Below are 115,084 nucleotides of genomic sequence, written 5' to 3'. Positions count from 1 at the left end.
TAATATCTTCTTGACTTTGATTTAGTCCTTGGAGTTTGTGGTATTCTGGCCTACGAAATTGCTGGGTCAAACCTTGAAACATGTTTGCTTAAAATTTATTGCTTTCTGGTTCCATTTCATTGACCAGTAAATGGTGGTCTTTCCTATATCATTGACTTCTTTTCTTTGTAAACAATTTATTTCATAAGGCAAGTCTTCCAAAGAATGGTAAATGGTTCCCTATTTAGCCTTGTCAACTTTTGGTTGTCTGGCTGTTTTGAAGCAACAGCTAATTGTGTTTACTCTACGTGCGTATATTCAATGTCTGAGACAACAATTTTTATTCACTGCTGTGTCTAAATATGGAGAACTTCAAGTAAAATCCCTTATATATAGTTAACTTATGTACTTAGGGTTTTAATTTCCTTTGCATGTGATATGTCATGATGATACTTATTTTGATTATTAGGGTTCTCTTTCTCTGCTTTTATCACTTCCTTTTGTCCAAAATGAACTTTCACCAATTGCTTTGCATCTTCTTCTTTAATCTTTTCCCTACACACAAACCTTCAGTTTATTCCTTTTTTTTGAGGTGATCTTTTCTCTCCCTCAGGCCTCAATCAACTGTTGAGAATCTCTTATTTGCAAGCAAAAGTTACTTCTTTTCTTGAGGCTCTGAGTGATATTTCAAACTCTGGCGTCACGTGTGAAACACTATTTATCCCAAAAGCTTAGACTGTTAAGTAGGGGGAATCATTTATTATTTATAAATCGCTACTCTTTAACAGTTTTCAGATCCTTTCAGATACAAGCTAGATTTGCAGCCACAAATAGCTCTGAAGGAGGTGAGTGGTGTGTGTCACATATTGCTTTTGATAGGACAATTTGGAACTGCATGGCTCCACACCATTTAACACCTTCAGAGCAAGCACTGCCACTCAGCATAAACAGCAGCTTGGTTGGTGAAATATAACATCCCAACAAATGATCTGATCTGGACAAGCAGCCAAAATAGTGGCCCTCCCACATAACTGTCTATGCATCAAAAGCTTTCATTACAAAAAAGTTGGTAGTGTCCTTCCACTGGTGTAGAACCATTCAATACAATTCCGGTATGGTCTACAATTTTTGATGTTAAGTTGACATGTGAAAGATTCAAACAAAGGCAAGGTATCTTTTTATCCCTCCTGTGGATTTTACTGTCCTGTCTTCTTAAAGCATTTCTGTACTTGTAATTTAAGTCAGCGATAATATAATGTCTTAAAAACCCTCCAAGTATTTTGTCTACCTGTATAACACATTTGAAATAGTTGCATTCTTTTGATCTTATATGTGAAACAGGGTAGAAACCATAATTGAACTTAATTTGAATTACTGAAAGCTTCTCCTCTGCAACTCAATAAATATTGTTGCATTTCTATGTTCTGCTTCTGAAGAAGGACGTCACATCTAGCTTAACATTTTGGAATTTTGTTGACACCCAGCTGCCCAATACCAAAATAGAGGTCTCAGATTATTTTTATCTGCAACTTATAAATCATGAAAAATGTGCAGGATAATGAAAACATCAAGAAAAACTAGATTAATTAATCAACAAAGATGAATCAGTAGTTTCAGCTCGTAGCCAGATGCAGATTTTCTAAATTTTTGTAAATAGGATATTTTCTCATGCTCTACTAATACACATGAACATTGACAAAGTTGTTAATGACTGTTCAGGTATTGGACATGCTAAATTTAGAGTGATCCACATTAGGAGAGGGGGGCTTTAAGGCTATGTTGTACAAAATAATCTATCTTTTGTTTGATGTGATCGACCCAATGACAAGAACTACAAGAGAGATAAGAGTGGCTGATCCTGCAACAACAAGAGGACACAGGTCAGGCTTTTGCTGCTTCTCATTCTCCTGAATTGGTCCTTCACTCCTATCTATCTGTTTCTCCGCTTCTGGATTTACATTCTCATTCTTTTCTTCTTCCGTAGTAAGTCTTGCTTCGTCCACCGATTCTTGTATTTCATTCCATGTTTGGACAGTTTCTTGCTCATGATCTGATCTAATGAACCTAATGACAATAACTATCAGAGAGACAAGAGTGGCTGATCCTACAACAACAAGAGAAGGACACAGGTTAGGTTTTTTCTTCTTCTTTTTCTTATTCTCCTGAATTGGTCCTTCACTCCCATCTATCTGTTGCTCCACTTCTGGATTTATTCTCTCATTCCTTTCTTCTTCCCCATTAAGTCTTGCCTCGTCCACCGATTCTTGTATTTCATTACTTGCTTGGTCAGTTTCATGATCATGAACTTGTTCTTTGTTCGCTGCCTGCTCTTCTTGGTCAGGTTCAGGTTTTATTGGTTCTTCAACACCCACACCAGCTTCTTTCTTTTCAAGTTCTTCAACCACATTGCTTTCGATTTGACTTTTTTCATTTGGTTTGTGTTCTTCAACTCCAGTCACCGATAATTCGGACTCCACTACCTCTTTTTCTGCCTCTGGTGTTTCCTCTTTCAATTCTGGAATCTCTTCAGGTTGTGGTTCTTCAACTGGTGGTGGCATTGTTGTCTCGAACTCCTGTGTTTCTCGCTCGGGTTGGACTTCCTTAGGTTCCAAGGCAATGGAAGCAGAAGGTTCTTCTACTTTTTCAGGTGTGCTTTCTTTCACCTCCATTTGATCCTCAATTTCTGGTGAAGTCTCCTCAACTATCTGGCAAACTCTTTCAGGTACATTCTCTGTTGCATCGGAGTCCACTTTGTCCGGCGATTCTTGTATTTCATTCCTTGCTTGGTCAGTTTCTTGCTCATGAACTTGTTTTTTATTCTCTGCTTGCTCTTCTTGATCAGGTTCAGGCTTTATTGGTTCTTCAACACCCACAGCAGCTTCTTGCTTTGCAAGTTCTTCAACCACATTGCTTTTGATGTGACTTTTTTCATTTGTTTTGTGTTCTTCAACTCCAGTCACTGATAACTCAGGCCCCACTACGTCTTTTTCTACCTCAGGTGTTTCCTCTTTCAATTCTGGAATCTCTTCAGGTTGTGGTTCTTCAACTGGTGGTGGCATTGTTGTCTCCGGCTCCTGAGTTTCTCGCTTGGGTTGGACTTCCTTAGGTTCCAAGGCAATGGAAGCAGAAAGTTCTTCTACTTTTTCAGGTGCGCTTTCTTTTACCTCTAGTTCTTCAACTGGTGGTGGCATTGTTGTCTCCGGCTCCTGAGTTTCTTGCTTGGGTTGGACTTCCTTAGGTTCCAAGGCAATGGAGGCAGAAAGTTCGTCTACTTTTTCAGGTGCGTTTTCTTTCACCTCCATTTGATCCTCAATTTCTTGTGAAGTCTGCTCAACTATCTGGCAAACTTTTTCAGGTACATTCTCCATTGCATCAGATTCCACTTTGTCCACCGATTCTTGTATTTCATTCCTTGCTTGGTCAGTTTCTAGCTCATGAACTTGTTCTTTGTTCTCTGCTCGCACTTCTTGATCAGGTTCAGGCTTTATTGGTTCTTCAACACCCACACCAGCTTCTTGCTTTTCTAGTTCTTCAACCACATTGATTTCGACCTGACTTTTTTCATTCGTTTTGTGTTCTTCAACTCCTGTCACTGATAACTCAGATCCCACTACCTCTTTTTCTGCCTCTGGTGTTTCTTTTTTCATTTCTTGAGGTTGCGGTTCTTCAACTGGTGGTGGCATTGTTGTCTCGGGCTCCCGAGTTTCTCGCTCGGGCTCGACTTCCTTAGGTTCCAAGGCAATGGAAACAGAAGGTTCTTCTACTTTTTCAGGTGCGCTTTCTTTCACCTCCATTTGATCCTCAATTTCTTGTGAAGTCTCCTCAACTATCTGGCCAACTTTTTCAGGTACATTCTTCGTTGCATCAGATTCCACTTTGTCCACCAATTCTTGTATTTCATTCCTTGCTTGGTCAGTTTCTAGCTCATGAACTTGTTCTTTGTTCTCTGCTCGCACTTCTTGATCAGGTTCAGGCTTTATTGGTTCTTCAACACCCACACCAGCTTCTTGCTTTTCTAGTTCTTCAACCACATTGATTTCGATTTGACTTTTTTCATTCGTTTTGTGTTCTTCAATTCCTGTCACTGATAACTCAGACCCCACTACCTCTTTTTCTGCCTCTGGTGTTTCCTCTTTCATTTCTTGAGGTTGTGGTTCTCCAGCTGGTGGTGGCATTGTTGTCTCAGGCTCCCGAGTTTCTCGCTCGGGCTGGACTTCCTTAGGTTCCAAGGCAATGGAAACAGAAGGTTCTTCTACTTTTTCAGGTGTGCTTTCTTTCACCTCCATTTGATCCTCAATTTCTTGTGAAGTCTCCTCAACTTTCTGGCCAACTCTTTCAGGTACATTCTCCGTTGCATCGGATTTCACTTTGTCCACCGAATCTTGTATTTCATTCCTTGCTTGGTCAGTTTCTAGCTCATGAACTTGTTCTTTGATCTCTACTTGCTCTTCTTGATCAGGTTCAGGCTTTATTGGTTCTTCAACACCCACACCAACTTCTTGCTTTTCTAGTTCTTCAACCACATTGCTTTCGATTAGACTTTTTCTATTCGTTTTGTGTTCTTCAACTCCGGTCACTGATAACTCAGACCCCTCTACCTCTTTTTCTGCCTCTTGTGTTTCCTCTTTCAATTCTGGAATCTCTTCAGGTTGTGGTTCTTCAACTGGTGGTGGCATTGTTGTCTCGTGCTCCTGAGTTTCTCGCTTGGGTTGGACTTCCTTAGGTTTCAAGGCAATGGAAGCAGAAAGTTCTACTTTTTCAGGTGTGCTTTTTTTCACCTCCATTTGATCCTCAATTTCTTGTGTAGTCTCCTCAACTATCTGGCCAACTTTTTTAGGTACATTCTCCATTGCATCAGATTCCACTTTGTCCACCGATTCTTTTATTTCATTCCTTGCTTGGTCAGTTTCTAGGTCATGAACTTTTTCTTTGTTCTCTACTTTCTCTTCTTGATCAGGTTCAGGCTTTATTGGTTCTTCAACACCCACACCAGCTTCTTGCTTTTCAAGTTCTTCAACCGCATTGCTTTCGATTTGAATTTTTCCATTCGTTTTGTGTTCTTTAACTCCGGTCACTGATAACTCAGACCCCACTACCTCTTTCTCTGCCTCTGGTGTTTCCTCTTTCAATTCTGGAATCTCTTCTGGTTGTGGTTCTTCCACTGTTGGTGGCATTGTTGTCTCGGGCTCCTGAGTTTCTTGCTCGAGTTGGACTTCCTTAGGTTCCAAGGCATTGGAAGCAGAAGGTTCTTCTACTTTTTTAGGTATGCTTTCTTTCACCTCCATTTGATCCTCAAGTTCTGGTGAAGTCTGCTCAACTATCTGGCCAACTCTTTCAGGTACATTCTCCGTTGCATCGGCTTCCACTTGGTCCACCGATTCTTGTATTTCATTCTCTGCTTGCTCTTCTTGATCAGGTTCAGGCTTTATTGGTTCTTCAACACCCACACCAGCTTCTTGCTTTTCAAGTTCTTCAACCACATTGCTTTTGATTTGACTTTTTTCATTCGTTTTGTGTTCTTCAACTCCGGTCACTGATAGCTCAGACCCCTCTACCTCTTTTTCTGCCTCTGTTGTTTCCTCTTCCAATTCTGGAATCTCTTGAGGTTGTGGTTCTTCAACTGGTGGTGGCATTGTTGTCTCGTGCTCCTGAGTTTCTCGCTTGGGTTGGACTTCCTTAGGTTCCAAGGCAATGGAAGCAGAAGGTTTTTCTACCTTTTCAGGTGTGCTTTCTTTCACCTCCATTTGATCCTCAATTTCTTGTGAAGTCTCCTCAATTATCTGGCCAGCTCTTTCAGGTACATTCTCCGTTGCATCGGATTCCACTTTGTCCATCGATTCTTGTATTTTATTCCTTGCTCGGTCAGTTTCTTGCTCATGAACTTGTTCTTTATTATCTGGTTGCTCTTCTTGATCAGGTTCAGGCTTTATTGGCTCTTCAACACCGACACCAGCTTCTTGCTTTACAAGTTCTTCAACCACATTGCTTTCGATTTGACTTTTTTCATTGGTTATGTGTTCTTCAACTCCGGTCACTGATAACTCAGACCCGACTACCTCTTTTTCTGCCTCTGGTGTTTCCTTTTTCAATTCTGGAATCTCTTCAGGTTGTGGTTCTTCAACTGGTGGTGGCATTGGTTTCTCGGGCTCTTGAGTTTCTTGCTTGGGTTGGACTTCCTTAGGTTCCAAGGCATTGGAAGCAGAAGGTTCTTCTACTTTTTTAGGTCTGCTTTCTTTCACCTCCATTTGATCCTCAAGTTCTGGTGAAGTCTGCTCAACTATCTGGCCAACTCTATCAGGTACATTCTCTGTTGCATCGGCTTCCACTTGGTCCACCGATTCTTGTATTTCATTCTCTGCTTGCTCTTCTTGATCAGGTTCAGGTTCAGGTTCAGGTTCAGGTTCAGGCTTTATTGATTCTTCAACACCCACACCAGCTTCTTGCTTTTCAAGTTCTTCAACCACATTGCTTTTGATTTGACTTTTTTCATTCGTTTTGTGTTCTTCAACTCCGGTCACTAATAACTCAGGCCCCTTTACCTCTTTTTCTGCCTCTGATGTTTCCTCTTTCAATTCTGAAATCTCTTGAGGTTGTGGTTCTTCAACTGGTGGTGGCATTGTTGTCTCGTGCTCCTGAGTTTCTCGCTGTGGTTGGACTTCCATAGGTTCCAAGGCAATGGAAGCAGAAGGTTTTTCTACTTTTTCAGGTGTGCTTTCTTTCACCTTCATTTGATCCTCAATTTCTTGTGAAGTCTCCTCAATTATCTGGCCAACTCTTTCAGGTACATTCTCCGTTGCATCGGATTCCACTTTGTCCATCGATTCTTCTATTTTATTCCTTGCTTGGTCAGTTTCTTGCTCATGAACTTGTTCTTTGTTCTCTGCTTGCTCTGGTGGTGGCATTGTTGTCTTGGGCTCCTGAGTTTGTCGCTCGGGTTGGACTTCCTTAGGTTCCAAGGCATTGGAAGCAGAAGGTTCTTCTACTTTTTTATGTGTGCTTTCTTTCTCCTCCATTTGATCCTCATTTTCTTGTGAAGTCTCCTCAACCATCTGGCCAAGTCTTTCTGGTACTTTCTCTGTTGCATCGGATTCCACTTTGTCCACCGATTCTTGTATTTCATTCCTTGCTTGGTCAGTTTCTTGCTCATTAACTTGTTTGTTGTCTGCTTGCTCTTCTTGATCAGGTTCAGGCTTTATTGGTTCTTCAACTCCAGTCACTAATAACTCAGACCCGACTACCTCTTTTTCTGCCTCTGGTGTTTCCTCTTTCAATTCTGGAATCTCTTCAGGTTGTGGTTCTTCAACTGCCTTGGAAGCAGAAGGTTCTTCTTCTTTTTCAGGTATGCTTTCTTTCACCTCCATTTGATCCTCAATTTCTTGTGTAGTCTCGTCAACTATATGGCCAACTCTTTCGGGTACCGCTTGAGGTACATTCTCTGTTGCATTGGATTCCCCTTTGTTATCACTTACTTCACCAATTTCTTTTGAATCCTCTTCAATTAAACCATCGTCTGTAGCTGAAGTTCCCCCCCGATCAGATTCTTCCGTGGGCGCTTCTCCTGCTGCAGTTTGCGCTATCTCAGGTTTGGTCTCCACAACCTGTTCAGCTTCTTTAGACTCTTGTACATTCTCTGTTGCACCGAATTCCCCTTTGTTATCACTTACTTCCCCAGTTTCTTGTGATTCCTCTTCAATTAAACCATCTTCTGTAGCTGAAGTTTCCCCCCGATCAGATTCTTCCGTGGGCGCTTCTCCTGCTGTAGTTTGCGATATCTCAGGTTTGGTCTCCAGAACACGTTCAGCTTCTTTAGACTCTTGTACAGAAGTAGTTTCTTGTTCAGGATCGATGTTGATACCTGTTACTTGAGTACCTCTATCAACCTCTTCTTCCTTCACTTCCTCAATCGCAACCCCAACAATTCCTTTCACCATTTTAGGCATTGTAATTGTCAAAGCTGAATCTTCTTCATTGAATTTGGCCTTAATTTTATCCAAAACCACACCATCCGGTACCCGGAACACCTTCTTGAAAGTCCTCAATTTCAATTTCTTGTTCCACATAATCCACCTCTTCAACACCATCTCCTCAACCGGCTTCGCCCCGGCTATCTCTATCCTACTCCCATCTTCATTTATCTTGATATCAATGTTGTCTCCTCTGTAATCTATGTAGGCCCAAACATCATAAAAACTTTAAACACTTCATTTCATGACAACAAGAAATCCACCTAAAAAAAGCAAAGAATTATTATGAGTACCTTTGAGATGTGCGATGAGGACGAACATGGTGTTGGTCTCTCTCGACACGAAAAGAGGACCATGAGGATCTTTGGAGATTCGAAGGTCGGACAAGGAGGTGATATCATCTCTGGTTCTGGTGATCTTGAGTGCCAATTCTAGCTCCATAGCTTCTGTTTTTCCTCAAATTATAAATGTATTAAGAACCAGAAGTGAGGGGGGTTGGAACATAGGGGGTGGGATTAGTGTGGGAATCTTAGCAAAGAACATATACGTTGCTTCCCGTCTTAGGCATTGTGTCAACTGTCATGACGGTAAAAAAAAGGGTTATAGTCGGTGCTTTTTTTTATTTTTGTTTTTGGATAACCAGAACAACATTATATACTACGTTATACTCTTGCTTCTGAAGCTTCAATTTGTAAGTTTGAAAAGATATTTCAGTTGGAAGTTATATATGTAAATTTAATACCTAATGATTAGGTAATTGGACATCCAACTTTAATTTATGTTTTGATAAAAATTTCGCAATTTAATCATTTTGTTAGATTTAATTACTTAGCAAATATTACCGAACATTACTAAATAATGACGAGACAAGGTAATTTTAGAAGCTAAAAGAAGGTCATTTTAAATGCTCAACGACTTTTTATCAGTATTTTAAATATGGGTTGGAGCGTACTGGTTCAACGACTTAAACCGGATGTCGAATCTCTCATTGACACGATTCAATTTAGAAATACCAAGTAACCGTACCAGTGAAAAGCCGATCAAAACCGTTTGAATCGGCCGGTTTTTGTCGATATTGAGTTGGTGTAAATCAGTTCACACATTTTTTTTTATAAAAAATTTTACGAGAACCTATGCTTTATTTATAAGAGCCATGATTGTAAAATTCGAAATTTTTTATGTAAATGTTTGTTGTACGAGTTAAAAAAATAGAAATAAGCCTTGACCACTAAAGTAACATAATTTTTGTTATCCCTAACCTCAACTATATATATATATAATATTTGTGGCGCTCGACCATTTGGATCGGTTATATCGCATACCAATAGTCTGATCGGTATAATTATTAGAAGTGAACAAAAAAAGGAGGTATTACCTCTTATAATTGTTATTCTTTCAATATATGTGACTAGAAAATCAATTAATCATTCATCTCCTATCTGATTTTGTAATTGTTGCTTCACAATCTTCATAGTTGTAAATGTCATTTCTACGATCGCAGTTGTCATATGAAAAATCAATGCTAGTGTTATTAGTCTATACACAAACGATACACCTTGTCACAATCATTTTCTATGCAATACGAGTAATTTCATAAACCCCCATAAATGCATTAACGTTACTTGACATATCAAAAATATAACTCTCCTACTGATTCTCGAGTCACCTAGTTAGGGGAGACAATTTAGTTAAGCTTTTAAAAAATTCTTTTAAGGGGGATGGCGGCCCACACTTGATTGTGGGTGGTTCCGCCCCTGCTTATGCCCCCTACCAGGCCTTGAACCCTCGACATTTTGGATAAGAGGCACTCACCACCACCACAATGCCAAGGGAGGCCGGTGGCATCATTTGTAACTAATTATATACAAATCCGTACGTTAGCCTATAGACGCAAGTTTTCTAACTATCTATCTTTTGTTTGACCTGATTAACCCAATGATAAGAACTATAAGAGTGATAAGAGTGGCTGATCCTCCAAAAACAAGAGGAGGACACAGTTTAGGCTTTTTCTTTTTCTTCTTCTTCTTCGTCTCTTGAATTTCTCCTTCATTCCTATCTATCTGTTTCTCCTCTTCAATTATACCATCTTCTGTGGCTGAAGGTTCCCCCCGATCAGATTCTTCCGCGGGCGCTTCTGCTGGTGTAGTTTGCGCTATCTCAGGTTTGGTCTCCACAACCCGTTCAGCTTCTTTAGACTCTTGTACAGAAGTAGTTTCTTGTTCAGGATCAATGTTGGTACTTGTTTCTTGAGTACCTCTATCAACCTCTTCTTCCTTCACTTCCTCAATCGCACTCCCAACAATTCCTTTCACCAGTTTAGGCATTATAATTGTCAAAGTTGAATCTTCTTCTCTGAATTTGGCCTTAATTTTATCCAAAACCACACCATCCGGTACCCGGAACACCTTCTTGAAAATCCTCAATTCCAAGTTCTTGTCCCACAAAATCGACCTCTTCAACACCGTCTCCTCAACCGGCTTCGCCCCAGCTATTTCTATCCTACTCCCATCTTCACTTATCTTGATATCAATTTTGTCTCCTCTGTAATCTACATATGCTCAGACACCATAAAAACTTCAAACACTTTATTCCATAACAAGAAATCCACCTAAAAAAGCAAAGAATTATAGGTACCTTTGAGATGTGCAATGAGGACGAACATGGCGTCGATCTCTCTTGACACGAAAAGAGGGCCATTACGATCTTTGGAGACTCGGAGGTCGGACAAGGAGGTGATATCATCTCTGGTTCTGGTGATCTTGAGTCCCAATTCTACCTCCATAGCTTCTCTTTTAAGGTAACTTGATGTTTTTTAGCATAATAATACCTCTCTCTGTTTTAAGAAAGAGAATTGAGGGGAGTTGGAACAGTTGAAGATATATAATCAAACATGGGGGGTGGAATTAGTGTGTGAATCTTAGCAAAGAACATATTCATTGCTTCCTTTGTTAGGCATTGTGTCAAGAGGTTAAAACGGTTATAGTCGGTTGCTTTTTAATTTCTTGCTTTGGCGGGAAGTAAAGTAAAGCAGAATACTAGAGCCTACATACTCTATACATTTCAAATTACTAGTTGATCAAGCATAACAATAGTATACATTTTGGTAATTTTTGGTATAAAACTAGTAAACTAGGGTCTATATGTCGTAAAAGAAGGGCGAACAATCAAAAAGGCCCTTGAACTTAGATCATTGGGTCGATCGAGCCCCTGAAGTGCATTTCGGGTCAAACAAACCCCTGAACTATTATGAAGAGTAGCCGTTAGCCCCCTAGGTCACATTTGTCGTCCAAAATCATTGATGTGACATATTTTTATTGATATGGCACAATAATTAAAAAAACATTAAATGACATGGAAAATGTGACTTATGACTAACGGAGGGTATTCATCAAAGTTCTGAGGCTTGTTTGACCCAAAATGAAGTTCGTGGGCTCAATCGACCCAATGATCTAAATTCAGGGTGTTTTCGATTTTTCTCCCTAAGAAAAAAACTACTCAACGCATAGCAATGAGCTCCTATGAATTGTGTCTATAAAACTCATCTAATGTCACATGTCAAGTAATTCAATAATATCTATTTAACTTCTAGAGTGAACAACCCTTAAAGGATAGCAGACGCCGAATGGACATGTAAATTGGAGACAGGCTAGGACTGAAAATTTAATGTTGCCTGATTGAATTGGCTCCACTGTGTGGATGTCAATATCATGGATGTTTGATGACAATTCTGGCGTAGGAAAATGAAAATTAGGTTTTGAATGAAAGGAAAGGATAGAATATTGGTGTTATTATATATTAATGTCGAGACCATTTAAGCATCCGGGTTTATGTTTACTCAGACCAAATCCATTTAGCATGTCTTGGAGCGCTGCACAAAGAGAGGAAACTTGTTTTCCGTTTGAGTTACTGAGTTTAGGGATGGCAACGGGTCGGGTACCCTTCCAATTAGTGAATACCAAAACCGTTTCCATTTAAGGTACCCAATACCAAAACCGTTCCAAAACCGTTTAAAGAACCATTTAAATTTCCAAAACCGGAATCGTTCCATAACCATTTACCATCGGGTACCCGTTTACCATTTAACTTTTAAATTTTTTTTTATTTTTCTATAAATGTATAATTCAATTTCTTAAAAAATAATATGACTTATCATGTTGTTCAAGTTTGAATGTATAATCTATAATTTTATTTAATATGCTTGATCATGTTAAATTTATCATCCTAATAATATATATTTACATATATGATTTATAATGTTATTACTATAATTCACTTTTTTAATTAAACGGTTCGGGTACCCTAAACCCGGCATCAAAAACCAAACCCGACCCTAAACCGTAACGGGTTTGAAAATCAAAACCAAAACCGTTTCCAAACCCTATAGGATCGGTTTTCGGATTTTAAATGGACCGGGTATCCTATGGATAATGCTCGGATCGGTTTTTTTTGCCATCCCTAACTGAGTTCCTTCTACAGTCTAGAAAGACCGAGATTTCCTTGTCAAAAATGCAAAAAATTGGGCCAAAGATCAAAGGCTTCCCTAGACAGCCAATATGAGGTATTGGGACTTCAAATTTATTATGGAAAACATAAATAATAAGAATAAAAGAGGGGAAAAGTTAGGGGAGAAAAAAAGAAGAGAGAATAGTGGTCTGCTGAATTTCAATGGCAAAACTAAAGTGCCAATGATTCCAAAGTAGGGTCCTCCAAAGGCAAAGAGGATTACAACCAGATTCATGCATACATAATCATCACCCATAAAGCTACTTTGGACTCCTAATTAACCACACTAGTTGTTCTTGGTGTCTAGCTACTCTGATTTTCTACACAAACTTCAATTCTGCCTCTGCCTCCCCTGTTTTTACAGCAAAAGAATTACAGCGCAAAATAGACCAATCTGTCCTCCTGCAAGTAGCCCCACCACCACCACCTGCATTTTTCACACACAAACCCAATTCATAAAACACCCAGTTTCAAAACCCACAAAAATTCTCAATCAAAAACGGTCTTTCAATGCATACCTGTTTAGTTCCGGATGTGGGCAGGGGACGTATAGTGGCAGAGTCTACCTCACCAGTAGGCAGAGGAACAGCGGGATTGCTATAAATGAATGGTATTCCACCTCCTTTACTTGGTACCAAATTTGGGACTGTCACTGGAGATGTTGCCATGGTGGGTGCAGGACCAGGTGAAGCCGCCTCTCGAGGCTGTGACGGCCATGGATAGGCAGGGGAGGATGATACCATTCCACCAGAAATCGGTGTCGTCGTTGACGAAGACGGAGCAGAGGCTGGAGATGGTAAAGGAGAGACCTTTACAGCTAGTTTTTGTGAGTCTTGGCATGTTTTAAGAGACCCATTGTTGAATGTGAAGTAGAAGAAACCAGTGCGAGATGGGTGCCACTATGAAGAACAAAACATTAATCCAAAATCATTGAGCACTTTGTTTATGAAGAAATTAAACAATGTGGAATTTAGACATACCCTGTAGGAGGTGATGTTGGGTTTTGTGAGGAGTGTGGATTGGGTGAAATTGCAGAGATTGAATGCATTCTGGTTCTTGAATATGTAGAGATTGTACCGATATTTGTGTTCAAAAACTGACAAATACAGTGAACCAAGAATGTTAATTGACACAAAATAAAGATAAAAAAAAAGAGCCAAAATCAATTTGGTGGGTTATTGAAATTACTTACTGACAGTGTCTCCTACATGAACACTGGGATCTTGCCACTCTGAAACGCCATCAACAAGTATGGTTGTGGATTGAACAAAATGGGGGACTAGACAAAGAAGAGAGAGCAGTTGGAGAAGCATTGATGAAATCTTCATGAACTGGTCTTGCTAGGACTGATTTAGCATCCCTAGCAGTAAACAAAAGAGGAGGAGAAGAGAGAGAGTGAGAAGGGTAGGAGTTTTTGGGTATTTCAAAAATGTCAGAAGTGTTGAGCTTTACTTGAGAAATTAGTGTATTGGAGATTGTGTGTCTCTGTTTTTTTTTTTCTTTTTTTTTTTTACTTTACACAGTAAAAGTGTGGCATGATTTCTTTAGTGAAAAAACTCCCTGTAATTTTCTTTCCATGTTCAACTTTTAAAAAGAGAGATGGACAGACATTGAGAAGATGGGGGTATGGCTCTGATAAAGAATGATGGGATTATTATTCTAAAATGATTAGTTCTGTGATTATCATTCTACACTCTCTACTCTATAAAGTTTAAAATCCACATGGTTGTCTTGGTGGGTGTGAAATTAGATTTACTCTGTTTCGTGATATCTTTTACTTTTCTCATTCAAAATTTATTGTATCACGTAATGAAGCTCATACTTCAATGTTTTGAGAGAAAAGTTCAATGCATAAATTAATTTTTAAGACAGAGAGAGGAACAAGTTCCTTAATCTGTTTGTTTTTTTCCCAAATGGTTACACTAGGGGTCCATATTTGCAGAAGCCTTACACAAAGACATATTTAGTAGACACTGCAAGGAACCATAAACAAGAGTAGTTGATAATGAGAGTCCAAATTAGAAGAAAACAGGAAAGAAGATGCACAGTGGGAGTGTGATTCCCAAACAAATGTTGTAAATTGCGATGAGGGCCAACATATTTTAAACAAGAAAAAAAAAAAAAGACTGGACCATACAGAGACAAAGATCCAAAGACAAGAAGAAAGAGTAGCAGTGACCTGCAAAAGCTGATAAAGTGGGAATGGGAGTGACCCTCCAGAATGATTAAATATTGTAAAGCTTCCTCAAGAGTAGTGTTAAATGTTGATAGCTCAAGTTTCACTGGCAATCACACTATATTCCACCAGTCTTTGCATTACTTTTCTTGTTTCTTTCTGATTACTTTAGCTTTTTTCTTATTGGCTATGCACTATAACTTTCTCTTATGTTCACTGGAAATGTGGGCCCAACTGGTCCGGACACTGGCTCGACGCAGCCCATTGCTGGTTACTCGAGCAAATTGGGTTCCAGCCCAAAACAAAATTGGGGCAAAAGCCCGGGGAGACCATCCCGCACTTGCAAATTTCATTAGCTATACAACCTAACAAATCTTTTTTTTTTATTATTTTTATTTATAAGCCACAGAAATATGTATAACACAAACGAGAAGAAAACAGCATGGCATCCGAGGAGATGGCATGAGAGAACACAGTACTAACAAGAAGAAACTACGAACGAAAACAAGAGGCAAAAAGGGCAAGGAAATAAAAGGAGACTTGGGCAGATAGCCTCTAACATAGCCAATCACAACTTATCATTGAGCCATAGCAAATCATTGCAAGCAGTAGCAAAAATCCCAGTTAGCCAACTTTAAGCATCCACCGAAAATTATCACACACTACCAATCTCCTCTAAACAGAAATAATACTCATCATGAAAGAAAAATGAGTTGGTGAGGGCAAAAAGTTACAAAAACCACGAAGAATAAGGAAACTTGTACGCAATCACTAGAACACATTTCTAGTGAAGTGATCGGAAATCCACCACCCACCAATCTATATTTCATCAAGGAGCTGTCATAATTCATTAAGATTATATAGTCCTTCCTTTTTCACTGAGACCAGTAAAAGGAGAACATGACTCTTCTTACATAGCAAAACCTACGAACTACATGAATCAGCTCAGCCCTCTGCATACCTGGATGCATTGCAAGTCCTCTACTTCAATTATAGGGAGTCTCCCTCATGGTTAAGTTGTCAATCACCCTTTGTCTCCACACTTCATCATATAAGAAATTACTTCAAACTACTTCAGCTTTCAATGTTGATATATAGACTAAATGAATGCCTGAAATAATGAAGCATTTCATCCTTCATTCCTAATGCACGTACAATATTCTTCAATAAGCATATATAATCTACCACTGCATGGAGTGTACTCTCCGAAGGACTCGACGAGGTCTCTTCTTCTCCACAATTGGAATCACTTTTTCCATAAGCTGCAGTAAAATAAAATAAAATAAACCACGAGAAAGTTACCAGCTCAGTGAGGCACTAACACTATTTGAAAATCTCCCAATTATCATGTTCTTCCAAGTTTAGACATTTTCTTAATCACACGAAAAATTATGCTTCCCCTCTTAAATCCTGAAACTATAATGTTCCTGATTAAAATTTTAGGCCGCATACAGAAAAATTCAGACAAATATCAGGACAATAGTCCCATTTAGATTCCAAAACTGAGCAGCTCATCTTTATGCTTGCTATCTTTACTTTTCAAATGTAACAGAGAAAGAAAATGTTGCTTCAATAACATGCACACAGCCAAACAGGAACACACATAAAATTACAAAAAATGCAAATAGCAAACTGATCAAGGGTCCAATTGGGAAAAATCAATCCCCAAAGAGCCGATTCTCTACTCAATCTTCTGTCATTGAAATGTCCAGAGCCATGTATAGTCTCTGTTGCCTCATAATGTTGGATGTATTGGAAAACTGAATAGAGTACCTTTTTTTTCTTTTACTTTTAACCTTTTTTTTTGAAGGGCACCAAGGTGCAAAACAAGAAGACGGCCTTCTACTTAAGGATATCATTTTGATCCTTTTGGCTTATAATGTATACAAAGGCGGGGGTATTGGAGCCTGAATTATGTATATTCTAGAATATTGAAGCCGTATATACTATTTCATTCAGATCCCAAATCACGCATTATAAAATCATTTTCCACACATTTAAATAAAGCAACTAATAATGTTGAACATGACCTCATTTTTCCAAAGGATTCAGAAAGCCATTACATGCCAGCTTTATGAATCAGACATTATAGCACGCAGTTAGGTCCAAATTTTAAATGACTTGAAATATTCTTCAGAGAGTAAGAAATTTGCGTATGGGGTCATGACAGTTGATTAAAGATCTTGAGGAGTAGCTTGAAAAATGTCACAGCAATTACCAAAAAAGCCAAGACATATTTTCAGGGTCTCTACTCTCTAGATTTCTTCAACATAACAATATTATATGCAAGTCACTTGTGCTTTTCCATCTGCTTGAACAAGACTACTTCAATTTCTAATAGCCTTTACCTTACTATCATTGATTTCCTCCGTCAAAAATAACGCCATCAACTTTTGCGATTGCCTTATTCTTCCATGAATTAATCATGCTAAAGTAAGTAATTGGCTAATTGCAGAGTTTTTCTATACGCTACTATAATACTACACCAAATTAAATTCATTACCTGCTTAAACCTTTCCTTTGTCCTTTCATCCTGAAAACAAAAGAATATTTGTTAGGCAAGAGAAGATTTAAAATAACACTTCTAAAGCAGCAATAAAGAGTGCATAAAATAATTTTTTGAACAGAAGAGTGCATAAAATAATACCACAGATTACAGGCTGAAAGCATCAATTGAAAAACGGTATGTGTGAATAACGAAAAGAGAGACACACAAATATTCATATCCAAAAGCCCAAAGGAATGTCAATCACAACCAGAGGGAAGGTCATAATTCAGAATCCACAGGACCCAATGAAAGATTGAGCACAAATGTAAAGTCTAAATATAATAAATCAGCTACTAATTTATCCACCAAATGAAATAACATAAGTTCTAAAAACATTCAACTTTTTTTAAAGTGTAAGAACATTGCTATATCCATCTCTATGATGCTTATAAGCAGGCTCATGCGATAAATGTTGATAAACTGAGAAAGCAATCGCACATTAGATTTTACAAATGAAGGGGGAAATTACTGTCCTTAGTAAGCCATTACACTTCATATGTACTGTTGGTGCGTTTAGCTCAGTAAACCTCATTCCAAGAAAGAGATTTACTCAACTGTCTTGAGCATAAGAAAAAAGCGCACTAGTTTTTGTTAGTTGAGTATCTATTGAGGGTGAGCCTCTGCAAGCCATATTGGACCTAATTCCTTAAGGACTTGATTGACATGACTCAACTTTGTCAATATACTTTTGATTGTTCACGAGGATAGGGATTTGAAAACTACAACTAGGGCATGGTGATGAAGACCTAGACCACTTAAACTAGTGACACTCAACACAATTTTGACATGCATTTAAGTTGAGGATTTTTGAATATTTACATTCTCCAAGGAGAAAAATGCACTTCAACCATGCAGAAACAAACTCTCTATATCCTCAACCAGTCTTAAGCGAAAACTCTCCAACTTTTTGCCTATGGATGTATGTCACTGAATCACATTAGTCTTTACTCTTTATATTCACGTGAGTCTTTCGTGTTATATTGTTCTCTCTTTCTCTGCTTGATTTTCCTACCTTTACACAAAATCATACAAGATGTTTGCCTGTACTAAAAAAAGCAATAATGAAAATAATTGGCCAGTTCAGCTACACAGCAGCTAAGGATCATAGTCAACCTTGGGCATACCATACTGAAGTTAATTTATCAATAAAACCATTCCAAATATCTCCAAGATTTGCTTTAGCAAACTACAAAAGCAGAATAGAGAACACACACACAAAAAAAACAATGATATTTTAGCAATTGCTCATAAACACAAAAAGACCAAGCTTATAATAAGGCACACATAGGATAAAGGACATTATACATAGAGAAAATAGTTCAAATTAGCTGGGGAAGACATCAGGGTTGTTGGCATCTCAAATGTTCAAGGCCCAAGGAAACACACCCATGTAAATGAGGGTCAAGGCCATCTTCAGTGCTAAGAATGTTCAAGGCCTAAGGAAACACCCCATGGAAATGAGGGACAAAGCCATCTTCAGTACAAAATAATAGCATTTGAGTGACGACAATTTAAAACCTTGGTACAACTTATAGTTAGGCTTTCCATGAAAAAAAAGGAAGAAGTTGAAGAGGGAAAAGGTATACATGCAAACCTGTAACAAAATCAGGCAGAAAACAACATTTCATAAAGCATGAACGGCCAAAACAATGATGTCAAAATTCCTTGAGTAAAATACTATAGGAATATTATGTTCGAGCAGCCAATACAGAAGGAACAGATAAGTAGTACAGCCTTTAGTTCGAAACTCATCACCCAACAGAATAAATCCTCCAAGCCCTAAACAACCCATGTGTAGCTTACGACATCAATTCACGTTTGGACACTCGCGGCTCATGCAAAAAAGTATCTAAGACACTAATAAAGAACACAACTTTTGATCACAGAAATGACCACATGTGGCAGAGGGCCATGACTATTGCCAGCAATGCAGAGTTCAAAGAAGTTAGGCATAAATATTTTGAAATTTCATTTCTTTCTGCTAAGTAATACTGAGACATTTTACACAAATTTATCGATCCGAAACTCGTTTAGTAAATTTATCGATCCCGAAACTCGTCTATTGCCAGCAATGCAGAGTTCAAAGAAGTTACACATAAATATTTGAAATTTCATTTCTTTCTGCTAAGTAATACTGATACATTTTACACAAATTTATTGATCCCGAAACTCGTTTATTCTATTGATATAACAAGCTGAGGAACAAGTACAGATAGGCACAGAAACAGTATAATTACGACCTTTTCCACATTATAAACCCTTCAGTAATCAAACTAAAGTCAGTACTACCTTCTCTTTCAACAGCTGCTCATTCTCCTCCTCTAGTCTTACAGCCAATGACTCTAACTCAACCTGGTAAGCCTGAAATCCAGCAACCAAAAAAGGGGAAGAAAAAAATTGAAATAAATATACAATACCAACTTGAACAAAATTCCAAAACAACTCTGTATTCCAAATTCCACATTTGTTGTTAGGTCACCTGCTTCCTCTCCCTTGACCTGGCAGCAGACTCCCTATTCTTGATCATCCTCCTCTGTCGTTGCTGTGCAGCCTTATCCAATGGCTCGAAAACTGCGCCTCTCCCTCTCTTCCCCCTCCCTACTCCCCCACTTCCACCTTCCCCAGCCACCACCTCCACACCATTCCCGAACCCAATTATCGAACCCTCCACCTTGTCCAACACCTGCAAGGGGCTGGGGTCAAACGAATACACCCCTCCACTCAGTCTCTCCATCAAAGGCGTAGCAGGGGGCATCTTGACCTCATCCTCGTCCACAGCACCTGCCTTGGCCAGGAAATCCTCCAAAGTCATCATCTCGTCTGCAGCCTCCACCTTCATCTCCTTCCTTTCACCCGACACAATCTCGCGCCACACGTCATCCACGCTCTTCCGTACAGGAGGAGGATCGACCTCCGCATTCTGATTTATCATCTGAGTTTGATTGGGATCAGCCACTGTGTTCGCCGCGAGAACAGGCGTCTCAATGAGGGTAATTTGGGCGTCAAGGAGGGTAGACTCCGATGAGGGAATTGAACCATAGACATCGCGGAGAAGGCCGTCGATGGTCATAGTTGACGATGTTGATGATGAAGCAATAAGTGTGTTACTGTTATTGATACTGATGTTATTGTGGTTGGTTCTGTTAGCATTTTTAGTTTGGCGATCAGAAGATGACGCAGTAGGATAAGCGCGTCGCGAAAGATCCGAATTTCTGGGGTTCGACGACGCCATCAGCTTGGACGACGCCATCTCCGGGCTCTTCCTCCGATATTATCTCCCTCTCAATTTCTACGCGGTTTTCCCCTCTCTGAAATTTTGGCTCCACAGTACTTCACTCTCTCTCTTGATGGCTATTTATAGATATAGACAGAATAGATGATCTGTTTCTAGGGTTTGGGGAATTTGGATTTGGGGATTTGTTGCTGTTGTGTTGGGATCAGAGGGGACTGTATGAATTGTGAAAGTGCAATTTGGGGGAGTTAAGCGTTTAGTGTGGGTTGACTGGGTATTTAGGGGACCGCCGGCTTTGGCTGCTGTGATTTGAGGATTGAAGGCTTAATTTGGCCTATGGCCTGCAATACACTCTTAAGTATGACTTTTTCTTCTGTATGGGGTGGGGTGTTTTTAGGGCACTTGCTAAGGGATGATTAGCTTGGCCCTTTGTCCATCATTTTCATTAAAAATGTATCAATTTAAATGTGTTAAATTGCGGGTTAAATACTTGTCATCGCGGAAAGATGTCATAATTTGAAATTCAAATTTGTTCCAATTAAATGACTTGGACAGACAACCTATATGGCGAGTTGAATATAAGTCCAATGCTATGTGGCATTGTTACTCGATAAACATCTTTTTTAAAAAAAAGATGTGGACAAATCAGACCTATAGTAGTAGACAATATTTTCTTTGTATACGTACTAAATCACTCATTGAAAGTTTATAGTTGTCTGAAGAATTCGTCATGATATATCTGATCCATGCATAATATCTCGAAAAATGGATACAAAATTTTGACTGCTGTTTAGTATCTACAATGGATATGAAGAATTCGTCATGATGATTAGCTTGTCCCTTTCTCCATCATTTTCATTAAAAATATATCAATTTAAATGTGTTAAATTACGGGTTAAATACTTGTGAGCGCGGAAAGATGTGTTATGTTTCTACTTTGGGTTAATACAATTTTTACATACCGAAAGATAGTTAATGTTTCAATTTGTACATTGTTGTTTAAAATGTTTCAATTTGGTTACCCAATGATAAAATTGTTTCTCGGGTAGATTTTTCCATTTTGGGACAGTCAAACTGTACATGTGACAATCAATATTTGAACAGTTAATGTGCCACATGTGCAGTTTTACTGTCTCAAAGTGAGAAAATCTGTCCGAGAGACCAAGTTGAAACAATTTTATCATTGGGTGATCAAATTGAAACATTTTAAATAACAGTGTGCAAATTGAAACACTGACTATCTTTCAGTATGCAAAAGTGGTATTAACCCGTTCTACTGTGTCACCCAATTTTCAAATGTTTAAGTCAGTAATTTGAAATTCAAATTTGTTCCAATTAGATAAGCCGGACAGACAACCTACATGGCGAGTTGAATGTAAGTCTAATGCTATGTGGCATTGGCACTTGATAAACATCTTTTTTTAAAAAAGAAATGGACAAATCAGACCCTATAGTAGTAGGCAATATTTTCCTTGTATATGTACCAAATCACCCATTGAAAGTTCATATATGTCTGAAGAATTCGTCATGATATATCTGATCCATGCATAATATCCCAAAAAATGAATACAAATTTTTGACTGCTGCTTAGTATCTACAATAGATTTGAAAAGGTATCTAAAAATCTCCAATTTAGATATTTGTAACCAGTCGAACTAATGAACCATGACATATACGATAGTTTTTTTTGAATCATAACAGATTGTTCCAAAATGACAATCAAACACACGATCAGATAGTACAAAATAGAAAATAGAAGCATATAGGTCTAGAAGCTGGGGTTCCATTATTACTGTTCAGAAATTTATTCTACTAAATTGAATGTTTTCTCTTTAGCTTATATTTCATATTTGGATAGTTAACTGTTCATTGATTTTGTACAATTTGAACTTCCGATGGACCTCTACAAAATTCAGAAACTCTAGTAGGGTAGGGTAATACATTGAACAATTTAGTGGTATCTCAACTTGTTATGCAAAACTACGAGTTTAGCTCAGATTGCTATAGTAATTACCTAGAAGTAGAGAATCACTATTGCAATTCTCTATTATACATAATTGCAACAGATTCTGATGCAACTCTTATTTTGGCCAAATCTGAAGTAAGTTTTCATTATCCAAAAGAGCTAGCTACTTGTGCAAATGCTGTTGAGACACATTGTATATAATCAGTACTTGTTGTATATTTTGATGTCTCTCCATCTCGACTCCATGTAGTTGCTCATATTCTTTTGAGCATAAACACCACACTTGAAGTAGAACTTGCCAGGCCCTCTACCCTTGGTTTGGTACTTCTGAACACCATCGATGAACACATAGATTTCTCCTCGATCCACGTCGTGGATCACGTTAACTTTGAACCATCGATCGTAAATGTCCGGAGAAACCATGTCTCTACTGTAATATCTCATGTTCCCATCATGAATCCTCAGCATCATAGTTGTAGCGTGAGTATGCTTGGGCGCACCAAAGATTTGAAATATAGTCACACCAGTTGTTCCATTTGGTACATACGCATTGCCCTCAAATTGCCATACTCCAGATGAATAGTCAAGACCCTGCATAAATCAAATTATTTGTGATTCATCGTCTTCTCGCACCTAAACATGCTCCACTAGGTATTTATGCAGAAGATGATATTTAAAATATATAGCTAGTTCGATGTGATGATAATTCGACGTAGAATGAAAACAGGATTAGGATCAACTGGCTAGTTCATGACTAAACAAAAAAAACCTCATAATAACCACTTGGTGATAGCTTAGTTGGTTATCTATTCGGATTTAGTGCCCGAGGTCGTGAGTTTGAGCTAACTACTTGATTTGTGTAACCCTAGTTTTGTGGGCTTGTCCCACTTCTGGGCTCCTATCCACATAGGCTTTGGCCCAGTCATACGTGTCGTTAATGTGGTGCCGACTATTTTGATATGTTGGGTTGAATGGTTACTCGGTTGGGAAAAAAAAACCTTGAAATCAAGAAAAACTCAGATTCAAAGTCATCGGTTTTGATAGTTGAGCCGAAAAGATATAAATCAGCTATTCTAGTGCAATTATGGAATAACAACTCATGATTAATTTCTAGGGAGAAGAATCAGTTCGACCCTTGAACTTTGACGAATGAGTCGATTAAGGCCCAGAACTTCATTTTAGGCTAAACAAGTCCCTGAACTTTGATGGATATACCCTAACGACAGCATAGGCTCCGACCAATTCCTACCTATCGATAGCATGGTACGGGTTTTGATGGAATCCGATGCATTAGTGCTCGTATGATCGCTTACAATAATTTTATTTATAAGAGGCGAATAGGGACTTAGAGAAGCAAATGAAATTACTTTAATGCGAACTTCTGTGCGTGGCTTTGTATGACTCTCAGGGGCATGAGATTTGTCATGAGCGTAGACCCATAATCGCCTTACACCATTTTTGAAACTGTATCGTTTTCTCAATGGAACATCATATGGTCTCTGTAAGTTAAAGTTATCTTCTGTTAGTCTTACAGGGGTGAAACCATCCGTAGGATCAGCAACAGAATCGCATAACATATTGAAAAATGAAGCCAATAGAGTCCCGCACAGAAACAAATTGAAACAATAAGATTTGTTCATCTTTCTCGGTCACCTGGCCTCTCTATCTTGAGCTCTGTGAACCTGAAATCAGAACAAAAAGTTGATGGATTAGGAAGATAATTGGCTTTTCTTTTTTAAAAATATTGAACATAAAAATTTGTGTCAATGGTGATGAAATTAAAGCTTATCAAGTTGTTTTCTAGCCATGAATACATGAGAAATACGTTTAACTCATTGCATTTGAATTCTATGAAGGAATTAAAATGTTTTTTTCCTTGCTGGGTAGAGAGCAAGAAAAAAAAAAGAACACAATTAGCTGGCCTAATTAGTTGATAGAATTCATCGAATGATGGAGAAATATATATAAAAAAAAGAGGTCTATACCATCCAATAAAACATGACAAAAACTTTAAAATCTATGTTTCTTTTTATTTGTTCTTCTTGGAATAAACCACCAGCCACCCTGTATTCATTGATTTCACAACTGTTTCTCTTGTATGTACGCTAAGTGCATCAATTACGCGTAAAAGTAAAATCAATGTGTAATTAGGTATGTGATTGAACCTCTATTTTGAGGTTCCAATGTCCTTTAATTAGGATGTTCTAGCACTTAGCTAATGTATTTTATTGAATTTTAACTTAGTTTTACACATACAAATGTTTCCCTTTGGTTTTGTAGGAATCAGACCTTGTTCGGGCAAGTTGGAGCACTTTTTGGGCATTTTTTGCTGTGAGGTGTTGGGACACCTCCCAAGGTGTTCGGACACCCACATTAGGTGTCCGGACACTTCCTTTGAAAAATGAAATAGAGCCTATAACGAAGACTTGATGAAGCCCAGGTGTCCGAACACCTTCCTAAGCCGTCCAGACACCTTGTCGCGAACCAGCAACTGCAACATAGATTTTTGAAGGGTTTTTCGGGTATTTCTTAATTGTAACCAATGGGGGACGATATTGTAAGGGTAATTAGGTATTTTTCATTGTAGAAAGAGGGGAAAACCCTAGGATTTGGGTTTCTACCTCATTCATTCACTCACTCTTGAACATCTAGCCTCCATAATTTCTCTCTCTTTCTCTCTCTAGGGTTTTGTTTGGTTCTTGTGATTTTGTTTGTAAACATTGATTTTCATCTATAAAATTGATGTTTATATCCATTATGATGAGTGGCTAAGTTTCCTTTCTAGTTTCTAGTCCCGAACGGAGGGTGCAAGGTTTCGATTACTCAAGGTATGCTCAAAGAATCGTAGCTTTGATTTCTCTCTTTTAATTTCGTGATAGTTGTGTGATTGGATATATGAGAATTAAATATTTGATTGTACTCTTGGATTGTCTAGTTTAGGGATTGCATCTAATGTGTTCGATTGAGAATTGTTAAATCCATTGCATGATTTCCTTAATTAATCGAGTTTTCCCTTACATAGCTATTAATTATGTGTATTGATGATGGGGGTTTGGGTTAATTTAGGAATGTGAATGGGAGAGTTATGGTTAATTGATCTTTGAGTGTGAAACTAGGATGTTAGCCAAGTCGAGTCCCAAAGGGAACATTAATCCATAATATTAAGTGCTTATCCCTTTGCGTTCATCGTAGATTAAAAGACTCGATGGCCTACATGTAATGATTGAAGTCTTATATCCCAATTCTTTTTGCATATGCATGATTGATAGTATCACACAACGCATTGTGTATGGTTGTGTGTGTTTGCAATGATACATTGAGTATGAGAACCGAGTAGCCACCTGGATGAATTAGAGACTATATGTTTTTAATTAGTTGTTTTAAATCCAATTCTTATTTACTTTGATTACAAAATTGCTCATGCTACCGAGTCATTCGGCCCATCTCATTTACTTGCTTTTATTTGACATTCATTGTGTTTATTAGTGTTAGTTAGACATTTGCATAACATTCACCACCAAATTTGCATTGCTTCCTCGTGGATCGATACCAGACTCACTGGTTTATTACTTGACAATACCCTACACTTGGGGTAAGTACACACACAATTTGATGTCTGTCAATGATAATTCGAGAGAGAGATTAAGTTAGGAGAACAATTTAAACCTACTCAATTCCAAAATGTAATTAGGGAGAGAAACTTTTTTGTTAACATGAAATCATAACTTTCGAGAGTGATCGGTCACTAAATCATGTTGAAATATTTTCAAAATAGTAAAGAAATTTTTACATTGGTACTTTCATACCAATGGACACAACTCTTTTCTTATAACTTCTCTTGAACACAACCCTTCACAAGAGGTGTGTTTCTTTTGACAATAGATGTCTTTCTTTTTAAACATAACCCTTCACCAAAAGGTGTATTTATGTTTTGGACACAACCTTTCACCAAAAGGTGTGTTATTCTCTATAAATACATCATTTCAAGACATTCAAGAACAATTAAAAAGTCATCTAAAAAAACTCTCAAACTTGGATTCTATTCTTGCAAACTAGAATTCCAAGCACTTGTTAAAGTTCTGTTTTTCTTGGTCATTCTTGGGTGTTCTTCCTTTGTGCAAAGGCCGAACATCAAACGTTAAATACGTGGTGCTTCATTGTATCTTGGAAGTGTATTTGCTGCTATCATGTGCACACCAATTGGTGGAGGCAAATAACACTTTAAGGAAAGCGTTAATCCATGCCTTGAAGCAAAATCTAAATTGCCGAAAATTCTCCAACATTTTATATTGCTGAAATTTCTCCCACAATCTTAAAGTGTTATTTCTATGGCTGGTTCATTGAGAGAATTTACTTCAGATTTTGTCAAATTAGAGAGGTTTGATGGCTCTAATTTTCGTCGTTGGCAAAAGAAGATGCATTTCCTTTTAGCAAGTCTCAAAGTTGTGTACGTACTCACCACCACAAAGCCAACACAAGGAGATGAAGAAACCGTGGAGCAAACTCGTACAAGACTCAAATGGGAGCAAGATGACTACATATGCAAGGGCCACATTTGCAATTCAATGTCCAATGCTCTCTTCGACATTTATCAAAGCAAGGATACCGCCAAGGAATTATGGGACGCATTGGAAACTAAATATCTTAACGAAGATGCTACAAGTAAGAAGTTTCCTGTTGGTAAATTCATGAATTACAAAATGGTAGATGGTAGATCTATTATGGAGCAATTTCATGAGATTATGCATATTCTTAACCAATTCACTCAACACAACATGAATATGGATGAGTCCATTTCAGTTTCTTCCATCATAGAAAAACTCCCTCCATCATGGAAAGATGTCAAGAAATCCTTAAAACACAAAAAGGATGACATGAATTTGGATCAACTTGGGCAACATCTCCAAGTTGAAGAGGCTTTTAGAAGCAATCAAAGTGGAATTGAAGAACATTCTTCAAAGGTTCATATGATGGAAGAAGGCCAAAACTCAAAGCAAGGCACATCACTCAAGGATGGAAACAAGAAAAGGAAGACTAATGCCAAGTTCAAAAAGAACAAGAAGCTGCTCAAGGGTACATGTTTCCATTGTGGGAAAAGTGGTCATTTCAAGAAGGATTGTTATAGCTTCAAAAAGAAGCAAGAAGAAAATAAGCCAAAAGATAACAACTTTGTGGCTATGATTTCTGAAATCAATTCTATTGAGGATGACACAAATTGGTGGATTGGTTCTGGGGCAACTAGGCATGTTTGCAAAAACAAGTCTATGTTCTCTAAATATGTGCTGATAAAGGATAGCAATGTGATTTACATGGGCAACTCCACTACCGCCGAAATCAAAGGCAATGGTGAAGTTATTCTAGAATTCACAAGTGGGAAGACTTTAACCCTCACCAATGTGTATCATGTTCCTTCCACTAGGAGGAATCTTGTTTCCTTTAGTTTACTTAGCAAGCATGGTTTCAAGCTTGTATTTGAGTCCGATAAGTTTGTTTTGTCAAAGGGTGATGTCTTTGTGGGAAAGGGTTATTTGTATGAGGGGATGTTTAATCTTAATATTAATAAGAATATTGTTTCTCTTTATATGGTTGATTCATTATTTTTATGGCATAATCGTTTAGGACATATAAATGTTGCTAAACTAAATAGTATGGCTAACATGGAATTAATTCCAACATGCACTAATGATATGAATGAAAAATGTAGTATTTGCATGAAAACAAAAATAACAAAAAAGCCTTTTTCTAAAGTAAATAGAATATCTACTTTACTTGAATTAGTGCATAGTGATGTATGTGATTTATATGGCAATCCTACAAGAGGTGGTAAAAAATATTTCGTTACATTTATTGATGATTTTTCTAGATATTGCTATGTTTATTTAATGCATACAAAAGATGAAGTCCTTGAAAAATTTAAGATTTTTAAGGCAGAAGTTGAGAATCAACTTGGCACTAAAATAAAATGTCTAAGGTCGGATAGAGGAGGTGAATATCAATTCCCTTCTTATTGTGAATCAATTGGATTGATTCATGAGACTTCCACAACTTATACACCACAACAAAATGGTGTAGCCGAAAGGAAAAATAGGACCTTGATTGAAATGGTTAATGTCATGTTATCTAATTCCGGACTAAGTAATGACTATTGGGGGGAAGCTTTATTAACGGCTTGTCATATTTTAAATAGGGTCCCATTAAAAAGGACTACTATAACCCCATATGAGCTATGGAAGAAAAGAAAGCCAAATTTAAAATATCTAAAGGTGTGGGGGTGTAGAGCCATTGTTAGGCTACCTCAACCTAAGATAAATAAATTGGGAGAAAAAGGAATTGAATGTATATTCCTTGGATATGCCAAACATAGTAAGACATATAGATTTTTGGTAATTGAATCAAATGATTCCATTAATGTGAGTAATGTAATTGAATCAAGAGATGCATTCTTTTACGAGGAAAGATTCACAACGCTACAAAAACGTAGTGCAACTAGTGAATTGGATGAAATAACATCAGCACCGTTTAATTTAAGTGATGAATCACTTAATAATGAAAGTGGTGGAAGCTCTCAACCTATACAACCCATTTTAGATAGGAAAAGCAAAAGAGCTAGAGTAGCTAAGTCTTTTGGACCGGATTTCATTGTCTATTTAGTAGAAGGTTCTAGAGATACACTTTCTAGACAAATAGCGGTTTCTCAAAATATAGAACCGGATCCTCTCACCTATGAGGAAGCTATGAAATCTCAAGACGCTGCTTTTTGGAAAGAAGCAATTAATGATGAAATGGAATCAATTATGGGTAACAAGACTTGGAAATTAGTCGATTTACCTAAGGGTTCAAAACCAATAGGTTGTAAATGGATCTTCAAAAAGAAAACGAAAACTATTGATAAGTTCAAGACAAGATTAGTAGCCAAAGGTTTCACACAAAATGAAGGCATAGACTACTTTGACACCTATGCTCTCGTTGCTAGAATAGCAACTATAAGAGCCTTGATAGCCTTAGCATCAATTTATAAATTTCCAATTCATCAAATGGATGTCAAAACGGCATTCCTAAATGGTGAGTTGGATGAGGAAGTTTACATGGAACAACCTAAGGGATTTGTTATGCCCGGTCAAGAATCTAAAGTATGTAAATTGATTAAGTCATTATATAGACTTAAATAAGCTCCAAAACAGTGGCATGAAAAGTTTGACCAAGTTATATTGTCAAATGGATTTCGTATACATGAATCCGACAAGTGTGTATATAGCAAATTCACTAAAGGTAGAGGCGTAATTATTTGCCTTTACGTTGATGACATGATAATTTTTGGTACCGATCTTGAAAGTATCAAAAATGTCAAGAAATTTTTATCATCAAAGTTTGCTATGAAAGACATGGGTGAAGTCGATGTGATTTTGGGTATTAAAATCTTGAGAAATCAAGATGGACTAATTTTAACCCAATCACATTAAATTGAGAAAATTTTTAAAAAATTCAATCATTTTGATTGTAACCCTGTGAACACACCTTATGATCCAAACTTGAAGTTGTATACTAATACTGGAAGTGCTATTAATCAATTAGAATATGCTAGAGTGATTGGATGCTTAATGTATGCCATGACATCAACAAGGCCTGATATTGCTTTTGCTGTGGGCAAGCTTAGTAGGTATACATCTAACCCTAGCAATATCCATTGGCAAGCTGTGTGTAGAGTTCTAAAATATTTAAAGAACACTATGAATTATGAAATCCATTACTGTGGTTATCCAACAGTTTTGGAAGGATACATGGATGCTAGTTGGATCACCGAGCTTGATGATCATACATCTACTAGTGGATGGATTTTCACTCTTGGTGGAGGAGCTATAGCATGGGGCTCAAAGAAGCAAACATGTATAACAGATTCGACTATGGCATCAGAATTTGTAGCTTTAGCTTCTTGTGGTAAAGAAGCTGAATGGTTAAGGAATTTATTATTTGAAATTCCTATTTGGCCCAAACCAATGGCGCCTATATCTATACATTGTGATAGTGAGGCAACACTATCAAGGGCCTATAGTAAAGTTTATAATGGCAAGTCTAGACATATTGGTTTGAGACATAGTATGGTGAGACAATGGATAACAGATGGTACCATAACAATAAATTTTGTAACGTCAAGTCAAAATTTGGCTGATCCATTAACCAAAAGTCTAGCAAGAGATATGGTGTGGAAAACATCAAAAGGGATGGGATTAAAGTCCATTACTAAACAATCACCAATGGTGGAAACTCAACTCAACACTTGAAAATTTCATGTTCTTGAGTTCAATGAGCAAAGTACATCATATTAGGTGATGGAAAGTACTTGAAGTGTATATACATCCCAAGGAAAAAGTGCTTTGGACCTATAAGGTAAAGAAGGAGGTTGAGCTATAAAGTTCTTAATAAGCTTATAACAAAGTTTGTGAGGTATTATACTTATAGGAGTACCTTTGATAAGCTTACCTATGTGAGTGTCGAAAGTGGTGCCGCTTTCTATGCGACTTGGACTTGTCTCTAAAGCGCTCACTAAAATAGGATACAGATGCAAGGCCAATCCACGCGTCGGCAAATAAGAATGACCTTTATATCGAAAGTTTGTGTGTGTTGTGTGTCCGGTTATTCGAAAAGGATCACTAGTTCAAAGTTCGTCTACAATGTCATCCTGAATAACCTTGATATACATACACTACATGAAGGTTCAAGTCCTAAAGACACCTTTGTTTATGCACAAATTTTCAAATAAACACAACAAGTGAATTTTTCATCCGTATTTTGAAAATGGTGGAGGAATGTTGAAATATTTTCAAAATAGTAAAAAAAATTTTTACATTGGTAGTTTCATACCAATGGACACAACTCTTCTCTTACAACTTCTCTTGAACACAACCCTTCACAAGAGGTGTGTTTCTTTTGACAAGAGATGTCTTTCTTTTTAAACATAACCCTTCACCAAAAGGTGTATTTCTGTTTTGAACACAACCTTTCACCAAAAGGTGTGTTATTCTCTATAAATACATCATTTCAAGACATTCAAGAACAATTAAAAAGTCATCTCAAAAACTTTCAAACTTGGATTCTATTCTTGCAAACTAGAATTCCAAACACTTGTTAAAGTTCTGTTTTTCTTGGTCATTCTTGGGTGTTCTTCCTTTGTACAAAGGCCGAACATCAAACGTTAAATACGTGGTGCTTCATTGTATCTTGGAAGTGTATTTGCTGCTATCCTGTGCACACCAATTGGTGGAGGCAAATAACACTTTAAGGAAAGCGTTAATCCGTGCCTTGAAGCAAAATCTAAATTGCCGAAAATTCTCCAACATTTTATATTGCTGAAATTTCTCCAACAAATCAGAGATTTGGCATAACAATTTTGAGAGATCAGCCGGATTAGGGGATTGACATTTAATTCACTCACTATGAAAGGAAAAGAGATACTCAAGGTAATTTTTTGAGCACTACTTTCTTATTAAATATTTGGTTGGTGATAATCTTGAGACTAACATGAACATTACAGAGTCTGCGGCCAAACCACTACTGTGAGGCTTACTGACCTTTGTCATTTTCAGGATTAGAACAGCGGATATCCAAGAGAGTTCTAACCGAACAGACCAGAGACCCTTTTTGGAGTGTGACCGACACAAAAATATACGTGTGTAAACTTACCCCAAGTGTAGGGTCGTCGACAAGTAAAGTCAGGTCTTGCATCAAATGAATCATCAGTGCCAAAACAAAAGAAGTAGATGAAATAAGTGTTATATACATAGGTTATTTTTCATGTACAACAGTAATTAAGCTACCTACATTCTCTAATTACTTCTTATATATATTAACGTTCCTCCACCTCGACTCCATGTAGTAACTTTTAGCAGGTGTAGCATAAACTCCATATTTGAAGAAGAAGTGAGCTCGACCTTTGTCCACCGTTGAAAACTTCTAGCACCGTCAAGGAAAACAGTCAATGTTCTTCGATCCGCATCATGGATTACGTTGAGTCTAAACCATTTATCGTAAGTAAATATTAGGAGCCACCAAATCTCGATTATAGTACTTCATGTTCCCATCATATATCTGCAACGTCAGAGTTGTGGCATGACCGGTTTTCTTTGGCGCGCCAAAAATTTGAAATATTGTTACACCGGATGTTCCTTTCGGCACAAACCTATCGGCTTCGAATTGCCAAACACCAGAAGAATAGTGATGATCCTACAAAACAATTAATCAAATTCTCTTCGTAGATATAAGGTTATACCTAATTCCAGATGTCAATATAGATACAAGCGCATAACTATAGCGGAATACCAAAGAAAGTGAACAAGAAGAGGAATACCTAATTAAGAACATATAGCAAGAAAAATTTTCTTCATATATATTAGGTTATACCTAATTCTAGATGTCAATACAGATACGAGCGCATAACTATAGCAAGAAACCATTTAAGAAAGTATGAGCATGTACAACATAAGATAGTAGTGTGATAGTAAGAAAAATTGATTGTTCAACTCCCACGCCAGCAGATTCGGCGTTATTTCCTTGAATGGACCAAAGGCATGATGGGAAGTTTTGTGGAGTTAACTCTCTGGCTTTCGCTTCGTTTTTTCACACACGGACTTCGGCCCAATCTTAATTGTCACCAACATGGAGCGGACTAAGTTGACTGTCCGAGTTTAGAGCTGTCCCAATTGTCTGGTGGGCATGTTGAAGTAGGGAATTCTCAGTTACTAAAAAATGAGAAAAATTGCGAGAGTTCGTTTAAGAGATGGTAAAAGAGAAGAGGAATACCTATGAACATATAGCTAGAAGTAATAAAAAAATTAATAGGAGTTGTTAAAAGTATGACCTAAACCTTTTGGGACAATAGTCATATGATGATGATGAATACATAAATATATTGATATAGATAGATAATGATACATATATATATGCACTAAAATGTAAGATCTATTTACGAGAGAAATAATTAAAAGTGTGCGTTACTCATAAGCCTTGTTCAGTGCGTGGCTGGGTGGGACTACTAACGGAATATGGCTTGTCGTTGGCGTAGACCCATAGCCTCTGGATTTTATTTTTGAAACTATAACGCTCTTCACGTGGAACATCGTATGGTTTGTATAATCCCCATGCTTCTTTTCTTAGAGTTACATGGGTGAAACCATTTGTAGGATCAGCATCACATAGTATGTTGAATATTGAGGATATACAAGACTCACATAGAGAAACATAGAGCAATAATAAGAATTACTCGTGGTTTTTCATTCACAAGCTCCAAATGGTAACAGGATATGTATATATAGGTTTAAAGTAAAGAAAAATACTTTGTTTTCTTCGCAAATGAAATTGTCTGACAGTTACATGACAAGCATGTCAAGTTTCCCTAATCGATGTTTTCAATTAAATTTCTAGGTATATCCCATACAAAAATCTAAAGGCTTGCATTTTGGGTCGTTAGTGTTTGTTTTTCTTGTATGTTTGCTTGGGTCCTTAATTGCTCGATTGCATCTTTAGCATGTCTCTTTTGCGCCTTCCATTTGTCTTGAAAAATCAATAAGACACACCGTAAAAGACAAAATAAAAAGACGGCAATATCTATTGTACATAACCAAACATCTCTAAGTATTCATAATTACCTTTTCTTTTCTTAACCTAAAGTTCAAAACATTTTATTTCTCAAATTACATGTTAGATTTCGGAAAAAATTGCATACTCAGAATTAACATGCAAAATACTTTCCAACAAGACCTATTGCTGATATTTTTATAGGAGCGTCCAAATTATCTGTGGCAAGCTAAACTCGTCGGAATCGAACTCAAGGTAGTGAGACAAATCGGAATCAGCTCTCAATGTCGTCGGAAAACAAAAATTCAACAAGATCCAAGTCAAGGATTTTCTGGCAATTTCAGCAGCTGTGCACAGACCTTTATTACATTGTTTTAACCTCTTATTACGTTTTATTACACTGTTGCAAACTTTTATTATTTTCTTATATATCTAGCTGGCAGTATTATGGATAAATAGTTGTATGAGATATGAGGATACAAATGAAGGCGACAAAGTCCCAACGGTCACAGCAGCAAAGCGACTTCGCCTCCTTTAATCGATTTGCTTTCTGAAGCTCTCCCAAACTCCATAGGAGAGCTTAATCACCTTCAGTCCCGATCGTCCCTAGTTTTTGTGCTGCCTTTTTTGTTTTCTTGCTCTACTCGACTCCATGGACTTGCCCTTCGCTGTTTATAGGGGGAGAATACAAAGCTGGGAGCTGTGTGCTTGAAGGATCTAGAAATGGACTTGCGACTGATTTACAAAGTTGGATGTATAGAGCTGGGAGCTGTTTTAAAACGGGTTAATTTGAAATATGATTACTCATTGGGTTACTTGGATTGGAGTTTGTGATTTATTGAGAAATCAAATGATCATCACAGTATCGTAGCAGCAATCAAACGAGTGTTTTGATTACTGCCATTGGAGAGGCACTAAGGAATCGCTTGATTTTTTTTCCCATTTTTCTTGACAACTTATTACCAAAGCCAACCCCTTTGGAGTTAACACATGATTTTTTGTAATTACATAAATATTCTTATATACAATAACATATTAACTCTTAAACTAAAAATTTAAAATAAATAATATTTACATATTTAATTGGAGACTATTAAATTTACACCAGAATTCTCTAAAGAGAAAAAAGTTGGCTGTATTCTGCCTTTCATTTTCATTTCAGCGTATTTTGATGCTCATACTCTTATTACTTGTGTTTTCTTAGTACAACCAGACTTTGTCAGGTGCCTACTCTTTTTTTTTTTTGATGTAAAAGACGATTTTATAAAACCAAACAAGAGAAGTTACAGTCCAGGAACAACCCAAACTGGCAGTACATCCCTCCACACTCTAAGACCTAGATTACAATAAGAGTTTCTTGCCATGAGGTGAGCAGCTTGATTCAAATTTCTGGAAACATGAGCGCAACAAGAAATACACAAATCCTCCATCAAAGTAAGACACGACTGAAGCACCGCTCCAGCAGGAGCACGGATAAAAGAACGATCAGCAAGAAATCGACAAACTATTGCTGAGTCGGACTCAAGCTGAAACTCACGAAAACCATGCTCTTTGGCCACCTGCAGACCAACCAGCACTGCAAGAGATTCCACAGCCACCGGGTCGAGCAAACCTTCTTGGTAGCAAGAAAAAGCTAACCTCACTTGTCCTCTATCATCACGCAAGACACCACCCACACCAGAGGCACCTTTGTCCTTGAAGCAAGCCCCATCAACATTGAGTTTGAGAAGCCCATTGGGAGGCCGAGTCCAAGCAGTATTCAAAGGACCTGCATGATTTCCACTTCTTAATTCCTGTGACTCCAAAGCTTGCCTATAATCCCCTATATAACTATTACCCCTTTTAATAAGCACCTCAGATGCCATCCATTTGCCTTCAAAAATAAATTCATTTCTTTTATTCCATATGAACCATGCAAACACCGCAAATACAACCTGCACTGAGGGCACTGTATCATTTAAAATGCAAGCAGCCCAGTCAACAAACTTTAGCCTACATCCCCATTGCCTATATTCCGATGGCAAAACTTTTGACCAAACCTCCCTTGCCGAACAACAATGCATCAACACATGCTCCACATTTTCTTCCTCCCTCCCACATAGATAACACCCACAAGTAGGAATAGCTCGTCTTTGGTATAAATTTGAGTTGCATGGAATGCATCCATGTACAGCGCCAAAGAGGAAATGTTGAATCTTGCTAGGCACCTGAATATTCCATAACGCTCGCCAAGGGAAGGTGTAGTCATTACTAGAAGAAGCCCCATGCCGGCTTTGATCCCTTTTCTTTTGCATAGCTACCCTATATCCCGATTTTACAGTGTAGCAACCATCACTTGACCAATGCCAACATAATTCATCCTCCACTGAATTGGCCCCTAGGGGAATAGACAGAATAAGACTTGCCTCTTGAGGGTCAAAAAGTTCTTTAACAGTCTCATTTCTCCACATTCCCAAACTTGAGTCAATTAAGTGGTGCACTGTTTTGTTTTGCCACTCCTCCGGAATCGGGGAGAACACCTTAAAAGTGGAAGGTTGTGGAAGCCAAGGTGCTTCTTTTATTAGAATATTTTTCCCATTTCCTACTCTCCACCTCATGCCTCTTTTCAACACTTCCATACCAGCCCATAGGCTCCTCCAAGCATAAGAAGGATTGGACCCCATCACTGCTGTCATAATATTACCATGAGGAAAGTATCTTGCTCTATAAATACGATGGAATAGAGTGGTTTTATTTGTCAAGAGGCGCCAAACCTGCTTAGCTAATAAAGCAAGATTAAAAGCCTCCAGATCCCGAAAGCCCAAACCCCCCTCCTCCTTTGGTAAGCACAACCTCTCCCATGAACGCCAATGAATTTTCTTTTTTCCTCCAACTTGCCCCCACCAAAAATTAGCAATACAACTAGTGATTTCATGACAAACTGATTTGGGAATGAGAAAACAAGACATTGTATAGGTCGGAATCGACTGGGCAACTGCCTTAATCATCACCTCCTTCCCACCTTTGGACAACAATTGCTCCTTCCACCCACTGATCTTAGACTGAACTCTGTCTTTCAGATTTCTAAATATAGACTTCTTGGATCGGCCAATCAACGAAGGTAATCCTAAGTATTTCTCATGAATAGCAAAGGATTGAACTCCAAGGACTTGTAGTAAGTTCTCCTTCATCTGGTCTGATAAACCTGGGCTAAAGAAGACGCTTGACTTGTCAGTGTTTATCTTTTGACCAGTTGCTAATTCATAAATATGCAGCACTTTCCTTATCTCACCACATTCTGCAATATTTGCTCTACAGAATAATAAAGAGTCATCGGCAAAGAACAAATGCGTTATCTTTGGAGAATTTCGACCCACACTAATTCCCTGGATGCATCTCCTGGACACCGCATCATTCAACAAGTTTGTAAGGGATTCCGCACACAGAATAAACAGATAAGGAGATAATGGGTCTCCTTGCCGCAAGCCTCTTTCAGGCGTAAAAGAGGAAGAACCAACCCCATTCAAAAGCACAGAGAAAGAGACAGTGGTGATACATGACATAATCAACTTGACCCAGTGAGCATCAAAGCCCATCCGAAGCATTATCGCTTCCAAACTTGGCCACTCCACTCTATCGTAGGCTTTGCTCATGTCAAGCTTAAAAGCCATAACTGGATTTAGACGTCGTTTATGGCCCTTAATCGAATGCATTAACTCAGAGGCTACTAGCACATTGTCCGTAATAAGACGCCCTGGAACAAAAGCGTCATGCCTACTCTAGACATTGTGGATAGGTATTATTACATGTCTGGCAAAGAAAGTAGAGGGAATGAAGACTTGGAGATGGGGTTCTCATCTTTTTGATAGTGCCCGAACTACATCTGGACTCTATATTTCACTAGCCATCTGGCATGGATACTGCTATTATGAATCTGTACCCTTGTTGGATGTCTGAATTTCTCTAATTATGTTGTGAGAAAGAATATACTCTGTTTGAGTAATCTAGAAAAGTTTGCAAATATGCTTCTCAGCTGTGCAATTTATGGATACAGTTGCACCTTCATAAGTCCATACGGTTGCACCTTGATATTTGCCTCTTCTTGGTCGGAAATGGGCGTCAAATCTGGAGTGTATAATCGATCGGAGCAATCGTCTGGGCACTGTTTAAATCGGTAGGAGAGGGTGAGGTTGAATTGGGGGTTAGAGAGGTAATGTGTGTATAAACTAATCAACAAATATTTTAATATTTTACAAATCAAGGGTATAGTCGTCTTTTCATTGCAATTTTTTGTGTTGACTTATAACTTTTTGGTATAAACTTATAATGTTCAAAAAAAGGTATAAATATAGTATTTATGTGGTATGTAAATAAAATTTTGGGACAATTGGGAGTAAGAGCACTTTGGACAACTTAATTGTAAAAAGGTCATGAACATTTTTAAAATTGTAAAAAAGTACAATTTAAGGGTAATGTGGTCAACTGACTTAAGATATTTTTTAATTTATTCCTACAATACCCTTCTTCTTCTTCTTCTTCTTCTTCTCTCTCCAACTATCTAACTCTAGTGTGTCATCTCTTTCTCTCATTCTTCTCTACTAAAAGTTATCTCCTTCTTTCTCTCCTCCTCCTCCTTCTTCTTCTTCTTCTTCTTCTTCTGGTTCTCAATTTGAATTTGTTCTTCGTTGCATTCTTCTCCGTTTTTGGCCGAGTTTCTCCTCTCTTCATCGCCTTCTTCGTCGTTGCTCAATCTGGACTGCGTCGAGTTGCTCTGCTTCGTTTTTGACAGATCTTGACTATGCTTCGTTGTTCAATATGAGTTGTGCTTCATTTTTTTGCAGATCTGGACTCTGATTCGTTTTTTGCAGAGATGTATCACTATAGTATCAATATAGTATCACTATAGTATCATCAGCACCAAAAAACCACTAAAATGATACAATTAAACCAGTATGCATACTTCATCTTCCTAATTACTTTTCCTTTCTTGATTTTCTTTTCTTGGTTACCTCTCTTGTTCGTTTTGGAAAAACATTTACAAGTGCAGAGATGTATCACTATAGTATCACGAACACCAAAAATTCATTAAAATGATATAATTGAACCTGTATGCATACTTCTTCTTCCTAATTACTTTTCCTTTCTTGGTTTTCTTTTCTTAGTTTGTACATCTCTTGCTCGTTTTGGAAAAACATTTACAGCTGCAGAGATGTATCACTATAGTATCACCAACACCAAAAATCCACTAAAATGACATAATTAAACTAGAAAGACATGTAATGCAATCAAATTTACATTCTAACATTTATATCATCATTTTATGAGCAAAAGATATAAATTGAACATTAAATTGGATCTTCTATTTAAAAGTATCACTATTGTATCACAATTCGTGGAGAGAGAAAATCAAATTTGAGGTTATTTTGGTAAAAGATTATCTCAGTGTACTTTTTTAAAAAGATGTTTTAGTGATTGCACTTTTTTACAATTAAGTATAATCTAGTGTACCGGCCTCCAAAAGTCCCTAAAATTTTCCTTCAAACATATACCTGTGATGGGCTTTGTTTAACTATAAGAGCAATTGGACTTAATAATAGTTGGGCTGCTGATGGGCCTCAGTAAATGTCACATTCTTTAGTGTAATCCTGGTTTTATAGGTTTGTCCCACTTTTGGACCCCTTATCCGCATAGGCTTCGGCCCAGTCTTATCTATCGTCAGCGTTATGCAGGCTATCCACAATGATGATGAAATTAAAGCTTGTCAAGTTGTTTTATAGCTATAAATACGTGAAAAATATGTTTTAACACATTGCATTTGAATTCTGTGAAGGAGCTAAACGTTTTTTTCCATGCTGTGTAGAGAACAAGGGAAGAAAGAACACAATTAGCTGGCCTAGTTGGGTGCTAGAATTTATCTGGAGAATATAAAAAGGAGACATATACCATCCAATAAAACATGAAAAAAACTTTAAAATCTATGCCTCTTTTTTTTGGAATAAACCACTAGCCACCTTGTATTCATTGATTTCACAACTAACTATCGTGTACAAGACTCCAGCAGTAGTGGATGGGATCGGGATAGACAGTATGTACATAGAACTTACCCCACATGTGAAATCCAAATGAATATATATGATTGGACCTCTAAATTGAGGTTTCAATGTCCTTTAATTAGACTGTTATAGTGTTTAGTTAATGTTATTAAGTGTGTTTTAGTTTAATTATTCACTTAGAAGGGTTTCCCATTGGTTTTGTAGGATTCGGGCATAAAAATGGATATTTTGAAGAATTTCTACGATGCTGTGAATAGTATTATCCAGACGGCTGGCAATTTCAGGAAAATTTTAGCTTTTGATGCAACTACAAGGAAGAGGTGTTCGGACACCCAAAATAGCCGTCTGGACACCTTAAGGCATAAACCAAGACATAGTCTTGAAGAAAAATTGAGGAAAGTCAGCTGATTGTAACCAATGGGGGACAATTTTATAAAGATAAATAGGTATTTTTAGACACAAGAAAGGGATTAAAACCCTAATCTAAGGGTGACCTCTCATTTCCATTATTCATTCTCTTAGGAGTAGGAGTAGTCTAGATTCTTTTTGTTCTTTTGGTGCTTTCTCTTGATTTTGTATAAACTCTTATTTGGATGACAATAGATTGAATGTTTATTGCAATAATCATGAGTGGCTAAGTTCATTCTCTAATTTCTAATCCAGAATGGTGGATGCAAAGTTTCGATTGCTTGAGGTGTGTTTAAAGAGTCGTAGCTTCGATCTCTCTCCTTTAATTTTGTGATAGTTGTGTAATTGGGTGCATAAAAATAACATGTTTTATTGTGTTTTTGGATTATATAATCTAGGGATCCAATTTAATGTTTTTGATTAGACATTGTTAATGCCTAATGCATGATTTTCATAATTGATTGACTTTCCATTGCATAGCTATTGATTGTGTGTATTGATAATGTGATTTTGTAGAATTTACGGAATATGCATGGGAGAGTTATGGTTAATTGACCTTTGAGTGTGAAACTAGGGTGCTAGCAAAATCGATCCCCAAGGGAGAACATTAATCCATAAGAGTAATTGCCTATCCCTTTACGTTCATCGTAGACCAAGAGGCCCTCCATGTAGGAATCGAAGTCTTCATGCCTAATTTCCTTTGCATATGCATAGTTAATAGTATCGCACAATGCAATGTGTATGGTTGTGCGTGTTTGTAATTATACCTCTAGTATTATAAATGAGCATCCATCGGAAAGATTAGGGACTAGATGTTTTTAATTAATGTTTTTTAATATTGCTTTAGTTGGTCACAAATTGCCTATGCTATCGAGTCATTCGATCCCTTTTACATTTCTTGCATTTTATTCATTATTGATCTTTTGCATTTAGCTTTAACTGTGAGTTGTTTGCATTCATCCACCAAAAATTACATTTTGCTTCCTTGTGTATTCGACTCCGAACTCCTGGAATTTATTACTTGTCGACGACTCTACACTCGGAGTAAGTATACATACACACTATTTGGTGTCAGTCACGTTTTTGACGCCGTTGTCGGGGAAGCAATTGTGAAGATGGAAGGTGGCTTATAGATGCTTGCTAATAGACGCTTTTCGCCATCAAATAAGGAAGGTGCTCGGTCACTCGACAAAGGTAACTTTGTTCAATCTTAAAAGTCTTATTCCATAAAGTCCATGTAGTTTGAAGTAATATTCCAAATAGGACAAACTGTTACCCTCATTTTTTTTAAAATGACTAAAATAACCTCAGTTTAATTATTTAGATTTTAAAAATATATCATAGTTTAACGAAACTCCTCTTTTGCTTACGGAAGCTTCTATTTCACGATTATAGGTGCTGGGAATATTTTTCTTTCTAGTTTTCTTTGCGAATTTGATGTTCTAATTTGAATATTGCATAGATTTTGGATTTAGCTTCTATAATGATTTACCTTGTGATCCTGTTGATTTTGGATCTTCTTGGTGTTTGAATTTTCGATTTGATCATACTCGCCATAAGGCTTGTAGTTTTCCTTCGATCTGCCATCATATCATTATTTTCGACCGTTTCTATGGTGATTTTCGTTATTTTTTTGTTCTGATTCTGGAGCTGTAGACTATAGGTGATATGTTATTTGTGTTCGATTAATTTGTTATCTGTTATAATGTTATCCGTCTTGCTATGATGTTATTTGTCTTTAATGAAATGCTATTTGTTTGAAGTTCCAAAATAAATAACATATAAGAACAAATCCGAAACAAAATATTATCTGCAGATTCAAATCCAATTTCAAAAGAAAAAAAAAGTTCATAAAAGTAATAAAACTTCAAAGGTGATGTGCCTTACCCCGTGGAGTTGATTGGTAGTGTTGATGGTCACCGACGTTTGCCGTATTAGGCGAATCTAGCTCTTTTTAAAACGGTGGTCGTGATTTCAAAAAACTTTTTCGGCGAATCAAGTGATAATGGACGGCCGATGATGATTGTACTTTGATCGGGCTGCCCTAGAGCTTCATTTCGATAGTTCATTAGTTGAAAATGATGGTCAGATGTCTAACTTCCGGTGGTCGGCGTGAAGGAAGAAGAAGAGAGAGCAAAAGGGAGGAAGAAGAATCCTAGCACGCACGTGACAATAGGATGGATCTCAGGGTCATGTTAGTAAGTTGTTAGGTTTTATCCTTTTTTCTAAAGGTTTTTTTGCGTGGTGGTTGTTGAAATATAATTTTTAGTTTTTGTCTTTTATGGGTAAAATGCTCAATTTTTTTAACATATAATATAATAAGTCCTTGCTATTATAAAGTGAAGTCGAGTAGCCACCGGTCCGCAGAGCTCAATTGAAAGTCAAAGAGACCCAAATCCCAGCTCAAAAATCATAACATACCAAGAGTGCAAGTCCAGAATCGCATGATCATTGAACTTCCACGTCTTTTCTTAGCAAGTCATATTTTGCGCTGTTTGATCTTGCTATATTTTTTGTTTGATAATTTAAGAAATTTGTTTGTATGTGCACGATTTGAATTCAATGTTTTCTTATAAGTGTGTGTGGTCTTTATGCATTCAATGATACTTTATTTTTCACTTTGATGTTGTTATAATCAAAGAGAAATTAGGTAATTTTTCAATAAATAATCGTAAATTTTTTTTTGAAGGGGTAGTCCCGAGCCTCTTCAACTTTTTGACCCCCTCATATAAATTATTGACTCCGTCCTTAGTCAGTGTGCCACTTAGAATAGTTATTAATTATTGATTTACTTCACAACCGTGATAACTTTACCTAACTCTTTAAGTAAATTCAAGGGGTTTGCTAAATTGACAAGTCTTGATGAAAACCTTTATATAATGTAGGTTAAAATTTTGAAGTCACACTTGTGTTCATATTCACTTGGGTCATTCTCCTTCCCTACTTTACATGGGAGTTTACTTGAAGTTAGGAATGAAAGTGGGTCAGGTTGTCCACGAAGGGCTCGCAGATGGCCAGTTAGAAACCCGGCCCGAGCTCGGCTCAAAAGACAAAAGAACTGAGCTCGAGCCTATTTTGGGGGCGTTTGTTTAAATGGGTTGAATTATTATACAATCTGGTTTCCGGGTTAGTGGGTTATATTATTTTCTCAAATTTTTTTTTTTGTATATTTTGATGTCTTTCCACCTTGACTCCATGTAGTGACTCTTTCTAGACGAAGCATAAACTCCGAATTTGAAGTAGTAATGAGCTTTCCCTGCAACCTTGGTCGAAAATGTATGAACACCGTCGATGAAAACAACGATTCTCCCTTCACTAACGTCATGGATCACGTTTAATCTAAACCACCTATCATAAACATTTGAAGCCACAAGGTCCTTGTCATAGAACCTCAGGTTCCCACTGTCAATCACCAACATCATTGTCGTCGCGCCGCGGTGTTCCTTCTTTGGTGCACCAAAAATCTGGAAAATTGTGGCACCAGATGTTCCTTGCAGCACAAAAACATTGCCTTCGAATTGCCTGATTCCAGACGAATAGTCAAGACCCTGCCATAAGAGATTCAAATCAACATAAACTAGGAAACTAAATGGTAATAATACATTCTAACAGCTAGTAGTAGTAAAGTAAATGAAAATCAACTGAGAGAGCCTGGTAAGAGTTACTCTGATTTTAATTTCTGTGCGTGGTTGGGTATGGCTGTTAAGGGCGTGCGGCTTGTCACTAGCATAGACCCATAAACGCCTTACGCCATCGTTGAAACTGAATTGATATCGTTCATCGACTGGAATATTATACGGCCTCTGTATTTCGAAGTTGGCTTTCGTTAGTCCTATGGAGGTGAAACCATCGGTAGGATCGGCATGATATGAAATAAACTGTGAAGCTAGCAGGCCTGTAAATAGAAAGAAATGACAATAAGAAGAACTCTTCATGTTTCTCATTTTCAGAGAAATGGTGAACCTGAAAGCAAGAATTAACATAGAGGGTTTTGAAGAAAGAAGAATTTTTGATTTAATTGTTGAATTAGATGATTTAAACATGCGTGTATTAATAATATGTTTTGAGCGGCAAAGCATAGTGCGAGGACATACAAAATAATTCATTGTGTTTATCTACGATGAGGGAACTTAATTATTGTGTTAAATATGTTTGTTAATTTGTTAAATCTCATTTATGTATTTAACATAATTTTTAATGGGTTTTAATTATGCTTGATGCTTTGTGCCCCATCTTTGTTTTCTAAGCCAAGCTGCCTTGCTGTTTAGAAAAGCAAGAATCTTTCGTTACCTGCTCTAGACTTTCCGGACACCCCATAGCTTCGATCTCTCTCCTTTAATTTTGTGATAGTTGTGTGATTAGGTGTATGAGAATCGCATGTCGCTTGATTATGTTCTTGGATTGTCTAGTTTAGGTATTCAATTTAATGTGCTGGATTTGGAATTGTGAAATCCCAATGCATGACTTCCATAATTAAATGAGTTTTCCATTGCATAACTATTAATTATGTGTATTGATGATGGAGTTTTGGGTTAATTATGGAATATGCATGTGAGAGTTATGGTTTATTGGTCTTGAGTGTGAAACTAGGGTGCTAACTAAGCTGAGCCCCAAGGGGGAACATTAATCAATAAAATTAGGTGTCTACCCCTTTACGTTCATCTTAAACCAAGAAGCTCGATGGGCTCCATGTAGGAATCGAAGTCTCTACGCCCCAATTCCGTTTGCATATGTATGATTGATAGTATCGCACAATGCATTGTGTATGGTTGTGCGTGTTTGCAATGTTCCATTGAGTATGAAAACCAAGTATCCATCGGGATGGATTAGGGACTAGGTTTTCAACTAATTTTTTTCAATCCAAATCTTGTTTACTTTGGTCGCAATCTCTTTTAAATGATACCGAGTCATTCAGTCGATTTCATTTTTTTGCTTTTATTTTCCATTCGTAGCGTTTTAGGGCTTGCTTGAATTGATGTTTTGGAGAGTTAAGTGAGGAGCGTTAAGGAGGGAGGGGTAATTTCACCTTACTTGAATTGTAAGAGGGAGAGTTAAGTGGGGACGTGGGGTGGAGGGGGGAAGTTCCCCCTCACTTAACTCTCCAACTCAATATTTTGTCACCCCTCAATTTGGGGGATTTGTGAGGTGAAAGAAAATTTTGTTTAGTATTTCCTAAATCATCCCATTAACTCACATTTCTTACCTCTCATTAACTCACATTTCAATCCAAACAAGCCCTTAGTCTAGAGATAGTTGTTTGCATTCATATACCTTCAAATTTGCATATAGCTTCCTTGTGGATTCGATCTCAGTCTCACCGAATTATTACTTATCGATATTCTGCACTTGAGATAAATATACACACTTTTGTGTCGATGACTAACACACAACTAATATATTTCTAAAGTTACAGCTGAATTCATTTATTGTAATTGTAATGATTCAATAATTTTATTAATTAACGACAATCATTTGATAATAATAAACTCTCACTTTATCTTTTTCTCTCCATTTCTCACTTCCTCAAGATCACCTTATGAGATTCTTCCTCCTCCTCACACTCAAATACGATCGCCTCCTTCTCACTATTTCTTCTTCCTAGTTAAACTTGATGCTTTGCCTATTTTTTATTTATGGAGTTTGGTAATTGTGCAAATATATAAGCTAGCCATGCCAATAGTATGTTATTGACACAAAGCAAGCTAGCAGTGGCGTATTTGGAGTGGACACCCAAGATGGGTCAACCCACTTCAAGTAGAGGAACCCAGTAAGAGTTGTAACTTACCAATGGAATTACAACCCCAATAAGACAATTTGTGGTCTCACAAACAACAAGAAAATAAAGAAGAATACACTCTCTGTGGATTTTGGTCTCTTCTTCTCAAGAGTTACATTCAACTTCGTGGAAATCAACAAGATATGCTTTTATAATATGCTTTAGACCAATACTATGATCTTAGCCATAAAAATTTATTTTTCATGATAATGTGCATGTGTTGTCATCCTTCACATACAAAATCTTGTTTGAATAAGAAATTAATAAGAAAGATCCCCAAGTCATTCTATGGCTCGTATGATTTCGGAAAAAATGAAGATGAAGAATGGGATGAGTAATGTCATCAACCTGGTTACCAAAAGTTTATATTTGTTTTATTATAGTAACTCAATTAGATTGCTCTAATTTTGGATAGTCAACTTCGTTTATGTGACACAATGTTAGGTGTAAAATACATCTATTTTTCTAGGCTTAAAGTTATTATTTTTCTATGGTGTTTAGTGCAAAATAGTAGCCATATTGGTATTTTTATGAACAAGTACTGTTGGAGAGTAAAGCTGGCATTAAACATAATTTATAACCTGTTTTGCAACCTATTACGGTCACAGAACGTGGGAATCAGTCTTCATGTTTAAGTTGCTGACGTGGTAAAGACAGTTGGGTCTGTTTAGGACTATATAAGCAGTATTATGCTGAGACAAAGAGGACTTTTTATTGCACGGTTAAAGACCTAATATTGGAGAGAGTGTGACGGCAAGAAGGAGAAAAGAAGAAACATCAATCTTGGCAGCCCAATCCTTCGGCAAATTTAATTCTTCCATTGATCTGAACATTTTTAATGAGTATTTATATGGTTTTTATTATGGTTATGTGTAGCTAAACTATTTCTAGCTAGGGTTTGGTAATTCTTCTACCATAAGCCTTGTGCACAGATTTGATTGACAATTAGACTAAGCTTAATTCTTTGTTCTCCGGATTAATTGTTTATTTCCTATTGTTGTGCATGCCTGATCAACATCATAATTCTAGGAATTGTTTGTTAAACATATTCGGCTGATCATGACCCAGTGTTTAACGAAGTAACAAGAACTTACGTAAGATCCAAGTTTTGGGAACATATGACATAATTGATTGGGTAATAGACCATTATCCTAAATTGTGCAATTGTCGATTTCCTAGTGCTTATGCTTGTCTTAGGAAACTCTTAGGATAGACCAACCAAGACTCCTTTGATAATAAAAGATCTTGCAACTGGATCAAAGTCAGGATCGTTGTTTAGGGAAATCTAATTAACTGCAGCTAGACCAAGGCCTTTCAATTGACATTGTTAAACTCTTAAATTGTGTGATTGCGTATTAATTTGTGTGCATAGGTGGAGGTAGTTGGCCAGCCAAACCCAAGCTAGTTCTCATCCGTTGATTTTTCATCAACTTTTACTTTGCTAGTTAATATTAATAGTATCTGAAAGTTATTTTACACTATTGTTAGTAATTAGTTGGTAATTAATACAGTCCTCGTGGATTCGACCCCATTCACTATTTTACTGTCTTTCGGCACGTACACTTACGAGTGGGATAAACCCGTCGATATTGAGTCGTAAGTATTTTTTGCGATAAAAAGTATCGATCACATAAAAAGTGAAGAACTAGCTCGTCTGCACTGAAACTTGATGACATGTAAAATATAAAAAAGAAAATGGCAGATGAAAAATTGTCTTTCTTCTTCTTACTCCTGGATCTTACACTTCCCATACGAAAAACCTTGGGCAAAGACGGCTTGTGATCTTACTCTTCCTAAAATCTCACTAAGGATTACATGATATTCTCAAAATATCAGATGACATTATCAGATCCGGGATGATTGTGAAAAGGGGCTCGTGACGTCAGAGAAGATTGGGTGGTGGTTGTCGAACTGGTTGGGGTTTGGAGACGGCAAACAAAGAGATAGACATAGTTTTTCTTTCATGGTTTATACCCCTTTGCTCGTGCGCGCTCTCTCTCTCTCACACATATTCAAAAGCTTTGAAGATCTGGAAAACTTTGACCTAGTACAATTGTTGCTAATAAATAGAGAAATGTGACATCTGGAGCTTCTCCTTCCAAGCACTTCTCTGTAAATTCACAAATTCAAGATTAACCCCATTTTTCCTCCCCTCCCAAGAGCACTGTGGTGGCTCTACATCTTTTCCCCGTCGTTCACCATTCTCGGCCATCAACCACCCAACACATGTTCTCAACACGACCAGCAACAAAACTTGACCACCCTCGATTGTGAAGACCAGTGAATTGGCCGAAATACTCATTGGAAGTTCACGGGTATACAAGGGAAAAACCGATCGATCTGGTCATTGGAGAAGTTGTCGTCAGTCGAAACTACCATAGGCGTGAAACCTGGAACTCGCTGCATATTACCATCAGTTTTTCGACAGAAAAGACCACCAAAAAAGGGAGTCCGATGTTGACCCGGCTAGAAACCTGACTTTTGTATGACACATCAGCTATTTGACTGTACAAATATGATTAAATTTGTCCGAATTACTCAATTGGAACAAATATAAATTTTTGGTAACTAGGTTGAAACATTTGAAATAAGAATAATTAAAATGAAAAATTCAAAATCTCTCTGTGATTGAAAATTGTATTAAACCTATATGCGTCATTACACCAAAGAATAAGTTACACATATGAGTTATAAACCAAAATGAAATTAATTTACGATCTTGTTAAACCCTACATTCGCACTTGACATATTCTAGCATTAACATGTGGTCACGCTCCTCAGCTCCTGTATATAAGAGTATTTAAAACGCAGTAACATAGTGATGATACAGTAACCTAAGGTTAATAGACAAAAAATGAAAAGGTTATATCAAGTAATTTGCGTCTTTAATATGCACATTCTTGTAATTTAACGTGTCACGGTAATAGCCTGTTTGTGTACACGTGTCATCAATAAGGTACGAGTCATGCTCGCTCGGCATTGGCCCCCCAAAATAAAGTTACGGTAACTCCTTACTAGTGGATGATTAAATTACAAAATAGACCCTCAACTGTTTGCTGTCCAGAACCGCTACTTCCCAGAGCGACAACCACTAGGATCCTAACTTCCAGCTCCCATTTACCTTCTTCCAAACTCTACCGCCATGCGGTGGCCGTCGGCGGTAAAATGCGGCGGCTTGGGGATAGCGGCCATGTCCTACGTCGCAATCGACTATCTACGCCACCTGTCCCCTACATGGCACGCGCGGCTCCAGCCGACTCTCTGGTCTCTGCTCGCCTTGATTGCTATCACCCGCGTAAGAAGCTACAAGCACTGGTCCTCCGAGTTTCGCGCCGCCATCCCATTTGTTGCTTCCATGCTCTTCATGCTCGCCGCTCTTCTCTTTGAAGCCCTTTCCGTCCGCTTCGTCACCGCCGTGCTCGGCCTTGATTGGCACAGGTATGCAGTTGACTTGGTTATATCTCGTGTTTATTTTAGCTTCAGATATACGCTTTTGGTGATTGTTTTGTTGTTTGGAGTAGTGAAGTTATTGATCTAGTGATGTTGACTGGTTTAGATCTGAGATAACAATAATGGAAACTGTTCGGACCAGATATGCCATATTTGGGATTTTCTTTTTTGATTTGAGAATTAATCAATTGATCTGATTTGGTCTGTAATTGACTAAGAATTCTGCCATTGGCAGCTATCCTACATTGTCCAGATCTTGTTTTGCATGTTCTATTAGCTGTGTTCAAACCATGTGTAGTTCAAGCGAAGTCTTTGAAGAAACTATACTGATACTGACTTGAGGGTACGTCTGTGCTACATAGCTAAAACCTTATAGAACCATGTGTACCAAGGTAGATTTTAAGTAGTATTTGTGTTCTGACACGCACAAAAAAAAAGACACTCATAGAAACGACATTTAATTTTTGGGATATGTAATAGGCTTTTTTTTTTCTTTCTATTATTGCTATATTATGGACAAGTTAATCTACATACGTTATCTATTATGCTAGAAATGCCCTGGTTACCAAAATTTGAGCAATGGACTTTATTTATCTTTTTTTAAATACAAAAAGAAAAGATATTAGTAATAAGGTGCAACAAGGTGGTGGCGTGGTGCAAATGGCGCAATTGCAAGATAGATAACCTAATTTTATCAAAGAAATTCCTATGAGAAACATTACTGCAGAGTTTTCCAGTGCTAAGCCAGTTATCCATAAAGTAATCAAAAGAAATTTCTTTGTCTTCAAGGCCTATTGCTCCTCTCCTTTTAGACTAGCCAACAGATAGCCATTAGAATAAGCTGTATAAAACTTCCATGCTACTTGAACAGCGACATCTTGTTAGCATAACCCAGTTTGTTCCCGAGAGATAGCAAACTGATTCCCAAACTTTCCTAGTTCAAGGGTAGTGCAGCAGCAAGTGAATGATAGATGATTCTTGCCTCTTGCAGAAGTAGCATTAATGCATTATTCACAAGAAGGAGACCGCTTCTTTTCAAATTATCCATCATAAGAATTATTCGCCATATTGATTCCCACATGTAAAAACTTTGTTCATCCTAGAGATATGGTTTCTAGTTTTTGGTGGTGGAGTCTTATTTCCTGAATATCTATTATGCCTTATTTTTTTTCCTTAATCATATTATGTCCTTAATTTATCGTGCAAAGGTGGTATTTTCGTATATTATACCAATTTTAACTCTATTCTAGCTTTGACTAAGCACTAAGGCATTATGTCTGCAATAGCTAAATCTTCCTAGCCTTGTAATGTCCATATTGAAGCTTACAAGTGTCTATATTTTTAAATCATGAGATCTCTCCTCTTATAAAATATTTTACTATTAAAGTTGTGCTTGGTTGTTAATCAAGGCTATAATTTTGTTTTCTTGATGTATGAAACATACCAAACTGAATCAGTTGTGGCCAGGTATTACATTTTATAAGGTGTGCCAGAAGTAGATGCAGTTATACGTTCATTGCCTAACGTTAATTGACAATCCTGAAAATGCTTAAAAGTAGCAAGCATAGACATTTACAGATTTCAGAGGGAATGTAATTATTGCTTTCTGTGATCTTGAGATTCACTTCTCTTGGAAAGTGCTTTATTTATACAACGTCGCAAACTATACTATTTTTAAAATTTTGGTTAAAATTTTAACAAGATTATTGACTGGGCTTGGTAATATTCAACAGTGATACACATCCTCTTCCAGACACTGGTCAGTGGGTGCTCCTGGCATTAAATGAGAAACTTCCAGGATCGGTGGTTCAGATATTGAGAGCCCGTATTATTGGTTTGCACCATTTCCTGATGTTGTTTATGATGCTGGCATTCTCTGTTCTCTTTGATTCTGTAGAAGCTCCCGGTCTTGGGCTAGGCGCACGGTACATGTTTACGATGGCAATTGGCCGTCTTCTTCGGGCTATAACTTTTGTATCTACAATTTTACCGTCAGCGCGGCCTTGGTGTGCTCAATCTCGGTTTAGAGTCCCTGGATACCCACATCATTGGGCTCAGAAGTATTATGTTCCATATGCTACTGATGCTAATGCGATTCGTCAGATATTATATCAAGATATAGCTTATGGTATGCCTTGAACTTGATATTCAATTTGCCTCACATTGTTGTCTTTGTGAGATTGTGTCTTGAAATTCAATCTTTTCTCAATTTAGCCTTGGAGGCTGACAAACACAATGACAATGGGTGGTTCCAAGTCTAGGGATTGTTAAAACGTAAATAAACAAATGACCTTCGCTTCGCATCTACATAAATTTGAACACTGTAACTGGGAAAACGTAGTATTCTACGATGGCTCTTTCTCTTCGTTGGTTTATCTATTTTCATGTCTCAAAAACATATCATTTAGGTACATCTGTTTTGATATAGTGTTTAGCAATGAAATTTACTTCGTTAGTTTATTTATTGAAGGCATATTAAGCTATATGTGCTTGGATCATGTCTAAAACTTATATAGGTGTCTGGCATGGTTTTAGGCAAACATTATCATAGGTCCTTTGCTACAAAATGAAGCTTGGATCGCGGCACTGATTTAATTTGTTCTTTTAGACAGCCTAATTTTTTTTATCTGAATTTAGATGAAGCTCTGAGAAAATTTTAAAAAGTCTTTATGTTTGCTAATACATGGTGAGCTATCAGTAACCATTGATATTTGTTTATCTTTTTGGAAACTTATCCCACAATTTTTCTTTTCATTTCAGCTGATACTGGTAACTACATTTCTGACTACCATCCTGACTGGGGTTACATGAACTTTCTAATTGATTTCCTTCGGCCCACTGCATCAGAAGGACCATCATGGTTCGGTCTACTGAAAAAAGCTGGAGGTGGCTGCAATGACCTATTATACAGTGGCCACATGCTTGTTGCTGTATTGACAGCCATGGCTTGGACGGTACTTTTCATACTCGCTTAAGACTGCATTTTCTCACTCTGATGTTTGTTGACCTTCCAAATGCAAGGGACAAATTTTCTACATCTTATGGACCCTCGATATTTTATAATGGTTGCAGGAAGCTTATGGAGGTTTTAGCTCAGTTCTCGTCTGGTTACTTGTAATGCACAGTGCTCAGAGAGAAATACGAGAACGACACCATTACAGTGTCGACTGCATTGTGGCCATCTACGTGGGTATATTGCTTTGGAAGATGACAGGTTTTATTTGGCCAACCAAGGATGCTTCGAGAGGCAGAAGGCTCGAGAAGCTAGAGAAGATTCAAAGCCGACTAATACAAGCTGCAAAGGACTCCGACATGGAGGAAGTGAGGGAGCTTCTGAAGGAGGTTGAGTTATGCAAGGAAGATAGTCAGAACAGAGTCCCGAGTAGGTTAATGTGGTTGTTTCCGTGTGCGACCATCTTTGCAGCATTTACTGTGGTGCTTCTGGCCTTTACATGGACGAGTGATGGCTAATTTTCTTTAGGTGATACCCTTGATTCCACGGTTTTAAAGGTTAGACAATGTAGTTCTATGTAATTCAACACTCGCTGTTTTTTGTGAGGATTAGAGAAGTTTACTGAGTAAGCGAAGATCCAACTATGAGAATTTGAGTCGCTTTGGAGTCTAGATTCCATCATGTTGTTGTTATGTGTAATCCAAAATTAATACGACATTTGTTTGATAATTTGTATGATCAACTGCAACAGTTAATTCTGTTATATGTTCTTGTTTTTCATTCTCTTCATTTAATTCTGTACCAATGAATGTAAACTCCAAATATGTCTCTTGCCAAGAATTTAATTTTTTGTTTGGGACATAACTTTTTTGACTTGGTCAATAATTTTTTTTTTTTTTTTGAAACGAGATAGATTCATACGTTAATTAAATACACATCATTTTTACCACTCCAACTAATGGTTCGGGTGTTGTCAAATGAATGAACGTACATATTGTTAGAATGAGTCTTTGGATAATGTACAATATAGCATTAGAGTTTGAGATGGTATAATTGACATATTTGCACATTAATGTTTATGTTAAGGCACTTGTAATGGTGCAAGTGTTAATGTCCCCACCCAAATTAATCATGAGTCTCACTTCTATTACATAAAAAATAAAATCAAACACGTATTCTAATACAGACACATTAACAAAACACATCTTCCAATACAGTCACATCAGCAAAACACAAATTTCTATACACTTTCTCTTCCCACATAACATGGAGGCCAACAACATTCAATTTCTTCATATTATCTACAACAAAACTACACCAAAACACAAAATATCAATACAACATCAGTAAAACACTTCTCCCAATACAACCATATAAGCAAAAAACGTTTTACAATACAATCACATCAATAAAAGACAGCATCTTTATTGACCCAATAACACTTTACCGTTGCAAGTGCCCTTATGATATGTTTTCCATTTACAAATCTTACTATTCTTCTCTTTTCTTGAGAAAGTTGAGTGGATCTCAGCGTCCATCTCATCCGTAGGATCAAAGAACCAAGTAACATCTCCGTATCATCCAACGGCTCCTGTTTCTCCTAATAGATTATTTTGTTGTGGTTCGTTTTTTATTTTTATTTTTTCGGTCTCTCTTTCAATTGTCATACAAACCATTTTTTCTTGGGGATTTCTCTCCTTCTCGCTCTACGAATGGCGATTTCGCTCTCAGCATCAACAGTTCCTTCATTGAATACGCGAAGCATCAGTAATTTGTCTGGATATTCGTCGTTTTCTGCTAAGCAATTATTCCCTTTACGGTTTCAGAGAATTCAAATCGGGAAGGCTGGGATTTCCTCCTCGTCTCGGCGTCGAAACTCACTTGTGGTACTTTTATTCACTCGAGTTACCTTCAAGTTTTTCAGTTCATCATCTTTAGTGTGTTAATTTTCTTGAATATTAATTTCATTTCAATTCTGGATGTCCAAAGCGAAATTATGCAAATTTCATGGTTGGTAATTAATGTCCCAAGCGCAGAAAAATTAAATTTGAAAATGTCTTTTCAACCATTTTAACAGTATCCTACTATTAAGTACAAGACCCCAATCAACTATAACAATGTATATCACGGAAGTACCGATTTCCAGTTATTTTTGCACCATCTTGCTTCTTTCTTGAGGAATGGAATGGTGGGAAGATATATGTTCCGAAAATTTTATTGCTTGTGGACACGAGATTCCATTGGAATTTGGTTTCTTGGTTGATAGTGGTTTGTTCTAGATTATGAAGTTTTCTCTCTTAACAATCTGGGTACCATAGACTAATATGTAGTTATGCTGTGGAATTTCTCTTTTCGTGTACAAAACAGGCATTGTTGGTTGTAGGCAAGATAGTTTATTGCCATTAAGATGTTCCTTCTATATGTGTGTGAAAGATCATGATTCTTGACTCATATGGTTAGTTGAAAAGTACCGAGATAATGGCGATATCGATTAGGCTTGTTGGTCAAAGAGAGCATCTAGATGAAATTTAAAAAAAAATGAATATTGGTCTTTGTTGCTAAGCCTAGCAATGGATATTAGGATGATACGTTGCATTCCAATTTCACAGATATTTATAAAGTTCTTAAAGTTTCAAAAGGTAAACGTTTATAAGCCATGAGATGCTTTTTGGATGCTCTGAGTTTGTATATGTGGAATATGGAATATGGAAATTTTCTATCATGTCTCACCGGCTTTGTCCTTCTACAGCTGTCTTATCTCCTTTAGGGCTTTTAATTAGAATTAAATACATCAACTGTGTCGTGTTTTAGATTTCTAGTTAGTTTTGTCATTATTCATTTCGGGGAAATACTGCTATTGATTCCTTTAAATTGATATGTTTCCCTTACTTAGGGTCAACTAATGTGTTTTAGAGGTATCTTTTGGACATTGTATTTCTTTGAGTGATTAAAGATGAAAACTTCTTCACGTGAAATCATTTTGGAATTTGCTTGTGGACAATTTGTAGTTCCACTTCTGCAAACTGAGTTTTATACATGGAAAATCCAACCTTTATTTAACTTGAGTTGAGTCAGGTAGCAGCGTCAAAATAGTATGTAATTGATAGTTCTTTCCCCCAGAGATGTAGCTGACAGAGTTAAGATCTATAAACTTTATGGTAATACTAAAGCATACATCCATGCCATATGTGAGGCCAAGTTTAACATTTTTTATGCAAGTAAAATCGGCAGGTGACAATTCTTTGTGTCATTTACTCATTTTCATTGCATCTTCAATATTCTACATGTAGGTGTCATTGAAAATTTTAAACTTACTACCTTCTTCTGTTCTTTAAGATTTCTTGAACTTTTCTCCCTATTTTCTGAAATCAATTTGCTGTTAGCAATAATCAAGTGAATTTCCTTGATTTTGTTGGGCTGATGATCTCTATTTATTTTGTTCCCACTGCTCTGGTACTTATTACATTATACTTACTTTGGTTTGGCTTAGCTTGATTTAAATTACTTTTATGGGATAGTTCTTTTCAACAACAATTTTCATCATCATCAAATCTTTCATCCCAAATATGAGTCTGGCTAGAATGAATTCCTACTCAAAGTTGTTTGGAGTCAATCATATGGATTCTCTGTTGCTTCTCAAACCAGTGTAAAATTACGTTCTTTTCTAAATCTTGCTGCATAAAAAAGAAGATGCTCTCAACTTTTTGAGTTAAGAGTATTAATACCTCTACATTTTACACTTTTGTAACATATTAGACAAATCTCTCTCCCCTCTTCTTAATGTCTCTAAGTTGTAATAATGGTTACTGCAGGTTGCATCAAAGAAGCAAACATTTTCCTCGTTTGATGAAATGCTGGCGACTTCTGACAAACCTGTACTAGTCGATTTCTATGCTACTTGGTTAGTTATTTTTTTTTCTTTAACTGCTCTCTTTATTTCTTCTTATATCAAATGCAACTTACATGAGATGGGTGCTTATAGCTTTCATTTATATCAACACCCTAGCTGTTCTCGTTATATGCAGCTTTTAAATCAGGAAGACATTGCAGTCTGGTGTTTCTATAGATGTTCTTGCCGAATAGTGCCCTCCTTGACCTTCACCTTTGAATTGTAACGGAAGACTGAGACTTTCTAATCACCGAAGCAGGCTAGGCTTTCATTTTAATTGGAGGATGACTAATCCCAGTTGTTGTTTGCAGGTGTGGCCCTTGTCAGTTCATGGTTCCAATTCTTAATGAAGTTAGTGTTGCTCTGAAAGATACGATCCAGTTGGTGAAAATCGACACTGAGAAGTACCCAAGCATTGCAGATAAATACAAGATAGAGGCATTGCCTACTTTCATCATTTTCAAGGATGGGAAACCTTGTGATCGATTTGTAAGTATATTTAGTATCTTATCTCTTGCGGAACTTAGGATTTTTTTTATTATTTAAATTTTTTCTAGATGATCATTATTTATACTTGGTGCATTGGAATTTTTTCCCTTTTACGTGGCTTAATGCATTTATTTCTACTTGACATGATTGCAATGCACCTAAATCAGCGCATTCTCTTACTAGGGTTATGGGTCGACTTAACTATTCTTTCAAGGGACTCGTCTTTCAGCATTTTTTTTTACATTGTTAAATTCAATTTAAATTTAGTGGAATAAATTATGCTTTGTTGCAATATTCTTCATTTTATTTTTTTGGCTTTCATGGGTCCCAGTGGTAGAATTGTAGGATTGCAATCTAGAAGTCACAGGTTCAATTCCTGGAAACAGTATCTCCAAATATTATGTGGGGGTAAAGTCTACCTATATCTTGTTTCTCTCATACCCCTCCACTGCGGGAGCCTTATGCACAAGAATTGTGAATATATGGTATAATGATAGAGTTGCAAGAGTGCAATCTAGAGGTTAGAAGTTCATTTCCTGGAAACAGCATCTCCACATATTAAGTGAGGGTAAGGTCTGCGTACATCATAATTATCCTCGACCTCGCTCACTGCGTGAACTTTGTGCACATAAATTGTTTACCTTTCAAAGACGAACATGTGGCCTAGTGGTAAAGTGGTAGGGTGCAACCTTATCACGTGTTCAATTCCTAGAAAAAGTCTCTCCACATAATACATGGAGGTAAGCTTTGCGTACATCATGTCTGTCTCTAACCCCATCCACTGTTGGAGTATTTTGTAAGAAAAAAAGTTTACATTTTACCTTTCATGCGTGTATTAACTTGTGTTTTGTACTCTTTACACGAATTTTAAACTATTTCCACACTATTAGCAAAAGAAGAATACCTTCTTTTTTGGGAATATTAGTCTTGTCTTCGATCTACTTGCAGAGTTTAACTTTGAGGTTTATTGGTTTGATCATATACAGGAGGGTGCTTTGAATGCTGATCAGCTCATTCAACGCATTGAAAATTTGCTAAAGGTCAAGCAATAGTTGCGTTGACACTTGTTACAGGTTCCTTCCTTTTTTCCCTCTCCCACTAAATTAGAGTCTTGGAGACATTCAAAGTGTCACTTATCTGTCATCCATTCTGCTGCCGTCTTTTGATGTGGAATATGAACTCAAAAGGTCATGAGATTGCAATATTTATTCAGAATTCTTAGGGAGTCTGTTTGGTTTCTTTTTTCTTTCTTTTTTCTCTCCCTTTCTTCTAGGTTATTGTTATATCATCCCCCAGAACTGTATTCATTTTTTGAAACGAGGATCGATAGATCCTTTCAACATTATTGGGGGCATTGGCAAGTTTCTTGCTTTTAATATTGGAATCATTGCAGACACTCTCATGTCTTGAATCATTGGGAAATCTGGTTCGGATGAAGATTAAAAGGTTGCTGCCCCAACAGAGGATTCGTTTCAAGAATTGATTAGCAAGATAAGTTTTTTTATTAGAATGAATTCTATCAAATGGTAACAGCTTAAGAGCTGGAATTGCAGTGGCTAATGGGATATCTTAGTTGATGGGCTATAAAATCGTAAGATTTCACCAAAATTGATATTTTTGAAACAATCCGGATCGTTTTGCTCACCTAAGATCATCGGTTACGATCTATGACCAGTATGAGTTTAATGTGGAAAGTTCTTCAAATTAGTTGAATGGAGTCAAATTGGTAATACGACAAAGAGGTTGTAAACGGGCCAGGAGCCCGTGAGAACGGAATATCACGACCCATTTGGGGTGGGCCGGTCCGGCCAGTTGACCAAGGTCAATGGACTGATCAAGGCTCGGCCCACATATGTCACATGGGCTGGGCTGGGATAATCAGCCCATGAAACATGACTGGGGCCCGCGTGGCAGCCAACGGTTAGGGCAAATGCAATGGGATTTAGGTTGCTGGGCCAACATTTTTGTTGGCCCGATCCCACCTCTATTACACAAAAAGTCAAGTCAAACACGTATTCTAATACAGTCACATCAGTAAAACACAAATTTCTATACACTTTTTCTTCCCACACACTTTCTCTTTCCACCCAACCCAACAACATTTCATTCCTCCATATTATCCACAACAAAACTACATCAAAATATCAAATATCAATACATCCACATCAGCAAAAAACTTATCCCAATACAACCACATAAGCAAAACACATTTTACAATACAGCCACATCAGCAAAAGACAATATCTTTGTTGGCCCAATACCACTTCACCATTGCATTTGCCCTTAGGAAGGTTGGCGTACAAAGGGACCAAAAATGGATCACATTCAACTTGACTGGAGGAGGAAACCACCTTGGATGGGTAGTGGGTACAGAACAAGACCCATGCGCCTGCAAAGCAAAGAAGGCCCATCAATTAGAATCAACTATGGATGCCTGCTGCCCACATGCATAAATGCCTCCCCCTAAAGGAAATGAATAATAAATGAGAAGGGTAACTTATCAAAAAAAGAAAGAATGGTGCATCCATCATACTTTTCTCCATTCTAAGTTAGTAATTCAATATTTTCAAACGCGGCATTCAACAATCAAGTGCAGTGTGCATAATCGGCAGGATGAATTACATTCTAACAAAAAGCTTTACCAAATACAGAGTGCTTATTCAATTACAATAACAAAATATACTGTCAAAGACAAAAAAATATAAATATATAAATTTTGCTCGGATGAAATAAAACCAGAATTGAAGGACTCTCGATTCATAAATACTGTAGTTTCACAGGCTTGCTAAGCAAACAATTTCTATTTTTGTTTTGCTAGCAACATTAAAAAGGAAGAAAGGACAGAAGCACAAGAGATATAATGCCTTAAATCAAACAAGCATATTATGGTTTGGGAATCACCCAAATAGCAGAAGGCAGTATAAACCTAGAATTTGTCTTGTAAAGTGGCTCCACAGTACCATCCTCCAAGTTGAACACTCCCATATCATTATTTACAGATGCATGATCCGTAAAATATATCCGATTTCTTTTGTAACCAAACTCATGCGGATTTGAGAGGGAAAAGGATTGATTCCTACCCAAAAACACTGCATCCCCTTCAAAATTGTCTACTTGTATCCAGCTTGGCTTTGATCCACTCCTTGTATCCAGCTTACACACTTCAAAACAATAAGAGCTATATGACACCCTACAATAAAGTTTATCAAGAGGCGTATGTGGGTGTTCTGCACCAATGCCAATAGCTTCTGCTTGGTTGACATGATCTTCTTCCTCAATGCGACGTTTTTCTACCTGCAAGATTCTAAATAGTTGGCCCCTGCATTCCACTAGATACCAAAGCAGTTGCCAATCATGGGAGGGAACACGATGGATGAGGGCATTAGTGTGCAAGCCATGGGCATACATCGTAGTCAGTTTAGGTTCAGAAACAGTAAGGTCAAAACCAAAAATCTCTCCTCTTGCTGATACAACGTAGAATTGCCCCTTCAAATAAATTGCATCCATAAAAAATCTAAAATTTTTCTCTATACGATACCTGAAAGCTTTATCATCAATAAAGGTCCAATCTTCGTCACCCACCTTGCAGAAAGCCAGCTTCTTGTATCCGTAAATAAGTAGGACAAAGCAATCAGAGGCTGTAGGAATTGTTGATAAGATGACTTTGCTCCTACAGAAGCTCAATCTCGGCCACATGGGTTCTAAATAAATCATTGCTATGGTGTAGCGGTAAATATTATTTAGTTCGAGCAACCAAATTTCAGGAAGGTTGATGCGAGTATCAGAGATGGGATTCAGCAGGTACATGCCCATTGCATCGGTTAGCATTATAAGCCATCCTTGATGGGATCCAATATAGACGTCTTGAAGTGGAACTCTGACTTGGGGTAAGAAATCCTGTTCTTTATCAATGTCCTTGCCAACTGGGGAGGCAAGAAGGCGTCTTGATTTTGATTTGGAGGCAATACCTGGTGCTGGAACAATTAGACAAGGAGAACCCGAAGGGGCATAGCGTTCGAGGTAGTTTACAACAACACCTGTCCAGGATCTGCACACAAAAGCAAATCGATGATAATCTTTACCAATAATTAGTTTTTGCAGGATTACCAACAAGACATCTTGAGGGAGTTCAGCCCAGTTTCTCATGGTTCGATCCTGTTGTTTTCCTTGTAAGAGGAGTGATAAGGGTGAGCTTGTGATGCAGGTTCAGTGGGCAGTAACGGTGACAGGTTATTCAAGGAAGAATAGCTGGCTTTGCATTACTTGGAGAAGAAGGATTGTGCTAAGCAAGGAAGGCGTAGGACCTGTTAAACATGTCAAGTTTGTTAGTTTAATTAAATAAGGCAAATATGTCAAAAGCATTGCATTGTATTGGAATACCAAGTGCTATTAAGTTTTACTAGTTATAGTTGAATTAGGAGTTTCCTTCTGTACTAGCAAATAGCTGACTATATAAGTTGGCCTTAAGGTGTTACACGGTAGTTTTTTTTTTCATTCAATAAGAGTTTACATCTTTAGCTTTGTTAACAAAAAGCAAACGCTACAATAAATCCTTCTGTTTCTCAGCTTGCTCTGCGTTAGTTTGGTATCAGACGAAAGGATCTGTTTCCTGCATTATGGTACGCGGCAGAGGCGTTGGTCGTGGGGGTCGTGGTGGTAGGCGGTTTCCGGCTGAGGAGGTCTATGATCATAGGGGGACGCACAAGATGAGGTGATTGAGGATACGCAGAGGTAGATAGAGGAGTTGACTCAACGTCTAGCACTTTTTCAAACCCGTAGCGGCGGAACCGAACGTGATTCTGATTCAGAGATTGACAACCCATTCTACAGGCAACCCTGTGGTTGGCAAGATTGAAATCAGACTTACGGATTCAAAATTGAGATTCCAGATTGCAGTGGGGGGTTACATGCTGAAGTTTTCATTGATTGGCTGAATGAAATCGAGCGTATCTTTGAGTTTAAGGAGGTACCAGAAGAGGCAAAGTTTAAGCTGGTAGCCATGAAATTGAAGGGTCGTGCCTCCGCATGGTGGGAACAATTGAAAAGAACTCGTGAGAGACAGCGTAAACCAAGAATTGTTGATTGGGAAAAGATGAAGTGTAAACTTAGAGAAAATTTTCTTCCTCTTGGGTATGCAGAATCATTGTTTCAGAGACTTCAGAATCTAAAACAAAGCACACGCCAGGTAGATGACTATACAGAGGAATTCTACCAACTAGTGGCAAGGAACGATATGAACGAATCCGACGAGCAATTAGTTACAAGATATATTGGGGGACTACGATTAGAAATACAAGATGCCTTAAGCCTCTATACCATATGCACAGTTTTTGAGGCTTACCAACGTGCATTAACAGTGGAGAAACAATTAAGTCGGACCATATCCAGGCAGGCGAGCTGCGGTGTTGATCATAATGCATCCAACTCAAGGTCAGGGCCCAGCCGCGGTACTGAACAGGCAGTCCCAGTTCCACAAGTCCACCCACAGAATGCCGCAAGTTTACCTCAAGTTGCAGGTACTGGATTTAAGTGTTTTAAGTGTGGTGAACCAGGACATAAGTCTAGTGATTGTCGTAAAGCTACCAGTTGTGTCGGAAAGAATTTGTTAGTCGAAGGAGAGTATGACGATTCAGAGAATTATAATCTTGAGGGTCCAATTTTTGATGAAGAAAATCTTGAAACTGAAATTATTGATGGTGATGGTCACGTGAATTTGGTTATCAGAAAAAGTCTTCTCATACCAAAAGAATCCAATGGAGAGGACTGGTTACGCACTAACATCTTTCAGACCACATGTACTGTGGGTGAAAAGGTGTGCAAACTAATAATCGATTGCGGAAGTTGTGAGAATGTAGTGTCGGAGGAAGCAACTTCTAAACTCCAGTTACAAACAGTTCAACACCCGAAGCCATATAAGCTTTCTTGGTTGAAAAAGGGGACAAATATTATGGTGGATCGAAAGTGTTTGGTCTCCTTTTCAATTGGGAAAAAATATTTTGATAAGGCCTGGTGTGATGTGATACCCATGGATGCTTGTCACCTACTATTGGGTAGGCCCTGGCAATATGATAGTGGAGCAGTACATGACGGGAAAAAAAATACTTATACCTTGAAAAATAAGGGTAAAGTGTTTGTCTTGAAACCAAGAAAAGAAAAAGAACAACTCAATTTGCTAAATCTATCATTATTTTTAAGAGCTGCCAAAGAGCAAGGTGTGATTTATGCTTTATGGCCTTGTGAGAGAGAGGCCACGGACAGTTCTAAAGTTCCTGCTGAAGTACAAGAAATAATTGATAAATTCTCATACTTGATGCCCAAAGATCTTCCTCCAGGATTACCTCCAATGCACGATTTTCAACATCATATTGATTTAATACCTGGGGCGGTATTACCAAACAAGCCGACTTATAGGCTTAGTCCTAAGGAGTATGAAGAATTGAGGAGGCAGGTGGAGGAATTGTTGGACCGTGGATATATACGTGACAGCATGAGTCCTTGCGCTGTTCTTGCATTATTGACAACAAAGAAAGATGGATCTTGGCGTATGTGTATTGATAGCAATTAATCGTATCACAATTAAGTATCGATTTCCAATTCCAAGACTTGACGACATGCTTGATTATCTTTCAGGCTCTCGGGTATTTTCTAAACTTGATCTTAGAAGTGGGTATCATCAAATACGCATTAGACCGGGGGACGAATGGAAAACTGCTTTCAAAACTCAGGACGGCTTGTATGAATGGTTAGTCATGCCTTTTGGGCTGACGAACACCCCTAGTACTTTTATGAGATTTATGCACCAAATTCTGAAGCCATTTATGGGCAAATTTGTTGTGGTTTATTTTGATGACATCTTAATTTATAGTCCTACTGGGGAGGCCCATCTCCAGCATTTGAATGAAGTTCTGACCACTTTGCGTTAACAACTTCTGTTTGTGAACAAAAAAAAAAAGTTTCTTTATGACTAATTCAGTCACGTTCTTGGGCTTTATTGTATCTGATCAAGGAGTGTGTGCAGACCCATCCAAGGTGCAAGCTATTCTTGATTGGCCAACCCCAAATAGTCTTCATAATATTCGAAGTTTTCATGGCTTGGCCTCCTTTTACAGGAGATTTGTGCAGAATTTTAGCACTCTGATAGCACCAATAATTGAGTGCCTAAGAGGAAAGGTGTTTCAATGGACCGATGAGGCTGATCAGAGCTTTCGACTGGTGAAGAGAAAAATTGCAGCAACTCCAGTATTAACTCTTCCTAACTTTGAGAAGATTTTTGAAGTTCATTGTGATGCCTCTGGAGTAGGAATTGGGGGTGTGCTCAATCAAGAGGGACATCCTGTTGCTTTTTATAGTGCTAAGCTCTCTAGTGCTTAGCAGAATTATTCTGCTTATGACCTTGAATTTTATGCAATTGTGCAAGTTTTGAAGCATTGGCGGCATTATTTAATTCAAAAGGAGTTTATATTACTCACGGATCATGAAGCTCTTACGTATATTAATGGGCAACATAAACTGAACCGGCAACATGCTAAATGGGTTGCTTACTTACAAGAATTCACCTTTGCTATTCGTCATCAATCTGGCATTCAAAATAAAGTTGCTGATGCCTTAAGTAGGCGTGCAACTCTATTGACTACAATGGTAGCCCAAGTAGTAGGCTTTGATACTTTCAAAGAAATATACTCCAGTGATCCTTCCTTTAGCAAAATTTTTGGAGCTGTGACAGCTGGTTCTTCCCCTGAATATCAGCTGCATGAGGGGTTCTTGTTCCGCTGGTTACAGCTCTGTGTACCCGACTGCTCTTTGTGCCTGCAAATCCTATGTGAAATGCATAATGAGGGTCACTTTGGAAGGGATAGAACTTTGGCTTTGATCTCTAAAAGCTTTTATTGGCCTAAAATGTCTAGTGATGTGAAGAATCTTGTAGCACGCTATGTTACTTGTCAAGTTTCGAAAGGGGCCACTACCAATGCTGGGTTATATACTCCTTTACTGGTGTCGTCCGCTCCGTGGCAGGATGTGAGTATGGATTTTGTGTTAGGGCTCCCGCGAACTCAGTGAGGTATGGATTCCATTTTCGTTGTAGTTGATCGTTTTTTGAAAATGGCACATTTTATTGCTTGTCGGAAGACTATGGATGCCACCCGTATTGCTCATTTATATTTTACTGAGGTGGTACGGCTTCATGGTTTGCCCAAATCAATTACTTCGGATTGCGATACAAAATTTGTACGCAATTTCTGGAGATGTTTATGGAGTAAGATGGGCACTACACTCAATTTTAGCAGTTCTTATCACCCACAAACGGATGGTCAGACTGAAGTGGTGAATCAGAGTTTGGGAAATTTACTGCGTAGTCTTGCCAGTGAAAAGCCTAAGCAATGGGATGGTATGCTTGCTCAAGCAAAGTTTGTCTTTAATCGCTCAACAAATCGCACTACTGGGTTCTGTCCATTTGAAATTGTATATGGATCTAATCCGGCTGGGGTGCTTGATTTAACTAAGATTGCTCATAGGGGTAAACCACACATTAAAGCAGGAGACATGACTAAATTTCTTCGGGATTTACATGCCCAAGTACGTACAAAAATTGAAGCTAACAATGCTGTTTACAAGGCCAAAGCTGATGAAAAGCGCCACTGCATTACTTTTGATGTTGGGGATGACGTGTGGGTCATTCTTACTCGTGACCGATTTCTTCCTGGAGAATATAACAAGCTTAAGGCAAAAAAGGTTGGTCCCTGTGAGGTGCTTCAACGGATTAATGACAATGCTTATCGTGTGCGTCTTCCGAGCCATCTTAAGACTTCAAATGTCTTTAATGTTAAGCCTCTTGTACCGTGTTATTCGGCTGCACTTCTGGCCAACTCTAGGCCGAGTTCTTTTCAACCCGGGGAGATTGATGCAGGTTCGGTGGGCAGTAATGGTGACAGGTTATACAAGGAAGAACAACTGGCTTTGCATTACTTGGAGAAGAAGGATTGTGCTAAGCAAGGAAGGCGTAGGACCTGTTAAACATGTCAAGTTTGTTAGTTTAATTAAATAAGGCAAATATGTCAAAAGCATTGCATTGTATTGGAATACCAAGTGCTATTAAGTTTTACTAGTTATAGTTGAATTAAGAGTTTCCTTCTATACTAGCAAATAGCCGACTCTATAAGTTGGTCTTACACGGTAGTTTTTTTTCACTCAATAAGAGTTTACATCTTTAGCTTTGCTAACAAAAAGCAAACGCTACAATAAATCCTTCCGCTGCTCAGCTTGTTCTGCGTCAGCTTGGAACGGACTCCATGTGAGTTAGTTCCATGGAAGCTCCTGATAGACTTTGCATGTTTATCACAGAGTTCTCTGTTTTGCTTCTGGTTCGGCTGGCTAGGGCTCCTCTCAAAGCCTTGTATGCGTTTCAGATTTATTTGCATATTATTAAAATACTAAATTTATATTATTTTTAATTTTTTTATTTTATATAAATATCTTTATTTAAAATTATATGTTAACCCTTAACTTAAAATATAAAATAACTTTATATTTACATATTAAATTAAAAAATACTTTGTTTACACCAAATTCTCTATCCTGCACTATTCCATCAACCCACCAAATCCTCAAAAGAAAAACAATCCTTTATTCACCAAAACCACACTGCCCTCTTTTCTTCATCTTCAGAAATAGTGGGGTATTGTGAAATTGACTAAGAAACCCGTCGTTTGTGTAAATTATAGCTTCTACTTGCTTCCGTGATAAGCAACATAAGCTCCTTGAAGGCAAAGTGTATTACTAGATCTTAAAGAGAGGTATATTTCACCATAAAACCTTCATACCATAACTTCTCTTACACTATTACAGCAAGACTAAGGTTATTACACCTTTTAGAAGACCCTAGAACTTGCATTACAGCCACACAAAATAAAACACAATAGACTAAGCTTAGTCAACATTCTACAGTGAACTTGACCAAGAAAACATAAACAACTCAAAGTACATAAAAGAAAATGAAGTAACCTTACTACCCTTAACAGTTTGTATCAACAGACAACGTCAAGTACACGCTTGAGCAAGTCGATTGTGTAGCTTTTCTGGAAGTATTTGAACCGTTAATACGTACCTTTAAGTTAATTGAAATTCCAAGTTAAATGACACTACTGTGCAAAATCCTCATTCTAAGCTCTTGCACATGATCCATGTGAAAGGAATCGAACAACGATCACGCAGCGGAATAATAAAAATTTTCGATTCCTAATCCGAGGATCTGTTTAAAAACAACATTCGGTTATGGGTTTAGAATAGTTACCCTTGTAGAGCGCCTTTCGTACTGTCGAAGCATACAACGAACACGAACTTTCTGATCGTGCCTCTACGGTATCCACACGAACGATGCAATCTTCGTGTACGTCTCACGTCGACGAACGAAACTCACGAGCCCTCCGGTTGCTAGACCGAAACGAACCCGCCGTATTCAAATCCGATTCAACACCTTGAATCAGTACAGTGAGCAAAATAGGAGAGCTCCTTTCGAAAGACTCTCAGCCTTTTTCTTAGAAAAACTCACGTATGACTTCTATGTTTTTCACAAAAACTATTCTTTTAATAATAAAATTATTATATATAATAATAATTAAGAATGGATGACAATTCACCCTAGAATTCTATCTCTTTGTAAACATATATATATATATATATATATATATACACGTTCAAAACTTTTTTGTGGTTTCTTTTTTTTTTTTTCTATATATATATATATATACAACCTACTATATATATATGTATTATATATATCTTTATATATATTTGTAAACATATACATATAACACATTCAAACTTTTTGTGTTTATATATATATCTATATATATAACGTGTGTGTATATATATATATATATATCTCTTTATATATATAAAGAAAATAAGATAAAATAGAATTCCAAAAAATGTTTGAGTCCTACTCAAATACTTCTCTTGGTTTCTAGAAATTTATTAATACCAAAGTCAAAATATCCTAGTCCAACTAGGACCGAAAAATGCTCACATTAAATATGAAATTCATCTCATGAATTTTACGTTCCGTATTGCTTATCATTTTTAGTGTGTGACCCTGTAGGTTCCCGTAATGTTGGTCGTAAATATAAAATCCTATTTTAGAATTACAAGCAGTGAGTGATGTCTAGCAACATATCACTGCTACCCAAATTACGAGAAAGTCAATGTTTTGACTCAACCTTTACCGCGACTAATGTTACCGTGTTGTAAATTCCTTTTATCCTCGATATCTAGATTGAACACGAGACATGGATATGTCACCCTCGTATAGCTCAATCAATGTTTCCTGATTCCCGAATAAGCTAATCAAAACAGATGACATTGATATCATTATATCAACTCATTTGAGCATGGCCATGCATTTATCAGCTCTATTCAATCAAGAGGCCTTAGATATCAATCTCGTGTTATGAGAAGGATAAATTCCATCTTGATCACTTATATCCCTCTACATAATTTATTATACACCTGATCACCACCTTTATAGCCACCTTGTTAAGGGCAACGTTTGATAGTGTCAAAATGAACAATTTCTTATGTCGGGAACAATGGTGATCTCAGGTCGAAGGACTACAAAACACCATCATCACTATGAAATTATTTATGACATCCATAACACGATCCATGTAATGATTTCATGGTGGGTCGATCCAGTACATAAATTCTCCAATTTATGTACCTACGTGTTGACTTAATATCATATATTAATCAAGCACATATTAGCCTCTACATATTATTGTCGTCCCTGTTAACAATAATATTTGGCTAAGGACATTTAAGAATATACATTATATTCTAGGGACATTATTACAATAATTCATACTACACAGATATAAATAATTGCAATAACTAAAAATAACTTTATTAATAAAATATCCATGATAATATAATGTGCTAAATAATCATCATATGATTGACTTTAGTGCACACTCTCCAACAAACTCCCACTTGCACTAAAGTCAATCACTCATGTATCTAATACCTAGTGAATTGTTGTGTTGATCATGCTTCTGCTGTGTCAGAGGCTTGGTCAGTGGGTCGGCAATATTTTCGTTTGTGAAAACTCTGCATATCTTCACATCCCCTCGATTAATGATCTCTCGAATAAGATGGAAGCGCCGAAGTATATGTTTGGATCGTTGGTGAGATCGGGGTTCCTTAGCCTGTGCTATTGCTCCATTATTGTCACAATATAGCTCAATCGGATCAGCAATGCTAGGAACAACCTCTAGTTCAGCTATGAACTTTTTGATCCAAACAACCTCTTTTGCTGCATCGGAAGCTGCTATATACTCAGACTCTGTTGTAGAGTCAGCTACTGTCTCTTGTTTTGAACTCTTCCAGCTCACAGCACCACCATTTAGGCAAAACACATATCCTGACTGTGATCGGAAGTTGTCCTTGTCGGACTGGAAGCTGGCATCAGTGTAACCCTTTACCCTGAGCTCTTCTTCACCTCCATAAACCAAAAACATATCCTTAGTCCTTCTCAAGTACTTAAGAATTGTCTTAACGGCCATCCAGTGACATTCACCAGGATTTCCTTGGTACCTACTCGTTACACTAAGTGCATACGAGACATCAGGACGTGTACATACCAAGGCATACATGATAGACCCTATAGCTGACGCATAAGGTATCTTACTCATGCATTCTCTCTCATCTTGTGTCTTAGGACACATGCCATTTGAGAGAGTAATGCCATGTGACATAGGGAGAAGTCCTCTCTTGGATTCTTGCATGTTAAACCGATTTAACACTTTGTCAATGTATGTACTTTGACTGAGGCCCAGCAATCTCCTTGATCTATCTCTATAGATCTTGATACCTAAAATATAGGTAGCCTCGCCTAAGTCCTTCATCGAAAAACAATTCCCTAACCAAACCTTAACAGATTGTAAGGCTGGAATATCATTCCCGATGAGTAGTATATCATCTACATACAACACCAGGAATATAATGGTACTCCCACTGAACTTTTTATATACACAAGGTTCATCTTCGTTCTTGATGAAACCAAACTCTTTGACTGCGTCATCAAAACGAAGATTCCAGCTTCGAGAAGATTGTTTCAATCCATAGATGGATCGTTGCAATTTACACACCTTTCTAGTAGCATCTGGAGCTACAAAACCCTCAGGTTGTGTCATGTACACATCCTCAAGGAGCTTTCCATTAAGAAAAGCCGTTTTGACATCCATCTGCCAAATTTCATAATCTTGGTGTGCTGCAATAGCAAGCAAAATCCGAATGGATTTAAGCATCGCGACTGGTGAAAAAGTTTCGTCATAGTCTATACCATGAATTTGTTTGAAACCCTTAGCCACCAATCGCCCTTTGTAGGTTTGCACATTTCCGTCCATGTCGGTTTTCTTTTTGAAAACCCATTTGCACCCAATAGGTTTTACTCCTTCAGGTGGGTCAACCAAAAACCAAACTTGGTTAGTGTACATGGACTCCATTTCGGATTTCATGGCTTCAAGCCATTTCTCAGACTCCGGGCCTGTAATTGCTTGTTCGTAAGTTGTAGGCTCATCTTGTTCCATGAGTAACACGTCTCCAGGTTGCGTAATGAGAAAATTATATCTCATAGGCAACCTACGTGACCTACTTCACCTACGCAAGCTTTGTGTAGCTTGAGCCGTTTCCTGTTCCACAACTACTCTTGGAGCGGGCTCAGGTTCCACAACTACTTGTGGAGCGGGCTCAGGTTCCACAACTATTTGTGGAGCTAACTCAGGTTCCATCAACGGTTCATTGTTTTCTTGTGGTTCTTGAACTGTTTCAAGTTCCACTCTTCTCCCACTGTTACCATGAGATACAAATTGTTTCTCTAGAAAGGCTCCAGTTCTAGCGACAAACACTTTGCCCTCAGAAGGATTGTAGAAATAATATCCTTTGGTTTCCTTAGGATATCCTACAAAAAAACATTTATCAGATTTAGGTGCAAGCTTGTCGGAGGCTTGACGTTTTACATAAGCCTCACAACCCCAAATTCTGATGAAAGACATACTGGGACGTTTCCCAGTCCATAACTCGTATGGCGTCTTTTGAACCGCTTTAGATGGAACTCGGTTCAGTATAAAAGCAGCTGTGTCCAGAGCATATCCCCAAAAAGAGATAGGAAGATCTGTATGACTCATCATAGATCGAACCATGTCTAACAAGGTCCGATTCCTCCTTTCAGATACACCATTCAACTGTGGTGTAGCTGGTGGAGTGAGTTGTGAGACAATCCCACACTCTTTTAGATAGTCACGAAACTCTTTGCTCAAGTATTCACCACCTCGATCTGCTGGAAGTACTTTAATACTTTTGCCAAGTTGGTTTTGTACTTCATTTCTGAATTCTTTGAATTTTTCAAATGATTCAGACTTGTGCCTCATTAGGTACACGTACCCATATCTACTGAAATCATCAGTAAATGTAATGAAATACAAATAACCTCCTCTAGCTTGTGTACTCATCGGCCCACATACATCACTATGTACTAAGCCTAATAAATCAGTGGCCCGTTCACTGTGTCCAGTGAATGGAACTTTAGTCATTTTTCCCAATAAACAAGATTCGCATGTCTCATATGATTCAAAATCAAATGAGTCCAAAAATCCATCTTTATGAAGCTTGGAAATGCGTTTCTCATTTATATGGCCCAAACGACAGTGCCAAAGGTAGGTTGGGTTTGAATCTTTTGATTTAACCTTCTTTGTATTTATGTTATAAATGGGCATGTCAAGGTCTATAACATATAAACCATTCGACATTTGAGCATTACCGTAAAACATTTCATTGAAATAAATAGAACAACTTTTGTTCTTTATTATAAATGAAAAACCATCCTTGTCCAAACAAGAAATAAAAATAATGTTTCTAGTAATTGAAGGAACATAATAACAATTATTAAGTTCTAAAACAAGCCCAGTGGGTAAAGACAAGAAATAAGTTCCTACAGCTAGGGCAGCAACTTTTGCTCCATTCCCAACTCGTAGGTCCACCTCGCCCTTGCCCAAACTCCTACTGCTTCTCAGTTCCTGCACATTTTGACAAATGTGAGAACCACATGCAGTATCTAATACCCATGATGTAGGAGCAGAAAGATTTATCTCAATAACATAAATACCTATAGCAGAAGTCTCACTTTTTTTCTTCTTAAGATCTTCCAAGTACTTCTTGCAGTTCCTCTTCCAATGCCCGGTCTCACCGCAATGGAAGCATTTTGCATCCTTAGCAATCCCTCCTTTGGGTTTCGGTGCAGCAAATTTGGATTTGGACTTTTTATCTTTCTTTTTGCCCTTATCCATTTTCTTGCCCTTGCCTTTGCCCTTTTGGACCATCATGATGGACCCGGGCTTCTGCTTCTTCATGCTAGGCTCAGCTGTCTTCAGCATATTTAGAAGCTCTGGCAAAGTTTTTTCAAAACTATTCATGTTATAGTTTAGAACAAACTGACTATAATTGTCCGGCAACGATTGCAGCACTAAGTCAGTGGCTAAATCTTTATTTAGCTTGAAGCCCAATCTCTCAAGATCCTCAATGTACCCAATCATCTTGAGCACATGAGAATTGACAGAGCTTCCTTCTGCCATTCTGCACTGAAACAATGCCTTGGAAATGTCATACCTCTCCTGTCGAGCTTGCTCTTGAAACAATTTCTTGAGTTGCTCGATCATCTCAAAAGCTTCCATGTTCTCATGTTGCTTTTGAAGCTCTGAGTTCATGGTAGCCAACATGAGGCATCCAACATCCAAGGAATCATCTTGATGCTTCTTATAAACATCTTTTTCTACCCTAGGGGCAGTAGCTGGAGGTTCCTCAGGAACAACACGCTCTAGGACATACAACTTCTTTTCATGTTTGAGAACAATTCTCAAATTTCTGTACCAATCGATGAAGTTTGTCCCATTCAGTTTGTCCTTCTCAAGGACAGATCGCAGAGATAGATTATTTGGATTTTGTGATGCCATAGTGATCTACAACAGAAAATATGTAAAATAAATATCATGCTTTAAGATCATCTAATAGGACTTTAATTAAATGATGTCCCACTATTTAATTCGAATTAATAACCCTCACATTAATTCGGAAAGTTCTAAACTTTCTAGTGGGCCAAGATCCATATTTCACTTACTCTTGAGACAGCTTTGGCTGAAAAACCCAAGACTAAGCTATTTAGGTAAGCAACTTTTGCTAATTGCATCTCCATGCAATTCTTGGATCAGTTGGGTAAACAATTCTTGTTTAATCTCATCTTATGGATTAAACCCAACTCTTTGCCTCTAGGCTTCCAATCCTATTGGACTTGTCCCAGTTAAGTTGAACCCAATGATTAACAAGCGGAACAAGGCATCCTGCTTTGGCAGACTCTACCTTTTCCTTCATGCCTTCTACAAGATAGAATAAAGCACCCCGCTTTGGCAGAAACTACTTATGTTCGATCGAGAGCTTGACAAGTGTTGATCATTGGAAGGCATCAACTTAATAATTTTATTGAGGGATTTCATCTCACCATATCATGAATTAATCTCATTAATTCTAATTAATTTGATCTCAACAAATTAAGTCCATATTACCTAATTGGCCTTTAAACTAGATGGATTAGCATGCACTATCATTATCTATTATCACATAATAATAATAAAACAATAAAATTTAAACGTGATATGATTATAGCCCAGCTACATCAGTCCTCCCAAGCCAATGAGAGAACCAACAAGTCAACCTAGGTAAAACTTCGCAAGTCCTTTTTTTCGGTCATCTTTTCTTCATATGGTTAAGAAAACGCTTCATCCTCCAAGGGAATTCTCCGTTGCTTTAATCCTATTTTAATCTTAATTCTAATTACATCATATGTAATAGAAAACCTCGAGTTACATTCGAGGGGAGAAGAGATGAGAAAAGGAATTACAACGAGAAATAGGAGGTAAGGCACGACATGCAAGCCGTATTTTCCATAAAAATATATTGAATAAATAAATCATTCACAAGGGTCATCAGGGCTATAATCATGCACCATGTTTCACCAAGCACACAAAAATGCATAAACTAATCAATTTATTTTAACCTTTAAAATAATATTTTATGGCCAATTGGATTTTATCAGATCCTTACATATGCAACCTTTGCACTATCAGATTAAATATATAATCCAATTCAATTAATCAAATCCTATATATCTAATATATATTTGAATCAATCAAAGCACACATGAAATCCTCCAAACATAATCGAATATGTTTTAAACATGGCTCCGATACCACTGAAAGGAATCGAACAACGATCACGCAGCGGAATAATAAAAATTTTCGATTCCTAATCCGAGGATCTGTTTAAAAACAACATTCGGTTATGGGTTTAGAATAGTTACCCTTGTATAGCGCCTTTCGTACTGTCGAAGCATACAACGAACACGAACTTTCTGATCGTGCCTCTACGGTATCCACACGAACGATGCAATCTTCGTGTACGTCTCACGTCGACGAACGAAACTCACGAGCCCTCCGGTTGCTAGACCGAAACGAACCCGCCGTATTCAAATCCGATTCAACACCTTGAATCAGTACAGTGAGCAAAATAGAAGAGCTCCTTTCGAAAGACTCTCAGCCTTTTTCTTAGAAAAACTCACGTATGACTTCTATGTTTTTCACAAAAACTATTCTTTTAATAATAAAATTATTATATATAATAATAATTAAGAATGGATGACAATTCACCCTAGAATTCTATCTCTTTGTAAACATATATATATATATATATATATATATATACACGTTCAAAACTTTTTTGTGGTTTTTTTTTTTCTATATATATATATATACAACCTACTATATATATATGTATTATATATATCTTTATATATATTTGTAAACATATACATATAACACATTCAAACTTTTTGTGTTTATATATATATCTATATATATAACGTGTGTGTATATATATATATATATATATATCTCTTTATATATATAAAGAAAATAAGATAAAATAGAATTCCAAAAAATGTTTGAGTCCTACTCAAATACTTCTCTTGGTTTCTAGAAATTTATTAATACCAAAGTCAAAATATCCTAGTCCAATTAGGACCGAAAAATGCTCACATTAAATATGAAATTCATCTCATGAATTTTACGTTCCGCATTGCTTATCATTCTTAGTGTGTGACCCTGTAGGTTCCCGTAATGTTGGTCGTAAATATAAAATCCTATTTTAGAATTACAAGCAGTGAGTGATGTCTAGCAACATATCACTGCTACCCAAATTACGAGAAAGTCAATGTTTTGACTCAACCTTTACCGCGACTAATGTTACCGTGTTGTAAATTCCTTTTATCCTCGATATCTAGATTGAACACGAGACATGGATATGTCACCCTCGTATAGCTCAATCAATGTTTCCTGATTCCCGAATAAGCTAATCAAAACAAATGACATTGATATCATTATATCAACTCATTTGAGCATGGCCATGCATTTATCAGCTCTATTCAATCAAGAGGCCTTAGATATCAATCTCGTGTTATGAGAAGGATAAATTCCATCTTGATCACTTATATCCCTCTACATAATTTATTATACACCTGATCACCACCTTTATAGCCACCTTGTTAAAGGCAACGTTTGATAGTGTCAAAATGAACAATTTCTTATGTCGGGAACAATGGTGATCTCAGGTCGAAGGACTACAAAACACCATCATCACTATGAAATTATTTATGACATCCATAACACGATCCATGTAATGATTTCATGGTGGGTCGATCCAGTACATAAATTCTCCAATTTATGTACCTACGTGTTGACTTAATATCATATATTAATCAAGCACATATTAGCCTCTACATATTATTGTCGTCCCTGTTAACAATAATATTTGGCTAAGGACATTTAAGAATATACATTATATTCTAGGGACATTATTACAATAATTCATACTACACATATATAAATAATTGCAATAACTAAAAATAACTTTATTAATAAAATATCCATGATAATATAATGTGCTAAAGAATCATCATATGATTGACTTTAGTGCACACTCTCCAACACCATGAAACTAGCCCGAAGGGTAAACAAGCGAAAATTGCTTATGCTACCACTTTGCTACTACAAAGTTATTTTCATACATAGTCAAATTAATGAAAGAGCTTCAATCCACTTCTCAGCTACACTGGTAGCTACGCTGTCTTGGCTGTCCCTCTCATGCTCTTCAATGGCCGGACGAATTTCATTGTACAAGGAAGCAAGCTCGGAGGTGGCATCATTCTTTGTTTCCTGCGGGGGGGCATACCCAAATTTTAAGATTATGTGCGAAAATAACGTTGTCTTCCAGCCTTATGGGTCAAAACCAGACCAAGAAGAGAAAAACAAAAGGTGCATCAGTAATAATAAGAAACAGTCAAATAACATTCTTCATACCTCATATCTTAAAACTTCTTCCTGAGCTAAGAGCTTGGCGAATTTTTTTGCATCAACTTGCTTTTGTGCCAGATGTTTTGCCTTTCCATTAGTTTGGTACAATGGTCTTTTCTTTGGCAAGGGCCATGATATGTGATAATTCCTGCAAGCACTATTGCTCCGGATACGAGATATCATTGCATTGTACGTTATGTGAGATGGCCTGTTGAGTATTCTGGGAATACAATTTTATCTCCGCAGGAGCTTCAGTTTTCACAGTAGTTGCACCTTCCTTCCATTGGAGCTGAATCAAATGACTGAACAACAAGAGCTGTGGAATCCAACTGACGCTCCATTCCCGAGCTAACATTCAATATTTTTGGAATATTGTATTCGAAATTCTGAGGAGGCAACAGTTTTAAGGAGCTTGGATGAAGGCTCGTCTTCTGCAGAATCATATAGTGGGATTTTTTTCAACTGAATACCTGAAATCAAAAGGATGCACCTCAAGCTAAAGATAAAACAACTTTCATAAAACGAAAACACCACGATTCTGGCAATAAGAAAAAAACATTTCCAACTATTCCCTCAAACTGCATTTTCCCTCATAATGGATGTACCATAGTCATTCATTTCATAAGAACCAGATTGAAGCTTCTGATGCTATAAAATATAACAATTTTTTTAGTTGAAGCTAAGAAGTAAATAGCAAAAGGGCAAGCAGAGAAGGCCAAGAGAATACTTCATCATCAGATTCCATCACAGGTTGGCCCATCCAAGAAAACCTCCGCAGTAGTTCATCATTTTAATTCTTAAGTGCATCATTGATTAATCAAAATCTTAATATTAGTTGAATGTCCCATATCGTGAATCAGCTGGTAACAGCAGAACACCAGATGATGCAGACGATAAAATGAAGAAAACTCAAAGATCATAGGAATTGCAGTCCAAATTAATCCTGTCTGATATTAGGAAATTCCAAAAGCCACGTAATATCAAGTAACTTGGCTAATCCATTAACTCAGCCACTACAACAGACCACGTCAAATAACGTTCTTAAGACCATAGAGGAATATGGAAAAGATATATTTACATTTAAGTATATCCCTAATACTTTGTAATCCTTCCAACCCATTCAGTAATCACAAATTTAAAAAAAAATATACAAATTATATGATCTCCCTCATCCTGTTAAGAATATTTCTTAATGAAGATTCCAAGTAAAACATAAAAAACTCCTCCACGACTATCGACATTCTTAAGTTTGTTTACAGAAAGGTGTTATCCGGAATTAATGACTTAAAATTAGAAATACGGGAAGAAAAGATGAATGTATGGAGTTTATGAGAGAGAGAACAGAGAATTAATTATTTTTTAATGGATTGACCTTCAAACTGAGCCCTGGCAATAAAAAGTGCATAAGTTAGGACACTGCAGTATATAAGGTAATGTGATTGCATCAGAGTACAAGCTTGCGTACCTATCATCATCATCCTCCCACAGATAAGTATCCTCCTAAAGAGAAGTTGCATACAATCAGAACAACATCGATCAGAAAACATTAACTTCCATGAACAAAATATAAAATTTCCAGTAAAAGAGGTATATTAAAGCAAAAAGAAAACAATGGCGAAAGCTATAATGGGGAATTGCTACAACAACATAAGGCATAAGCAGAAACAAGAAAGACCCAATCAGCTCATGTTCTTTCGGTTGTAATACCAGTTTTAATGAAGCAAAGTACTAACATTCTATCTGTTCGGTCATGTCACAGGATTCAGTTCAGAAAATCTAATTCAATTACCATACTCTTGCAGAGGGTTTCAGAGGTCCCAGAAAGCCATACTTTCTTTAGCCTAGTGGTAAGTTGTTTCACAGCATCCTAGGAGTCACAGTTTCCACATCGCTAAGGGAAGGGGGCTCGTTCGCCAAGAGGATCAACTTGGTAAGTAAGATTCCATTGTGAGACTAAGCAAAACAGGAAAGGGACCAGCGTACATATGCCCTTCCTCAACCTTAGCTCCACAGTGGGAGCCTGATGCACTGAAATAGTATCCAGCCAGCAATAAAAACCTGTCCAATCTTATGCAAGATTGACAACTAAACAAACAATTCCTTCACATCCATGATAAAAAAGAAGCAAGTTAACTACAATGCCGTGTTAAGTTCTTGAGGAACTGGCGTACTAAGGTAAAATTTAAATAATTACACTTAAATGATACATTTCCAATTGTCTACAGATGTACAATAAACGCAGAACTGCCTTGTTATGGTCTACAAACCAATAATAGTCTTATTTTATCTTGGGCACTTATTGCCCTTGGACATCAACCTCAATAATAAAACACCAGTTGCAACTTCACTAAATCAAATCAATTCCATTCACCTTATATATGAAGTTTTCTTATCAAGACTATTTTACAATAGCAGAGAATCTACTATGCCAATAAATGTTACATGGATAATCTTCAAAAAGTATATATATCATGACATCACCTTTATATTCTTATCAGCTATCAAACCCCACCCACGACCTTAGGTTCTAACGAGCTTTGTTTTAGCATAATCACATATCTGAAACCTCTGTTCACACTTTGGATCAAAGAAAAGGTAATATATTAGTCTCAATTAGCTAAACTCAAACTTATACTTTTAATTTCTGAATGCATAGCCCATTCCTGCCCACATATGCGAGACTAAGAAAAAACTATGACGAAAGTCATTAAAGCCAAACAAAAATCACACTAGAAAAAAAGCTGGTGCATATTGTTGATGATGTGTTTCGAATGTGATGGCATCTGCAACAAAGTGGATTTCATGCTTCATGAGAGCGCTTTCTTTTCAGTTAAAAAAAATCTCATTTGAACTGTATACATAAACAGCGCAAAAAAAGTACATGAAGCAAAGAAGGATGATGAAATTTTTTAATCTAAACTGACAGTTGCAACAGCATATTAAGAGTCTTTCCCGATCAAGTGGTGGAAACTTGGGAATTTAACGGACACTATACAGGGTCTAATGTCCATAACGTAGAAAAAAGAAAATAAAGGACAAATAATTTGGAGTTCTGAAAGATTTGCATTACAGTAATATATGAACATTAGCTCACGTAAGTAAATACATGAACAGAAATTCACCTGATTCTTGCAATGGACACCACACTGACAATACCCAGGAGTGCATTCTGTGCTTGTTAAAATATTCAAGCACCTCTCACCATATGGACTGTCAGAATCATTCGGATCATATTTGCATTCACAGATCACAATATCTTCATCCTTCTGCTTCTTGTGTCTGCAATAACAATCAAAAGCACATAATACACAACCAGAAATTGCTTCAACAAATAGCCGGCACTCCACACATTACTTAAATCGAGACACAGAGATTACAGGAAATCAGGTTTCTAACACAAATTTTTTCTTATGTTCAATCCATCTCCTACAACAATTATATGAACTAATTACAAACCCAATCAAAATAATTTGTCTATCACGAACTCGGCACTGGTGTACTCCCTTCCCCAAATTTAGAAACTAGAGTTTCCCACAACAACACAAAAAGAAACAAACTTGAACAACATATTATTATTTGTTTTCAATCAGCATCAATTACAGGATCAAATTAACTATCGCAAACGCTCAACCAAAGTTGTTAAATCTCTGGCACCTATCCTCTTCCGGAACTCCCTACTTCAGCAAAATGGGTTTGCTCCCAAGACCTTCCTGAAGCTTCGGCGAAATCTGTGTCAGCTATTCCCTCCTGGTCCTCCATTCCCTCCTGTTCCGAGTTTTTGTCATCTACACTTGGTTCTTGCAAAGCCTTTTCGGCTTTTTCCTTGAAAGTTTTCAATTCTGTCAGATAGAGTGGCTCAGTCGCATGGGTATCGTTTGTTCCGAGCAGGGCATGGCGTTCATCCACTCTCTTCTTCTTCTTGATTGCCAAGGCCCTGCAACATTCATGCAGGGCTTTCCCATATTCCTTCATCTCCATAAGTGTTTTCACCCGCACAACAGCAAATTCGATGCAATTGGGGGAAAGTCGGACTGCTTCGTCTGCACATTTCAGAGAAGATTGGAGTAGGTCCTCGGGAGGAGAAGAAATCCACGCCATGGATGACCCGGATGATGATACCTTAACGTCCGCCAGAACTGATGCCTGAACGTCGGCCGGAGCGGACTCTTTCTTGGACTCTTTCTGCAAAGTTTCTTGAGCCACTTTCAGGAAAACCGTTGATCTCATACTTTTCGGAATGGGAGATTCGGGGAGCACTTTCTCTAGCCTTTTCACCTCTTTCATCGCATTCACATAGGACCTCGTAGCAATGAGTCCACTATATGCCTTGTAATGTTTTGAGACGTACATCGATGTTGGTTTCCCTGACATGTTTCCGTTCTTGGTTCAAGAAGGTTCAAGAATTGGATTCGGGGAAGAGCCTGTTCACTTAATAAAATGTTGGCTATCTTCACGTTTCTGTGCACTATTGTTGGCTTGCATGATGATGGTTAACAGCAATGGAATGCTTCCGACTCGGTCAGCAATTGTTGGAGTCGAGTGCGATGTTGGTATCTTGGGAGGTCTTTGTCGAGACTGAAGAAGATGAACGTTGGTTTACAGTGCAGAGAGGAAGTCGAGAGAGTAAGAAGAAAGCCAACTTCCCAAAACTCAAAAAAACTCACAGACGTAAAGGTGATGAAGGGAGAGATCAACAGGTGTTTGAGAAAAATGAAAAGGTTTCAACGAAAGTAGAGACCGATTTCAGTCCCACGCCTCTCGATCTTATTTCCATCTCACGTCAGAGCACAACCGTCCGATCTTTATTTTTAAATTTCAGCCGACGGATCATATAAATGAGGGATATGCATCTCCTCTTATGCAGCAGTGAAGATGAATCATTGCTTTTTGTGGATATTTGGATGATCTTGTATTATTCCTGTGTTTTAGAATGGATGATATTATGATATTCTAATGATGATTTTGTGACGCAGTGTGAAAGCTAAAATACTTAAATTCGTTCACGACGAAATCAAGAACTTGGAGTCCACCAACAACAATTGAAAAAACTTCAAAGAATTTTATTAATAAAAGTGAATTGTGTCAATTACAAACGTTTATGAGACTATTTATAAACTGAAAAACACAATCAAACCCTAATTGAACTCCTAATTAAACTAGAATTGGAAAATTGGAAACATAAATCGTGCAAGAAACTTAACTAACCCTGTTGGACTACAAAAAGATGCTTTTTGATCTCCTTTTGAATCTCAACTTTAGGTCTTCAAAATCAGTCCTCGGAAACATATTATAATAAGGAAACACACGAGGGAATCAAAAGTTATGGACGGTCAAAGTTGGAAACTGAAACTTTAATTTCCAAAACAGCAACTTCAATTCCGATTTCGATTTAGATTCCTTCGAACACATTCTAACTTCTCAAGCAACTCTTCCGTGGACTGTTCTACGTCATTTTGGATATTATGGTTTGTGTACGAATATGAACAATTTGTTTAGGTTTTTTTGTTGATGGACGAAAAATGTAATAAAATTATAGTTTAGGGACAAAACGTTGTGATTAAACAAAGTTTGTTAATTGAGATTATTCAGATATGTCAACTAGGTGTCACATTAGCCTTTTCCGGTGTTAATCACACTTAAAGGACAAAACATGTACTTTAGGATAGTTGAGAGACGATTTTAAGATCAAAAAAAGTTTAGGGACGAAATTGAAACCTTGGATATAGTTCAGGGATCAAATGCGTATTTTTGCCAAACTCTTATATATACCACTTTCACAGTCTTTCACCAATCCCAAAGAACAACAAACTCACTCTAGTGTTTATTGTCTCGTGTCTCTACTCGAGTTATGCGACCCTACAGTAGATGACTACATTAGGGTATTTATAGGCTTGAATAATTTTTAATAAATCATCAAAAATGGTAAATGTAAAGTATTAAGTGTATATATTAAAATCATGTAATTTTTTCAAGGTAAAAAATTAAATTCATTGACAAATGATAACAAGTTAAATAGGTGTGTGTGGCCTATGGGCCTTTAAAAAAAAAAAGGTGTTTGATCCAACGGTAGAGAATGCTTCACATTTATATCAATCTTTTGTCAACCAATTTAATTTTTTTCTCCTAAAAAAATATATCATGATGATCTAAACAATAAAAAGATTACATTTTTTTTTTATTACATTTATTATTTTGAGGCATTTTTTTTAAAAAAAAAAAATCATGGCTCAAATGAGCTTGATGCAGTCCCTGCAGAATCTACTGCAGGGACCCCCATTTGTCTCTACCCACGATTAGAAAATACACCAAGCACATATACACCATAAAGAAATGCGAGTTATATTTCCAACAAACTGAATACATTATTTGTTATCAACTAACTTTAATTTTGTTATTGGTTATCAACTGATCCATCTTTCAGTCACCAAATGCATAGTTTGCTCCTTATGTTTACAATTTCAGGTACTTCAAGTTTCAGACAGCAAGCTTCAATCCACTTCTCAGCTACACTGGTAGCTACGCTGTCTTGGCTTTAATTCCCTCTCGTGCTCCTCAATGGCCGGACGGATTTCATTGTCCAAGCAAGTAAGCTCGGAGGTGGCATCGTTCTTTGTTTCTTGCGGGCATACCCAAATTTCAAGATTATGTATATATGAAAATAACATTGTCTTCCAGCCTTAGGGATCAACACTAGACCAAGAAGAGAAAAACAAAAGGTGCATTTGTAGGAAGGACCCATCAGCGCAATAATAAGACAATCAAATAATATTGTTTATACCTCATATGTCAAAACTTCTTCCTGCTGAGCTTCTTTCAGAGCTAAGAGTTCAGCGAACTTTTTTGATTGTCACTTTGTGCACTTTGTTGGTGGAGGGTTGGCAGGAATAACAGTCGCCTTAGCCACGTATCCATTGGACCTCGTTAGGACATCCCTTGGTTCTCAATTAGTTTTCATACGTTTTTTTTGTATAACGGACTTGGAGCAACACGTACTGTTGGTATACATTTCAGATAAAATATTTTTCTAAGTTGTTGAGATTTGAGAAAGCTAACACAAAGTTTTTTCTCCTTGATTGATTAATATGGGCGAAAGCTTTTGAAACGGGTTCAACATCCCCAGCAGATCTATCTCAACTTGAGACGTTAGAAGAGCAAGCCTCTTAATTAATTAAACTTCAAACCAAAAGACACCCATAATTAAAAAGAAAGTATTAGACATAATAAAATAATAAGACTAAAATTCCATTTAAGCATTATTATTATTATTATTATTATTATAAACAAGAAAACCATATGTATTAGATTACTAATAGTGATTAAGGAACCAAAGTGGGAGTAATTAGGGCAGCTTCAGCGTTTGATGGAGTGACAGTATTATTATCATGGTCACTGGCATCACAATAACCTTCAAGTACGTCACCACCTTCTTCAGAAGTAAAACCAAGAATATCAATCAAATCAGGCCAACATTGGTGTCCAATCATGTGAATAGCCTCGCAGCATCCATGGCCTAAGTAAGTCTCTCCATTCAGAAAGAAGAGGAGTATCTCTCCAGTGCATGCTTGGAGTTCACCCAATGACTCCCAACAGTTCAATGATTCATCATCATCATCTACCTTCAATCGAGCCGCAAGGGTCGAGCTTGAGCTCAACAATGGTCGAGCCATGGCTGTGGAATTGGTACTGGTGCATGATGATAGGACTACAATAATGGTTAAGACAAGTATGAGTTTGGAATTGTAAGTCATGATTTTGAGATGTACGTGAAGATATCGTGTGGATATATGGTTTGGGGAGAATTAGGGTTTATATAGAGATGATGGTTTGTTAAACGTTACATATGTGGGGGTACTGAAGAGGCGGAGAGAAGAAGAAGAATTGAATTCTGTATTTTGGTGGTTACAGATTAATGACCAATAATCATGAAATTAAGATCAAGGGGTCCCTAAACTCATTGACGTTTTTAATAATTAGTCCTATTAATCAGTGCTGCTTTTTTTAATTCTACTTATGCTATCTGGGCCTAGTACGTGGTTGCTAGTCCATCTATTTTGGGCCCATTTAGGTTTTATATCATTATAAACTGATTGGGCCCATAGTACGTGGTTACATGAATGATTGGAATACTTGTCCCGGCCAGAGCTTTGTCTTTGTTCTTGGGGGTGGGGGGAACCTGAGCTGCACGGGCGAGGAAATCAAACTCAAGTTCATTGACACCTCATCAAAGTTCGGACATGGCCGCTTCCAGACAACTGAGGAGAAACATAAAAACTATGGACGTCTGAAGGCGTAATGATGCTCATCTGTTTTGAGTCTCAAGCTGCTACAACAAGTGGAGGATTTTTTTTTGCTCTTGATTACTTAACGGTAATACTACCCTCTTCGAATGGGAAAAAACTAATTCTCCACCTGTTCGTTCTTGTATTCGATCTTTTGAGGGTAATTCTCTCCCCTTTTACACCCAATGGTTCATTCTTAAGGCTTTAGCAAGAATATAGCCTTTGCCTTAATGATGGTTCGGGTTTCTTAAGATGGTTACTACAGGTTCTTGTACATGTATTAATGATTGAAAAGGCAGTTTAAACATAAATGAATAGAAGAAATTTCACTATGGCACAAGTTCTGTACTCTCAGCGTAATTCTATCCAGCAATCTTGCCTGGATGCCAACGGAACGACTTCAGCGAGAGGAGCAGAGAGAGGTGTTGGAATGGGAGTTGTACGAACAGGACATATTGGATGAAGCCTCAACCAAGCGTATCATTACCTGCCAAACATAAAGAGCAACAACTTGTGTATGTGGCGGCTTGGCTTCGGGGTATAGTAGCTTTGGATAACTCTTGATTGTTTCATCTAGTAGTTCTACAAAAACTGTACATTGTGGTAGCTCCATTCTCTTGAGAGCGTAGCTCCGGTTTGCTCCTCCAGAAGCCGGAAGAGTCCTGCTTCGGGTACAGAAGTAGAAGGTTATTGTTGTGATGAGAAGAAGTATTCCAATTGAGATACCGATGCCATAACCAAATAGAACCAAGACATCCACATCGAACCAGTGACGTTGCGTTGAAGGGAGAAACAGAAGTAGTGGAGATTGTAGTAGGAATTGAAGGGTTTGTCAGCCATGGCCGTCGAAAAGAAATGTGGTTTTTTTGGTCAAGGCTCGAGGTTTTTCAAAAAGTCAACGGTAATATGAGATCCTAGCTATACACATTGATGATAGAGAGATGAAAAGAAGACTAGTTGAGTTTTAATAAAGGGAAGATGTATTTGGGGATGAAAAAAAAAACAAAGACTAAAGAGAGGAGGCCAATAAGGCAATTACAAGTGACAACAAAGAACGTTGTATTAGAGAATCGAATCAACGAATGTACTGCTCTATTATTTCCTAGATTGAGACTTTTAAAAAAAGTTGTGTACACTTTCACAGATTCCTCAGAATAAATAGCAATCATCCTACTGTTTGAACTACAAAAACACACGGCCGACGACAAGATATGAGGTAGCCAACTGTGAACTAATATAACTAGATCTTTTTTTTTTAGTGAAATCCACTAATCATTTTCACTCCCTAGTTTCTACCTAGAAAAAGACAACCAGCAGAGCAGGCATCCAGACCTTCATGTATCCTAAATCAGATTCTACACCTTGTTATAGGGCTTAGACGACAGCCTGGACTGGACCATCTGATCTGAAACCCCGACCACGCCCACGGCCCCTGCCTCTGCCACGTCCACGCCCTTGACCTGCAAAATGCCAAATACTTCTAAAGGTGAATCATCCGGGAAAAATATTTCACGAAGGAATACGAGAATTTGATCATATCGTTAAAGAGACTACAATTTTGTTCTATTCAGCTTCACATATTTGCAGCGACCTAACTCGGTAGAGTCAGATCAGAAAACAAAACAGAATGGAAACAAAAAGCCATTCAACACCATCATCATGATGCCCCCTCTTACGTCAACAATTATGGTCTTGCAGATTTTTTTTTAAAAAAAAAGACCAATCACAATGCTGACATTAGATAGGAAGAATAACAATAAAAAGCTACAGTATCTGCCCCGCCAGCACTGCCTAAAAAAGAAGTTGGAGGTGATGTCGGGTGTGCAATTCCAAATGATTACGGATTACCATGAAAGCTATTCACAGTTTTCCTTTAACCCTTATACAAGGCCAATCTTGACAAAAGAAGATAAGATCGCCTAATTTGGAAAGAGTCTTAGAATTTCTCTTACATCACAAACACAATCTGCAAAAGTAGCTTCATGACACAATGCATTCCAAAAGAGAATCCAGACCTTCAACAACCTTAATAATAGAGATAATTACATTATACCCATAGATGCCCCTTGCGCAAGGAGGCAGAGGAAACTGTCAATCATATATTTATATTCATTGTAAATTTGCTTCAAAGGCCTTTAAAGTTTGCTGCATGATTTCTGGCCCCTCAAGTGAGGAGCTACTAGCTCGGAGCTTTATGGACAAGACCAGGAAGTTAGGAAATTGAAAGCACTATGCCTCTTATAAATTGCTGGTGACATGTACAGAACCCAGTTTGAGGTGAAAGAAAACTCCCACAGGAATTCTAAATCATATATGGTGGGACACTTTGCCTTGTGTGGCAGAATGGTATGTGTTAATGATACTCTACTGTCTAATGTGTTAAAACCTGATCATTACTCACTTTCTTCTCTTGTATAGGGTTGGTAACTATTCATGCCCCTTTTTTGATAAAAAGAACTCGGTGCACTTAATAATGCTACCTTTAGCAGCCCCCCTCCACACCAAAAAGGGAAAAAAGTAAACCAGCAAGAATTAAATAGCATACGATATCTAATATAAACCTAAAATTTTGTCATAAAGTATTTCAAATAATTCGCTTAAAAAATTTGTACATATATTTATGGATCTAATTTTGTCTACAACTACATAATCAGTAAGTCTAACCATATTATTCAGTTTGTTCAAGAAACCATGCAACAAAAAAACTTGGCCTGGCTGCACATGCATGATAAGGATGGAAGGAATACAATATAGAAATTCAACAAAGTTTTTCTATTTCAATATAAATAAAGAAATTAAAGTTCAAAAACAGTGACAATCCAATGAAAAAAAAAATCAGCATAGACATGGGGAAGAAATGCATGTTGATAAGTGTATTGGTCCAATGAAATTCTATGCACGCTGATAAAAACATTTGTTGCTTTTTCTTATATACCCCATTTCCATTCCCACGTTCTTAGGTTTAATCAAGTGAAAACATAAACATAAATCTTACCACCGACTTGAGTGTTAGGCATCCCTCCTGCATAGTCACCATAACCACCTGATCGTTGTTGCATGTATCCTCCTCCGTAGCTTCTTCCACGTCCACGGTAGCCCCGGCCTCTACCCCAACCCCGGCCCCTGCCACCATATCCACGCCCACCATCACCATTATACTCCATTACTCCATTGTTATTGTACCCTGTACACAGAGTGGAAAGTATACTCAAATCATTACAAACCGCAGTCGTTGTTTTACTGTAAACTTGCATTCCAGTTATACCATGCTATGGGTAATTATGGCTTAACATGAGAAGATGGAAGTGCATTTTAAATCTATTTGTCAATTTATTTTATGCTACAGCAAAAAAAAAAAAAACAGTACAATTCTAAATATACATAGGTGCAAAAGACAAAAAAAATAGCGGCAATGGGCAAAGTGGCTACTCGTCAAAATATGTCATGATTAATAACACTTTCTTTGGGACAAAAGTTCCACAAATAAAGCGTACAAGAATATCTATTAGCAGCTGTTAATATCATATTCACATACTTTCAATAGAAAAGAAAAAAGAAGAGATGTACTTCGGCTATCTCAAAATAAGACTATGATAGCCTGAGTTTTTAATTTGTAAGTGGACCTCGACTTCACAAGTTAGTAGTCACCACACAACTACTATATACCCATTTCTAAACACCATGCCAATGTTTTTAACACTGTTTATGGTACTCGTCCTTCAGAACCTCAATATGATTTCACAAAGGAAGATCTACAAGTGCATGAGAGACTAAAAGTCATACTGAAAATTCAAAAGAAATATTTGAATTCAGATTGGGAGTTTGATTAGTAGAACTCGATCTCAATTATCAACAACAATGAAAGCATAAACGCTTTTCCCCCTTAGACAAGCACACAAAGACAGACAGACAAACAGAGAGAGAGAGAGAGAGTTGCTAGAACAGTGTATGTTATAGTTATTACCTCTGCCTCCACCCCTCCCGCGACCACCACGCCCCCTGCCTAGGAATCCAGGAGAGTCCCCCTCTATTCCACAAAAAAAAAAAAAAAGAGTAAAATTGATTAAGATTCTGTAGAGGCTGTAGAATCAGAAAGATATACCTGATAGCTTACCTCCTTCATAATCATTTTCAATCCATGGTCTCACTTGGTCAGCCGGAATAGGCTGTTGATAGCTGCATAAGTGAAATAATCCAGAGGTATCAAACAACAAAAAATAGCATGGCAAGGTACATACATGGTAATGCTCAAGATCTTGACTCGAAGAAAATTCTCAAAGGCTTAGAAGTGGCGATACTAGTAAAACATAAAGGAGAGGTTTGATAAATCAGTAGCCCATTCTGGTTGACATAATCAAAACTATTCAGAAAAGCCCACGGATTTATATGATTTAACTGGCATATTGATGAACACGTAATAGGCTAGCCATGCTGGCAGCAGTGTTACCAAGACAAACATCTGAACCAACACACATATCATTCAAAAAATATCATCCAACAAACCACAGTTCCTAGCCAGGTCTTTAAAACCTAAAAATAATACTCGAAAAATATAGAAATTTATTTATGGAAAAGTAACAAGTAACTCAACTAAGTGAAAGTACTACAACGGAAATGTCCACAGCATCCAGCAAAAATAAATGAATACCTACAAGCAATGATGCTGTGCAAGAAGATTAAACTATAGATTAGCAATTTCGACTGCGTATGTACAATTGTACAGTCAAAAAAAATTAACAATGACAAAACAATTAGTGATTAGTTCATGGAACAAACACTTCCTACTTACCCTGTTGAGGATGTATCTAGCTCCTTCTTGGACAAGGTAATTGTAATCACTGATACGTGACGTGTAGTTTCCAGGCTGACAGAGGGATACAGAAATCAGCCATACAGCCATGATGATGGCTCTATCTAATACAACACAACTATGGAGACAGAATATGTGAAAATCCTTACGGTAGAAGGCCCTCCTCCAGTGGCTCCCACATGTCAGTTATATCAGTAGAACCAATTGAAGTGTTCTGATGAAGACCAGCGATCCTTCTCTGAAATGAAAAGCAAATTCTGAAGTGCATACATCGTATATGTGCATGCAACCAAAATGCGAGTAAACAAAATGCACTACCAAAAGAACATCCAACACTCTGTATGCTATCAGGCAAAAGATTAAAAAAAAAGTTACACACAAGTGATTCACCTTGATCAATTCAGCAATCATCACAGTCTTGTTTATAGCTCTGCCCATGGCCTTGAGAGAAATTTCACTAGATCCCTTCTCCTGTAAACATGAACGAGAGGAAAAAAATCACACATCACCTTTGAAACAAAATATCAGAGTAAAACAGTTATTCAATAATCTTTGACTGAAATCAAAATTGTTCAATCCTCACAAGTTTCAGGGGGTCCAAATATGTAAATTTCAATACCATGGAATTCCAACAAAAAAAACAGAGAACAAAGAAAGAAAATTCATCAAGACTCCCAAATGTAGATCCTCATAATCTGATGACAACTGGATGCATAAGAAGTTAAAATTTTCAATACCATGGAATTCCAACAAAAAAAACAGAGAACAAAGAAGAAAATTCATCAAGACTCCCAAATGTAGATCCTAATAAAAAGTAACCACAACTTTAACAGTTAAAATAATAAGAAAGATTGAAAATTCATCAACTGAAGATACATCTGAATAAAGTATCAAAAAAACATGAGAAAAACCACGACACTCCATGATAAGTACCAAATATCGACTAAAAAACTAAAAACAAAAGGCAGGGTTATCCAAGCAGCATAATTATCCAGAACAACAAGCAATCCCAACATAATAAACGCAGAACCACACCCTCGGAAAAACTATAGCAACATCCACTAGGTAATTCATACGCCAATCATACAGCCACAACAAGTTAAAGCCCCTGTAGTCTGTACAAACTTTTGAGAAAAAGAGACCTCATTGAACCGATAAAACACGAATCAAGACCCAAGTCATGGATGCAAAGACATCAGGAACCATATATACATATATATATATATATATAGAGAGAGAGAGAGAGAGAGAGAGAGAGGACCTGGAGCAGAGTGGTGGCATAGGTAATGTAGTTCCTCATCCTTCCCTGAGTGGTAATGCGAACTTCATTCTCGTTAATAGGTGTCTCAGGCTTCGGCTTCTCCACCCTCTGATACCGATCCATCTAAGTATGCAAGACACGCAAACCAGAAACGAATAAATTGATAAACATACATGTATAGAATAAGTTATCGAATTTTTCAAAGCAACAGATCTTAAAGCCGCCAAAAACATAAAACATGAGAAAGAAAATCGACGAGATGTACCGTTTAGGGTTTCTGGCGAACAAACACGAGAGAGAGTGTGTTGTTTGTCTGTTGGAAAAAAAGCGAAGCAAAAACCGCTGCGAAACAGGGAGAGGGGTAGGGTTTTGAACGAGAGCGGTCACTTCGGCACGGAGACCGCTAGATGAAACTGAATTCTTTTTCTTTGATTACGTGGCATCTGTGTACTTTCTCAGTTTGTCGGACCCACGTCAGAGAATCCTAGAACTTGTTTGGTACAATTGTACAAAAATTAATGAGATTAGCTAAAAATAGGGCTCTTACAATGAGATTACCATTATTGGGAGTTTTTTTCCAATATAGCACTAGAAATAATATTTTCCAATATAATATTGGGATGAAATTATTTCTCAATATAGCACTACACGCCATTGTGAATGGCGTGACCATTAAAATTTTTTAAAAAAAATTATCTGAAATCTCCTGCGAGAATCCCCAGCCACACACGTTTTCACCTTATTTCTCCCTTTCCCCCGTCTCTCGTCCCCACCCGTACCCCACAAAAAACCAAAGAGCTTCTGGTGATACAGCCACCACCAACGACCCACAACAGACCCTCCGACCAGTGAAGCAGCCATCAGCCGCCTGCAGCCTCGCCGACCCATGATGACGCCAGCTGAAGTCCACACCCGTGGAAGATTATCAAGAGGTACAGATGTGTTCAATTTTTTTTTTCTATAAAATATATGATATGTATGTTGTTGTTTGCAGTGTTTTAAAAGGCGATCGGGGCGTACGCCTTGAGGCGCGCCTCAAGGCGAGGCGTTTGTGAGCAGCCTCTGGGCGTACACCCTTGACAGAGGACTTTGAGGTTTACGCCTCATATGACTAAGGCGTACGACTCGGAACAGTACGCACCAAGGCGTAAGCCTCACAGAGTTTGTTTCAATAGGTCAAAACTGAAGTTTAAACACAACCTAAATCGTGAAAGAGTGAAAGACTACTGAATCGCACCACCCTTCAAATCGCGACCTCCTCTCCATCAGCCATGCCTTCAAATCGATCTCCCCCTTGCAGCTGCAACTCCCCCTTGCAACACCGCGACCTCTTCTGTGGCTGTCGCGACTCGCGACTACGCGACCTCAGCCTCTTTTCTCCTCCAGTACTGCCACACGCGGCCTCAGCCTTCACCTCAGGTATGCGCATCTGTTCTGTCATTCTGTGTCTTCAATTTTTTTTTTAAATAATTGTGCTTTGTCTGAATCATATCTGCTTAGGTGTTGCTAAGATCATTGAGCTATGCTATTCAGAAGTTCAACCATAGGTTTTTTAACTTTTTTTGCTAGATCTATAATTCTATATTACATGTGTATTCGTTATAATTCCCAGAAAAATTGAAAAACAAATCAAGTTGAGTTGTTGTCGTCTACGCAATTATGCGTGGGCTCTGGTGTGGAGGTAATATTTGTGTGCATTTGCACATTCAGTGGTTTAGTGGAGAGAATAAACATAAAAGCCATTCGTTCTTAATCAAAGTTAGTTGTAGTTTACTGCACATATAATGTTCAATTGTTCATCACTGCATCTATAGTCTATACCGAGTGCTTTAATATATATTTGTTTAAAGATACATAAACAATGACTCCACTTACCTCATCTCTAAGTTTTTCCCCATATGTGGTGTCAATTTTATTAATATTGTTATTTAGAGACTTGATCACTTGAATTGATGATGGATGGAGTTATGTCTTCATAAATTGATAAATTGATATGATTACATTATTTGAATGTGTACATGTACATTTTAGATTAATTCTTACCGAGGCTTATGCCTTGCATCAAATAAGTCGAGCACCTCGATTTCTGAACCCGCCTTTTAAAACACTGGTTGTTTGAGATATGATATGGTGTAGATGTGGATAGTTATGAATTAAAATTTTTAAGATTTTTTGTAATTTTAATGATTTCCTATTAGTTATATGTTTGTAGTTATGAATGTGAAATTTTGATAGATGGGATATGTACATATTATAATATATAGAACTGATATCGTAGGTGTTAAAATGTTGGAGGAAATAATATGGTTGTTTGTAAAATGACACAATTATTATATTCTAATGTAGATTGGAGAATATAATGACATCATGTTGGAATCGAAATGCAAACTTCCAGTTTGAGGATGATTTTGATAATGACGCAAATTACAATCCATCCATGCCATGGATTGATGAAACTCAAACAGACGTGCGTAGTTCATATCAACAATTCTCACCATACATGAACCTAAATCTAATCCCAGAAATGTGTCATAATGAAGACGATAGTCAGTTCGAGGGCGCAATTGTTAATAATGATTCTGAGTTGGTAGAAGAAGAACAGGAAATTGAGTCCGATTATAGCGATGACGAAGAGGTTGATGGAAATGTGGGGGTGAATATTGACCCAACCATCACGGATGAGGAGAGGTGCCTAAATTTAGCTGATCGCGTACCTGAATTTGGCGATATGAGCCAGTCAGATCATGCAGTTTGTCGAGATTGGGATATGCACAATTCAGATAAATTTGATACAATGGCAGTAAATGAAGTATTTGAGAACAAGAAACAATTACTTCAGGCTGTGAAGATGTGGCACATTCAGAATAACTACCAGTACAAGACACAACGTTCAAATTCAGATGTCATACAGTTGAAATGCGTGAAAGAGCCAGTTTGCAATTGGTATCTTAGAGCTATGAAGAAAGAAAAACTCAATGTATGGAAGATAACAGTAATTAAAGGTCGGCATACATGCACAAATGCGTCCCTGCATCAGGGTCATCGCCAGTTGGATTTAGAGTATATCGCAGAGGAAGTGCTACCTATGGTTAGAGCAGATTTGAAGATAAATATAGCAGCTATTCAAGCCTTTGCTAGTTCTCAGTTGCAGTACCAGGTGTCGTACAAGAAAGCATGGAAGGCAAAACAAAAAGTTATTGAGAAATTATTTGGGACATTTGAAGCTTCATACAATGTTCTCCCTAGATTGTTGCAAGCTATACAGGTTTCAAATCCAGGGTCGGTTGTGAAATTTAACTATAAGGAACTTGTTAGCAATCGAGCTACGTTTGGTCGTATATTCTGGGCATTCTGGCCTTCTATAGTTGGCTTTCAATATTGTCGGCACTCATTTGTACGGGAAATACAAAGGAAAATCATTGATCGCAGTTGGGTTTGATGTAGATAATGGACTTTATCCGTTATGCTTTGCAATTGTGGATGAAGAAAGTACTGATAATTGGGGATGGTTCATAGCATGCATTCGTTCTTATGTTACCGATCGAAGAGGCATTTGTGTCTTGTTTGATCGACATGTTGGTATACTGGCAGCAATGCGTGATTGTTGGCCAGAACCATTTGCTTATCACAGGTATTGTTCTTATTAACATATTTATACGTGCAGGTTCAAGGAGTTGACGGATGGCGCGGACACGGGGTGGAGGATCATCGAGAAATGCTAGAGTACCCGGTGTTCGTGTTACGAGGGAGGATCATCCTGGATCGGACGATCAATCTGTTCTTCATATGCAGGTAAACCATCGTTCAGAAGACGTGTGGCGTCGACAGGTATATAAACAATATATAAAAAAAATTATTTGTAAAATATTACATAGTTTTAGCTAAAAAATGTATGTCATCAACAGGATACAGGAGGTCCACTCAGATTTAGGCAGCATGTGTGTTGGCTATTGGATGCACGAGTTAGGCCTTATGTTATACAGGCAGGTTTCTATGGTATCACCCAGATAGGTAACATCAAACTTGATAATGGATTACTGACTGCACTAGTTGAGAGATGGAGACGTGAAACCCATACCTTTCACTTCCATGTTGGAGAGATGACTATAACACTAGAGGATGTTGCAATTTTATTGGGTTTGAGGGTCGATGGACCAGCTGTAACTGGTAGTAGTATATGTGATTGGGATGATGTGATGATGCAATTACTTGGTAGAGTGGCGACGACTGAAGAAAGGGATGGGAACATCCATGAACCTTGTGTGTACAAAAGGGTTAGTGGGAGCACTATAGTTTTCTTAATTTATATGTTGATGATATACTACTCATTGGGAATGATGTAGGTGTATTATCAAGAGTTAAAATTTGGCTCTCAAAGAAATTCTCCATGAAGGATTCGGAACAAGCTTCTTATATACTTGAAATTAATATCTATATAGATAGATCTCATAAATTAATAGGAATGTCCCACTTCATATACATACACCAGATCCTAAAAAGACATAGGATTGAGAATGTCAAGAAACGGTACTTACCCTTCAGACATGGAATACACTTGTCAATAAACGTATCCAAAGAATTCCAAGGAAAGAGAGGACATGAGAGAAATCTCATATGCACCTACATTAGGAAGTCTTATGTATGCCATGTTATGTATTAGGTATGATATGTTGTAAGTGTTACAAGCAGATATTAGTCCAACCTGGAACACAACATTGGATAGCAATCAAGACAATCTTTATGTACTCAAGAAGAACTAAAGATTTGTTGTTAATATATGCAGAAGATGAATTAAGAGTCGAAAGGTATGCAGATTCAGATTTTCAATCCAATATAGATGATCACTAAGGTCGACTTTCATTTCTGCTAGATGGATGCTAAGAGAACATAAACTTTGAACAATATGAACCTATTTTAAACGTCAGTTAGTCCGTAAGGATTTATTCAAAATTTCAAATATCACACAAAAATACATGCATGATTACAACTTACAAGAGAAAGTAAGTTTAGTGAACTTAATTTAATTCCCCCATATTGAGTATACTTTTGTCATACACAGTTTCGTCTATTAATTCAGCAATACTAACTTGTATTTTATAAATTTAATTTATGACACAAACATAAAAATGAGAAAATCAAGATTCACCCAGAGAATTACTATCTTAACAGCATGATGCAAACAATATAGAAGATAAGAGATAATCAGTTCAATTAACTAAAGTCAATTCACGTAGAATATGCTGCATAATCACTAGAACTCTCCATAGAATTACTTGCTTCATCTAGCTCTTCAGCCCTAAAAACATAGAGTTCCTTGAAAGGTCATGAGGCATAATTGACTATTGAATAACAAATACCAATCCCGTATCCCAAGACAATAGAACCAATGCAGTCAATTCATGAGAAAAAATGAAGAAAGAAAGTAGTTCTACCCTTGTTGATGCTTGGATTTCCCTCGTAGTCATGTCCAGGGCAAGAGCATAGTCTAAATTCCAAAATATTTGTTATCTCCAAAGAAATCAAAGGTCAGGAGAGAATCGATTATTGAACAACAAAAACCAATACCATATCCTAAGACAATAGAACCAATGTAGTCAACCCTTGGGGAAAAAAAGGAAGAAATAAAATGGTTCTACCTTTGCTGATGCTTGGATTTCCCATGCAGTCATGTATAGGGTAAGAGCATAGCCTAATACTTCAAAAAAAATTGTTAATTTCAAAGAAATCAATATTAGAGAAACCATACTTATGTAGCACAACATGTAAATAGAAACGTAACAAAGAACAGACTAATTCTGTAAGCTCCAACTCCTATCAAAATTAAGGCTATAAACAAACACCAATCTTGTATACCAGTATGTTAGATTGGCAATTATAATGAAATTGCTTTGACAATAACTCTATAGCGATTTACAACTCATTTTAAGGAAACAGAACAATTTAGTTACCTCGGATGTAATCCATGATAGATGTCTGGGGACTATCCGAGCCTCCTTATTGATGACCACTGTGTAAGAAGATTTCCTAAGAAGACTTCTTATTCAGTCTTGCTGCTTTTAGAGGGTGTTTCTCCTGCTGATTTCTCAGAGCATGCGAAACGAGCTTCTTCTTCACCTACTCCCAACGTAGAACCTAAATCAAATTTCAGCCTCAAAATAATGAATCTTTGTAGAGCAAAAATCAGTGAATATATCTAAATTAATTGGGATGAAATATGCCAAAAGAAAGCTATCGGTTTAACGTCCATTTTGGTGTATGTACCGAATCAATATGGATGCATGAATCCTGTAGAGAAGAGGAGGCATCAAAAACCAGGGAGGGGAAGAGTCATAAATCGATACAATTTCTTAAGCCCTAATATCAATAAATTTAAATATCAATTAATCAGAAAATTTTCAAGTGTCAGATATATAATGCATTTGGAAACTTGACATGGCATACTCAGAGGTAAGAAAAACCTTTATGAGCTTCCATATTTATATGGCAAAATATAACATTTAGTTTCTCAACTATACCCCTAGTTTCACTTTCGTCCTTAAACATTTTTTGCTCTTAACTTATTCCTTCAACTATTGAAAGGTATCTATTTCGTCATTCAGGTGAGAGAGTAGCTGGAAAAATCTAATGTGGCATCTATTTAAAATATCGGAGTAATCCTAGTTGGCAAATGTGAATGATATTGTTCCTAAACTATTAATGTCCAACACTTTTAGTGCTTAAACTATATAACAAAATAGTTTGGGGATTTTGAAGAATTTGGTATTTTAAGGATTTTGTAAGATGATAGGCGTAAAATTTAAGTCAAGTGGGATGACAGGTGTAAAAATACGCGAACTAGGATGCCAATATGATTTTTAAGATGTCGAAATCATTTGAGGGACGAACGGAGTGCCTTTGAATAGTTGAGGGACGATTTTAAGAGAAAAAACGTTTAAGGACAAAAATGAAATCATGGGTATAGTTGATGGACCAAATGTATATTTTTGTCATATTTATATTTATATATAGTAAGATTAGTAAATATGTAGAATCTAATCAATTTGTCAAGGAAAAATAAAAATGAAAAATGAGATATAGTGCCCGTTTAGCACATATTGTATGGCAACAATTTATGGCTGTAGTATATGATACTCATGAACCAAACAGCAATATATTGACTCACTTCCCAAAACATTTTCTTGACAATATATTTACCCAATTTGCAATTGTCCTCAATTCGACAATTTCCTAACCCAATTACTACTTTACCCTCAAAGTTGTCCTAAATTACTAATATACGAGAGTCCATTTCACATTGCAGTCATTCACGCTTGAATGACAACCATTAAAAAAATGTCTTAGGGCTAATTTGGTAGAGTATTTGTAAAGTAACAGATATGTAAGCAGAAATGGTGGTAACAGAAATGCTGGACAATTTTAATAGTAGATATGCTGCTTGAATGTTGGGTAGGTGTTTGGTTGAACTTTTACTGTTAACATTTGTACTGTGTAGCATATTGGATAAATTACGTGTAGGGGTAACATACATTTTAGTTGTATAGTTGTATCCAAACATACAAATTTTATAAAATAAATAAATGTATTTAAATTAATTGAAGATAATAATAAATTATAAAATAATTAATAAATTACCAAGATAATTAAATTTAATTAATATACTATTTATTAATTAAATGAGAAGGATTTTATTAATTACACTATTCACACATACGTGGAACATATTGCAGTATGAGCAAGACGGTTAGCGGAGGTGAGAGTGGATTTCGTACATTTAGGTCATACAAGAGTATATATGGTAAATCATTAATATACATGGGCAAGATTGAAAAAAGCTCAATAAAAAATGTGAAATTATTCCCAGATCAAAAAGTAATAGAAATGTTGGAATAAAATACATCCACGTGTGGTAAAATTGTTGTTTTAGCAAGCCTTAATTTATGCATTAAAAAAATAATGGGTGCCACTGTATGATGGCCCCCAACACCCTAATCCGATATCCTATTGTGCGATTTGGGGCGTAACTGCGTAAGAGATGCTTAGGGCAAGAAACTGCACGGGCAATAAGTGAAGCACTCGATCTCTCTCGCACAAGATCAGCCCCACACACCTCCCTCCCTCCCTCCCTCTCACTCTCAGGCAAGTTCTCTCTCTACTTCTATATGCATCTCTCTGTTCATTGATGCTACCTGCTTTAATTTTGATTTCGCGTTGCAATGTATTGTGTTGGAGCCCATGAAATCGCGTGCCTGTAATTGCTATTGTTCAGAGTCGATTTGTTGTTTTGATTTTTCATTGGCCAAGCAGAAAGCGAGTGTTTTTGGTTAATTGGCTCAAAGTTTTACTTATTCAACTGTTCTTCTCTGTGCAGTGATTTTGGTGGATTGGATTGGTAATTTTATTTGCTCGGTAGCCTTTAAATTTGATTTACACATAAATTTTGATTCGGTTAATAGCACTCATATGTAATTGCCCTATACTGGTTTCAAGCTCAGTATTTAGTACTTGCATATGAAACAACAGGCTCTTAAAAAATTGGCTTTCTTTTCATTGATTCAACTCAGTCAGCATTTTTGAATACACTGTTTGCTTGGCGGTAACTTTAAGTGGGCAGTTTATTACTGCAGTGACTCTTTTTTTGGTGAAAAAAAGACCGTAGTGACTTTTAAATGGACTGTTATGTAAGTTAGTGACTTAAACTGAACTACTTGGTAGGAAATAACTTCTGCAAGATGCTTCTTTTAACTAACATTTTTTTGTGGAGCTTTTTTTTTCATCATTTACCCTTCCCATATTTCACCTCCATAGTGGAAGCCTCATTGCACTGAGTGTTGTTTCCTTACCCGGTGATAATCGTTCAGTGTTTATTAGTTACATGGGAAGAAAAAATTTCCTTTTCATAGCCTTTTTAAACCTGGTAAATAATACTTTGGTTCGAGCAGTCAATGATGGAGTTATTTCCTTGCAGTTTATTCAGAATGGCGGAACCTTCAAAAGTCATTCATGTTCGTAATGTGGGACATGAAATTTCAGAAGTAGATTCTCTCTCTCTCTCTAATTTCATAGTTTTATAAATGTGAAATCTTTTACTACACTGTGAGAGGTGATCTCTAATATCGGGATGCTGGGTGAAAGTTTGTCTTTGTGAAAGAGAAAACTAGCTGATGGTTTTGCAGTTAGGCCACAAAAGTTGTTTTCTTTATCATTTTTCCCTTGTATGGAACACATGGAAAATTTTTCTACATGGTTATTCCATTATGGTTCGTTAATGACCGTAACTTTTCAATTTTTTAATTCTACTGCTGTTTTTAAAGCTGATAGTTACTTTTTTAATATATATGCGAAATTGTATTTGTGTATGTGTTATATAGTGTTGTTACGCTGGTATTTAGGGAGTCTAACATAGCACTGAATCTCTTCAATAGTGATGCAGGGATTATGGCCCACCAACACAAAGAAAGCATCACAAAAATAATAAAAAAGGGTAAACAAATGAGAAGAGGGAAAAAATTATGTAGGCTCTGAACAGGGTGTCTCAGATACTGTTTTCAGTATGAACTCGTATGAATAGATTATAAATCCCTAAGATACATTAACACGATAAATTTAGTAAACTATATAATATATTTACTAGTTAATAACAGAAATGAGACTAATTGGAAGCCGTGACGAATGATTCTTCTTATGCCCTCTTTTTTAGTGGATAGAGTTATTTTCAAGGTGGTGTGTGGAGAAACTGAAGAAATCTAATCTGGAAAAGAAGTGAGAAACAGATACAAGCTAATGTGAGACTGACCTTCCCATCCAATGGAAATAATCTTTGTCTTTGCCTGGTTTATGAGTCTTTGGTAAATCCATGCTCAATGATAAGTACATGTTTATTGGAAAGTAGAACTATTTTTCATTGGATGGGAAGGTCAGGCTCAGTATGGATTAGCTTGTATTTTAGGCAGCATTCTCCTGTTTTTTGTCGTATTTGCATTCCATTATACCGTATTTTCAAATTATAAATACCTGATACACCTCACACTGCTTTTTCTAGAATGATCTGCTTCAGCTTTTCCAGCCATTTGGTGTCATATCCAAGCTTGTAATGCTCCGTGCAAAAAACCAGGTATTTATTTTCTGGCCATATAAATGGAAGATTCATTTTAATTATCTTCAGTCAAACTGAAGGTTTCATATGCTTATTTATATGGCATTTTGTGCAGGCTCTTCTCCAAATGCAAGATATTCCCTCTGCAATCAGTGCTTTGCAATTCTACACAAATGTTCAGCCGACCATAAGGTACGCTAATGAACCTGTAGTGAGGATATTTCATTTTCTATTTATGATTATCTTGCCTTGGATTCTGGTATATGATGATGCATGCACCTGCTTGCTTTAAGTTTTCAGACCTCCATATTTCATCTAAAAGCTTTTCGTTGTGTTCCAGAGGGAGGAATGTGTATGTCCAGTTCTCATCTCATCAAGAATTAACAACAATGGAGCAAAATGCTCAAGGACGAGGAGATGAGGTAGGTATTCTGTAGCCTTTGTTATTCTAAACAACATGAGCTGGATTGTCAATGTTTATGATTATGTGTTTGGATAGAGCTATCTATCTGTGCAAAGTACGCTTATTGTTCCAATGGTGTGTGATAGAACTTGATGTGTCTTTGATTTTTGTTGCTCTCTATCGTTTGTTGCTTTAATGTTTTGTTTCGAAGGCCTTGGTAAGGGGTTGGATAGTACTAAATTAATGCTTTACCTCTCTTTTAACATGTTTTAGGCACAGGTGGATTGCATGATGCAATCCATCTACTTCTAGAAACCAGCTGGAGCCGGATTTCAAAACTCTTTTGTATACCTCACTAAAGAGTATTCTTATATAGAATTACATTAATTATCTATATCCTGCATTAATCCCTTTTTTACCAAAAGAGGGACATCATAAAGCTTATACCGTGTTTGTATCCATCGTGCATCAAACAATGGATGGCATTATATCAATTGGCTGCCCAATTCCTAGGATTTTGTGACAAATAGTGCATAAAGGTCCAGAATTTATTCTGGCCATCAAGCTTCTATAGAGGTCAGTACAATGAATGTAGTCTATAATTCTCGAAGCCAATACATGTACCATTTGTTAGTTAATTTGCAAAGTGCAAACAGAATTTAAGAGGCCAAACGGACACAGTTTGTGACTGTTAAATGGGGTTCGGTTAAAAATATGAGAATTTTGCATTGGATTTAAGGCAAAACCAGGAAGTAAACAATGGTAAACAACACATGTGCACAAGGCTCTCGCAGTGGACGGGGTTAGGGATAGGCAAGATATACACACAGGGACGGAGCCACATAGGCTTCATGGGGGGTACGTGCCTCCTCGAATTTAAAAAAAGAAAACCACACACACACACACACACACATATATATTATAGGGAAATAACTTCATGCTCCACAACTATTTGCTTTTATGTCCAAGCATATATAATGCGTATAAATATACGAATCTTGGGGTGACTTGGTTTTGTGTTGGATTACACTTCACGATTATGTTTCCCGAACCACCCCTCCATGTGTTCAAAGCCGTGAATGAAATTGTTCCTCCAATTCAGTTAATCTTTCGTATTTTGTGGTGTGGAGCATAACAAATAACCACAATAGTAAAAAAAAAATAGAGAAGAAACCATGCATGATAAATAAGATGGAGTGCGATTTCTTGTGTAGTAGGGAGATTCATTATTAAATGATAGTGTTCAATGATGTCAAAGTGTTCAATGATGTCAATAATGAAGCTATCATATAATGCTTTCTAAAAATGAAAAATCGCCATGAATAGTTGTAATTTGTAACTATTTTTATAAGTATATTAATATAATAATTTATATTTGATATAGTTATATTCTTGCAAAACTAGTTACATTTACTAGTTTTATCGTTAACTAACGACATATAAACAACAAAAATAAAAATTAGGGGTTGTTGCCCTTGAACCCTTGCATTGCCCCCCTCATTCTAAATCCATCTTTGTGTACGCAGACCTTACCCCCATAATATGTGGAGTGGCTGTTTTCAGGAATTGAACCTGTGACCTCTAGATTGCGGGAGGGTGTCATGTTGGAAAAATTCATGCGTGAGATAGTTAAATGAGTATAGGAAGGCCAAAAAAGGCATGATGGAAGTTATAAGAAAAAGATCCTGCCTATATAGTGTACATTATTAATTGAGAGCCTAGGTTTTGATAGGAATAAATGGTGTTGTGGGGGAGAATTCATGCGGTGGACTTTTATTAATTTCTCTTATGGATCTGTTTATTGACCCCAATATGGTTTGGGATAAATGCTCTGATGATGATTATGGAATACAGTTTTCATATTACATCACCAAACACCTATACAAAATAGATGTGTTCTGCCCTCAACATTTTTTAGCACCACAGTTTTACTCACTGCATTGCTAATCATTCTCCTTCGCTTTTTGGTATAACAAGTGACTTCTTTGTTAGTATGAGATAATTGGATGTTCTCTTTCCTTGAAAAAGGAACTCCTGGGATATTGATTCCTTTAGTGTAATTTTCAATCTATTGAATCCGTGTGAGAAAAGATCCCTCTGACACATGCGCGATTTACTGTATGCGTCTTCTTTGAGTCATGCTGTTTGTCGTTTAAGGTGTTAAAAAGGTTTGCTACTCTGTAGTTTATAAAAACCTGTGTAACATTTCTGTAAATTTTACACGATCGGCGTAACTAAAATTGGGGAGGATGCATTTATAACAATGCTAAGGTCGCTCTATTAACAAATCATGTTTGAGGAGCAAATTATCTTTCTTTCTTTTTTTCCTGTAATTTTGAATGGGTATGTCTAATGGCTGTAGTATGTAGATTTGGCATATGAATTTCCATTTTTGTGTTCTGCCTCTCTCCTTTGGAAGGAAAAAATGTTTTTCACATCCATGAATTTTATCAGATTATGGATTGTCCACTACGATTTTATTGCTTCAATGTAGGTGTATTACAAGCTTTGCTTATGAAATAATAATTGAGTCAATGAATTACATTTGTCATTCTTGGGGGATGGAATGTTTTACAAAACTAAGGCAAGTTGAAAAATGAAATTACTAGTGGATGCTTTCTGAGTTTGTGCTCTCTTAGTTTTCCCACGCTTTCTTATTGTATTATGTTCTAGATGCTTTTATATGTGCTGTGTAGTAGATGATTTTGATAGTTAGTTCCTCCGCTACTATACTTTCTATATGCTCTCCTCTATTCATTCTCCTCTCTCTTCTGTCTCAATGCTGGTGTGCTGGACACTCTCTGGATGCAAAGCCAAACCGAATTCTCTTAGTTACAGTCCATCACATGCTATATCCTATTACAGTGGAAGTGCTGCATCAAGTTTTCTCTCCTTATGGGTTTGTGGAGAAGATTGTCACCTTTCAGAAGTCGGCTGGTCAGCTCCTTCAAAATCTTCTCTTCTTTTCTTTGTATTTTTTTTACATATAAGCTCCTGCTTCGGTGGTTGAATTTTGTTGGATGGATATGGAAATCGGTCATAGGAGAAATATGCTTTTAAATCTACTAATCTTTGTTCTCTCGTGATCATTGTGAATTGCTTTATGGCTGTTAGTCCTTTTGTATGTTCTACTTTTTAAATCTGCTGTCCGAGTGCTTTTCTGGATTATCTTATTCCATGTGATTATTGCTAGAATCATAGTGAGTTGTGTTTAAAAGTTTGTCTTCTCCAAACTGTTTAGGGTTTCAAGCTCTTATCCAGTATCAAGTATGTCAGAGTGCTGTTTCAGCTAGAACTTCTCTCCAGGTAATGTTCTGTCTTTTCTTCCTGGGGTTGGGTATCTGAAAAGATTCTAATGCTTTGTCATTTGTTGATAGGGACGCAATATTTACGATGGTTGCTGTCAGCTGGACATTCAATTCTCTAAGTAAGCTTTCAGGCAGTTAGTTGTCTTTTCTTTATATATAGGTTGTGGTGCATCCGGGTCTATTGGTTATCATGCTTGCTGATTTATTACTTAATGCTTGAATCCAGCCTTGACGAGTTACAAGTAAACTACAATAATGACCGATCAAGGTGCGTTGGTAGCATCTTGGTTTCTCTGTTTAATTTATATTTTTCCCCTTTAACATTATCATTAATGTTTGTGGATTCATATGTGTATATTTTCCTCTTTGTTTTCCATTATATTAGGGATTTCACGAACCCCAATTTGCCATCTGAACAGAAAGGCAGATCCTCTCATGTATGTTCCATTTTTTGTACTTCTCCTTAATTGACATGCCTGACAAATGCTTCGTGGTTGTCATCATCGCATACATTATTGAATCTAAATTTGCATACCTTTGTTATTGTTTTTTCGCATTGAACACTTGTCTTGTTTGTTTGTTGCAGCAGCCTGGTTACAGCGACGCAGGAGGTATGTACCCAGCCAATGGGGCCACAGCAGGTGCTTAATGTGGCGGTTGAATAGTAATTTTTTGCTTTGCTCATTATTTGTCCTCATTTCTTATATAACTGACTTATGTTTTTGTTTTTCTGTGTTTCAGCTGCGTTTTCTCAGGTGCGTATCACTTGGTATTATTAGTAATGAGATGAGATGATTTCTGGAATTGAGCCTAGTACTTTTCAACTATTTGTTGGAATGTAAAGGATCTCCAGGGGCTGGCTTGGTCTTATCTATGTGAATGTTTATTTTTTCTAATGTGAATGCTTGTTTTTTTTAACTTCTTGTTTTTCTCGACCAACGAAAGGGTCGGTAGACCTTAATGTCTTAACGATCTTTGATGGTTTTGGTCATCTAGTTTTGGACTCATGATATTTGAATTATTTGACAAAACCTAGATGGCGAATGCTGCTGCAATAGCAGCTGCTTTTGGAGGAGGTTTGCCCCCTGGAATAACTGGGACCAATGACAGGTGTACTGTTCTGGTATCCAATCTCAATTCTGATGTGAGTACTCTACTACTCTTCTGTTAATTTGTGAAAAGATTCAGCATAATCTTCTTTGCTTTGAACTTAATCAAGTCATTTGGATTTCAGAGAATTGATGAGGACAAGCTCTTTAATCTGTTCTCTCTGTATGGAAACATTGTGAGGATAAAACTTCTTCGAAACAAACCAGATCATGCCCTTGTTCAGCTGGGCGATGGCTTCCAGGCTGAATTAGCCGTACACTTTCTGAAGGTTTGTTTGATCTTGATGTCTGAAATTGACTTCTGTTTATGAAGGTGCCAAAAAATCACTGAGTAAAAACATATTCTTTTTAATTGTAACCTTTTGATCCATTTAAGCTTTTTTGTTTCAGTTGCTTATTTTTCTCATTGACTTGTATACATTTGAATTATTGCTGAAGATGATTTATGTCCATATAATGACCTTGTAAGTTCCTTTTTTAGTGGTAATAACCCTTTAAATTGCATTACGTTCTGTGAGCTTATTTAATAAAAATGCAAAATGAGTTGCCTTCCTTTCTACACTGGTTATTAGGTCAAAAAGATTGTCGCCAATAAACTCAGCAAGGATCATCATCATCATCATCAAAGCCTTTTCCCAAACATTTTGGGTTGGCCACATGAATCCATTACACTCGGCGAAGATGATCTTCTATTTTGCATTTCTAACATATCTGTATTTGAAATATTATATCCTTATGTACATTTGCATGAAATGTGTTTTCTAGCATAGTTAGACTCCCTGGATCTTTTCATCAGTTGGTTCATATTTATCTATGTTGATTGACAAGTCAAAATTACAAGTGTATGTCAATCTGTACAATTTCTCGCCATATTGAGTATTTCTCAACGATGATTGTGTGAGGTCTATTACTTTCTTTTTTCCTGTGTTCATTGATGTTCGCCTTCAATTCTCTTTTACGAAGTAGTTGGAAGGATTGTCTATTACAGTGTGTATCTTTTATATTCCCTCTATGACTAGTTTGCTGATGTCTCATCTCCAATGGTGACGAGTATTGGCATATTCCATGAAATGTTTGACTTCTAACAGAGATTGAGTATTTTTTTTTTCCTGTTTAAGTGATTCCGATATAATTATTGAATTGTCTGTATCATTTGCTTGACAAGAAGCTTTTGATATGAGATACAGGGAGCCATGCTGTTTGGGAAGCATTTGGAGGTCAATTTCTCAAAACATCCAAACATAACTCAAGGTGCTGACACCCATGAGTACATGAACTCAAATCTCAACCGTTTCAACCGCAATGCTGCAAAAAACTACAGGTATTGCTGCTCTCCAACAAGAATGATCCACCTTTCAACCCTGCCTCAGGATATCACTGAAGAGGAGATTGTGAGCCACTTGGAAGAACATGGAACCATTGCCAACACAAAGCTCTTTGAGATGAATGGGAAGAAGCAAGCACTTGTTCAGTTTGAAACTGAGGAGCAAGCCACTGAGGCGCTTGTTTGTAAACATGCTACCTCACTTGGTGGGTCAATAATCCGGATTTCTTTCTCTCAGTTACAGGAAATAAGAGAGAACTCATAGGAGAAAGGTAACAAGATTATGGAACTGAGGGACGGTATTAGGGTTAAGAATTCATAATTGTCATGGATGTTTATTTGGACCCACCCTTTGTCACCGGTAATCATGGTTTGATTGTTTTCAACTCTAATTTATGTTGTTTGATTGTCTTTCGGTCATCTTTCTTCTACCTCTGAATGGTTTTATGAATATTATTTAGGTTGATGGACTTTCTTTTTCTGCAAATATGCTGGCTTGTAGGATGGGTGTGGGTCGTTTCCTTTTAAGGGGAACTCATCTGTACCATTGTTGTAAAATAATTTTGCTTTGTTCTTTCTGCATCTGCTATGTTGTTTGGTTCAGTGGGGGGTCAAATCAGAGAAAAGGTGACTGGCGAAAAGCTCTTGGCAACAGTGGGGGTGTTGGCCAAGTAAGTTTTGATGGTCAAATCAGTAAGGCAGTGGGCCTGAAAACGATGCAAGTGGATCGCTGGATGCAATGTGAGGGAGATTGGACTGTGACCGTGGCGGGGAATGATGTTTTGGCTGGAGGTTGGATGGCGGACTGTAATAGAAAAGCTTCTCTGTGGAGATGATGTGCTATTTATAGTAAGTAGGAGGAATATATGGGATGATTTGAACCATGCGAATGAGGATTTGTGAAGTTGACGTGAAAAAAAGTTATTGGCAGAGACGTGTGTCAGAGGATGTGCTATTTATAGCAAGTAGGACGAATGCGGTGACACCATGTTTAGCTCTCCCAGAGTTTGGCAAGCTAGTCTTAATTAAATCACTACTACTTCTAGTTGATTAATTACTTAATTACATCCTTAATTAATTAATTAATTATTAGCCTAATCAATTACTATCTAGAACATCCATGCATGTACGTACTAAATTATTAATAGCTTATGTGTGGCATTAATTCTTATGCATATAGCTTATGTTTTGTTATTCCGCATAATTATTTTCTATGGTGATATTTTTAGAAAGACATGCTCACCCATCTGAAATTCCAAATCACGTTCCTGATGACTTCTCGTGTGTTTTTGATGTTCTCGAGCAGCTTATAAATTTTCTTTGATCATTTGAATCTTGTCCACCGTCCATTCCATCACTTCCTCGCTTGCTAATAGTCGATCGCCTTCCTCGTCCCAACATACAGGCGTACAACACTTCCTACCATATAATGCTTCAAATGATGTCATCCCAATGCTTGAGTGATAATTGTTGTTGTAAGTTGTAGCTCAATGCAACCTTTTTTAAAAAAAAAAAGAAAGTCATGGAAAATATGTTAGTCATCCGAGACATCAACTATGGGGTTTGATTGATTTAAAAGTCAGGGGTCTGGCTTCTTGAAATGTCGACAATCAGCTCGTGATTGCAATTTGGAACAACTTTAATTTTTCGATACATAAGTTGGAATGTTGTAAATTAGGTGACCGAGTTGGATGTAGTCAATTTTTTTAATGAATAAAAGTTGCATAACCCTTACAAAAATGAATATGGAGGCTCCACAATTTCTTAAAATCTACAATTCACATTTAATGTGACACACATTTCAAAACATTAAATTCAAATTGAAGATTCTACGATTTTAAATTAACAAATTGCAATGATGGTCAAAGTGAAAGATCAATTTTAATTTTTTTTTTTATGAACGTCAAACTGATTTTTTTTTTTTTGGGAGTGGACTCTAAGTCAGTAATTTACCAGGGTAAATTATTGGTGGCCTTTGAGGAGTCCATTAATTTCAAATGTAAGCAATAAAGTTATGAGCGTGTGTGTGTGTGAACATGCATAGCCACAAAAGAAATAGAAGGCACGTTTAGCATATGTAGAGATTCTATCATTATATGAAAAAGATATACACAAAATCAGTTGCGCAGGGTGTGGACCTTCGGTCATACCATGCATTGAACTTGAACACAAAGCATAACCATCAAATCTGAAATTCATGGAGATATTTAGATATAGTGGCTCTTCATGTGCTTGTGGAGTGTATGAGCATCCACAATAGTCACTTAAATTTGACTCCACTTGAGTTCTACCTCTCTTTGTTAGCTTTTTCCTTTTTAAGCATGCAAAGAAAGATGTGGAATTTTAAGCCGAACTAATAACAGGTTCCGGTGTAGTGTTCAGTCTAATGAATCAAACGAATTATTTTTTGTTCGAAATAAAAACTAAATTCAATATGGAAAAGGGTATAAAATTTTTTGACTTTCGAATATAAAGCCTAAATATTCGATGTTTCGATAACAATGAATTTGATTTTTATCTCGAATAAAAATGTATCATTATATTCGTTAGAGCGAATATAAATTTGTATGAATCCCAAAAGGAACTAGGGGTTAAGCCATGGTAAAAGTTACAGCCGACTCTAGGCATTTATTCTAGGAATGCTCAAATCGCAGAAAAAGCCAAAAAAAAAAAAGTGCGTTTGGATTTAACAAGTTGTGTCTTTTAGTGTATAATTAATAATATGTGACCTTATTTTGGTGTTGGCATTTGCGAAAGAGACATTGATAAGCCAAAAGTTAAACGAAAATGAAAGGCTATCACTTATCTTCCTTTATTAAGGGGGGGAAATTAACAGAACTTCAGGAAGTCACACGTTTGCCGTATTGTTCATGGGAAATTAATTTAAGACCATGATGATTTGGGTATGTGTTTGTCTTTCTTTATCTTTTTGAATGGAAGCTCTACGCTTTATTAAGGAACTAGTCGAAATCTCACGCGATCCATGGGTTTTTTTATTTTAATTGATATTTTTTAAACATTACGTTTCATATTTTATGTTTTGTTTCAATTTCTGTACTTAAGTTTTTTACGGGAGAGTAATTATTTTGATTGTTCATTTGATTTTTAATAATTATTTATAAGAAATTGTATCAAACTATTTCAAATATACTTACAACATTTTAATTTTAATTTTCATAGTCAGAAAGAATTTGCATTGCTCATCTGAATTGATAAGATATTTATTTTTTTATTGTAATACATATGTTTTTGAATAATAAACTAATATTTTAAACGAAATGATATTTAGAATTTTAAATGCACTTATTTTATTGATCGAAGCAGCTTTTTTTTAGTTTATACAACTCAACTTCTATGTTGCACCTTAGACATTTTAATTTAAGCTCCATATTTCCTCGAATGTATTTTCAGAACCATTCCAATGTAGGCTTCCTTATTCAGTTGATGTGCTACGTAACCTTTTTGTCTTTAGACAGTCGTAAAAATTCCGCACAACTACTGACACCAATAAAACTCATATTATTGTTGAAGATTTTTTTTGTAAACGCTATAGATAGTTTATTGAAATGTATAAAAGCACTAAACAATGTATAATACGTGCACATTTGCCTTATTGATCCGTAATCATTTGGTTATTATATGACTACCAATTTCATGATTTACAGGGTCAGATCGTCAGGGATTTTGTTGAAGTTGTTTATTTTTCCTTTATGTTCTTGTAGAATCTCTTTGAACTTCATTGTGATCTTGTATGTTTTTGTGTGTTATTTTATATTTGTATTGTGGATATGTTTCATTTAAGTTTTTACCCTTTTGTTTTTCTTTGTAAATAGTAGGTCATCATTAATATGTCTCTTTATTTTTTAGTCAATGTGATATTATAATTATAAAAATATTATTAAGTGTCTAGTTGTAAAGTCTAAAATGTTTAAATATAATTCAAGTCATCCAATTGTTTTAAAATTTATTTTTTTATTAAATCCTCTTATATAAATATAACTCTACATATTTCATATTTATAGTGTAATTAAAGAGCAATTTATATTATTGATTTTGAACGATTTTGTAATTGAATGTGCAAATAAATGTTTTTTTAATTCAATTTCAATATGGCAATTAATGATACATGCGTGGTAGAGAGCCTTTTTGAAAGATGAGAAATAGATAATTCTTATGAATCCACGTAACAACTAATCTTACAAATAGATTGTCCAAGTGTTAAATAAATAGAACAATTGGTTAGAGCTTCTGCTTTTATATGTAGTATAGATAATCGACAGTAAACTTGTCATTACAGCTTCTTCCTGAAGTCAAAGAGGCTTAAAGGTAAAGGATGATCTCCATTCACTTGGAATTGGATTCTTTAAAACAAATAGTGGACAACCTTGTTAGCACTTTTCATTAGAAGTCACTTTTAATACAGCTAATACGTTTCTTACGTATATAAGAATTAGATGAGAATTATATAAGAAAGGTCCAAATCCAAATCCAAACCTAAAACCACTCTCCCTCAATCCAACCCCAAAAAAAAATAAAAAAAAATCCATTTGTATTGAATTAAATTTGGAAAAACTCAACCCCCTAACCCATTAATTAGTTGAATTAATTGTATCCAAAAACAATAATTTATGAGTTTCGTTTGTTCTTATTTTGTGAGGCATTGTTGGACACTAAATTTATCATCTATTGGTGATAAAGAATTGATTTCATGCTGCTGTTTAATAATACATAATCACTAATACCACATGTGATATACATACCATTTTCAAAATCTAATGTACAGGATTTCGTTTATTGATAGCAATATAAGTAATATATAGACCCATAAATCTTATTAATATAACATAATTTCTTTCTTTTTTCAAAAAAATATTTTAGTGAATAAAAACAATTAATTTATATGAACAAGAATCGCGAGATTAGGTTTGCGTACATTGTTGATTTCGCCACATACACATTCCAATGCAATTTCATATAAATATAAATACTTGACTAATGCAAGCCACACTAATCTAGCTGTGCTAGGTTGGAATCTCAAACCCCCTACCACAAATTGTTTACCTAAAACAATTAAACTATGCAAATAAGAAGAAGAGAAGAAGATGTAATTGTGAATTTGCTATATGACAAAATCAAATGCCACCTTGATTAGCGTAATAGTCAAAAGGAGAATCCCTATTCTTTCACATTCATGACGACTTTTTTTTTTTTAATGAATTGCAATATATAGGGGAAATGTTATTTCCTAAAATTTATACCGTAAGTCATTGGTCAACCTTTTTGTTCGGTAAACGAAAGTGGGAGCTTCAATTTGGGTACCATTCAATTAATATATATATCTTAACGTCTTCGGTTGAGGGGTTATTGACATCGGTCAACCTATCCACTCTCTAAATCTATAAAGTCAAATCGTTCACTTCTTAGCTATCATGATTTTTAATACTCCATCCGTCCCAATTTGTTTGTTATCATTTGAAAATCCAACTTTTTAAGGAGACATCATTTAATGCAATTAAACTACACAAAATAATCATGTTATTTCAAATTTACCCTCATTTATGATAGTACTTTTTTTTGAAACAAAGATAATTAAAGTTATAAGGGTAATTTTGAAATATAACAACAAAATTGTTAATTAATGAAGGAAAGTGACTAGTTTTGGTACATCCCAAAATAGAAAGAATGACTAAGAAAAATGGGACGGAGAGAGTAATTAAATTGATAGATAAAGTAATCGCAACAACCTAGTGGATGGATTCATTATTCAAATTCAACATGCAAGACGTAAGATATGAAAACCAATTTCCCAAAGTATTTAGTAAACAAAACCAATAAATTGCGACTTGGACGGAGACCCAATGCGGGAAGATAACACAATGTGACATTAGCACACCTAGGTTTAGCAAATGCCCATCTCACAAATTATGATATTGGAAACACTCATGGACATCTTGAACTCACGACATTCCACTTGTGATAAGAATTACTGTGATCAAGTTTACCACCTCAATCAACGACCCATTATTTACAGTGAATACGCTGACGTGCACTTGATAAACTCACTTAACCTCACAATAAAGCATAAACCATGTGTACTAAGCAATAAGGCTTTGCATTGTCAAAAAAAAAAAAAATTACCGATTAAACCGAATCGTTAGATTAGGAGTTGACTCTAACTCGGAACAATCAAGTCCACAATTTTCAGAACCGTTAGATTAAGAGTTGATTTTTGAAAAATTATTTACCTAAAACAAGAAAATGAAAAAAGAATTCGCATGGTGTTAAGGCTATATGACATAAAATCAAGTGTCATGACTTCAACTAGCATAATAGTTAAAAGAGAATCATCCCTATATATTGTTCCACATTCATGATTTTTTGTTTTTGTTTTTATTAATGAAAAGTGCAATGTATACGTGGAATAGTTATCTCTTAAGATTTATTTTGGATAAGTCACCGCTACTGTTTTTTGTCCATTTATTACTTTTCTTTAATCTCTTTCCATTACCAACTTCTGATTTTTTTTCCTTACCTCATATTTTTCTTGTCTCATTCTTTTTAAGTACATTGGTAAGTTACACGATATATATATATATATATAAGACTCCAATGAAAGCATTCATCCCCGACCAAATCAAATATTTTCCAAAATCTCTCAAATTTGGTCAAGATCACTTCATCGCCATCAAATCTTTTCAAAATTTCTACCGTGCCTGTATCTTTCCTACGTAGTCGGTGTCAAAGTATACTCACTTCACATGCCTAGCAATCAAGAGAAAATCAACAAAAATGAAGAAAAAAAAATACATGCACTATGGTCACTATCCAAAAATATAAAACCACATGCGCATTAATATATATATACATATATATACACACATGTTAGTTCTCAAATACGGGATCCTGCACTATAAATGATCCATCTAATACCATTCATTTTGGTATACGTGTGGGCCCATACGCGATGGGATTCACGCTTGAATGGTGTGATATGAATCCGCACTAGAGCAGGGCTATACATATGAGGAGAAATCCATTCATCTCAAGCAAACTTTAGGTTAATGTCAAGGGACCAAAGTCCAAGTTTGCATTAGGTATTAATTCCTCCTTCAATGTATGTTGTGTTTTTGACTCCTTATTGAATACGTATTACATACCTCGGCCTTGTCAATGTCACTGACACCCAAAATGGGTCCCCTACACATCAAACATTAATAATTAATGAAGAGATTCAGAGAATCTCTCTACCAAGTTAGCCAAAATGACGAACCAACTTAGCCATACCACCCAAATAGGTTCCTTTTAAGGTGAAACAATTAATATTAGGTTTCTTCGGCCAAACGTTGCAGGTAAAGCAGGCTATGGCCATTCTTGGTCCTTAATACGCTTAGATTCATGACATAAGACGTGTAGATTTCTTGACCACCTTAAAATGATATGAACCTATTGTTGAGGAGTTTGACCACACAGAAATTAAAGGAAAACTATTGTTTATTAGAATTTTCAGCCTATAAACACATCAACAATATTATTCGCTTTAAGTTGTCCGATTCTCGTGAATACATTAGGCTCTCACATCTTTACATTCTCAGGAGGTCATTCATTTCAATAGTACACGTTTAACTACAAAGTTACTATGAATTGTTTATTCCAGAAAATACATTATTAATGATTAGCAACTTAAATCATCTATATATATGTTAAAATTGTTGTCAGCCATTAATAATTTCCCCTAAAAATTCAAAGACAATAATACAACTTTGATATTTGTCTTTCTTTGTAAAATCTTCTAGTCATTGCGAACCATAATGTCAGACTGCGGCAAATACTATGTACTGAATGCATAATCAATGCATGTTTTGTTCTCTGTGCACGGATTCAAACTACCCACCAAGAAAAAAATAATTAAAAAAATGACAAAATAAAGCATATTTTGACAACTATTGTTCATTTTTTTTTGTAAAATTTTGGTAAAAGTCCAATGCAAATGAGAGCCACCAAGACAAGTTGTCCCCAAACACTTGAGTCCAGCCAAATTAAAGCAACAGTTTGCTCTTCTCGAACAAGAACAACCAATGTGAATTTGACCAAGTTTTGGGACCCTTCAAATTCTACTCAA

General features: G+C 36.9%; 13 protein-coding genes and 2 pseudogenes across 17 annotated transcripts; 4 read left to right on the top strand and 11 right to left on the bottom strand.

Moving 5' to 3' along the window:
• Nucleotides 1–1,772: 1,772 nt before the first annotated feature.
• Nucleotides 1,773–8,440, bottom strand: LOC119979797 (titin-like). Its single transcript, XM_038822429.1, has one exon. The coding sequence runs from the start codon at nucleotides 8,058–8,060 to the stop codon at nucleotides 1,773–1,775; it is 6,288 nt and encodes a 2,095-aa protein (XP_038678357.1). The 5' UTR covers nucleotides 8,061–8,440.
• Nucleotides 8,441–9,467: 1,027 nt separating this feature from the next.
• On the bottom strand, nucleotides 9,468–10,752 carry LOC120016564. Its single transcript, XM_038869400.1, has 2 exons — nucleotides 10,578–10,752; nucleotides 9,468–10,491 (listed from the first exon to the last, which is right to left on the bottom strand). Exons 1-2 carry the CDS (start codon nucleotides 10,723–10,725, stop codon nucleotides 9,851–9,853), a joined length of 789 nt encoding a protein of 262 aa, XP_038725328.1. The 5' UTR covers nucleotides 10,726–10,752; the 3' UTR covers nucleotides 9,468–9,850.
• Nucleotides 10,753–12,579: 1,827 nt separating this feature from the next.
• Nucleotides 12,580–13,936, bottom strand: LOC120017151. Its single transcript, XM_038870263.1, has 4 exons — nucleotides 13,639–13,936; nucleotides 13,427–13,542; nucleotides 12,965–13,345; nucleotides 12,580–12,873 (listed from the first exon to the last, which is right to left on the bottom strand). Exons 1-4 carry the CDS (start codon nucleotides 13,772–13,774, stop codon nucleotides 12,805–12,807), a joined length of 702 nt encoding a protein of 233 aa, XP_038726191.1. The 5' UTR covers nucleotides 13,775–13,936; the 3' UTR covers nucleotides 12,580–12,804.
• Nucleotides 13,937–15,293: 1,357 nt separating this feature from the next.
• Nucleotides 15,294–20,718, bottom strand: LOC120016899 (G-box-binding factor 4-like). Its single transcript, XM_038869870.1, has 4 exons — nucleotides 19,650–20,718; nucleotides 19,460–19,531; nucleotides 17,126–17,155; nucleotides 15,294–15,884 (listed from the first exon to the last, which is right to left on the bottom strand). Exons 1-4 carry the CDS (start codon nucleotides 20,418–20,420, stop codon nucleotides 15,804–15,806), a joined length of 954 nt encoding a protein of 317 aa, XP_038725798.1. The 5' UTR covers nucleotides 20,421–20,718; the 3' UTR covers nucleotides 15,294–15,803.
• Nucleotides 20,719–22,569: 1,851 nt separating this feature from the next.
• Nucleotides 22,570–24,008, bottom strand: LOC119979796 (citrate-binding protein-like). The gene is made up of 2 exons (XM_038822428.1): nucleotides 23,736–24,008; nucleotides 22,570–22,959 (listed from the first exon to the last, which is right to left on the bottom strand). The coding sequence occupies exons 1-2, from the start codon at nucleotides 24,006–24,008 to the stop codon at nucleotides 22,570–22,572; spliced, it is 663 nt and encodes a 220-aa protein (XP_038678356.1).
• A 19,508-nt stretch (nucleotides 24,009–43,516) lies between these two features.
• On the bottom strand, nucleotides 43,517–48,454 carry LOC119979795 (citrate-binding protein-like). Its single transcript, XM_038822427.1, has 3 exons — nucleotides 48,259–48,454; nucleotides 44,042–44,271; nucleotides 43,517–43,924 (listed from the first exon to the last, which is right to left on the bottom strand). Exons 1-3 carry the CDS (start codon nucleotides 48,452–48,454, stop codon nucleotides 43,517–43,519), a joined length of 834 nt encoding a protein of 277 aa, XP_038678355.1.
• A 769-nt stretch (nucleotides 48,455–49,223) lies between these two features.
• Nucleotides 49,224–53,342, top strand: LOC119980073. Its single transcript, XM_038822729.1, has 4 exons — nucleotides 49,224–49,590; nucleotides 51,336–51,730; nucleotides 52,363–52,556; nucleotides 52,675–53,342. The coding sequence occupies exons 1-4, from the start codon at nucleotides 49,295–49,297 to the stop codon at nucleotides 53,071–53,073; spliced, it is 1,284 nt and encodes a 427-aa protein (XP_038678657.1). The 5' UTR covers nucleotides 49,224–49,294; the 3' UTR covers nucleotides 53,074–53,342.
• An 863-nt stretch (nucleotides 53,343–54,205) lies between these two features.
• Nucleotides 54,206–58,527, top strand: LOC120017159 (thioredoxin Y1, chloroplastic-like). 2 transcript variants are annotated; one of them, XM_038870273.1, is made up of 5 exons: nucleotides 54,206–54,441; nucleotides 56,368–56,456; nucleotides 56,756–56,933; nucleotides 57,920–58,006; nucleotides 58,327–58,527. In XM_038870273.1, exons 1-4 carry the CDS (start codon nucleotides 54,268–54,270, stop codon nucleotides 57,983–57,985), a joined length of 507 nt encoding a protein of 168 aa, XP_038726201.1. In that variant the 5' UTR covers nucleotides 54,206–54,267; the 3' UTR covers nucleotides 57,986–58,006; nucleotides 58,327–58,527. The 2 variants fall into 2 exon arrangements, with proteins under 2 accessions (XP_038726201.1, XP_038726200.1); XM_038870272.1 differs by lacking the exon at nucleotides 58,327–58,527 and having other exon boundaries at nucleotides 54,207–54,441; nucleotides 57,920–58,278.
• Nucleotides 58,528–59,658: 1,131 nt separating this feature from the next.
• Nucleotides 59,659–62,399, bottom strand: LOC119980028 (putative F-box protein At5g55150). The gene is made up of 2 exons (XM_038822675.1): nucleotides 62,275–62,399; nucleotides 59,659–61,237 (listed from the first exon to the last, which is right to left on the bottom strand). Exon 2 carries the CDS (start codon nucleotides 61,077–61,079, stop codon nucleotides 59,817–59,819), a length of 1,263 nt encoding a protein of 420 aa, XP_038678603.1. The 5' UTR covers nucleotides 61,080–61,237; nucleotides 62,275–62,399; the 3' UTR covers nucleotides 59,659–59,816.
• LOC119979794 lies at nucleotides 61,078–64,304 on the top strand. Its single transcript, XM_038822426.1, has 5 exons — nucleotides 61,078–61,257; nucleotides 61,526–61,644; nucleotides 61,830–63,475; nucleotides 63,564–63,675; nucleotides 63,887–64,304. The coding sequence occupies exons 1-5, from the start codon at nucleotides 61,078–61,080 to the stop codon at nucleotides 64,302–64,304; spliced, it is 2,475 nt and encodes an 824-aa protein (XP_038678354.1).
• An 11,734-nt stretch (nucleotides 64,305–76,038) lies between these two features.
• LOC119979793 lies at nucleotides 76,039–80,749 on the bottom strand (annotated as a pseudogene).
• A 2,945-nt stretch (nucleotides 80,750–83,694) lies between these two features.
• On the bottom strand, nucleotides 83,695–84,045 carry LOC119979791 (egg cell-secreted protein 1.1-like). The gene has a single exon (XM_038822424.1). It carries the CDS (start codon nucleotides 84,043–84,045, stop codon nucleotides 83,695–83,697), a length of 351 nt encoding a protein of 116 aa, XP_038678352.1.
• A 759-nt stretch (nucleotides 84,046–84,804) lies between these two features.
• LOC119979790 lies at nucleotides 84,805–85,489 on the bottom strand (annotated as a pseudogene).
• A 209-nt stretch (nucleotides 85,490–85,698) lies between these two features.
• On the bottom strand, nucleotides 85,699–91,133 carry LOC120016240 (single-stranded DNA-binding protein-like). The gene is made up of 9 exons (XM_038868921.1): nucleotides 90,994–91,133; nucleotides 90,729–90,851; nucleotides 89,858–89,938; nucleotides 89,617–89,705; nucleotides 89,447–89,521; nucleotides 88,772–88,833; nucleotides 88,622–88,684; nucleotides 87,653–87,841; nucleotides 85,699–86,117 (listed from the first exon to the last, which is right to left on the bottom strand). The coding sequence occupies exons 2-9, from the start codon at nucleotides 90,849–90,851 to the stop codon at nucleotides 86,032–86,034; spliced, it is 768 nt and encodes a 255-aa protein (XP_038724849.1). The 5' UTR covers nucleotides 90,994–91,133; the 3' UTR covers nucleotides 85,699–86,031.
• Nucleotides 91,134–98,747: 7,614 nt separating this feature from the next.
• On the top strand, nucleotides 98,748–107,467 carry LOC120016841 (polypyrimidine tract-binding protein homolog 3). Of its 4 annotated transcripts, none has more exons than XM_038869777.1 (15): nucleotides 98,748–98,864; nucleotides 99,694–99,760; nucleotides 100,768–100,839; nucleotides 100,937–101,013; nucleotides 101,162–101,243; nucleotides 104,038–104,161; nucleotides 104,466–104,530; nucleotides 104,602–104,651; nucleotides 104,759–104,800; nucleotides 104,918–104,969; nucleotides 105,122–105,173; nucleotides 105,274–105,287; nucleotides 105,569–105,676; nucleotides 105,767–105,910; nucleotides 106,829–107,467. In XM_038869777.1, the coding sequence occupies exons 2-15, from the start codon at nucleotides 99,704–99,706 to the stop codon at nucleotides 107,228–107,230; spliced, it is 1,341 nt and encodes a 446-aa protein (XP_038725705.1). In that variant the 5' UTR covers nucleotides 98,748–98,864; nucleotides 99,694–99,703; the 3' UTR covers nucleotides 107,231–107,467. The 4 variants fall into 4 exon arrangements, with proteins under 4 accessions (XP_038725705.1, XP_038725707.1, XP_038725706.1 ...); XM_038869779.1 differs by having other exon boundaries at nucleotides 98,749–98,864; nucleotides 105,122–105,143; XM_038869778.1 differs by having other exon boundaries at nucleotides 98,750–98,864; nucleotides 105,119–105,143.
• Nucleotides 107,468–115,084: the final 7,617 nt, after the last annotated feature.

The sequence above is a fragment of the Tripterygium wilfordii genome, chromosome 15 (assembly GCF_013401445.1).
Source record: "Tripterygium wilfordii isolate XIE 37 chromosome 15, ASM1340144v1, whole genome shotgun sequence".
In the NCBI taxonomy this organism is placed as follows: domain Eukaryota; kingdom Viridiplantae; phylum Streptophyta; class Magnoliopsida; order Celastrales; family Celastraceae; genus Tripterygium; species Tripterygium wilfordii.
Note: the sequence above shows the minus strand (reverse complement) of the source record. Positions and strands in the feature narration are given on the sequence as shown.

Coding starts and splice junctions, on each gene's coding strand:
- LOC119979794 (XM_038822426.1), top strand. CDS start 61,078: ATGGTTCGATCCTGTTGTTTTCCTTGTAAGAGGAGTGATAAGGGTGAG. Junction 61,258..61,525: donor CTGTTAAACATGTCAAGTTT/GTTAGTTTAATT, acceptor GTTTGGTATCAG/ACGAAAGGATCTGTTTCCTG. Junction 63,476..63,563: donor AAAGAAAGATGGATCTTGGC/GTATGTGTATTG, acceptor ATTATCTTTCAG/GCTCTCGGGTATTTTCTAAA.
- LOC120016240 (XM_038868921.1), bottom strand. CDS start 90,851: ATGGATCGGTATCAGAGGGTGGAGAAGCCGAAGCCTGAGACACCTATT. Junction 89,939..90,728: donor ATGCCACCACTCTGCTCCAG/GTCCTCTCTCTC, acceptor TCATGTTTACAG/GAGAAGGGATCTAGTGAAAT. Junction 89,522..89,616: donor CTGGAGGAGGGCCTTCTACC/GTAAGGATTTTC, acceptor TCCCTCTGTCAG/CCTGGAAACTACACGTCACG.
- LOC119980073 (XM_038822729.1), top strand. CDS start 49,295: ATGCGGTGGCCGTCGGCGGTAAAATGCGGCGGCTTGGGGATAGCGGCC. Junction 51,731..52,362: donor ATATCAAGATATAGCTTATG/GTATGCCTTGAA, acceptor TTTTCATTTCAG/CTGATACTGGTAACTACATT. Junction 52,557..52,674: donor TGACAGCCATGGCTTGGACG/GTACTTTTCATA, acceptor TAATGGTTGCAG/GAAGCTTATGGAGGTTTTAG.
- LOC119979796 (XM_038822428.1), bottom strand. CDS start 24,008: ATGAACAAATCTTATTGTTTCAATTTGTTTCTGTGCGGGACTCTATTG. Junction 22,960..23,735: donor GCACAGAAGTTCGCATTAAA/GTAATTTCATTT, acceptor TGATTTATGCAG/GGTCTTGACTATTCATCTGG.
- LOC120016564 (XM_038869400.1), bottom strand. CDS start 10,725: ATGGAGGTAGAATTGGGACTCAAGATCACCAGAACCAGAGATGATATC. Junction 10,492..10,577: donor CCTCATTGCACATCTCAAAG/GTACCTATAATT, acceptor GAGCATATGTAG/ATTACAGAGGAGACAAAATT.
- LOC119980028 (XM_038822675.1), bottom strand. CDS start 61,079: ATGAGAAACTGGGCTGAACTCCCTCAAGATGTCTTGTTGGTAATCCTG.
- LOC119979795 (XM_038822427.1), bottom strand. CDS start 48,454: ATGAGTATTTCGGCCAATTCACTGGTCTTCACAATCGAGGGTGGTCAA. Junction 44,272..48,258: donor ATTTGTGAATTTACAGAGAA/GTGCTTGGAAGG, acceptor TTCTATTTACAG/GCCTGCTAGCTTCACAGTTT. Junction 43,925..44,041: donor GCACAGAAATTAAAATCAGA/GTAACTCTTACC, acceptor CTCTTATGGCAG/GGTCTTGACTATTCGTCTGG.
- LOC119979797 (XM_038822429.1), bottom strand. CDS start 8,060: ATGGTGTTGAAGAGGTGGATTATGTGGAACAAGAAATTGAAATTGAGG.
- LOC120017151 (XM_038870263.1), bottom strand. CDS start 13,774: ATGAAGATTTCATCAATGCTTCTCCAACTGCTCTCTCTTCTTTGTCTA. Junction 13,346..13,426: donor CCAACATCACCTCCTACAGG/GTATGTCTAAAT, acceptor TGTTCTTCATAG/TGGCACCCATCTCGCACTGG. Junction 12,874..12,964: donor CCACATCCGGAACTAAACAG/GTATGCATTGAA, acceptor TGAAAAATGCAG/GTGGTGGTGGTGGGGCTACT.
- LOC119979791 (XM_038822424.1), bottom strand. CDS start 84,045: ATGGCTCGACCATTGTTGAGCTCAAGCTCGACCCTTGCGGCTCGATTG.
- LOC120016899 (XM_038869870.1), bottom strand. CDS start 20,420: ATGGCGTCGTCCAAGCTGATGGCGTCGTCGAACCCCAGAAATTCGGAT. Junction 19,532..19,649: donor GGTCAAGGGAGAGGAAGCAG/GTGACCTAACAA, acceptor GCTGGATTTCAG/GCTTACCAGGTTGAGTTAGA. Junction 17,156..19,459: donor AGCAGCTGTTGAAAGAGAAG/GTAGTACTGACT, acceptor TTTTGTTTTCAG/GATGAAAGGACAAAGGAAAG.
- LOC120017159 (XM_038870273.1), top strand. CDS start 54,268: ATGGCGATTTCGCTCTCAGCATCAACAGTTCCTTCATTGAATACGCGA. Junction 54,442..56,367: donor GGCGTCGAAACTCACTTGTG/GTACTTTTATTC, acceptor TGGTTACTGCAG/GTTGCATCAAAGAAGCAAAC. Junction 56,934..57,919: donor GGAAACCTTGTGATCGATTT/GTAAGTATATTT, acceptor GATCATATACAG/GAGGGTGCTTTGAATGCTGA.
- LOC120016841 (XM_038869775.1), top strand. CDS start 99,704: ATGGCGGAACCTTCAAAAGTCATTCATGTTCGTAATGTGGGACATGAA. Junction 99,761..100,767: donor TGGGACATGAAATTTCAGAA/GTAGATTCTCTC, acceptor TGCTTTTTCTAG/AATGATCTGCTTCAGCTTTT. Junction 101,014..101,161: donor AATGTTCAGCCGACCATAAG/GTACGCTAATGA, acceptor GTTGTGTTCCAG/AGGGAGGAATGTGTATGTCC.